Source organism: Cygnus atratus, chromosome 2 (assembly GCF_013377495.2).
Source record: "Cygnus atratus isolate AKBS03 ecotype Queensland, Australia chromosome 2, CAtr_DNAZoo_HiC_assembly, whole genome shotgun sequence".
NCBI lineage: Eukaryota > Metazoa > Chordata > Aves > Anseriformes > Anatidae > Cygnus > Cygnus atratus.
In genome coordinates, this window is record NC_066363.1 from 43804759 (window position 1) to 43948894 (window position 144136).

A 144136-nucleotide genomic window follows, 5' to 3' on the forward strand; every position below is an offset into this window, starting at 1 on the left:
GACCGACATCTCATTCTGATGACCTGCAGCTCATGTTTGCAAAACGCTGCCACATTTTTTCTGCCACCTTAACGCAAAAAGTCACCAGTGCCTATGAGTATTCAGAAACTCCACAGAGCCTGAGCCAAGGCACACCTTCAAAGAACCCCTGTGGAGCCTGTGTTGTGACACACTTACACTGTGGGGCAGGCACAATCACGTATGAGCAGCAATTCCTTTGGGTAATTCACATTTCCCGTATTGCTGGGAGAAACTCTGCCATCTTCCTCCTCCCTCTCCAGCTGGTTCGATCCCCCTCTGAAAAGTAATACTGCAAAATCCATCCTTTGTTAGCCAGCAGGAGAGCAGCAGTAAACAATTCGAGGACAATAGCCACCAGACATATGGAAAACACTTCAGTTTTACAGAGTTGCCACATACAAATGCTTTGCTAATGAGAATTCCTGAACGTTGAAAGAAACTATAACCTGCTGGCTTGTTGTTGAAACACTGTACTTTCTGTGGAATGGAAGATTGCTCGAGAAGGTCTGAAATGACCCGGAAATGATTTTTTTTTAAAAGGGGACGCTTAGGACAAGACTGGAAAGCACTAAAAAATACAGGTTAGGGAACAGCTCCACACTGTCAGGTGGCAGATAAATAATGACCTCATACTTTCCATTTCCACTGTCCTTCAGGGTGTGCCTTCTAAAGAGTTTTACGCACCGTGGAGACTCTTGGTTTTTTTTGGAAGATCCCAGCTGACTCCTCATTTCACCCCTCAGAGGGCTGCAGCCCCTCCCGGCCCTGCTCATGGCCCCCTGTGGTGGTTCCACTCCCTGCAGCGCAGCCACCCCTATGTGTCCCCCACCCGTGCTGCCCACAGGTGACAGTGCAGGACACTGATGCGTGACGAGCGTGGACCCACCAAATGGCGCTCAACTATGGGTTTGTTTCCTCAGGGTCTTCTTCCAGAGGTTTGCTCAGCCCATCTCCTCACCCTCTCTGGGACAATACACGCTCCCAAATCCTCCGCGTGTACCAACACCCCACAGTCAGGAGGCGGCTTCAGGCGGCCCCACACAGCCCTCCCAGGGGACCCTCCCTGACGCTGGGGTCACCCCGAGCCCGGCCTCCCCACAGCGACCCCTGAGGCGCTGCCGGCCCCAGGCCCGCTCCCCCCGGGGCCCAGCCTCCTCCCCGCGGCGCCGGGGCCACACAAAGCGGGGCGGTGGCGGCGCCCGTGAGGCGGCTGCCCCTGCCCCTGCCCCCCTGTCCCTGTTCCTGTCCTTGCCGCTGCCCCCGCCCCGCCGCCGGGCTCGGGGCCGGCCGGGAGGCTCGGGGCAGCCCCGCGGTGCCGACCATGGAGCCGCCGCCGCAGCCGCCTCAGGAGCAGCCGCCGCGCCCTCGGTCCCACACGGTGACCACCACCAGCAGCTCCTTCACCGCCAACCTGTCCGCCAGCTCCAGCACCCTCGCCTACGACAGGGAGTTCCTGCGGACCCTGCCCGGGCTCCTCATGGTGGCCGAGATCGTGAGTGGCGCCGGGGAGGGGGGCTCGGTGTGTGTGTGTGGGGGCGGACGGGACGGGACGTGTTTTCGGGTCATCGCTGTAAAATGTTCCTGCCGTCTTTTGGTTTCACACAGTTCGCCGCCTGCAAGAAAAAAAAAAAAAACATATATGAATAAGTAAACAAGCGTTTCAGCGGTGTGGGTGAGGCATCAGAAGCGGTGGGTGCCCGCAGGTGAGGTGTCTGCGGGGCTGCTCCTTCACAGGGCAGCCCTTCGAGGGAGACAGCGCTCCTGCCTGCTGAAAACACCTCCAAATTATCGCTGATAACACCTCCAAATTATCAGTGAAAACACCTCCAAATTACCGGCCTGTGTACTCCTAACAGGGGGCGAGCAGCCTGTGGTCTCCCGCAGCCCTTGCGGTATAGTCAGCCCCTGTAGCAGGCGAAGTTTGGGCTGATAACTGATTTTTGGAGGCTTTTCTTAATGACATTGATTGTACACGCTTTATAGTTTACGGTGCACTGATAGCCATGACACGAGAGTTAATTAAGCAACTTATCTTCACTTTGTAGGTCAATAAAAACCATTTCCTTATGCTCCTGGTGATTAGATAGATATACATATGCCAAGTGGGATGTGAGCCTTTTGGATTTGTCAATAGTTTTATTTTTTGCAGGTACTTTATTAGGTGTGAATGAGTATACACACGGGCACATTCTGAGGTTTAGTCGCTTGTCTTCGTGGTAGGTAGCAAAAAATACAGCACTGGGGCTGCTCTGTGGGGATGCCTACCCCTCAGATCAGTGTGTTAAGCAACAGATACACAGCATCTCATCTTAAAAATAGCACATCTGTTTTAAGTCAGCTCATCTACGCTATTAATAATTAAGGATCTCAAAGAGTCTGCTGCCCCAGCCAGTTTTTTTGAGTTTCCTGTGTGATGATGTTGCTTTGATGATGATGGAAATATTACTTAATAGACCAGATTCATTTTCAAGGCTTGAAAATATCGAGCTTTGCTACAGCGGTGGCATGACTTCTATTTGCTGGCTTTGAAGTAAAATAACCAAGCAAAGCTTCGGGCTTACGTGCGATCCAGAGCCTCCGGCTGGAGCAGTGCCCTTGGAGAGAGGATGTGTGTGACAAGGTGCCCGCTGCTGTGCGGACAAGTAGTGGTGAGCGCGTGAAGGCAGCGTCTGCAGCCAGCTGGAAACTTGTCTGACGGCATCGCTGGGAATGCTGGCAGTCATTAATACGTAGTTCATTGTAGGTAGGTTTCAGCTGTTAAATACAGGGGCTGCTTTGCTGTCAGGGTTGTGGTGGATCTGTGAATAAAGAAGCATTAATTTTCGAAAGAAAAGCTGCTTTCTTTTCAGTTCTTTTCCAGTTACTAATTACAACAAAATTCTGAACCTGTCTCATGTTTTATCTGAAGAGTGATCCAGACTGTAAATTATGGGAGAGGTGCCCAAGGCTTTTCCCAGCCCCTGTTGGAATACCATACGTTCGATCTGGCTACAAATACTATGTCAGCTGCGCTTACGCTGAGCTACGTGGCCATGAGTCATAGACAGGCTCTTGTTGACCGTTCCTTGGAAGAGTGCTTTCCAGTCTGGGTTGACAAGCGAGGATATTTGCGTAGCTTTCCTTTCCAAACAGAGCGATGGTGGTTTCTAAAGGGTTTTGTTTCCTATCAGCCATTCCTGACTTGCAGAACAATTGTAAGATGATTCTTCAGCCACCATTTTGAGTGCTTGAGTCCCTCAAATATTGACTCTTAGGGCCGCTTTTGGTCTAAATTTCAAAAGTACCTCAGGGAAAACATTTTTACCAGCTTCAGGAAGAACCACAAAACTACCTGACTACTTAGGCTAGTGCAGAGTTTTGTCTCCGCTGCCAACTTCCTCTTACGTACTTGTATTGACCAGCAGCGTGAAGACATGTCGTCCCTGGCCAACAGAGCCAAGAGAAGTCTCTGAAGTAGCTCAACTTATCCTGGTTTCTAAAGAAGTATTTGAGAGAATGGAAGGCAATTTTAATGTAAAGTTAAAAGCAGTAAGGCAGGCCCTATGGAAGTAGAGTATTGCTAGATATCGTCTTTGAGGAAATACTGTTGGTTCTTATTTTAAGCACTTGACTTAACCCAGCTTCTTTTAAAGCAGGTGGAGTAGATGTTTTGTGAAATTAAAGGAAAATAAAAAAAATTTAATGAGTACTTTTAGATGGAATTTAGATGAAATAAAACCAGTTATTAAATCAAATAAATGACGTTATATTTATGTATGTATATATTGGGCAGTAGATTTTGGTCAAACCTTTTCCACTAGTTCTGCATGTTTTCTCTTTTATGAGAGAAACTGTGCTTTAGCAGAGCATGACTAGCTTTCCACAAGATCTGGATTTCAAAACTGGCACTGAATCAGCCAGTTCCTGCCTGTTATGATCATCCTATTCATCCAAAAGTTATGGCTTGCCTGCACAGATTAGCTGTGCAGGGTATTTCTGACCCTCAGTACTGATCCCCCTCAGCTGTCAGCACGGTCCTTCTGCTAAGAAGTTGCAAGCCTGTAAATGGGACGGACTTGTATGCATGTCTGTATTTCAGTCTCAGGAGCTGACAGCCTGATACAGCGTTTTCAGTCTGTGCGCCAAGCTCTGAGCTGCATCAGCTGTGGTAAATGCAACCTTAATGCTGTGGTAAATGCAACCTTCCGCTGCCCCTGCTCTGGAGACACCTGCTAGATGCACAGGGAAGAGGACTGCTTATAGTAATGTATTTTATCCCTGCAGCTACTCATCAGCCAGAACAGGCATTCGTTAGGATGCTATGTTAAAGCTAAGCCAGGGGCTTGGAGCACCAGCGCTAAATGTTCCAGGAGTTAACGCTGTGGGGCTGCGCGTTTGATTGCTGCTGCTGTCAGCCAGCGACGTGCATGCTGCGAGGGGAGTGCGGCTTGTGGCTCCTGGCTCTGAACTGCAGCGCTCTTCTTTGTGTAGGCAAAGGGCAAACCTCCGCTATTCTTCAGCCGAAGAGAATGGAAAAGAATGAAGTTACCACAATCAAATCTTCCAGTCCGTTAAATGGAGGATCTTGATCAGGTTTTGCCCCTTCTTCCCCGATTTGGGTGCTGTGAAGATGAATCAACTGCTGTGTGCGTTTCCAGACGGGCTGGTAACCAGACGCAGTAAATTCAGATTTACCCTCTCCTACAAAGAGGTTCTTCGCTGTGCTGCAAAACGCTGATCTGCCATTGATCCGATCTGCTGGTCCCAATTTGTTCAAAATGTGTTAGCTTTATGAAGACAGGCTTTATGGTGGATGAGGTATTACCTGTCTTTATGTAGCCGCTTTAAAGCCAGCATAAATCTGGGGTGAAGCTGACCATGGAAACAGAGCAGTAACAGAGTTGTGTACCCAAGCCTGGTTCAGCTGAGCGTTGTAACGCCGTTTGGTCTGGCCCTGCACACATCCAGCTTGGGTGAACACAGAACTGCAGCTTAAAGTGTGGCCTGTAAATCACCTGGTGATGACAGATTGCCTTTGCCTTTTACATCTGCCTCCGCGACCAGAGGGCATGCAAGGCTTTCCAGTCCACTAGGGAAAGAGCTGGGGTCAGTTTATTTCACTGCAAAGAGCAATAGAAAATGCCACCGGGTTTCCGAGAAAGGCCTTTGGGAACAGGCATAAAGCACAGCTTTGGTGTGTGGAAGCTTATCCACATTAGTTTTGCGCAGAAACTATGATGCTTGTTGGACAGGGCAGTGGCTTCTGACTGAGGAAACTTGGATTCACTGGCCTCAGTTGGCCAGGTGACTCCTGACAGGTGAATGAATCTCTCTGTATCGCTGTAATTTCTCTGAATGACTTTCCTATTTGTGGAATATGGATACAAATCCTTGTAAGGCACACTGAGTTCTCTTGGTGAAAGGCAGTATGTGAGACATAAGGAATGGTACATAAAGTCTCTAATTCAGATGTCGATCGCCTGAGTTAGCACTGCAGTAAAAATACATCCTGTAGGAGGTAATGGATGCTTATCCCCATAGTGTAACACCCCCAAAAGGGGGATTTATATTTTCAAAGGAAGCAAATACAGCAATTTCCAGAGATGTCTTTTGAGCATTTCTTTCTGTACAATGATGGCCCAGAAAGACCATATATTTGTCTTCCTGGGAATTTTATGGCTAAGATAAATGGTGGCTAGTGATACCGCCTCAGCGCTTTAAATCAGCTTCTCAAGTCAACCATTATGGATCACTTTGCAGAAGTGGAGAGTTTTGTGGTTGCTATGGATGTAGTTATAAAAATATTTACTTTCTAGTACAGTGACATTGATTCCTTCAGACTCTTGCTTCACACCAGTGTCTTGCTAAACACGGTGTCTCTCTTAAGCTTGCCCTGGTAATTTTAAGGCTTGTGATGGCTATTTGTCCACGGCGAAAACAAATGTTACAGAGCTGGAAACAGTTTGGAAGGTTGTTATGCCACAGCTGCAAGTGAAAGCTTGTGGTGGTGTGATTTTGAGTAAATTGTAATGGCGGTCACGATTCTTTATCCTATTCCATACATTATTCTTTGAAATGCCCAGGAAAAAAAAATATGTGCTGGAAACAGAAGCCTGATAGGAGGTTATTTACATTATTGGCACCGCCTAAAATTGTGGTTCAAATTTACATTTCTGGACAATAAAAATAATTTTGATTACTGTTTCTTTATTCTTCAAATGAACCCTTGAAGGTTTAATTCAGGAAAGAAATCTTGTTTAACTTAATTATTCCAGCAGAGTGGTGAGCCTCAGAGTATTAAATAGACATTGAAAGTCAAGTTAGACTTAAAATACTGAGGTTACCAAAAACAGAACAACTGGTGATTTCCAAATGTTTGTTCAAAAAATTGTTTTTCTCCCTTAGTAAAAGCCTAAGAGGTGCATTGAAACCTTTATAAGATTTTCAGGTTTTGAACTGTTAGCAATAAAATTATATAAGTGTTAGGAAAAACAATACAGGGGGAGCATGTACCGTGAAAAGCCTAAAAGACAAAAAATGTGCATATTTCTTAAAGCTCTCCTTGCATGTAGCTTTTTCTCTGACTGCAGTTCAGTTCTCTGTATGGACACCGAGCTCTTGCACCTCCAGTTCTAGGACAGCCCACGGAAACACAGAGGGAGTGTCATAAAGCCCCTTTCCTCAGCCGAGTAGCAGTAAGACTTTGTCTTCTGTCTGGAACAGTAGAGATTTATTTATTTATTTTCCTTGTTTGTAATGCAATTGATACTGCAATCAAAGCATGTCTGCTTGCGGGATGGTAACAACACGGAGGCACCTTCTGATGTGTCGAACAAGTACTTTGCTTAGAAGAGTCGTGCATAGGCACGGTCTGAAAATGATTCACTTTGAATTACAGAGTGTTAAAGCTTTTTGTAGTCATCTATCACTTCATCCACTAGCTTCATCTTTCTGCACATGAACAAGAAAACACACAGTATAAAGCCCAGCCTCTCTCCTTTGTTCTTGATCAGATCCAACTCTCACTGATGTCAGTTCTCCCTTTTTTTACATGCCGTCATTTCACTGCTAACCCGTGCCGTCCTTGGTGTAGTGGATACACACATCTGTGTGATTTCCAGCTTTCTCAAGGATCGTATCATTCTTTCAAATTCTGTTTCCTAAAGCTCTTTTGTTTCCTGGATGAGGTCAGGGTGTTTCCTTGGGAGGAGAGAAGTGCTTGGGTGACACACAAGAAAACAGAAGCTTTGGAAATGGTGTGGAATGTACTCCAAGCGCAGATAGAAGCAGTATTGGGACTAACGTGGTACGAGGATGAAAATGCCTCTGAAATTTGCTGATATTTGACAAAAGGTCAAAAATGCAAAATATTCTCAATACCTCAAGGTTAAGGTGAACTATGTATGAAATGTCATTGTCTCTTCATGAGAAGAACACTCTAAGACATACTTAAGCATCGATGTTGTTCTAGGGTAGATAGTAATTATAAATCAGCTCCTTCTCCCTCACCCCTGCTAAACTCTAGAAGAGAATCTTTCTCTGCAAAAATTCTTATGTAACCCAAAGCTAGTTTTGAATAATTTTTGGCCTTCAGTAGCCTCTGTCTGTGTTGGTGAAGAGAAACGTGCAGTCCTCCCACTATTTCTGATAGAATAGGTACGGCTTCCTAGTTGCTTAGCTTTGGCGTGATGCTGTGGCTGGATGCATCAGTTGAGGGGTGAGTGAAGACAGTGGGCAGTGGTATTGTCAGACGCAGCAAATGATGGAGATTCCTGGTGCTGCTTTTTTTCCCCGAAATGAATACAAAAACTGTACTTGTCTGTGTCTCTCTTTTCTGTGTATGTAGGTTGTTTTCCCCTTCGTGTCACATTCTGTTTTCCCTTTTCTGCACTGGGACTCCTGCCTTCTCCTCAGAATGATTTATTTCATGCTGGTAAGACCTCAAGTGAGAGGATCTTAAAGAAGTGTATGCCTATCAGAAAAACTGTTTTCCATGCCGTTCATGATGAAGAGGTGCATTTGCTGGCAGTGTAATACACATGCAAGCAGAGGAAGGAAGACAAAAAGGTTAATGGGCTGTGAGTCACACAGGACTCTTGCAAAACCATAAATGGCCCCCAGGTTTCCAACTCCTGGTCTTAGCCATTAACAAAGTGCTTCTTCCACAGCAGCAGCAGATGCCTTTCACTTCTTGCCCTAGGATGGGGGAAGCACTCCTGCCTGCCTGCCAAGGCTGCTCTGTCCTCCATCCCACACCGACTGCGCAGCAACAGGCAGGGTTAAAGCACTGGTGGCACAAGGATTCTTCTTAAATACTCAGTTCTCAAAACCAAAGAGAAATTCTCATGGGGACTCTGAGCCCTTGCAAGTGGAAAAACATAGCAGGAATTATGATGCGCTCCCCTTGCTTGGTGAGTGCCTTCTCATTCAGCTTCTTCTCTTCTGGGAATAACGGTGCCATAAATTCAGTTTCTAATGGCCCTGCATATATATGTATGATGGTCTTTCTTTAGTTTCATTTTTTTCTTTTGGGTAAAGTACGTATAGTAACAGAGACATATTTCTGCACTCGTTCCCATTTCTATTCCGGAAAAGCAGTAGAAAGAGTGCCTGCAGAAAGAGCACCAAGCCCTCTTTTCTAGGGCTGAATTGCAAATAAATTTTAGCATCTGTCAGAGCTTTGGCAAGGTGGTTCTGTTGAGCAGTGGTCAGAGCCAATTCCTCTGGAAGGGGCTACACTGATTCACCTGCTTCTGGAAGGAGTGGCCAGGGTGTAGGGCTGGTAAAACTGCAGAGAAGGAGGACCCGAGTAATGGAAGAACCAAATGAGAGCTGGGTCTGGTCAAAGGAGGGTTTGGTGCTAGCCTTACACTGGTGAAATGAAAGAGCTGGGGGCTTGGTTCCTCATGCACTAATACTGGATCCAGGCTTCACCAGATCACTTCACTACACAGGCTTGGATCTGTCCTGGGCACGACTGGACTTTTTTTTTTTTTTTTTTGATGAGCACAAGAATGAGCATTTATACTCTTCATTTTTCCAAGGTATGTGTGTGCAGATGGTGCTGGTGCAACCACAGGTTTGCTGGGATAAAAACCTCCAAGGCAAAACAAAAACAGCTTCATCGAATTGTCGTCATTAGAGGGAGGTTGTACCTGCAGTTTGTTCTGGGCAGCCATGATGTTTTTGATCCAATCTGAGATGAACTAAAATCAGAATTTGTAGAACTGAAGTGGTCTAAGTAAGTGTGGTGATAATCAGCAATTCGTTGTCACGGTCTTTGGATATGTCATAATCTGGTTATAAAGAATAAATCTATTAAATATCCTACCTAGGGCTGGAGGGAGGCCTTTTGGGGAAAGCAGTCTCTGATCATCATCTCTGGTAATTGCTGTTTGTGTTTAGCTGATGGCCTGAAGTGCACAACTTGAAAGGAATCCTGTCAAGAACCTCTGCTCCGTACCTGAAAACAAGACTGCTTTGTATCATCAGCTTCAAATGGGACTGTTTTGCCCAGGCCTGTGTTTAAATAGATTCAAGGTGATTCTGCACAGGCTCTGTTTAGTCAGCCTTGAAATGAGACAGCCGCTAACAGGGTCTTTTTTTTTTTTTCCTTTATATGTATGTGTAGTGATTACATTAAAGAGTTTCTTTAACATGTATTTTAGCAGCATCATCTCTTTTCTTCAACAATAGTGCTCTTACCAAGGCTGCAGCTCCTGCAGCAGATAATAGCCGAACAAGGCTGAACAGTTTTGAGAGAAGTATGAGGAACTATGGGGGAAACTTAAAAATGGAGACACGGAGGGTGCTGCAGGCAGGAATTAAACACTGGGGGGCAGGGGAGCAAACAAAAAAAGCCTCCAACAAAAGGCAAACCTCTGCAATGTGTCTTTAAAATGGCACTTCAGCTGATAAAATCAGCCTTGGCTGTCTCCATCCGCAGGGCAGAGCCTGACAAGGATCAGGTGAGGGGAGGGTGACTCTGTGGTTGGGTGCCTGTTACTACTGATGTAGATTGGAAGGCATAAACAAATGCACAATTGTCTTCTGTAGGCTCAGGGCACAGCCATGATGTGTGCTGGGGAGGGTGGCGCTTTTACTTCATCCTCAGCAGGGAAAAACACCCCAAAATGAAGCATCTGCATTGATTTGGTATTAGTTTAATGTTCAAAGAGAAAAGATGCTCTCCTGGCTAATAGCTTCCTTGGAAAATCGGACTTTTATCTCCACCGTGTTCCTGTGTGATGCTAAATAAGGCAAGTAAGCCTGGCCTTTCGGCGTGCTCACTTTTCTCCTTGTTTTCTGGGCCCCTGACATTGGGTCTGAGGGGCAAAAGAAATGATTATTTACAGTTGTAGCCAGGCCAGGAAGAGCTATGTTCTGAAGAGGCAAAATGTAGTTCCATGTTAAGCATTGTGGGTAAAAAAAGCATTTTTCCAGCAAAATTTGGCAAGAAATGGATACTTTTGACCTTTTTTACTCTCTTTAAAATTTGAAGGCTGCTGCCTGTTCTGTTGCTGCATGCAGGTGGTGGTATGGAGAAGGAGAAAGTATGCGGCCGTGTCATTACAGACTGTGCCGTGATGTGTATTTACTAAGGATAGAATGAAGATGGATGAAGAACTTTATTTCTTGCAGTGTTGCACACTTAACCGAAAGGTATTTTAACATATGTTTGGGCCTGTCTCTTGCTCTCTCACTCTGCCTCTTTGTCCCTGTCCTAATTTTGTAACTCTGTTAAGCTCTTTTAGTTTTTCTTCCTTCCTTTATTCCTTAAGCCTTCTTGCCGAGCAGCTTTGGGCAACTTGCTGAAGGTTTGCTTCCCAAGGTCTTCATCAGGACAGCCCCTCCCCAGACTTGGCATAGATAACATAAAAGGCACAGCTCCTACCAGAAGAATTTGGCAAAATGGGGTCTTATGACAGGGGGTGTGAGGCAGCTGAAAGAACAGGCTCTGCTCACTGTAAGACATTCATCTTTAATGGCCTCGTACAATTGTAGGTGGACAAAGCTATGATAAAAATGTGGTATTTGAAAACAGTATTGCAAATACAGCGATACAGTGATTTAGGAGGTTATTGGTGAATTATTGTGGCATGTTTGGTTCTTGCATTGCTGAAGGTGCTTTCTTTTAAGCAAATGAATGCTTTTGGCTGAGTTAACCGTAAATGCTACAGGCACAGGGTAGATTGGACAGACTTGGTTTTCATCAGACCTACCACTATCTTGTGGGAAGATTTTAGAAAAAGGCTAGCAAGTTCTTCAATACAAGAAATCAGGATACATGGAAAAGCAGGATCTCTGTTAGAATTTCTGTTTTGAAGCCTCTCTGCATGCATAAGCAATGTTCATTGGGATGTACATTACAGTCACAACAGCTATGTACTATTGTAGATTGATAGTTGACCTCCAAGACAAAAATATTTCTTCTTCCCTATGGCATGACTAAGACGTAGAACAGTACGAATCAGTACATAATTAGTGTTCTTTTTTATTATTATTATTTTTTGTCCTAATGCATAGGAATTTGGCTATTGTCAGAGTCTGGATACCAAATAAAATTCCTACTGGACGAAAAGATAACTGTCATTGCGAAACACTATATTTAGTTTTGGAAGACCAGAATCCTTACTGTTTTGAGTAAATTCTTGCATTCACTTCACTTTAAAAGACAGTGTGCAAGAGGAAAACAATGAGCCACTTGAAGAGATGGGATCTCTTGTGGTGTGACTTCTGTTTGAATTATGACCTCCATGCAAAGATGCATAAAACTATTTTTAAAGGTATGACACAGACCTACACAACTATAGTTGAATGATGAGACTTAAAATGAGTGGAATAATGATAAACAACTTTTCATGTTACTAATCACATCTTCTTCATTCCATTCAGTATATTTGAAGAAGTTTCCCTGTTTCTCTTCTCAGCAAAAGTAAGGATAGGAATGTAGAATAAGGTTTCCAAGCATTTTGTTCACATTTGGGATTTTCTTCTAGACTTTGGCCATCGTCAAACATGACCAGACACTTGTACAAAGAACTTGACATTCTCTTTGTGCAGTAGGAGAGAACCATCTAGCAAATGTTTACCTGAAGTAAGCAAGTCAAGACAATGTGTTAAAGATGAGATGGGAAGTCTTAGAAAGCGTTTTACCAGGTCAAGTTAAAATTAAACAGAGTACACATCAATAAATGAGATGGAATTCTCCAAGCTAGGTTACATTCAATTTTCACTTTCTTCCTAAACTGAATAGTGGAATGCAAGCCCCCAAAAGCCCCAGAACTATGCCCAAAGTAATTTTTGCTTCAAAACTGAGTGTTTTCTACTGAACTTTTTTTTTTTTTTTTTTTCTAGAGTCTGTCTTCAATTTGGGTCTCATTTAAAACAGAATATTATAGAGAACTGCATTTTGGAAGAAGACATAATTCTGACTTGTGGTGGCTGTTGTTTCCCTAACTGTTATACAGGCAATGTGCATATAAACAAGAAGATGAGCCTGAGAAGAGGTGCAAATGGAGTCCAGAGGAATTGATGGAATGAAATCAAACTAAGATGTAATGCATGCGAAGGGTATTGTTATGAAGAGAAGGTTATAGTGAGTCAGTTCTTGTTACCGTTAAAAGCTGCCGTAGATTTCCCGCTGACTTCAGGCATACCGACGTATCTGAGCGTGATATAAAAACAACATGAAAGCCAAGCTACTGAGAAGGTTATACGCGCTAATCGGCACTCGAATTGTTGGGCTCTTAAGAAACAGCAACTCCTTTCCGATACTCATTTCCTACCCACTTGTTAGCATTTGATGAAGGATCAGCTCTGTTGTTCCTTCCGCTCGGTGCTGAAGAAAAGCATGTGCCCAGAAGCTTTCCTGGAGAGTTTGTTGCTTTTGCCAGCACCGCGGATTAGTCTAGTGAAAGAAATCCCCTCCCTTAAGACTTTCCTCTCCAGTACCTCTGTGTGGAGTACTTACTGTCAAACTAGACTGAGATTAGGAGGAGCCCAACTCTTTACCCTTTTTTCTTTTTGACCTATTGTGATAGAACTGACTTTTGAAAAATTAAAGGCACAGTAAAATTGCTGCAAAGCACTGTCTTGCTGCCACTTTGTTTACCCCTTCCATACCTGCAGTTTCTTTGGCTTGATCTGGTTGATGTTAAAAAGGGAAGCTGTGCCGATCATTCCTCAGATGTTCCCTTTTATATCCCAAATGTATAATTTACATGGTGCTTTAAAGCTCCTTATCGTCGTGTACCCCACAATACAAGTGAGCATCTTACTCTGTGCTGAAGCATTAGTTATTTTGTTACATCCACATTGCTGTAACTTCATGATACTATTAGATCCTAGGCATCAAAGCGGCTCAGCATCACAAAAGGCAATCCAAACGTGTCCCAGTCCAACAAATGAATGTGTGCTATGGCTTTCCTGCCTCATCACTGGATTATCAAGCAACATATGCCTTCTCCCGTATCAAAGGCAAATCGCTGTGCACGCTGTGTTCTTCCTTTTCCTTTTGCGTGAACTCGCAAAACTCCCAGCTAGTGATGGTTTTAAGTGGCCTAATTACTTTCTGCTCTCTTGGTTTTATTTGCTAAGACGGGTAATATCGTGTGGCCTAGGAAGTTATATTATGTGTCTGTTTGTGCACAGATCATCATAGTAGACTGAGTTTTCAGTGTGAGGATTTGTGCATTTTGATATAGGAATAGTTGGTAGATTGAAGAAAGGGATACCTGTAAAACACTATTTTTGTAGTCTTTTTTTTCAGTTTTCTAAAGAATTTTCACTCTTTGATTTGAATTTTCCTTCTTCGATTTGAAACGAGTATGATGCTTTTGGGGGAAAATGTACTAAATATCTCTGGCTGCAGGCAGACTTTCTAAACCAAATGCTTCTGTGTCTCTCTATGGGCTCCAGGCCTTCCCTTCCCCCTCAGTGGGAAAACAGGAACTTCAGAGCGGGAGGTAAATAGCTGAAATACTCAACAAAGAGTATTTGAACAAAGACTGGTAACACCTCTTTATTCTGTCCGCTCTCTTGGAATTCTAGGGACGAAAATCCTGGCTAGAAAGCTGTGATCGCAATCTGGGGCAAGGGAAAGGGGAAAGGTGTGGAAGTTAGCTAAGTAAATATCATTTAGGTGGTTGTATATATTGGGGATGTTATAAACAAAACTACAGGAAAAGGCTTAGATTTTTCAGAAGAGCTATTTGGGTGGGAACGGAGCCTGCTCCTGGACCAGAGCAAGCCCTGTAACCCCCTGTTGCACTACGTACAGCTCTCTCCCTTATGCTTGGCATGCAGGCTGCATCACTTGCTGTTACTGAATTGCAGGTCAAATGCAGACAGCTCTCAAAGTCAGTTGCTGCATTTTTGAGTATTGGTACCGCCAGCTGCCTGTCATGTCATGACCGCCTCCACTGAACCAGTGCCTGACCCGGTCACAGGTCCTGCTGCCTTAACCCGTGACGAGCTGTGATCTGAGCACAGCAGAGGCAGTTGATGGTAAGCGACTGGAAATTGGGTGCTGAAGGCTGACAAGGTGACTGCCCTCTAGCTGTCTGTCTGCTACACTCCCCTGCTGAAGGTCGGTAGTGTGAAGGTCGATAACCTTGTCCTCTTCCCACAGTTCAGTCTGTGCCTATGCATGAAACCATGCCATGAGACACAGCCAGATGGCTGGACCTTCTGACTCAGCTTCTGTAAGGGGCGAGGACCAAGCCAGTAGGATGAGATGAAGAGCAAGCAGTGCTTGTATTTTAGATTGACGTTCTGAGCTCAGGCTGAGGAGATCTACCCGTCGTCTTTAGGACAAAATTCCAGTCTGTGCTAGGGAGGTGGGCACCCTTTGCTACATATATTTGAGAGTTGTGCTGCTCTTCAGACTAACGACCTGCTTGTCTCCCAGAAGAAAGTGCCATGCCTGTAAAGGAGTTAGAAGGAGAATTTGTGGGGAGTATCTTTCCACTGTGACTTGGAATTGCTCTAAACGCTTCTCTTCCAGGCATGTGAGGCCCACTAATCCGTACTAGCCCCTGTAGTTTGCAGCAGTTCTGAAGTCTGTGAACTGTATTGGAAAATAAGATTTAGAGGCAGAAATGGAGTTGAATATGCATGAAAACCCAAAAGCTGTTAGCTATCTTGTGAGGACAGAGAAGCACAAATGCCTGCAGTGAAAGCAGCAGCCGAGAAGGACTTGTCCTCTTGATTGTTTCCTGACTTCTTTTTTCATATACTCCAGGAGGCAAATTCAGAAGCTCTGACTCCAGACCGGTAGCTCTGCAATGCAGACAGATGAAAAGGCCTCCGTGCCTTGCTGTTCACTGCAGTGCACAGTTCAGTGTATCATGATAACCCAAACCAGAGATTTGTTTACCTTGGCTGTGCTGGGCAGCAGAGTGCAGTAGTTCAGGAGCAGCTTTGTGAGCTGCTCTTGCAGGGCAGCAACCTCTGACAGAAAAGCAAAGCAGACATCTAAGGGGCATTAAATCATTTCTGCTCACTTATTTAAACCTGAATAAGCCGGTGTCTTCAGGCCTTGATTTTTTTTTTTTCTTGACTGGAAGCTTGTTTTACTTGAATTAGAAAGCTGACATTTGTAGCCAGTTGTTTTGTTCTTTGTTTACACAAGGCCCATTGAAGCAGTTGGGGAACATTATACCCTGGCTCACACACAGGCATATATACTTAATTTATGACTTTGGTAGTTTGAATTTCAAGTGTCAGGTATCCCATGGAGCTTTTTACTTTGTTCTTTTATGCTGCATGCACCACTCGAGTATTTATCACAAAAAGCAGGCTGGTTGTGGCAAGTCCTTCAAGCTTGTGGGCTTTTTTCTCCAGAACCTTAAAAATAAAGTTATCGAGCATGATGACAAGTGGTGCTCTAAAAGTATGTCTCATCCACAATGTGTGTTATTTGTTTGTCCAGCTAATTTTCTTCCCTTGGCATTAATATTTTCACATGTGTAAAATCCTTCATCTTAAAATTGCTTTTTCACCCAAAAGTACTCTGCAAATATTAATTGTGGAACAGTGGTAACAGCTCTTAAATGATTCTTTGTTGAAAATTCTCTATTAGCCCTGTTGCTGCATCCTTCAAAGTAAATCCCTTATACTGCTACTACGATAAAGAAAACACACACACAAATATTTATGTTTCTCTCTTCATCAGTTGTGTCTTGTCAACAATTTTAAACTCAGCTTTTAGTACAATCTTTAATATAGTGGTGACAAACGGAGGTTTGAGAAAAGGACATCTGAAAGCTGACTTCAGATGAATTCAGATTAGAAGTGAAGCTGAGGTTTTCAGCAACGAGAGCAATTGGCATTATGGCAGCTTATGCAGAGACAAGGTGAATCCCATCACGTTCAACGTCTACATCAAGATGTCATCTCTTTCCAAAAAGCACGCTGTAGGTTGAAGTCTTTGCGCGATTGCCCATGTGGCCAAAAGGGCCCTTTCTGACTGTGAAGTCGGTGTACACAAATGGCTCCAGAAAAGTATATGCAAATGTAAGATATTTACAGGCATGCTGTTCTTTGTTGTTGTTACATTAACTGCAAAATGTATTCGAGAAGGAAAACAATCTTGCCAGATAAGAAAAAAGATTTTCTAATGAATGATGTACTTCTACAAGGTGAGAATTGTTCTTTGTAAAATCCTTAATCTCTACCCAAAATGTGCGTAATGGTTCCTGGGGTTGAACTTTTATATATGGGACTAGCTATTGAAGTAGTCAAGAGGTACAATAAGCTTCTAAATAGGCAGACAACAACAGATCTGGATGCAGTCTCATTTTCATATGTCTTCCGCTTGTCAGGCAAGGAAAACTGCTTCAACTTTTGATGATTGGAAGACTTCCTCTCACAGGGAGCAAAAACTTTGTATTGTACAAAACCAATTTCTGTGTGTTCAGCTGGAAATGAAAAGATATTTTCAGTCTAAAAAAAAAATAATAGAATGAGCATTTAATGTTTTACTCATCTCTAAATGGAAGTAGAATGCAGCAATAGGCTTTCCTATTAGATATTCTCTTTGTTTTTCCCATCCTGCCATGTCTAGCTTGATGACTGTGTATTGTAACTATAGAGCAAAATAAAAGTTATTCCCAAAGAAGTAATGAGTTTTCTATTGTAATGTAGCAGCAGAGATTTGTGAAACAATACAGTGCGTCTGCTAATTATAGGCATCCCTATTTACATGGCCTAACAGGAAGATGGAAATGTAAAAATAGCAACAAAGAGATGGTGACATTATTAAAAAAGCAGCTGTATACAGCATTGTTCTCTTGAAGAACGTAGACACCATTTAAACAAAGTTCTCTACATAAATAATCAGTCATAATTCATGAGTAACCATGGTTAGGAATTCTCTTAAAAATAGTTCACCTTATTAATGTACAAATGATGGCAGAATGACTTTCTTTGTGGATGGGTGTGTTCAACATGTACACATGCTCCAATTCTTAAAAATAACACACAAATCATTGCAGTTTATTGAGAAGCCAGTATTATTCTGCCCCCAGGAACCTGAAATCTTTGGGGGGAAGAAGGGAGAAAGGAAGATAGAGTACTATAAAACTTCTTCCAAAGGAGAATTCTGTATGTAGATAGAAGATATGAGATCAATGTAGAACCTAATGGTAATTCAAACGTCTTTTCATTTATATGAATGTATTAAAACAAAATAGCAAACCCTCCTACCATTAAGTTCATTAAGAAACAATGGTAGTTGTAGTAATAATAATAACAGATATTAATAGCCATGCTGGGGAAAACACATTCAGCCAGACACATAGGACCGTATATCTTTAAAGCTCAGACTTCACTTTTGAGCTTTTCCTGTTTAAATCATAATAAAAAGAAAAGGAGATTTCTGGCAGCTAGAGATTACTGAAGCTAATAGTCTTTCTTTCTCATTTTTCTGTGGAAGAGGTGTCACTTCCCAACAGTATCAGAGAGAAGCATGTATTCAATGTATGCAGTAGGTTAAACCTACACGCTCACAGTTTGTATGTGTGCGTCATCAAGGAGAAATTATATCCAGAGCACTAGGACTGCACCATGGTCTTTACCTCCAGAAATACATCCTCTACTTGATGTGAAAGTTTGCAGCCCTCCTCAGAAAAACTCCCATATCTTTGTGAATCCGTGTTGAAAAGCACTAATTTTGCACAAAAGAAAGGTGGTATGCTGAGCTTGTTCTCCAAAAAACCCTAATCCTAAAACTACACAGACCCTATTCCGCAGTTAAAACTGCAGCTGTGCTTCCGAAACCCTTTCTGTCTCAAGTAGAGATAGGAAATTTGGCATCCATAGAAATTGCTTCCCTTGTCCAAATCTCAACTTCAAATCTCAAAATAAGAATTAAAAACAAACAAACCAACGAAACAAAAAAACTGCCAGTATGATTTCCCTGTTTGTTTGTTTTAATTTTAAGTTGCAGCAAAGAAGTAGTGCGAGCCTGTTTTAAGTCCTTCCACCAAGTGCTTGTAAGTCCTACTAATAATTCCTACTAATATCAGCTCTCAAATCTGCACATAATTTTGTATGGGGATATTTTAAAATCGAAATCAGGCATCATATGGTTTCAGTGATAGCACTCATGAAGAAATCAACTCAATGAATTACTCGTGTGTCTCATTCATGGGTCATATGGGCTGTATTTTTGCTTCTGTGCTGCCTGTATGGGGCCAGGACTCTTTAAATGACCTATTTGTGAATGCTCTTCTCAGAGAAATCAGCTACAACTTTTACCCACCACTCCAAAACACATTAATATTTGCATGTCAAATACAAGAACATTTAACCTTGTTTTGCCTATTTTGATGATTTATAACAAGGATTTAAAAGAAAAAAATGAACAAAATATGGAATTTATTTGCTAGTTTTAAAACTGAAGGTGGTTGTATTGGATCTTCAAGTGTATTTTTTCCTAAAAAGCACATCTAGAGGCTGCATGAAAGCAACTGTTAGGAAACACAGAGAAATATCTGTCCCATCTAGCGTGTGTTTGTGTGTGACTATTTTGCTTTGTAATTTTGAAGTTCATCCTTAGAAACAGCACTAGGTGAAATTGCCTCAGAGAGTACCTGAAAAAGCAGATCATATTGTGTTTGGATCTAACATACTCTTACTTTACATGTTCTGTGTCTGCTGCCAAAGAGCAAAGCACAGCAGGAATTCCAGCGAACAATGCCTGGACCCACAACACCATCATCTGCAGCCCACGGCGTTGGCCGTAGCAGCACCACTTACTTCTCCCAACACTGTCAGGAAGCTGTGGAGGCAGTAAAAGGTGAATTTTAAATCAGCAGCGTTGCTGCACAATAGCAAGGTGTTTCTTGTGGAAATGCGAGGTGGTGGGAGTAACCCCTGCCGTACAGGAAAAGGGAGCAGCAGCTTCCCTTTAATTCACATCTGTCACCACTGTTGGAGAAGAGGCCAGGCAGTCTCCTTGGCTGAGGTCAGGTTTAGAGGTTCACCGCAGTGGTGGAGGTCATTGCCTTCCCCCTGTTTCACCAAGTGCCCTTCTAGAGAACCAAGTAAGTGCTTTTTTTTGTGCAGGCTGTTTGTCTGCAGCAATTTTTTGCACCACCCCTCTTTATTTTTACGTTAAATTGCGCCACTGATGGAGCAGCTGATAGCAGGAACCAGCGTGTTCCCAGTCAGCCGCAGCAGCTCCGTGTGTTTTCGGACAGAGGCTGATCCCAGGTCTTTCTCCTGACTGACCTGGGAAGGACCCATTGCTCTGTCTTCTGCATAAAATGTACTTTTGTCAGGTAAAAGAACATTATGGGCAAAGGCTAGGGTGTGTCTTCTGCTTAAGGAGATAAAATGATGGCTAGCAAGGGTGTTACAAATTAATACGTGTAATGCACAGCAAAGTAAACTACTGATATAAATGTCTCTGTGTGTGCAGCTCCTCAGGCAAAACACAAGCATTAAACTCGAATTTACAGGCATCGGTAAACAGTCGGTAAACAGATGTGTGCTCTGAATGCAGCCCACAAAAACCTAAAAGCATTTCATGTGGAAAGTGCCCTGGGACACGGACCAATCTTTATGCTTTGTACACATTTTCATGACCTGTTAATGATCAACCACTGTTCTGCTGAGAAGATAGATTTTATAACGATATCATTCAAGCCTGTTTCTTCGCCATGGCGTGAGCCTATTCCTCACAGCTCTACTTTAGAAACAAGCGGTATATTGATGTGGCGTGCAGTTGATCCATCCGATCCCATTAATTAACTTTTGCAGCTTCCAGTTCTCAGTTGCCAGGGTCTCCTGCAGGAAAGCGAGGCTGATTAAAGCCATCAGCTAGTCATGGTGGTTGTAATGGATTGGGTCAGCAGCCTCTTTCGTCCAGTATTCTGCCTCTGTTAGTGACAAATATTGAAAACCTGGGGAGGAGCGTAAGAATTGGGGCGCACAGAGCAAGATCCATCCTTGCTGTAGTTTTATGGCTTCTGGCAAGTTGCACATTTAGGGATTTCTAGAGCTAAAGGCTGCGTGTTGTCTATCATGTATATAGGTCATAGCCATGGGCTGATCTGTCTTCCAGGGCCTGGTATATTTTCTAAACCTCTCGTATTCCTGGTTTCCTTGACATACTGTAGCAATGAATTCTGTAATTTGGTTATGCATTGTTTGTTTCTTTATTTTATTTTATTCTATTCATTTTATTTTCATTACCACTCACTTCTGCTTGTATTTCAATTTTCTAGCCTGGATGCTTCTCGTGTTGTGAAGCCTAATCCAGTCCTTACTCCCTTTTCTATGCCACCCACCATTCTGCAGACTTCCGTCATATCCTCCTTCAGCCTCAAATAGAAAATTGGAGTTATCTTTTTTCAGCCTTAGATTTCTTTTCTTGCAGGAGCCTTTCTCTGCACCTTGCTTAATCCTACTGAATCATTTTAGAAATCGGAGAGAGGGATGAGCAGAATATATTCAACGTGTGGGTACACCACTGGTTTATAAAGCACTGGGATGTGTTCAGTTTGGTGGAGTTTTATTATTTTATTCCTTTTGTAACAGTTTCTAATGTTCCATCTTGATGTTTTTGATCCCATGGAGAAATTTATAATCCAGTCTTATGTCTTCTATATCTTCTGAATATTCACTATCCTGCCTCCAGTAATTTTTTTCCATACGAAAGTTTCTTAGAAAGTACAAGAAATGAACTCTTTTGTATTGATTTCACAGTTTTGATGGGTGATGGGACACCCTGTGTTTTCCAGAAAACATCTTTGGTTGTTTTAATTGAAACTTTCTCTTTTGGTCTGTTACTGGCGTTAGCTCCAGTCTCACACATTCCATGCATGTTTCTCAGGTGAAGCAAGGGCTAAACATTGTAATAGGCTGCTGGGATGGACAGGATGATTTCATTACTCTCTCCCACCCCTGAGTTATTTTTATAAGCTTTTGATTGCAGTGAGCCGTAGCACTGGATCTCAGAAGACTCCTCACGTATGAGTTGCGGTGGAGTCAGTGGCATCAGCCGTGGAGGTGAGAGGAGGAATGCCTTTGTGATTTATTCATCTGAGCTGGCGGTAGACTCCTTAAGTCAACACGAAATTGGGGTGTGCTGCTGCCTTTTGCTGAGGTACGATTTTATGCCCAGGCAGCACTGCAGTACTGCACACCCTTTCATATCAGAAAAGTAAGTTTGCAACTTGGTGCTCTGTGTGCCAGCCGCTAAGTGCCTCTCTTTCACAGCAATTCCCAATGAGTCTTTAGAGTTTCTTGGGCACTCTTGTTGGTGGCTCTTCCTCGCAGCGTGAATCCTCTTGCAATGGCAAGCCCATACCCTTATTTATGCGTCCTGCTGCCAGTTAAGTAGGTCCTCCCTGTGTGGCTGATCTGGCTAATGAGCATCGTAGCCTAAGCAAGCATCAGGACTGTCTCTTCTCTTCTGACTCAGGTGTGGGGAGGTCTGGCCTGGTACTGTAGACAAAGGCACTTTTGGGCTCTTTTCTGGGGAATTGAGGTCATTGTGGGAGGACTTATCTGCTCCTTGGAGCTGTGGGAAAGGCACTGGAGGACTCTGTCAGCTCTTGAAGGACGTGGTCTGAGTTCTCACTGTAAGATAGGCATCCTCCCTCTTGAATGAAATAATCTGTCAGTGGGTATGAGGTTAAACAATATCAAGCCTGGGTCAGAACGTTTTTCTCTGTGACATGTAGTAGGATTTGGACTAAACTCCTGAGAAAAAGAGGTCACTCACTCTGTAGGGAAGGCATACTGCTGGAGTATGCTTGGACACTTGATGCTTCCAGCACTTTCCTTTCTAGTGAAAGCTATTCTAAAAAACATCTCTGTGGGAGATTTCTCCTTTGAAATAATGCTGAGCACTGCCATTATTTCAAGCCCCCATGTTTGGCCTTTCATGAGGGGTGCTTGCTGCCACGGAGCCAAGAGTATGACAGAAAGTTAGCAGACTTGCAAGCAGATTCAATGCTGAGACTGCTTTGAAATAGTTTTAGAAATGTTCAGACAGTTTTCAGAAGTTCTATGGAAGTAAAAGGTGCTGAATTTTGCACGTTTTCATTCCAAATAGAAATGTTTTCAAAGATAGGAGAGACATGAGATCTGTAGCTACCACCTAGTTTGAGACTAAGACTTGTAGAAATCATAAACTCCTTCCTCGGTGTGTCCATTACGACCGCTGGCACGTTTCTGTGAGCACTGCGGCTTTCTGTATTTTGTTAGGAGTGCAAAGCCCTGAAAAATCTCAGCAGAAACACAGCAGCCTTTTTCAGTTGGTGTACAACCTGGGAAACCATACAGAATTCAAAGGATTTATTTATTTATGTATTTATTTTTGCATGCCTGTAGAAGCAGATGTCATTCCTGCAGGACTGCCTCATGAGCAGACAGCCTGGGTGGGTCACAGGTTTTCCTTCATTGAGGAGCCCTCAGCAAAATAAATACTTCCAATATAGTATTACCAGTAACAAGGAGGGTAGTGGTTGGGTGATGTCAAGTTGTTGTAGTGTTTCATGTCCAAAAAGTGTTTGCAACTGGGGAAGAGAAACAGGAGGCTAAGACAACACATTGCTTAGATGAATACAGAGTATGTTAATTAATGCGGCCCTTGAAATTTCAAAGATGGTTCAGGAAGGATCTTGCATTTCTAGAAAATGTAGCTGAGAGATCTCTTTTGAATTGATTGTCTTTGCTTCTTCACTGAGCATTAATAGAAATCCAACTTAAATTTGAATCCTTCCAAATCTAATACGAATCACCTTTTTTCTGACCGCAACACAAACAAGATCTTTCAGCATTAACCAAAAACAACTGTTGGATTGTATTTTAGTCTGGACTGATATTTCATTTTTCTATTACTTGTAGGCTTTCACCATATTTTTTCTTAGTCTTTTTTCCTCCATGGACATTAAAATACACTTTTCTAAATAGGAGTTTTTTGGTTTGCTTTGCTTTAATAAAACAAATAAATGGTCTTTATTATGAGTCGTTTGTTGATGAGTCTATGTTTGACTTCATTGCTGTGTGCGTCATGCTCAGTATGGAAGTGAAGCTATCAAAGTTGTTTTGTGGAGATTCTCTAATTCACTATAACTCTCACATAATGTTCTGTATCCATGACTCGACCAAATACTTGGGTACAGATCTCTAATTTTGAGCAACCCTTTCAATCCACGGGGTTTCAGCATTGCATGCAAATCGCCCCTCTGATATTACAGGGGCCTGAGGAGTTATTTTGGTAGGTTGCTCTCTCTCTTCCCCCTCCACCTTTCTCTCCTGACAGGTGATTCTTTTGCGAGGAAATATAACTCCCACTCTCACTTTTTTTCAGAAAAAGCAATGGCTGTGCTCCCTCTAGTGACAGACGATGAAATTGGTGGATATCTCTTCGTATACTAATAGCATGTGTGGGAGCTCAAAAACTCCAATTAAAGAGATTATTTAAATGCCTTGCAAACATTTACTCCATTTAGTCTTAGCTGGAAGAAAAAAAAATATTCTGTATCTGTCAAATGGAGGGCAAATAAATCTTCCTGTTACTACGACTCCTGTCCTGGTTATGTCTTACAGGAACAATAGAAAAGGAATACCATTTTTTCACCTTTTTACTTTTTAAGTATCTATTCCCCCTATCTTCCTTCCTGGGTATTTTGGTTCGTGGTATCAGAGCCTACATTTTGGTGTCTGTGAAATTTTTGTGCTCTCCCAGCCCACAGTAGACCCCCTGGGATTTTTTGCAGGCAGAGGACAACCAAGGGAAGAAAAGGATGGAGGCTGAGACATTCACAGGCTGTGTGTGCTGCTGCTGAGGTAGCTCCTGACTTGTGATTTAGCAGTGAAATAAAGATGTGCAATAATATAGAGTGGTCTCTCTTTCTTCTCATAGTAAATCTGCTTCCTTTGGAAGGAGATGCAAGATGTCTTGCTGGAGCCTGTCCATGTTTAGGTGCCTGAATACAGGAGACAACTGTTTCTGCAAATGCACAGCTCTTCTAGTCTCCTTCCACCATGATTTCCATCTATGCCAGTAGCAACACTGTATAAATCCTGTAATGCTTATGCATACAGCTAACTGAAATGGTCCTGGGAAGCATCTCTAGGATAAAGAATGTGAAAAGCTTGAAGCAAACATGCCAAATAGTTTTTATTTCATGAAGCTAGATGAGCCTTGGGTTTTATTCCCTGTCAGTTCTGCCACAAAGAGACTTCTTTTTCCTTTGAAAGGGTTGCATAAACATTTTTAACTGTGTTGCTGAGTTAACCAGTCAGGATGAATGCTGCAGTTTTTGTAATGTTAACGTCATTGGAGAGGAGTCACGGAATATATCACAGGCGTTTTAAATATAGTTTGCAAGTATGGTTTTAGTTCTGCAATTTTCAAGCTACTTCTGAAAGCAAAACTGCATAGACAGATCCAAGCTCAACACCTGCTTTCATACCTGCTCGCTTGCACCAGCAAAGCGAGACAAGATCCATCTCATCTACTAGGCAACAAAGCCTTTTTTTTTAAGTGTCTAAGTAGTCTGATACTTTTGAAGTTCTCAGCATTGCAGAAAAAATATGGCACTTATTTAAGGGTTTGAATATGCAATTAAGCATCTAATTTTAAACTTGCCTGCTCAATAATATTGGACTTTGCTACAAAGTTATTTCCTTTTTATGGTATCTGCCAACTGCTGAAGTATGCATTAGTACCTTTGACGTATTAATGCAGTCTGGTAATGGAGGTACCTGATCAAGTGGCAGCCAAATGATCACAAAATAGATGTCCGAGGTAAAATCATAGACTGCAATAAACAAGGGAAAACTGCCTGCCTTTATGATTTACTGATGAGTGAAATCCATACCTGACTTGAAGAACTGGACCCAGCAGATGAAGCCCTTATAGTCTGATGAGCCATCCCCCCCTTTCATCAACTACCACATGTATTATTTCTTTTTTCTTCTTGACGTTTTTTCCTCCCTTTTGCAGAGTCATTTTAGACAGCATCATGGTATGTTCCTGTAATTCTAAATAAGAATATTCCGACTTGCTCGTAAGTTCAAATCAAATACTTAGCTATTACCAATACACACGATTAGATTATCTAGCATAATGAGCTACAGGCCTTTCCCAGTTCCTGAGCAGAGTTTTCTCCATCTGAAGTCCTGAAGCAAGTTGTGTACTTCTGTACACATGAATGACTGTGAGCGCTCCCCAGGTATTCAGCTGCTGGTCTTTGTTTTACAGTATAGCATACCTATCACGTACTTGCCATGTCCTGTGTGCTAGAAGCTCACTGAGATGCCATTTGAATATAGCCATAGCCCAGTTATTCTCAGCAGGGAAGTTTGTTATCAAGTCAGCAGGAAAAGTGGTGCTCTTGGCTCCAGCAGATGCACCAGTGTCATCCAGTTTGTACTGATCTGTTGAACAGCAAACGTAATGCAAAGGGCAGTCAAAATATTAGGAGACAGGCTTTAACACGTCCGAAGCTATCTCCGTATTTAGCATGCTGAAAAGACAAGCTAATAATGAAAGACTTGTCTAGCTGTCTATGTTCTTTTGACTCCTTAGGTATTTGGTAGATGCTGTTGGCCAGTGTGAACTTTAAATCAATTTATTGTGTATGTAAACATGCGCAATAAAACCATTTGCCGTATCATTTAACTATACACAGAGTGAATTGTTGACCATGAGCTGCTCTGACCTTTTCAGGTCTAATCAAGAAATTTGAAATATTATTTCAGCTTGTCAGCTCCAGTAATATGCAGTAAGAGTGTCTGGCTCTAACCGAAAATGTCAGACACACTCTAATATGCAACCCATCAAAGTTACGATGCATATGAACCAAGAACTGGTTAAGAATATAAATCTGAAACATCCATGGTGTGTCTCAGTTGCTTAGATAAATTGTTCTGCCATTTATATGGGCTAGCTAAAAACACGCGTTAAAAGCAATTCTTTGGAATACGTGCAAGATATATGGCCATTTATGTATTAAAATGGTCTTCAAAGAGAGATGGTAATAACACGTTAGGATATTACTGGAAAAAAAACAGTTAACAGTGAGAATACCAATGCTCTAGTTCATGCCTAGCTAGCTTCACTGTGTGGTTATGTAAGGTTAGTGGTCTCATATAACTTCAAAATTTTCCTTCTTAACTGTAATAATTTGCTGCTTGTGAAGTTTTTGCTATTTTCAGAAATAATCCTTTGTATAAGCTGAGATGTTCTTATCAATCTTATTTGGGTTGAATTCAGTATAAACATTTTTCATCTTGCACTTTTTATTAAAAAAATCTGGCTATTTTTAAAAACTCTCTCAAAAAGAACACTGTTGTCAGTAGGTGTTTAATGATGTTTAATTTCTTTGTTTTCTGTCTCTTCTCCCAAGTTTCCTTGATGGTATTGTACTAGACGCTTAGATTGAGGATAAATCTGTTTTTGAATTTGCTGAGTCCAATTATTCATTGATTTAATCTATGGATGATGAATTTAAATTTAGATTAATGCTGGTGGACACAACAGAAAGAAACTTTGTATCCTAAGAAAAGGGCATTTTGTGAGCTAAATGGTCTATCAAGATCGTATATTCTGAAAGCAGTTGTTGCACTAAAAATCAAGTTGTTTTTTAATCTAATCGTGTAGTCTGTGCAATTTAAGGCATTATTAACTGAATTGCTACTATTAGTAAAATGCAGTTGGAACTAGAATTAGAGTGAACTATCAGAAGCATTGCTGAGACAGTAACTTTCTATTAAAAGAGCAGTGCCTATTTTAAATCTATATAACTATTGAACTATTTGAACCGTTTCTGTGAAGCAATGCTGCCCTCCCCTGGTGTGCTGCAAGCATTAGGAATTGTTAGCCCAGCTCAAGCAAGTTCTAGGACTTCTTATCCAACAGGAATGGCTGAAGTGGTGAAAATGGTGAAAAACTGCTCTTAAAAAGACCATTATTATTTCTATTAAAAGACAAAAATAATTTTTAAAAAAGTGGGGCTTTTTGTGGTGCTTTTTATGTATGCATGGTGCAGATGTGGATGAATGTACAAATAATGCAAGGGAATATCCTATGAATACACAAGACAACAATTTGAGGGCTGAATTTTGTTTGGGTGACAATTTGGAAGAGGAAGTGAAGGCAAAACAAATAGACATCAGCTGCTCAAAGTTAGCAGGACAAATTACAGTAATCTTTGGTTTAACAGGATAGCTTTGTCTTGCATGTATTGTTTTGAGATTTATCATTAGTGTTTACATGCTAAATTCTGCAATTGCAAAGTAAATGGGATCATGACCAAGAATTTCCATGGGAACAAGATCAACTCTGGTGCAAATGGAGCTGCAGCAGAACTGCCATCTTCCGTCAAGGGCTATTGACTGCAAAGATGCCACCATAGACTCAAGAAGCCCATCCACAACAGATACCTGAAAGCTGGGGAAGTAGACCAAGGAAATATTGTTGCATGATGTATTCTTACATCTGTTGCATGATGTACTCTCATACACTTCTTCAGGCACCTGTTATTAACTACTGCTGGAGACAGGGTATTGAGGTAGAAGTTTCTCTAGTCTGTCCTGCTATGGCTCTTGTCTGTTAAGTAATGTTCAATGTGTTGCTATTTACTTTAGTTTTTCCTTCCAGCCACTTCTCATTCCTAGGCAATTTTACCATTGTCCAGATAGCAGAAAGAGATGAGCCTTTTTCAAACAAAAGAATTTTAGTTCCCATATCTGACTCCAATAAAGTGCTTTTTAAAATATTTATATATATATATATATATATATATATGTGAAAGGTATAAAATAGTCCTTTCTTTTTAAAATTAAGATTTTATAATAGCTGGAAAACTTGTAAAACACACAACTTTTCTCCCCTTGGCATATCTACTTGGCTTTCATTTTGTTTGCTCCCCATCCCCCTTGATGCACTGGAGATCAGGTAACACTAGCGGAAACTGGGGAGACTCCATTAAAATCCCTGGCTGATGTATTTTGTTCATGACTTGGTTGTGAACAGATTGCCAGATTCAGGATCATGCGGGAGGTGTTTTTTGTTGGATTTTTTTTTTCCCCAGACTGATGGGCTAGGAATTGCTTGAGTGTGGGTTCTTGTCTGCTTCTTATGGTCAGGTCACCTAGGAGATGTTGTGAGAACTGTGGAAAATGGTGATATTCCCAACCTGACTTGCTCTTGTCCAGCAGTACATTACAGTGGTGGCTGTTGATTTTTACTACTATAAGGTCTATAGTACCTTATAGTATAATAGCATAGTACCTTATAGTATAATTTTACTATTATAAGGTCTTGGGAGTTGATTTGTATCTCTGGTGCCTGACGGTCCACAGAGCATGTGTTTTATGGACCATTTTGACCTGGACCCCAACTGCTCATGATTACCCATGATTGTGGCAGGTGGCACCTGGAGACCCCAGTGGTACTTCACAGCCTTCTGTTTCTAAAGTGACTTTGCTGACTGCAAAATACTACTATTACCTTCCTGCATGTAAGCTAGTAGGCTAGTATTCAAACACAATTCACTATGATGTTTTTATAATATTTTTTATATTATCTATAATGAGAGATCTTTTTGAGAGCTAGCTATAAAACCACCACAGCTATGGCACCATAATAGTGAAAGGTGTTTCTCTTTGTGACATCCTGCCACAGCAAAAACACTTTTATTTGTTCTTTTTTGTTAGATTAGTATTCTGTCAATTCTGTCAGTATAGCACCCCAGCTCGGCTCATTAAATGGTTATCTGAATGGCGGTAGCATTGTTATTTGACCTAGAACAAATGTATGAGGTCTAAGACTGTGTAACAGTTTTCTTTCTTCTCCATAACTTTTGCAGGTATTAGGGCTGCTGGTGTGGACGCTGATTGCTGGAACAGAATATTTTTTATATCCAGCCTTTGGCTGGGTGATGTTTGTGGCTGTGTTTTACTGGGTTCTCACTGTCTTCTTTCTGATCATCTACATGACCATGACCTACACCAGGATCCCACAGGTGCCATGGACCACAGTGGTAAATAAACCTGTTCTTTGTTGTTTCAGCTTTGCTGTGTTATGAAGAAAATAAAATACCGATGCTTTCTACAGTTGTAGTTAACCAATTGCACTGGTGCTTTTTGCATTTTTTCCCTACTTTCTTTGTGTCTGCATACCCGCCATGTCTAATGTCTAACTTCATACTACCCAGACTCTACTACCCTTTTAAAACGCTCTCCCTACGATGTTTCAACTTTTTGTTCATCGGTTGATCTAGTGACTTGATTTTTAATAATGTGTGTGTGACTCATATTTATGCACAGTGACCTTTTTTTTCTCCCTGTAGTGATTACACTCCATGAGTCTGTTGCTGCCTCTGAGCAGCCATATGGCTTAAACAGTAGAAATCTCTACTTAAGTCAACACCATGAATTGGAAATGGGACCATGGATCTTAAAGCATGAGTCTTCCTCTGCTAAATCAAAAGAGAAGGTGGTTCAGAGGTAGCAGGAGTCCCACAAGCGATATTTAGCCTACAGTGAAAATGGTGCTGCAAATCATTAGTATTATGTATATATGTAAAATAGATGCCATGTGATCCTTTGCTTTTAGCTCAAGACTTAATGAAGATTAGATAAACAACTAATGTAATTACAGAAAAAAAAATCACAGGCCCTTGAAATTCAGATCCAAGTTTTGTGGTTTGAACAAACCCTGCTAGCTATACATGGCAGCAGTATATTTTTACATGATTTTCATAGCATGTTGGTGTTCAGGGCAGTAGATCCTCAAAGTCATTGTCACGTAAGCCAACTGCTATTTGTTACCCATCCAAGAATTAATATAAATTTGGTTTTGCATTTGTCTGGTACAACGAAATGCTGCTTTTTTTTTTCCCTACTAGCTAAAGACTATCAGCGAGAATTCTGTTAGTTTTATGAAAAAAATATATTTGACTTCTGTGTTGCAAACAGCTTGTTATCGTCTATACTGTGTATGTGACTAAAATTGAATACACTTTTCACCTTCCCATTTGTTGCTGTAATAAATAGCCAGCTATAGCAATTACTAATAAGAACAACCAGGATTCTGTTCAGACAGCTTCTCTGTTTTCAAGTTTCATGACCAGCAATTACCATTAAGGCTATAACAGTGCTGTAGAAATGTTGGGTTATTTCAATTACAGCAGTAATGTGTCTGGATACATTTAAAGGTGGTGTCCCTCCCCCATACATTAGATGTAAGTACATTCAAAAAGAAAGCATTTTTGTATCCACTGGGATACAGTTTTAGTTATTACCCCTCTTTCATCAGTTTAACGCTATCATCAGGCAACAGCTGCACGTAAATGGGTTGCCCCTGATCTATGCGGTAGACAAGCTGGAGTTTTTGATTTGTTTCTACTTGAAATTGAGTGCATTTCTTGCTCTGAGTTCCAAATATATTGTAGATAAGATCACCCAAATGTGGGTCCAAAAGGTAGTCTACCTTTATAGTAAAAGATAATACAAAGAGAAAAGAAATGGAAAACAAATCAAAGATGTTTGCATTTCAGCTTGTTTCGCCCTAGGGTATTAAAAGAGCTATTGGGAGCAGCCTGTGAAATGAAATTCTGCTGCTCCTGGCTGGCCAAGAGTAACACTGGGCCTCTTTTCAGAGAGATGTTTTTTATGTCTTCATTGAAAGGGGCAGGACACACACACACACCTTTTGAGTGAGTTTATACCCACCTCCCCCCCATTCTCCAAAGTATCAGTCTCTGCTAGTTATTGCTCTGCCTCCTCAGGCGACAGTTATCTCAAACTGTGCCGATTGTATGCAGTACCCAAAATTACATCTGGACTTCTTTGTCATAAATTCAGTTTTTGCAGGTTAAGCACATTACCAAATTGCTTAAGATGCAGTTACTTTACTGCAAATTAACCCAAAGGATGTGCTTCAGAACTGACTCTCCTTAATAATGCCAGTTCTTTGCTAAAACAATCAATGGAAGCTTTTAAAATCTGGTAAATTTGAATTTAAGAAGCAGATGGTAATTTAGCATGAACCATTTGGTTTGAGTAATATATTGGCAGTAAAGGCCCAATCAGCTTGCATTGCATTCCATCTTCCCCAGCAGTGTTATTTCCCAAAGCAGCACTTCTAAAAAATTATGTGCTTTTTTTCCTTTTCTACGTGACAAGATATTGCAGGGATTTGTAGCTTTCCAGGGTAATTGAGTCTTTTTGGAACAGGAAATTTAAAAATAACAACAACAAATACTCCAGGCAATCAAATTTGAAGTTTGAAAATCAGTGCTTTACAAAAGTTGTGCTTGCCAATTGTTGGCACCCTGTCCTAAAATTGACGGTTTGATATTTTATTACTGTAATACTTAGATAGGAGAGATGAGATTTACACGTAGAGAAAACATGTTTTATTAGATGAACTGATAGAGGTGAGATACCACTCATGAATAAGCTCATGAATCAAACTGAAGTCCCTGGCACTGGACTCCATCCGAGTGCTGAGGCACTGCCCATGGTTCTCTGCAGAAACATGGGTAAGTGGCTCTTTTCCCAACGTCCTGAAGTTGCAAGGACATAGGAACCACAGGAGAATGTGAATGCCCTTCGGCCTGCTCTGCATTTGGTCAGGCCGTTCATGGACCGACATGTTAAGAGGCAAATGCACAGTGTGCTGCTCTCTAGAGGGGCCTGCAGTTGAGACAGCGAGAGTCTGGGAGGTGGCTTCCCTTCAGAAAGTTTTGAACCCTGTCTGTCATGGGAGTGTGCAGCCAGGCTCCTCCGAGTCTGAAGTAAGCTCTGCCTGAGCCAAACGTCCTGCAGAAGGAAGGATGTGAGGAGCTCCCATACCAACTGCTTCAATCGGCTAGTCCATGCTTTGGTGCACTGAGGGAGGTGCTGGGGCAGACACAGGTGGCTGCTGCCTTCCGAATTTCTCATCTTGGCTGCAGCTCTTTTTTTTTTTTTTTTTTTTTTTGGATTGTGCCAGAGTTGTTGACTGGTGAATTCAATAATGAATAATTGATGTATATTGCCAGCATCCTCTGGGTCACACTATGGAAATTAGTAAGTTGGAGCTGCACCAGTCTGGCAAGGCTTAGAGACAGCTGGGACAACAGATTTAAGGGTTATGATATTTGTGTGATGCTCGGGTACAAAGATAGGGCCAGAAGCTGAAGGGAGCATATCATCTACAATACTAGGACCTTGTCTAAATTGACAGTTATTAATTCGTGCGATTGTAACTAGGTGCAAAGAATGTCAGGAGTATTCCACTTAAATACAGCACCTGTGAACTAGAAGTGTATTTTATGGCCAAATTCATGTGCCTTAGACAAGCAGCAGGGGGGAGTTTTAGGGGATTTTTTTAAAAAACAAGAATGAACTTCCTACAGCCATGACAAAACAGTGAGTAAGTAAATGTCAAAGTATTAAAATTCCTTTAAAGAAAAACAAACACCTCATACCTTTTTGTCTGTCTTTCCTCTTCTCACACTTTCGGCCTCCTTTCCTTTCCTGTTCTCTCTCACATGCAAAACCAGAACAAACTATTCTTGTTCATTCTCTGTAGTGTTGTGTGAGATCAATGTTATCTGCTTTGCTTCGTTTGTAGTAATGAGCATAGATCCCTGGAGACATTTCTCTGCTCCTTAGAAGAGAAAATGTCGCATCTGCCGTGGATGGGTCTTTTCATCATTCAGACTGTTCTCCTCCTTGGTTTTATGTTTGTTTGTTTTTTGTTTGTTCATTTTCTCCTCTCAAAAACAGGTAGAAGGGAAAAGTACTGAATGGTAGAAGAATAGTGACTAAAAATTATACCCTCTTTATTTCCTTCAAAAGCAAAAACAAAGTTTTGGAAGCATCATAAGTATTCTTCATATGCCCAGGAACCATTCATTCTGACAGCATATTTTTTGTAGATTAGGAATGTAATCAAATTGCAGTTTTGTTTCCTTTTTGTTTTTCTTTTCTTTTTTCTCTTCTCTTCTCTTCTCTTCTCTTCTCTTCTCTTCTCTTCTCTTCTCATCTCATCTCATCTCTTTTATCATGTAGTGTCATATTCTTACTGCTTAGCATCTAGATTGCAATAACCAAACTGTGTTCCCATTTTCACTTTTGGAAAATCACAGCACACCCACTTTAAAATAAACTTTCTGGATTTAGTGTGATGGAGAGAGCAGTTGGTCCAAACCATGCATTAATATTTACAAATGTTAAAAATAAGCAGTTAAAATCTAATCTTACAGGTAGAAGCTTGAAAGAAGGTAAAATCATTGAGAAACATATTTTGTGCGTACATCACATGTCCATGTTATGTTTCAGAGGAGAGCTTTGTAATGTCTCAACAGAAAATGGTAACAAATGCTTTGTCATATGAATTGCTAATTTTCCTTTGTTTTTCAACAGGGTCTGTGTTTTAATGGGAGTGCCTTCATTTTGTACCTCATTGCTGCCATTGTAGATGCATCTTCAGTTACCAAAGAACTGGACAGTCACAATTACAACAGTTGGGCAACTTCTTCAGTGAGTTCATTTTCTGGTTCAATCAGTTCAATCTCTAACTAAGTTATATCAAACAAGGGCCCTCTGGAAGTGAGGGTGGAAATGTACATGTTCTGGATTTTTAAAAGCTGCAGACTGCTATAAAAACTCACACACAAAATCTATAGATAGCTGTAATTTAGTTCATAGTTTTTGGAGACAACTAGAAATTCAACCAGGAGATGACTGTCACATCTGAAAAAGGCTGTAATGCTTTTGAGGTCATACTGCTCTCCCTTCCTTGCCCCAACTTATTACTAACTTTCTGGCAGAATTTATAGTCTGTACATCAGAGCAGACAAATCGGGTGAGCACCAGGTTTGCTTAGTGCATTTATACAACTTCAAAAGCAGTTTAAACTAACTCAGCTGACTTTGCATGGATGTGGCTAAGGTACATTTAGCTTTCTGCAGGCTGAGCCATACACAGAGCACCTGTGGGAAGGCCCTGCAGTGATATTGTCATTTCCACAGTGATCTTCCTGTTCCAGCCTCACCTTTTGATAATCCTTCTTCTGAGCTGGGTGGGCAATGCTTGAAAAATCACATAACTCCCAAGTGTTTTAAAGTGGATGCAAATCATTAGTGTCTGACATTACTGTCTTACTACTTAGATTTGTGAATCTGAAGCTGTCGATGTGAGTAAAAAACAACATTTTTATATATATAAGAGCTGTGTCACTTAATGAGTAGGTGAAGATATTCTCTAGCTAAGTTAAGGGAGTTTCAAAAGAACTTCTTGCATGTTTTGGCAACAGTAGAAAAATTGAATTTTATAGAGTGACTCTGAATTACAGCTACCTTGCTGACAGTTAATGCATCTGCAGTTGTCTTTTCTGGACTATTCACGAATTCTGTCTTCCATCTGAAGCTTATTTTACACAGTGATGAACACAGAGACTTGAACACCTGCTCTGTTTTTGTCTTGGGAATGGAATATCTACATCCCTGTCACTTCAGTGCTGTTCAGGTTCTTCTCTTTGCAGTTTGTAATTATTGATCAGTTACTCAGCCAGTGCTGTTGATGGGAGCTTGCTTGCTGCTAGATAAGCTTCCATGCTGATAAACATTTTATGCAAAATGCAACAATGCTCAGTGTCTCATGGGATATTTGGAATCTCTTCTAATACCCCTTAATAGTGTTTATCTAATGCACTGTCTAAATAAACTATTAAATGTAGATTCTTGCTTTCTGAACCCATTAAGGGTTTCGTGGATAGATATTTGTGATAATTTAGCGAATCATCCATCTCCTACAGTTGCTCTCTATTGGAAAGATTTTGGATGGAGCTTTTATTTCCTAAGAAACAACAGTCTTGTGAAGAATGCTACCATTTTCTATTGTAATCGATTTTTGCATTATCATCTACAGGTTTTGGTGTCACAGATTAAATTTACATTAGATCAGACTCACCAAAAGTCCTCTATCGGGGGGCCTAGGTTTGCTGTCTGTTTACGTGCCTAGCAATGCCTTGCTCTCAGAACTGAAGTGCCTTCCTGGGCCAATAATGGAAGCAAGAAATGCTAGTAGAATTACAGAATATTTTTAGGCTGGAAGGGACCTCTAGATGTCATCTGGTCCCACCTGTCCTCCTCCAAAGCAGGGCTCACTTGTACCAGGCTGCTCAGGGCCTTGGCTAATTGAGTTTTGAGCATTTCCAAGGATGGATATTCCGAAACGCCTGTGGACCCCTGTTGTCCTATTTGACTACTCTCATTGCAATATTTTTTTTTGCTAATATCTAACTGAAGTTTCCCTTCTTGTAACTTGTGTTTGTTCTCTCTCGTCCCTATCACTGTTGACCTCCAAGAAAAGTAGTGTTAATCCTCTTTACAGTGTCAGCTTTATTTGGTTCGGTTACCAGCACAAAACATTCTGGCCTTATCATAAGCTATTTTGTACAACATGCAGTGATTAGCAGGAACTTAACCACTGGCACCGAATTGGACTTTATCAGTACAACTGAAATAGTTCACAGCTGTTCTTTGGTTTCTGGGTGCATATGCTGCAAGGACTGCAGAAGCAGAACCACTGATACTCTGTAGTTCTTAAAATCTTCAAATATAGAATAAATCTAGCTTGCTATAGAAGGTTCGTTCTGCAGTCGATTTCTGAGAAAGGAGTAATATCTCAACGTGGTTGCTGTCACCGTTATTTGCTCTGAGGAACACCTTTATGCATTAGTAGAGGACCACTGAAATTAGTAACCTGATTGGTACTGCCATTTGAGAACATGCCTAGGCCTGAATTTTGAATCCAGGTCTCTTCTGTAAACTACCTGGATGAAAGGTATGCCACGCTGAGGCATGGGTGGGCTTTAGGCAATTCCTGGAGCACAGCAGCACTGTGGGAATGTGAGCTTGAGCACACACTGTCCCATGGGCTATCCCTCAGTCTTTACCAGAAATTGATGTTACAAGCTGCACACATAGGATTAGCAGGTGTCTGGTCCACAAGATCCATACTGAGGCAATATAATGTGGAGATAAGTATTGAAATAGTCCACATTTTGGCTGCTTCTAGGCACATATTTCTACATATAAGCTTACTTAGACAGTGTTGGCTGTGTTGGCAAACCAAGTAAAAGGAGGACACCATTTTAGTAAATCTAGTACTTTTCCTTTTTCCAAATGCCATAACTAATTTTTCATAGAAATGAGAATGCTCTCAAATACTTGTTTTCTAATATATATATATTTTCCCCTCTCTCTACAGTTCTTTGCCTTCGTGGTTACCTCCTGCTATGCTGGAAATACGTATTTTAGCTTTATATCTTGGCAATCAAGAACTTTGCAGTAAATATTTTGTTAAAGTGAATTCTATAGTATGAACTACCTTGAGGATTATACTCTTGATGAAAGCTTGGAAGAGGGATCGGATCTTTTCAAACGTGTCTGTTAGAACTGGCAATATATTTTAACTGAGATTAAAATGGGTATTTATAATACAATATCATATTTAGTGACACCTAACATTGACTTTGTACTGTATAATAAAATTTTATACTGCTTCTTTTAAAATTAACATGGTATTTTTCTAGACATTGTGTAGATCTTATGACTAAACCTTTAATAAACTTTGCTGAAATGATGTGCCAATTTTGTAAATGTAACTTTTTAAATGTGACAGTTGTATTTTGATACTGAATGCTACGAATCAAAACTAAGATTGATATTGTCTAGTTATTATGAATAAAAAGTGACATTGTGCAGAAGAAAAACCCTAAAAGCTTTAAAAATAAATAAATAATTGACCCAACTTTGCATGTTTTGTAACCTGGGAGTACAGGTTTGCTTTTTTATCTCTTTTTCGGAGGAAAGTATATGCTACTTAGAATTTTGATGGTGCTGTCAGTTTACATATTTTAATAGCCTCTTTTAGTCATGAGATTGGTTCTGGAACCTATTAATGTATGTCTGAAGCTTGCTTGAAGGAGTGGTGCGTCTGAAACACATTATCTTAACAGGTTTCTCAAATCCAGCAGGCTCCAAGGCATAAGTCTAGACAACAGGCCTGTAATGCTCAGTGTTTAACCTACAGAACACCTACTAAAGGTATAATTTTTGTTTCTCTGAGAACTGTTTCTTTTTTCATTCTCTCTTTTTTCTTTTTTTTTTTTCTCCTCAGATTAGGCCAGTAATCTGTCCTAAATAAAATCTGGGTATCAAAATCTTATTGAATGATACGAAGATTAAGTCCATAGAAGAATTGTCAAGACACTAGTGAATTTTCTCCCTCCTTCCCTCTTTATTGGCATCATTTGTGTTGTTAGTTTAACAAATGAAGTTTTTAATTTGACTCACATTTAAATAACTTTGAGTCAAACAGAAGTATGATGGAAGATTATGACTTTCAAGACAAATACCTTTGAAAATGACTTTCAAATAGAAATTACCTAAGGAATCTTTTCCAGGAATTATGTGAAGAGTAAGATTGTGATTATTTTGTGATATTATTTCAAGTTTCATTTAAAACTACTGATAAATCCCTTATTCCTGCATTAAGAGGATTTGGACTCTTCCAGTCTTCAAAGACATTGTTGAACTAATGTATTTGGTAGTAGAGAAATCTTGCTGCTTCAGAGAAGCATTTCTCCCTGTGAGTAAGTGGTGTGTGCTTACTTACGTGCATGTCCTGCAGCTAGGGAGATTTATCAGCAGCCAGCTAATTCTATTCTCAATCCCCTTGGTTTGTTCTTGATTATCTATTGGAGTCACAGGATTTCAATGTAAGGGAAGCCAAGATATTATTTAAATACCTATATTTGTCTGCAGTTGCATCTGGCCTGCATAACAAAGGTCAGGCTGTCTGCTGCTTGCTAATATTATCCCGTCCTGAGAATGAAGAAGGGCTACCAACTATGCATTTTATCTGCATGGATAAAATGTGTCATTAAAATCCCATATGCTCTTTCCCATTGCTGGAAAAGAATCAAAGGCATAAAATCATACAAATGTCACCTGATTAAATGTGATTAGAAATATAGCCAAAATTAAAATCTCCTGTGTGATTTCCCATCTGTAAAAATGCTTGAGTAGTAATAGAAATTCTTTCTTGCATGATATTTGACATACATATCTAAGTTCAAAGAACACGACTGTGTTTGTATGAATGTTTCATGACCTTGTGGTAACTGTGATGTGTGGTCTAACGCCATAACCCTGACAACATTTGTGGATAGAGGTAGCAAGAGGGAGAAGAGCTACAAGGGAGTAATACAATTCATCCAGTTTACCAAAAAACATCATGGAAACTGCGTGTTAGAAAACAGCCACTGTATGTCAGAGTAAACCCATTAATGAAGGATACAAACACACTGTTGCCAGCTAGGGAATGCTTCTGGCAAAATGTCTACCTCATCTCTGAGTCTTCAGCCCTGATTCTCAAGGGAAGACGTGCAGAATGTCTTCCAAAGGCAAGTCTGGGAATTAAATTTTTAACTCTGCTGAATTAAAAAAAAAATACATACTAGGCACCAATTTGTTCTGTGTTTGGCCTCGCTTTGTTTCCCAAACCATAACTTATCTGCCTTGTTCTTTCCCTTTGAAAAGATAATCATCTTACTTCCCATGCTATTTCTCAATTTTCTTATTTCCCATGTCTTCCCCAGCTACCAAGTGATTGTTTTTCAAGTGATCTGTATGTCTAGTTAAAATTGGATACAATACAAGCTGAGAATTACTTCTGAAGGTTTCTGCTTCTATTTCAGGCCTGAAAAAAGGCAAAAGCATCCAAAAGGTCACGGGTTTCTTCCAGGTGTGTTAGTCTTAAATAGCAACTTGCCAACTATGACCTGTGCTTCTGTATATTCTAATATTGATAAAGAAGATAACCCAGCTGTGGTTTATCACATAACAATTAAAACAAGAGTTGTGGGTGTAGACATTTCTTTTGGTGTGTAACATAGAAAGAAGCCTTAGTTAAAAGTAAACTGGGAAGTGATGAAATCCTTAGCAAAATTCTTGAGAATTATAATCAAAACTGGAAATTCAGCGGTGTTTTAGACTCGAGTCTGTGCCGGTGGTTTATGGAAAATGCCATATTTCTGAGTAGAAAATATGACTATTATTCTACATGCATTTGTGTAAAGGTATTTCTATTTCACTGGGCTAAACTCGGATCAGCAGGGTCGCAGTTATATACATACTTTCATGAGAAATTAAGAACTAAACTAGCTGAATCAGCAGGTAAGAAAAATATGTTTCTTAATAGAAGTACAGAAATTACTAGAGCCTTCCTCCAAAGGGCCTGCAAGGAAACTATAAATGCGGAACAGTATGGAAAATAAAAGAGCTAAAAAATAAAAAGCTGTTAAAAAAAAAAAAAAAGCTTTCTCATCATTTTCCTCGTGTAGATTGGTAATGTTGCAGCTTTGATATCTAATGACATGAGTTAAAATTTGGTGGGAGAGGTAATATCTTTTATTGCAACTACTGGTTGGCCTAGTAGAAGCCAAAACCTCTACTGCTTGGTCTATCGCAAGCCATTGCCTACACTCGCAAACCCCGTCTTGCTCATGTAAATTACTTATGCTAGACCCTATCTGTGCTGGAGATCACCTGAACTTACCTGTCTTCACTCCTAAGACAATCTTAGTTGCTCAAGGACCTCTTAATTACTAAACATGAAGAGAATACGCATCCTAACTTCAGAACAAAGCGTAAGATGGGGTTACTCCTCTAATGAGTGTAAAAGCTCCATATACCCAGCTCAGAGGCCTCCTATTGCCCTGCTTATCAGAAAGCAAAAAAAGTTATTTTTAAACTTGAGGAAATATATAGCTTCCTTTACTGAGTGTTAGTAACTCCGCATGATTTAACCCAAAGCGTGGAGCTGGGGTGCTCTGCCAGTCATTACAGTCTTGCCTGCCGTTCCCCATTTAACGCTAACGTTTGTCACGAATCGGACGGCTTATGGTTTGGTGGGGTTTTTGTGGTGCTTTGGTGGTTCGTTGTGTAGTTTTGGTGAGAGAGCACGCTCCGTGCAGGAAGATGCTGCTTGCAGCACCCCTCGCAGGACACCTCAGCCAAACCACCACAGGCCGAGGGGCCGCTGCCCGCCGGCGGGAGCCGAGCCGGCTCCTCTCTCAACCCCCGTCCCCCTAAACCCCCCCTCGGCCCTCACCACCGCCACCCTGCCGGCCTCCCACCCCCGCAGGCCGGGCGGGGAGGCTCTGCGCTCCGCCCTGCCCCTCAGCGGCCCCTCAGCGCCGCCCCGCCCCGCCGCCTCCGTGCCGCCGGTCCCGGGCCGGTCGGCGCTGAGGGGAGCGGGGCCGGGAGCCATGTCGCACGGGGCGCGGGTCATCCGCACCGGCGTGAGCAGCGCCGGGCCCGCGGCGCCGCCGCCCGCCGCCTCTTCCACCACCTCAGCGGGCTCGGACGGGGAGCTGGTGGACGGCGCCTATTTCCGCTCGTGTGCCGGCATGCTGAAGGTGGCACAGATGGTACGAGGCCGGACGGGGGGTCCCGGTGGTCCCTTAGGGGCGGTGGGGCTGGCGCAGGGCATCGCAGCCGCTCCGGCTGGGTGTTGGTTTGGGCAGCGGGTCGGGGGGTGCCGGGGTTGCCTCCAGGTGAGGTTTGGGGGCTGCGTGTGCACCCTTCAGCTCTTGCAGCTCGCCACGGGAAGCAGCAGCCCCAGCTCGTCCCGTAACGCCTGCCAGAAGTAAGTTTTGCTTTTCTTCCTCCGCACTGCTGCTCGGGTGTGTGCGAGCCCAGGGTGACGCTGCGTGTCAGGACGATACCGGTGGCTGACGGCGCTGGGTAGCGTTAACAACTTTTTGCCGTTAACAACTTTTTGCCGTTAATAGCAGTTGTGTGAAGGCGTTCGGTATCGTCGTGCCGCAGGGGAATACCTCGTTCGTTGGCTGTGGCAAGGTTTTGGGGGGAAGGCGAGGCCGAGGGCTGGCAGAGATGCTGGGCTTGTAAGGATGGGCACTGCAGCTGGGCACACTAGCCCGGCTGGGACCGACACCTCCAGGCAGTGCCCTGGCAGCACAGGGCAGGATTTGGGGGAAGTATGCCTGAAAAGCAGAAATTCAAAGGAGATCGGTAATAGAGCGCTGCTGCGATCGGGGCTGGTGCCTTACCTTGACTCAGTGCGGGGAGCTTTGCTCCATCCAGATGTGGAGAGGATTAAGGGATGGACAAGCTCCTTCTCCCTGCTGGGGCACGTGCTTTTTCTTAGTCCCTGGAGTGATTTGTCTGCTGAATCCCAGCGATGGCACTGAGTAACGATGGGCGCCTCACACAGAGCGTGGAAGGCACATGCAGTGATACCTCCTCACGTGCCTTCTCATCCCCCAAAACCTTGCAGCTCAACAGCTTTTTATGCTGGAAATGGTGCCTTCGTGTTTGATAGCCCCCAATGCCGTTCTTTTTTTCCCTTCCTGTATTTATTATGTAGTCATTTTTTGATGTTTTGAAATTGTTAGTATCCAGAGTCGTACATTGCAATTACAAGTTAGGAATCATTTTGTTTTAGGTTACAGTGGAGTAATATCGGATCCTAAAGTTCCCTCACATTTGTCCCTCACTATGAACTTGGCTCAGTAGGCCTATGAACAGTTATCTGCTGTGTTCTCTTCATTTGGGTTGTTCCCAAACCATCGTGAGGATTTGGAGTATCTTTCCAGGGGCCAACGTGGCATTCCGTTGAGCACGAATGCCATGTTGAGCACAAATACACATTGCAAGTGAACCTGTAGTTCTAAAGCTGTAGACTTGTGTTTTGCTGATTAACTTAAAGGCCATTTTTGATTTCACTTTCACCACTTTAGAAAGAACAGTTCCTTTTATGGACTAGAAATACCAAGTCCTCCCTGCAGTCCATCCTGCTGTATCTTCACTACTGCTATTACACGTTCCTCTTAAAGCTAGCACAGGCACACATATTTGTGCTGAAGTTTCAGGTTTGGCACATATGCAAAGCGTGTGTGTATGCTTTACATATTTTTACGTAGATGTATGTAATAATGCAACACCATATTTTATATGAGGTAATATTTTATCAATGCTGTTCAGTATCAACTTCATCAGAATTTAAGCTAGTGGTTTTCTGTGGTGACTTTAAAAGTTAAAATAACATAAACAATTTCCCATGAACAGCTGTACCCTCTTACATTTTTCTGCTTTCCAGCATGCTTGTAAATAACATCACTAGAAATTTCTTAGATATCCAAGGAACTTTGGGCAGATGAAACACTTTTGATGTGATATCATGGTAACGTCTTACTCTCAAATAATTTTTTTAAGAAAACTAAATATTTGTGCTGCAGCGTGTAGAAATAACCAGGATAGGCTAGTTTTAGATGACCTCCTGCACCTAGTAAAATACTTTCTTAACGTTTTATCTAAAATGTATCTCTTCTCAGAGATTTCTATATCTATGGATGTAGTTCTAGTGAAAAGCGTTTGCAGTATCTGTGTTTGAAAAGAATTCTCTCCGGTAAATCTAAAAACATTCCTGGCTTAGTGTTAAGGCCTCTGGTAGGACTGTAGTCTTATTAGGAAGGAGAACCATTATGCTGACAGAGGACGAAGATAAGGTCTTTTGGGACAGACATAAAACACGCTTCATAGTGTACTGGGCTTCTGAATGGTTGTGGCTCTGAAGTGGGAACACTGCAGTTTCTGTTTTCTCTTCCTTCCTCAATCCCTTTTACCAAGAAGTAAATATGAAAGAGAACAAGAAAGAAACATTATGATTTCATCATTTATAGTAATGCTAAGGGCTGTTTGCAGTACCTGTAAGCAAAAAAGTTAACATGTAATTTGATTGTATGTGTATGTGCATGAAATTATCTTAAAAGGTGTCATCAACATGCTAGGGAAGTTATACCAAGGAAATAGAAGATAATGTCATGGGTTTTCTTCTGCAAGAAAGACCTTAACATAAGGCCTAAAACTCAGCAATCTTTGACAAGATGAAGAGATTGAAAAATAGTTTGTGACCTGTGTGTTTTACATGGCAAGAAGACAGTTGGAAAGCTGTTTTTGTGCACGAGTATGACTAATGTTAGTAGGGGCTCCATTTTCCAAATGCAGTCTGAATTGATGCTGTAATTTTAACAGGAGGCTTTGAAGTTATCTTCAACATCTAACAGACTTCAGCTGGTGTAACTTGAATACAGCTCCATGCTACTGCTGGCGAGTTTTGTAGTGAGACTTTCTCGGTAACTATCTTACTCTGCTTGGGCAGTTCTCAGATGAAGGGTACTTGGAAATCTTTTGAGGTTTCCTGTGCCCTTAGAGACAGCACTATGAATCTGCATCCGCGTTGTCACCGAGGTGGCTCAGGTGGCATTGTTCGTAGATTGAAAGAGGTCTGTGTCAGCTGGCTTCCTGGTGGAGCCCCTGTGGGCCTTTTGTGTCTTTACAGCTGAAGTCTGGAGGACGGCACAAACTGTACTGGACTAGGTCCTGCTCTCAGAACATTTGACAGTGGAGGCTGTAGAGGTGTAACACCACCTTAAGCAGCTGGACAGTGGGAATGGCCGTGGCTGCATCACCTTTCCACAGTGTCTGATGCAGCCATGTGCGAGAGCATGGCCGGGACAGTCTGAGGAGAGAAAAGTGGTGTCGAGAGCTCTTGGTTACAAGAAGAGCCATCACAGCACAGCATGTGCTTGTGTTGGTCTGTCAGACTTCTCAAACCATTCTCAGTCTGTCCCTTGCTTCTGGACCCTGAGAGGGGCAGAGGAGGCCAGTAGCCTGTGCCCTTCTGTCCCCTCCTGCAAGATGGGCCAAGCTAGCTGTGACCACAGTCGGAGATGGAAGGAGGTTGTTCCCGGTATAATGCTGCTGTTATGGAGCAGACAGTGGTTCTGGCGTGGTAAGCCCAGCCTCAGTATACAGAGTGTTTTAAGCTAAGAACTGTGCCGATTCTTTCAGCTCAGTATGAATCAGGAAAGAGTAGTTTCACCAGACAGAAGAGAAATCATCTCCAGGCTGGGGAAAAAATGACAAAAAATCGCAAACTAAAAAAGAATAAACCCAATCAAAGTTGACTTAACAAAATCATTTTAACTTGTTAAAAATGCTAAGGCAGTAATAGTTAAAGGTTTTCTGCTGAGTATCTATTTTATTTCCAAAGTGTGTCTTGACAAAAGCAATTACCTACTTGATATTTGAATGGCCAACAAGACATCTCTAATTCTGAGTGGCTTTCAAGTTTGCTGAAACTTCCATGGATTATTCATATGCAGACATACAGTTAATATGTGTTAATATGTATATGACATACAGTTAATGGTATTCAAGAGAATATTAATACATCTAACTCTGAAAGATAAAAAGTGTCAGTAGTTAGGTTGTTAAAACGGAGATCAACTTCTGAATGTGTTGGATGACATCAGCCAAATTTACTGGGGAGCTACTTTCAGAAGATGTTAAAATATGAAAAGAAAGAAAAATCTGCTAGTGGAATTAAGAAATTCCTAATCAAAACCGTTGATACAGGAGAAGGAAATGCACAAAAGCAGAAGCTGTTAAGAATGATCTGAGAGCCACTCAATCCTTTAACTTGTTCTTGAGCCTGAAACATCTTTTGTCTATGGAGCTGATTGAAGTAAATCATCTAATTCTCTGCAGCAGTGTGCTGGTGATGTATGGCTTTGCCTGCATGGTAATAATGCTGTTCAGTCGGAAGAGAGGGATTCTGGTAATAGGCGGAGAAGAAATAAGAATGAGCAGTAAGAAATTGGATGTTTTTTTAGCAGCAAAGTTATTGTTTTCAGGCGAAAGCTAGAACTATATCTTGTAGGTGCTAATTGCTGTTGTTCTTCTAGAAGCATCAGTGAAGGGACCTTGCTTGGCATGCTGGCCAGAGAGAGAAGAAATTTGTCTAAATCGTAGGTGTCTCCAAAGTAAGCAAGAGCATTTGAGTGAGGAATGCCCGAGCCTAGTAATTAAACCCAATAGGTCTGTGAAGTCTTGTTATTTCCACTCTGAGATCATTGAAACAAGCTGACTTGGCCAGTTGTGTTTTTTCCATGCCTCTGCTCTGGGTGGCCATTTAAAATTTCTGCCCAGGTATTTGCATACGAGCTGGGAGCAAACAGTGAGCTCCCTGTGTGCTATCTAGGTATTTGATGGGACAAGACTTCACAGGCAATGCCAGTGTAAGGAATTTTCCCTTTCTGCCTCACCGCAGTACTGCCATCCTCAGCTGCAAAGATGCAGCTGTCTATCAGGTTGCAGAGTACACCAAGCCAGGGAACTGGTGTAGCTTTATTGCAACTCTCCTTCAGTTTTTTTCTTTCTCTAAGAGTTTTTAGGGAACAGTGCAGCCACAGAGACTGTTGTCAGCAAGAGCAAGTGCCTGGAATGTAATGGCAGGAGCTACGTAAGCCTGAATTGGTTCCACATGCTTCAAACCAAAAGCTAAGAATTTAGTCCTTTTCCTTTCTTTCTTTCTTTTTTTTTTTTCTTTTCCTTTTGTTAGGGGAAGGTTTAATTACCAGATTACTGTCTGTTTACTTTCTATCTTTTTTCAGCAAAAAAGATACTAGCGATTTTTCTGAATTTTAAACTGCTCCAGAAGGCTAAAAAATCAACTCCAGTCCATTTCGTAGAAAGCCAATACAGTTATTGTTAGGAAATCTGTGTTCCAAATGTTGCAGTGACTTTTTCATTTATATCCCAGAAGAGGCTTCCTAAGAGCACAGAGTTGGAGCTCCCATGCATTGCTCGTTTGACCCATCCATTAGGATTCGTTGCGATATATTTATTAGTGACTTTATTGCATGTAGTCCTCTTTGTATAGACATGACTGAACAAGGGCTAGCAAGCACAGTTTCTGAAACAATAACAACAACAAAAAAAAAAACAGGAAATGAAGCCTAGAAGTTTACCACATCACCTGAGCCGTGTTTAGCATGCTTGAAAGATTAGAGTGAAGTATTGGCAGCAGCTTCCTGACATGTACGTTTAACAGGAAGTCAGATTTGCAATAGCATTTTAAAATCTTAATCAGGTATATACATGGTGTCCGTGGAGTGTTAGATGTGAAAAACAGATTCTTAATGATGTTGCTTTACTTTAAGAAGTGCAAGGGCGGTGTATCCACTCTCTTTGGAGACAGTGTCCCTTTGGACATCTGCCTCTCCGGCCACAGAGAGCAGAAACGAGTGGATCAGTTCTTTGCAAGTGTGGTTTCTATCAGCTTGGAGCCTATAAATGATGAAAACCATCTCGTCATGCAGATCCGGGAGCAGTCCGTGTGTCCCGTCATGACACGGTGGAGCTGCGGACGTACCTCCGTGAGGGCAGCATGCCTGGCCACGCGAATGTTAGGTAGCAGCCCTGCGTTACCTGGGCGAGGTGGTATCGGCCCCAAAAGCCAGACAGCATTCAGCCACTATGAGTAAGTGTTTCCTCTGCTCCCCTCCCAGGGGAGTCCTTGCGAGGCACTCACTCGGCCCTGCGGCTCGTTGCCTCCTTCGTGCTATCGTCCCGTCGTGTGTGCCGTGGGCTGGTCCTCCTGTTTTGTGGTGAGGTGTAAAGTATACAGCAGCCAGAAAGTGCTGCTTTCTGTACACGGAGATGAAACGTTAAAATTGCTGTGATTTTCTTTCCCCCACCTGTACGCTTCTTTTTTTGCGTAACTTGGGTTCTTAAGGGATTGTTACAGCTGAAACAACTCCCTGTGCGGTGATGCTGGTAATTTGGTGAACGTAATGGCGAGCACAGATCTGTCAGACTGCTCAGAGCTAGGTGGCTGCAGCTTTCAAAGCCGGAGCAGATTGGGCTGCTGTTCCTGCAGCAGGAGCAGCAGCTGCTACACTTAGGGCTTCTTCACCTGCTCATAGCTTGACACAAGGAAAACTGAAGTGTGACGATTACAAGATTGAGAAGCTGCTTCAAGAGGAATTTACTTGGAATGTTCTTGGTAGTGGTGTGTTGTTTTTTTGTTTGTTTGTTTGTTTTTTCCAGTGCTGTTTCTAAGAAACATCAAGAAACAAGCATTCACAGCTGGGAGAAAAATCTGCTGTTAACCTGAGATGACCAGTGGCAACTGCAGAACTACAGGAAGGCTTAACATACTTTTCTGCAAGTCTGTAATCACGCTCGCCCTGGGACTGGGAAGGCCACTTGAAGAAGTCTCTCATCTACAAGGGAAAAACACAATCCCACACAATCCCCACACACCCCAGTGGTGCCACTGGGGCATCTTGTCTATTTTCATTTCTTCCCCCTCATTCATCGCCCTCCAGTTCTCTGGTGCCTTGCCAGGCATTGAGTGTGCACACTTAGAGAAGGTCGTTCTCTGCTAGCCCTTCAGCCAAGTTGTGATAATACCCATCGGCATGGAAATTGTCCCGGTGTTAGTGTTTTCGGGAACTTTCACCTGTTTTTTTCCTGATAAAAAAATTATGATGTGCCAACACATCTAACAATGTGGACTTCAGTGAGGTAAACAGCCCTCCTCTTATCTGAGGGGCCCGTAGCTTAAGGCTCCATTGCCACGGCTAACAAAGCCTTTGCTGAGCTGACAGCTACAAACTTTTTAACTGCTGTCTGTGCGATTGCCAGATGTCAGCGTGGCGTTTTCTGGGGCAGGGAAAAGAGATCGCAGGTGTTAACTGCAGAAGATGTGAATCAGCCAAGCAATAAACGCCTCAGACAACGAGAACGGGTTGTGTTGTCAGCAGCATCGGCAAGGGCAGGGGACGAACAGCTTGCTGGCTGAGGGCTAGGAGGCACGGGCACTGAGGCTTTCCTGAGCGGTTTGCAGGGTGCTCTTTGTCTCGGTAACAACTTTCAGGAAAATGAGATTGTGTATGCTTTTATTTTTGTGCATCTCTTTTGATAGATTCGTGGGGAGTTTGTTGCCACGAGCTACTGGCTTTGTGTTGTACCTTCCCATCGGGTTTAAAGTAGGTGTGTGCTGCTAGAAACGCGTTGGGTATCCAGGTCAAGGGGGAAGCTTCGCAGTTTGTCGTGTGGAGTTTGTGGGGTTTGTTCACGCTGTGTGCCTCGGGCTTCGAGCAGCCAGGCTTGGCTGGGCAGCCAGCGTGGGCTCCTGCTCTGTAGGTGGTGCTGCCATGCATCGGCGCTACAGCCACTTTTAGACGGCCATGACCTTTATGTGCAAGAGCTCTGTAGCTCACAAGTAAGGATTAAGCTCTTTCTGTATCATTTACTACTTACAATATGGAACTTCATTGGCTGTCCAGGGGGCAAACAAACAATATATACTGCGGATGGCTTCTGCGAGTGGTTTCAGAGGTGCCTTGCTCCTCCAAGGAGCATTTCTTCCCAGCAGACCAAGAGGCAGTATGGCAGGTGGCCCATCTCCTGCCCCTGAGGAGGGTTCCCTCTCCAGACCCAGTGAACTCAAAGGACAGAGCTCTCCAGCAGCGTTGACACCCCTGAGGTGTCTGTATCTCCATGAGCACGTCTATGGCTGCAGCGATGGCAGTGGGCTCGGTGAGGTGGGTCACCTTACCGGGGGGACAGAGGTGGGGACTACATCCGTGCATCTGCAGGGCTAGCTGGTTGTAGGGGATGTTTTCCCCTGCTCTTACCTCAAACAGCAGGTTCACCTCTGATTTGGGGATCATGACAGGACTGAGATGGGAGAGACCTCTGCAGTGGGTGGTTGTTACACTGGGGCTGTTGCACACACAGAGGAGTAACTTGTTAATAGATGGGCAAGCTGCATGCTCACAAAGTGCAGTGGTCTTCTGGCTTCATCCAGAAGAGGACCTCTAGGCTTTGTGGGTGTCTACAAAGGCATAAGCACCTGTTTGAGAGTTAGAGGGAAAGGAGCTGTGTTTCCCAGAGTTAATCCTACAGGAGAACGTGCTGTGTTTAAAAGTCAGGTCACATGCTATGCAGAGATGTTGAAAGTCAGCTGTGCCACCAATGCTCGTTTGCAAAAAGTTTTGTGTGTTTTGGGACTTGTTTGTGACTTGTATATTGCACTTCTGCGATGTTACTCAATTATGACTTAAACCTCAAAATGCTGCAGCAATGTGTGTGTATGTCTTTTGTGCAGACTGGAAAAACTGGCTGATAATGATTTTACAGTTGAAATATTTAACATTTAAGTTGATTTATGAAACAAAGCAGAACCTAAATCTGTTAACACTGGTTTAGAGAGAAGCAAAATAAAATTATGAGGCTATTGTTAACAAACTTGCATCGCTTCTTTAATTAATCCAGTGCCTGACGAGAATCTAGCATGTTCTTTGCCATATAACAATGAAGTTCTCTGCTTTCAGCTAACAATGTGCAGTGCTGTGTGGTGTCTTCCTCCCGGTGCCGTGTGCTGGCGGAGCAGGCAGCTCGGGGATTGCGGCTGGGAGCTGGCTGAGCTGACAGAGGTGGGATTGATGCCTTGCTCACACTGGGACATGCGCAGGCATCACCTAACTGTAGCTGGTCGTTACAAAGATTTGCCTTTTTAGTGATCGTGGCTAACATCCTGCAACAAGGGCTCGTTCATAATGTCATTCACACGCTGGTTCTGTGATTACCCCATGTCCTTTTCTACCGCTGAGGCCTGTTCCTGAGCAGATAAATAACTCCTTTTTAATAGATAAAGAATACCACTTGCTTGTACTTAGGGTTGTCCTTTATCTGAGTCTTAGAGGGTCTGAATAAGATTATTTTGCCTTCTTCTCACCCTCCCACCATTTTTATCTTCAATAAATAGCCCATGGATGGCAGTGCACAAGAGAAGTCACTTATCAGAGGTCAGGCAGCCTCCTTATTTTTGCAAACAAGCCAGACAAGAAGGAAATCTGCCTAGACACAGGGGCTGAGAGATTACTGTGCAACCAAAGACTGACTGCTTCACAGAACCATGCACTTGAAGGTTGCTGATTTCACCTGTCATTAGGGAAGTTTTAAGTGGGCTGGGTTCTTTATCTTCTTTTTCTCTTTTTAGTGGGGATTCGGCTGTTACAGCCACGTTTCCAGCACCACTCTGGAAAAAGAAAATCTCGATTGCAGCATCAGCCAGCTTTGTTGCTTAAATTAGCTGAACCAGTCTTGCATGAATTATGCTTGTAACCTTGGCCCGAGCTTCGCTCATCTTTCTGTTTTGGGAAGCTGCTCAAAAAAACTGTTTGATTCTGTCCAGAAATATGTAATTAATAATATAGGTGTTGCTTCACCACATTGAGGTGTAACATTTGGAAATGCACGGTGATAATACAGCTGCAGTCAGTGACATTTCTCCTCTGTGTGAGACACCTAAACAGGGCATGGTTATCCTGACTGGCACGCTTAGAATGGAAAATTCCACTTAGTATCTTGGCTGGTGTCACAAGCTGGAAACTTTGACTTTTTTTTCATTCAAATAAAAGAAGCATTTAGCTCTTATTATGTTGGTTTTTTTTAAAAATGCTGTAATAAAACTTCAAGTGAGTCACTGCTGTCCCTTGCTCCAGATCTGTAGACAGACAGCTTTTGTACATTTGCTCACACTAGAACTTGCGTAGATGTTAAGAGAGTGGAAATCAGGTAGTTTTTATCAGTTTCATGGATAATAATCAGGGTCCTCCTGGTTTTTTGGTGAAGCTCTCATTTCAATTTTGTTTGCAGCATCCAAGAAAAAAATGCTTTTTCTGTCTTCTAGACGGTTAAATTGTCAAGAATGGAAAGGAGAAGCGCTTTCCCCTGTTTCAGATACTGCCAACTGCAAGCTGGAGACTGGTAAACCGGACCTGCTGCCTGCAGTATTTGTACAGGCTTCGTACCACGCTGAACCCTGTCCCATGACGCTTTTCCCCTAATAGTGCTCTGAGATGATGCCTTGTTTGCCTCTACACCTGCTTTTTAAATGGTTCTTTGGCTAGTGGGCATCTGAGGCTTGTAGTTTCATGTGTACTTCGGGTGGCACTGCCACCCAAAAAGAGCATCCTTGTGTGCTCCTCTCCCAGCTGCTTGTACCGCTCCCTCTGTCACCATTGTTCTTACATGGGCACCGCTGCTGTGTTGCTGCACTAATTATAGAACAGATAGCAGCTGGAAAAATAATTCACACACAGGAAAGGATACACAGACGGACAGACAGAATCGTTCTGTTGCTGTGTCAGTTCCCTGATTCCGTTCAACCCTGTAATAGCTTGTGCAGTTTTTGACTCTTTTTTTTTGACAGTTTTGGCTTAAATGCTTCAAACCAAACCTCTCTGCTGGAAATATTTTGTTACGTAATTGCAGTGCATGTCCTGATGCAAGAGAGTGTGGAAGATAACTGGAATACATTAAAAGAGGGAATTGTTGTTTGTTCTCATGTGTAGAGGGAAACTGGGATGGGAGAGAATGAGAGAGAGAGAAGAGAGGAAGTGTGGAGTGTATCATAGGGAGAGAAGAAGAAAGGGGAATAATGAGCAGAATAAAGGAAAGAAGCACATGGGACAAAAAGACACAGCATGCCTTCTTATGGGAGAGTAGAGCAGAGGGGAGTACAGTCAAGAAAGAAAAGAAATATTCTAAGAAAAGCAAGAATGTGTTTGTAGATTGCATGACTAAATAAAGACAATGCAGTGCTGCGTAGATCGTGCATGATAATGTATGTGTCATGGTATTATGCTAAATCTTGGAGATATGAATTACACTGTTTCTTTAGAACTGGGTACCTGGAGGCAGTTTTGCTTCCTATCTACCTTACCTTTCTTCCCCGCAGTTTAGTTGGCACTTCACATCTTACTTTCTATATATATATAAAAAAACAACTATCTTTCATAGCTAAAGGTCACACAGTAAGAGAGCAGTTTCAGCCTATCGGTTCAGGATATGCTCTTGGGATTAGCAAGAATCGTGTTCCATTCCCTTCTGAAACAAAGATTTTTAAAACTCCCCCCGGTACTGCTGCAGCAGCTGGAAGTGCCAGGCAGGGAGAGCCACCTGCAGCGGGTTGGCTCCGGCACCCACCCTGGCTCTCACACTCCCCTCTCCTGTAGGGCTGGGAAATAAATAGAAGGACAGCAAAAGAAGCCTCATGGACCGAAGTAATGACATTTTTATAAGAAAAGCAAGTGCTGTGCATGGAAGCAAAGCAAAAAGAGGGATTCGTTCACTGCTTCCCGCCGTTGGACACCCAGGCACTTCCTGGAAAGCAGGCTCTCAGCACTCCTGAGGGGTGCTTGGTAAGAGACACAATAACCATGAACACCCTGCTTCCTCCTCCATGCCCTGAGCCCGCTGCTGAGCACAGCCTGACGTGCTCTGGAGCATCCCGCTGGCCCCGACGGGCTCTTGCCCACCCCCAGCCTACTTGCTGTGGGGTGAGGGACGGGAAGAGAGAAAGCCTTGCTGCTGTGCAAGCTCTGTTCAGCAACAACCAAAAGGCTGGTGAGCTGTCAACGCTCCTGTAACCACAAATGCAAAGCTCAGCACCGGAGGGGCTGCTGTGGAGGAAGTTAACTCCTTCCAGCCAGCCCCAGTACACTGCCACTGAACTGGGTGCTGTGCAGGCACGGGGGAAAGGGTAACCCTTACTCACAGTCATTAACGGGATTGTGAAAGAACAGCTGGGTACAGGCTGGTGATAATGTGGGGGAAAGAACAGTCAGGAATGGTCAAGGGATGAGTAGTGGCCTTGCCTTTACAGGTTATGTTTCCAGTCAGAAAACAGGAGTTTATTTGGGATGTCTTCTGGATGTTTGGTTTTTTTGCAACACATAATATCAGAGTCTACTGTAAGTAAGTAAGTGACAGTCAGGAGATGGGCACCAAGTACCATTTTCCAGTAACCCAGGATTCTCGTTTTTATCTATCTTGTGCGGTGTAATGGCAACAAATCAACCCAAAGGCAACCCCCAAAAGACCAGCCTTTTCCTACTCTTTTACTTGTTCTGTGACACTCTCCTTCATTGTTTCAGGGTCTATTCCCACAGATTTTTACATTCACGCTTGTCTGTTACATCAGTGGTCTGTTGGTGGGATTTTTTTTGTTTGTTTTGTTGTTGTTGTTCCGTTTTGGTGGGCATCTGTTCTCATTCACACTCTGAAGAAAAACCGTCATCTTGACCTAGAGTCAACAAACTTGCCTGTTTATTAGCAATGTTCAACATTTTTGCCTTGTTTTACATATCGGAAGTGTTCTAAAGGTGAAAAACTTGAGCACAAGTGTTTATTAGGATGTGAAGGAATTGCACAAAGCTGCATCAGAGGAGGTTCAGTTGGGATGTCAGGAAAAATTCCTTTACTGTGAGGGTGGTCAAACACTAGGACAGGCTTCTTGGTGAGGTGGTTCAAGCGGCATTTGGACACTGCCCTCAATAATATGCTTCAGCTTCTGGTTAGCCCTGATGTGGCCAGGCAGTTGGACCTCATGATCATTGAGGGTCCCTTCCAACTGAATTGCTCTGTTCTCTTAGCCCTCATTTGGCGGATGGGGAGCCAAAGCAGAGAATTACATCATTTATTCACATTCGGATGACAAGAAGGTTACAAAACTGAGGTCAGAACTCAAGAGCCACTGATATTCAGTTCCTTCCATCTTCTGTCTGTGTTTGTGTGTGGACATGTGTCTTTAATGCTCAGAACATTAGGCTTTCCTTTATAGCCTGTTGTTGTCAGTATTGGAGATCAAGGTGGATTTATATTTGTGCAGGTAGCTGGTCTGAAGAAAATTTAGTTCTCTCCAAATGTTACAAAAGAATTAAGTATAGGTAATAAAATCAGAGATTTATTTATTACATCCATTAAAGCAGGACAGTAGAAAAGGACCGTATAAAGCACTCGCCCAGATTTATTCTTGGGTTATAAAATTGTTCTGTGGCCAGATAAACTACAGTCTCCTACCACCTGATCAGAAAATGCTCAGAGGTGCCAGCCAGCGTATAGGGAGGGATGTGGAGGGCAAAGCCTTTCTTACGTTATGGTTCCCTTAGGGGCACTGGGGAGGAAAGTAGTATCTGTAATCTCTTCATTTCTGCCTGCCCTTTCCTTGGAGCGGGTGATTCTCTAGTAAGTTGCTTTGAGCTTGCAAGGTTGGTCTAGGTTCTCCTGTCTTTGCTGATACATTCCAGCACCTTTGTTTGTGTTTGTGCAGGAGAGTTCAGCCTATTAATCCTGAAACTACTGTTGGGCAGTTTCACGGTGGCCCACCTCACCGCGGGCAGGACTGGAAGCAGTGCTGACTTGCCCCTTGGAACCACGGATCCTCAGAGGAGGATCCAGCCGCCAGAGATGCTGGGCATTGTGCTGCCGGATTGCTCGGTCCCAGCATCATGCCCAGCCCACTGCTGTGAAGCTAGGATGTTTGGGGACGAGCTTTTTCTGTAAATTAATTGCATCTGCAGGACTACAGCCAGCAAAGAGCAAGTGCAGGGAGTTAGGTAGTGTTCAAACCATCTGAAATCAGGAGTACAACAGTGTCAGGGCCTAATGCCTGGGACCTTTTCTCCAGTCTACGTTTGCCCTAGGAAAAACTGTAAGTTGGATTTTCTTCCTATATGTAATCTCTTCCTAATACAAAGACATGATTCCTCTCCTTTCCTTTCTGTTGAATTTTCCAGCAGTGGAAGAATGACTTCCTTGAAGTCCTGGTATATATTTTCCTTGTTTTTTACTGAGTGTAATGAATGGCCAATGGACTTTAGGTGCTCGTTATTCCATTCTTTGACAAGGACAAGAAGAATCAGGGAGAAAAACAGAGCACATTTTTAAAGAATAACAGCATTGCTGGGAAACACTTCAAGTAGCATTTTATAGCATGGGGACAGAGAATTTATGACTCTTGTCCAGTCCTTCCCTCTCCTCTCCTGCCTGAGGGATGCAGGTGGAAGGTGTGCCCTTCTGAACAGATCGATGCCATCTCTAAGGGCACAAAGGAAGATCCAGGGAACCACAAGCTGGTCAGCCTCACCTCAGTCCTTGCGAAGGTGATGAAGAAAACTTTCCTGGAAAGCATTTCCAAACTCATGCAGGACACGAGGGTGACTGGGAGCAGTCAGCATGGATTTAGCAATGGGAAGTCATGCTTTGCCGGCCTTACTGCCTTTTAAGTGAGGTGACCAGCTTAGCAGACAAGAGGAGAGCGGGTGGAAGGAGGTGATCCTTCCCCTCTGCTGAGCACTGGTGAGGCCACACCTAGAGTACTGTGTCCAGTTCTGGGCTCCCCAGTACAAGAGAGACCTGGAGCTACTGCAAGAGTCCAGCACAGGGACACAAAGGTGATTAAAGGACTGGAGCGTCCTTCACATGAGGAGAGGCTGAGAGAGCTGGGACCGCTCAGCCTGGAGAAGAGACGGGTCCGGGGTTCTCATCAATGTGTGTAAGTACCTGATGGGCTGGTGTGAAGAGGGAGCCAAACTGTCCTCAGAAGTATCCAGTGACATGACAAGGCAATGGACACACGAAAATCCATCTGAACATCAGAAAACAGTTTTTTTTTTTTTTTTTTTTTTTTTTAATGTCAGGAAGGTCAAACACTGGCACAGGTTCCCCAGAGACATTGTGGAGTCTCCATCCTTGGAGATATGCAGAACCTAGCTGGACACAGTCCTGGGCAACCGGCTCTAGCTGACCCTGCCTGAGCAGGGGGTTGGACAAGGTGACCTCCGGAGGGCCCTTCCAACCTCAACCATTTTGTGACGTTTTACTGTGAGCACAAGACACGTAACTGGATCGTACCTTACATTTCCTGCATGGCTGGAAGAAATGTGCTGCTGCAGCCCCTCTCTTCCCTCCCAGTCCTGCGTGTGGCTGGTTGGCCTGGCCTGTGGCTGGCACATCCAGCGGGTGGAGTCACAGCAGAGAGGAGGAAGGGTCTTGAGCCTTATTCTCATCAAGTAAAGGCAGCAGCAGCAGCATAACGCCCAGCCCTTCCTCTCTTGTGAGGATCACATCTCCCAGACTATGTCCCACTTCCCATTAACACACTTGGAAGATCTGTACTTATTCATCCTTTCTCAGAGGATACGGGCTGGCTTTTGAAGGAAGACCATATCAAGCAAAAGCAAATTATTTTCGGTAGAGCCATGCTCAGTTCAAATCAGAGTGGTGTTTAGGCTTGGGAGCTTTTGTCAGTACAATTCAAGAGCCAGCATTTTCAACAGGCACATTGCAGAGGAGATGACTGATTTGTCTCCAGCTCAAAATAGAGAAGAGAATGTGGACTCTTACTATCTCCCTGTTATAGTGTCTGTTCTCTCCGGTAAGGTGTTGAGTGCCTCCTGGCAGTTGCTGACTGCCTTCAGCTCATGTTGGCTTCACTGAGAGAGTTGCTGAAATATCCCAGTGTTGCTAAACATTCTTCATGACTTACTTCAAGTATCTGGTCCAACAGAAAGTCAGGAAGTGGACTAGTTTAAGCTAATCAACTTTTGTGGAACGGTAAATACAGAACTTAATTTAGACACCAGAATCCCCCCTTGGAGTTGATTGATGCATATGCTCTTTGTGTTGCTTTTCAGAAACCAGAAAGTGTTTAAATACTAGTGTCCTGTGACGTGTCCCTCACCCCCTGTGTAATGCAGGGCTGAAGCCTGGTTCCATTTTGCGGAATGCACTGAAATTTTCCAACGAGACTTACCATCATTTGACCTGTACTTCTGGTCTGACTGACTTGCTGGCTGTGGGTCAAAGCCTGCAGCTTTCACAATCTGTGAAATACTATATTGAAATGGAATTGGCAATGCCCTAAATTTTTTGTGCCTCTATTTTTTATTTTCAAGATGTATTAACCTGTTGCCCTGAGCACAGATACATAAAGAACGTTCATAACACTTGATCGTTTTATTACTTTGCCATTCATTTTTCTCTCTCTGTCCCTCTCTATATATTTATGTCTGTGTCACAAACTGAATTCTGATGTATGTTTAACTGTATCTCAGACAGTTGCATATTAATCTTTTTATTGCTCAATTCCAAGTTTTCTGGAAACAGGAGTTACATGAAAAAATAGATACAGTCATTGTCTGCTATATCATCGTATATTCCTGGTATATCATCATAAACTCTGCTATCTGGTGACGGAACTTTGATATTTGTCACTTTGAAAGGAAAGATAATATTCTGTGGCTCTATTTGCTGCATTTGTTGCTATTCTTTTTAACGGTTGAGTTTTAAACTCTGAATGTACCCGTTAGCCATATAGGCAATATAGTGCGGTGAGCATGGTATAGCTTTGTCTAAAGTTGATGATCTCGTCCCGTTTGCGCCTGTCCTGTGAAGTAGCATTATGTGCCTCCGAGCAGAGAACCCTCCCTAGAACGTGTGCAAGTCTTGTGTCATGAAATTTATGCCAAGACAGCAAATATTTGAAAAAAATACCTCTTGCCCCACAGTGATTTCTTCCTACCTATGGGGGATGCTGAGGCACACCTGAAAGCAGCAAAGGGGGAACCTTTGCCAATTGTTTTTAGAATTGTTTCAATTGGGAAGACCACTTGGAGTGGAAAGCACGGTTGCTCAAATCCAAGTTTCTACCCTGTTCTTGGGAGCCGAGCAGATTCTTCACAGGCCATTTGGTACCTTGGATCTTCTTACTTTGGAGGACTATAACACCTCAGGTGAATTTTCTGATCTTGTTGTTAGATGGCTCACATTCATCTTTCTGCTTGTTCTGAAATTTTTATACCTTCTGTCTAAAAGAAAAAAAAAATGCTTTTATGCTTCACCTTATGAAGTTGAAAGAACCAGGTCTGTTAAAGTACAGTTTTCCAGTGCTTCTTGTTTTTTGGATGGTTGTTGTACTTCAAGGCCTCAGTCCTTCTTATCCTTTGTGCACAGTACAAAAGTTGGTAAAGGTAGTGGTTCAAGCATGAAATGAGCTTTTAGGCAGATCTAACATTTCTCTGAATAGCTTGCTTCTTGATTTTTACAGTGTAATTGAAACTGATAGCTGGTTGTTGTGAGAGCACCTGAATCAGGCAGACCCCTTTTAGCCTTTGGTGTTTAGAGATGTGTCCTCGGCCCACCCTGAACCAAGAGCGAGATTCAGCGCTTGCTGTGACTTCCCAGTGAGTCTTACTGTTCAATTACATTTCATTAAATATAATTTTCATTTTCCCATGAAAATATCAGCACTGTGTCTTGTGTTGCTTCAAGTGTTCTCCTGGATGTCAGGGTAAATGCCCTGCTGATCTTCTGATTGTTCAGGTTATAAAACAGCTCAGCCAGATGTCTCTTTGCTTAGCTTGAATTAAGATTCAAGGATCCGAGACGGACGGTCTGCAGACTCCTGAGCCAGCCTGCTCACTGGCTGCTGCCGTCCTGCCTGCTCCGTCCTTGCCATCCTTTCCCTTGGGAGTCCCAGCTTCTCCCTCACGCTCCCTTGCTCACCCAACCCTGCCTTGTGGGAAGAGCTGAGTTAGAGGAAAGCTGTCAGCTTTTCCTGTGGCTCCCCTTTCTGCTGGCTTACTGCACTGAGGTGGCCCACGACAGGGACTGGTGTCAGCGTGGTAAGGAGAAGACAAAGGCTGCTCATGAAAATAGATTGGGCAAAACTTCATTAAAATGATCTTAGAGTTGAAGAACTTGGCCGAAAGTCTTTAAACGCTGAATTGTAGAGAGCATTGCTTTGGTGTCTTCTAAGAAACATAACATCTCAGAAATCTCCACCATGCACAAAATACAGGACTTTGTGCATTTAAGAGTAGCCAGTGGCCAAGCTGTGAGACCTGGATTGAGAGGCAGAGAACAGGCACGGTGCAGACAGGAGCACTAGCAGGCAGGGTTACGTGCTTGGGAAGAGGAGCATACCTGGGAAGGAAGGAACTGAGCAGTACCATTTCCAAAGGCACGTGTGGCCTCCATTCTTGAGAAGCACTGAGCGTGATCCAGCCCTGCACCTCAAATCCTTCCCTACCCTGTATCTGTTTCAAAAGTGAGAGGAGGTGTAGGCTTGCTTTTAGCACAGAGGTCTATCACTGGCTTGGGCTGAGCATCACTTACAATGCTAGTATCAACTACTCGGACCCCTACGGTAAAAACCAAGTAGCTGGACAGATCTGACAAAATAGCTTAGCCACTTCTGTGGGAGAGGATCCTGGAGTGCTGACTTTTCTCTTTGGAGCCAGCTTTTTGAGGTAGTTCCTTGTCACAGCATTGGTGTGGCTGTTTGGATAGACTTTGACCGAGATGACGATTTATTGTGAAGTTCTTACGTGTGCGCAGAGCTTTTGGTTGCACTTGAGGGTGTGTGTGTTTAGCCTGTCCACTTCGAACTGAGCAGGTGAAATTCAAAGATACAGGAGGAAGAATCTAAGCTATGTTGTTTGGGTGCTGGGTGGTTTGTTTTTTTTCCTTTTAATTTAGTTAAATTACTCTGATAATGGATGCAGCTGGTCAGGAATTTGAAAGATGATTGTGCATGAAAGTATGGTGCAGTATTGAAGAGCAGGCTTCCTCAGTTTTTTCATGTCTTGGAGAAACTCTTAAAGTGTGAATCATTACTGCTCCTGGCTGAGCCTGGATGAACTGAAAATTACAATGGCTGAAAACACGCATTGCCAAAGTCTGTAATAATAAAATATTTGGGTATAACCTGGGTAGATTTATTTTTATCACCCAGTTTATCCAGGTTGGTGTAACCTGCAAGATCAGTAAAATAAACAAATACCTTTAGATTAAAAAAATAAATAGAGCTCTTGTCCTTTGCAAGCCTACAACTGACAGAAGTTGTACATTAATGCATTGTGGTTTTATGTAACCCTGTTAGCATATCAAAGCTTTTCAATGACTGTGTTGGGTATGGGGTGAATTAATCAGTTCCTCCAAAGTTTGTATTATTTCTTGTGGTATGACCTTGCATTCTGCTAATACTCCTCCTGCGTAGGTGGTAGAAAAGGAAGGGTGAAATTGTTAGTTCAGTTGGAGCCAAGCCCTACGATTTTGCATGAGAAATCGCACTAAATAGAAGTAAAGATAAGTGTTCATGGGCACATTCATTTTTTACAGCATTCGGTGATTTTTACTGCATTGAGCAATCCACACCCTTCTGAAAGTCCATGTGGTCCTTCAGCTGCTGATGCAACACCTGGCTTTCAGTGCCTCTTCTCTGTTCGAGGCCTCTTGTTTTGTACACAGAGACTTCTTCAGGCTGAGACTGTTGCCTTCCTTTCAGCAGTTGGCTGTCTTCCCACTCTTAATGGTTGTTTCAGTGGATTTAACTGCAAATTTTAAAACATTATTTTTGTGCTTGTTACTTTGTCCTCCATTTTGTTGGGACCATCCAGTTGACTTTGGATGTTTGTCTTCTGTTTCTAAATGACATTTTGGTGTGTTTGAAATCATCTTCACGGCCATCTGAGCACCACTAAAAGCCTTTAATGTGCTTCTTGTCTTTCAGATCTCGCTGCTGGTTGGATTCATCAGTGTAAATAATTCTCAGTGGACGAATTACAGTGCATACAGCTACTTTCAGATTGTCACCATGTGCGACTTGGTTATGGTTTTGTTCTTCTACATCATCCACATTTTCAGAGTCTACAGGATGCTCACTTGTGTTAGCTGGCCACTTGCGGTAAGTCTGTAAGGCAGTCTGCATTCCTTGCTTCTCTTGTGGGTTGATGTCTAGATTGTGTAGTCTGTTTTTTTGTGCTGTCACACGTTGATAGGCTCTCTTTCATGGACAAATCCTTTACCTGCTTTTGGTGTTAGTATGCAGTTCAGCAGACACTGTAATTCTAAGTCTTTTAGCTGACCTGGATTGGCTCCTGCTCTGCTTTACACAGATAGAAATCCAGATTTACTCCAGGGAAGGCAATAGTGTGATTCTGAGACAACTGAAAAGAAGCCTCAGCAGATGGCCCCTAACTCAGGTCATTTATAGTAGCTACATGGCTGTTAGAGTACCAAATCATTGCATTAGAATTGATGTGCTACATCCTGTCCCAAAATAAAGTCTGTGTGTGCTATTTAAGTAAAATTTGACTCTTTTTGGTATGGTTGGAGGTAACTTTAAACAATAGCAAGGAATGGGAGCCTCAGCCTGACTGCCATAGCCTGGCCGTTCCTAGGATATCCTGCAGGAAGTTTCTGCCTCATTCCCCTGTTTCCCCTGCACATCCATCTCTCCTGTCCTAGCAGAGAACTAACAAGCAGCATAGAAAATGAGAGACCTGAACTTCCTCAGCAGCTTTGATCAGGTCAGCTAACAGAAGAGTCCTGCGTCCTGGTGTGGGATCACAGGTTTTAATAACCTCTTACAAATGTCTCTCAGATGCATAGTGGCATGTTAGTCCCACAGAAAAAGAACTAGTGGGGTGGAAAGTGCCAACCAAAGAGATGTAGAGCACATTTTGAAATTCAATAAGCAGTTGGATGGCTTTTAATAGAAACTACATAAGTAATTTACAGATCTAAGATAACAGTTTATCCATCCGGCCACTTCTAACCAGAGAGAAAAAAAAATTCTTTTTAATTGAATAATGTGGCTAGACTTGCAACGCTTCTTAAAAATGTGTGCCTCCATTATCTGTCTCCAGAAAGCACTTCTGTCTTTATCTAGAGGTAATACAAATTCAAAGATAAATACAAATGAAAGAAGCTGCTAAGTGACAGTTTTGCAAAGCAACTTTTGATGCGTGCACTGCTGTAATAGAACCATGCCATTTTGATCTTTGCATACACTGCTTTTTGTTTTTGTTGTGTTTGTTCATTCCAAAATGTGCCAGAGTCACTAGTGAGTTTAAGGCATTGCAGACTGTGGCTGCTCAGCTTCAAATAGGTTTAACAGGATGGGATGTTTATACATAGCTGCTCTTTTACAACCACTTTCCTTTTCAGTCAAATATTTAAGTATCTCTAGAACTATCTCTAGAACAGAATAGGAAGGCCTGTAAGAGACTTTGGGAAACTAGGATTAGTGTTTGGCTGAGTTTCCTGGCAGGATCTCTTCATTGCAGGGGTGTGACTTGCAATCAGTAAAGTCGAAGTGGTTCAAGAGGTTGCTCTGCACTGACACCTTTTAAAGCTGGAAAGCATTTCTCCAGAGGGGCACTCTTCCAGTCCTGCCAGGGGTTGGTTCTCCATGTAATTTAGCCTTTGACAATTCATTTACACCTTGACCCCATCTGTTGGGCTCTTCAATAGTAGTGGCCAGTGTACACTGCTTTACTGGGCCTCTCTAAGGAGGCAATGGCATGCCTGATTTGTTTGCTGCATTGCGAACTTGCCAGAGGAGCCTCCTAACAGAAATACTTGCTTCTAGTAAAAGCAAAGATTGAGATGTTGATCACCTGAAACAAGGGTGCAAAAGAGGAAAGTGAGTTGTAGTCTGAGAACCTGCTTTATAGCAGGATCGTCCTCGGCTGTGTAAACACCTGAGTAGACGGAAACTGTGGTATGATACGACAGACTATTTCTCTTCCGGGATTTCCTTGAAAATTTTCTTTTTGAAACTCAATACTCTCTCCTTTTGTTTGAGAAGGAGTCTCCCCTCTCCCTTACACATGGCATTTGCTTGGCGCACGCTGGTAACGCGGTGCAAATAGAGTAAGAAAAAATCCCTCCTGCCCACCCCAAACGAAACAACCCCTGTATGTTGCAGACACCCATATTGCTTGCTATAAACTTTGTGAGGATTGAAAGTCCAAATCCACAGATGACTCCAGCTTACAGTGAGGCAAAATTAATTCCTGGAGTGATACTTGACACACTAGAGAAAATCTTAAATACAGTGCCTCAGTGCTCTCTCAGAAAAAAAAAAAAACCTGCTTCCTTATGTATTCCTTACGGCATTACTAAGCTGCAGCCACCCTTACAGACTTAGACTGATTTTCTGGAACCTGATATTGCTTATGAATGTCTGTATGGTTGTGCTTTTTGTGGGTTCCCTCCTGTTTCTAGTCTAGGTTGATGGAAGTTGTTAGTGAACTAACTTGCTTTCTGAGTAGAAGCGTTTGCATTTCCTCTGCCATTCATTGCCATGTCATGTGTGTAGACCAGAGAAGTGTGCCCTCAAAACTTCTTCCTTCCTCCAGAACTGTCTCATTGAGTAATTCGATGCAATAAAGATAAGTGTTTCACCCTCAATATTGTACCATAGTGAACTGAAAAGATTGGATCCTTACCCAGTAAGTAGATCTTATTCCAGTGACACTAGTAGACCTGTAGATTGCCCCTCCCTTTTGAACAGAAGGTCAGGTATAGTACAATGCATGACAACTCACAAGTTGGTTTTTGGTCTCTCTCTCTCTTTTTAAAACTTTTTTTTTTCCTTTTTGACTGTTGTTTTTTTCCCTCTGGCCTTAAGTAACCTCTGCCAACTTGTTTTGATTCTGGTGCATATTGAAATACTTTCCTGTTAAGCTTCCCTTCTGAAGCAGCCTATGCTTGTCTTTACAGGAGTTTCTTCATTATTTAATTGGTACAATTCTGCTTCTCATTGCATCGATTGTAGCAGCATCGAAGAGTTACAATGTGACTGGACTTGTGGCTGGAGCGGTAAGTCTGTGTTTATTAGTCTAGACGCTTTTTCATTGCAATATATATTAACTAGGGCACTAGAAATCTCTTGTTTGTCACTTTGTTTTCTTATTGACTTGCCTTGCTTGTGTCTCAGTTGGTATACTGCCTTCTAGCTCATTTCAGTGGACGTTCTGGAATGTAATGCCAACAAAAAGGTTTCGTTGTGAGACTCCAGACTCACCACTGGAGTGGGTATTTGTCCTGTCAGTGAGTTGAAACCAAAGGCTTCAGTGTTAACACATGGGGACAAATGCGTAGAAGAATTAAGACAAAGCAGGTTTCACAAATGGCTGTTGGAGCAACTGGAAGCACTTCACCCTAGTTTTCTGCATTTGCCTCCTCCTGCCCCTGTTCAAGATAATTTCTCCTGAGCTAAAACTGACTGTAGTCCCAGGCCTTCTTAAGTGGAAGATGCACTCTGTCTCTGTTGGCTATGTTGGCTAGAGGGCTTTTAGAAGCATGACTTTTGACTGTGGGCAACAGTATTTTCACAGCAACAGAACTTAAATGCAGCCCCACCAGAATAAAGAATTGCTTTCAGAAACTTGGTTCTGATGATGTTTTATAGATGAAAATGGACTAGAAGACTTGCCTGACTTGTTTATTTGGCAGATGGCAGAGAAAGACTTGTTTGAATGGGGTTTGCCAAAAGAATAGGAATTGGAGGTGTTAGAAAAAGTCTTTTCTTTGTTGCAGAATCCTCATGAGAAGTCTGGCAGGTGAGACACTTGCTGTGCAGCTTTTTCTCTCCCATATATATGATTTTTAGTCTATCTTCCAGTCATTGTTTCGTCAAAGCATAAGCTGCTATTATACTATGGATTTTTTTTTTTATTATTGTCATTAAGCATATTGGCAGAATGGAGGAAAACATAACTCCTTTTTGGTCTGTTAACATCATAAAATATGTAGTTGAATATACAAGAGAGACCGTACATTCATGGAATATGTGTCATGTAGTGGTAAATATTTGTGGTTTGTTTGTTTGTTTTTCACCCAGACTTTTGGATTCCTAGCTACGATCCTTTGTGTTTTAAGCATATGGTCATCCTACAAGGTTTCTTGCATTACCCAGTCAACAAGTAAGTATCATGCTTAGTGCCTGCCAGAATGCTTCCCAAAATGAATATTTATATTTTCCTGTGGCAGCGTCTACCTGGGAGGTTTTATTAACAGCCTGTTGCTTGTTGCTCAAAATTACTCACAAAGCAATGATTCCATACTTTCAGTTAACACGTGTATCACAGCTACTGACAGTTTTTAACAACTAAGCAGTGGAGCAAAATAATTTGCTTCTAGTAAGTAGCAAATGTATCAGTGTTCTCTCTTCTTCCCACCCTCTACCAAACGAAGGTTTCCTGTGTGCTCTTTAATCAAGTAGATTCATTTGTTTGTGGCAGTGAAAGTGACTCTGGCTTCCTTTTCAAAGATGCAGCTGTATGACTCCTTCCTTCATCTCTGCAAGATGTCTGCCTTATGAAATAGCATACCAAAGAGGAGCATCCACCATGGAGAAGAAAGCCTGGGTATTTCGTTAGAAGCGTGGACAGCCGGTAGCCTTTGAAGATCTACTTGAATTCCTATGCAAAACAATGTTGTGAACCAAAGTTGTTTTTTTCTTCCCCCATCCAAAAAGTTTGTTTTCCCCCCAGGAGAAGTTTATAATGGAGAACCAACTTTTTCTGAGCTTTACAGAGAAAGACTACTTGTGTCTCTCAAGCTGGGCTGCAGTCATTGCCAGTCATTTGCAATAAGTACTAAAAAAAAAGACTAATTTGGAGAGTTGCTTGATTCTCCTTTCAGAGGGATGGAAGAATTGTTTCTAATTTCCTCCATCTGTTTACAGAAGGGAAATCCTGCAAATTCCTACCTGATTCTTAACTTCCAAGGATGGTTTGTTTAACAAAGGAACTGTTACAAACTGATCTGTGCCTGGATAAGCTGACCCAAGTCTTCGTTACCTCTTCCTACCAGAACCATGGATTTTTCTAACAACAGCTCAGCCAGCATCAAAAAATACAAACTGCAATTTGTATAAATTACTGCAAATACTCTCTTCTAGCCCCAACAGCACATGATGACATTCGTTTTTTTTTCTTCATGAATTTTAAGTTTATTAACAATCAAAAATTATTCTTAAAAACTTCCCTCTGCCAAATGCAGGGAAATACCTACCCAAGAATAAGCGTTTAATGATTTGGGAGGTCTTTTTCTTTCTTTTTCACGAATACTTGTTGGTGGAATGGACATTCATAAGACTTACTGTATGGTAAATTTCTCTTGAATTTCCTAGAAAGGAAAGTATTCTCTTTGGAGTCTAATGGTGTTCATGGAAAGCTCATTGTGAATAGAGCAATCTATCACAATCTGTCTAGTGCCTCTTTCTCCCTCTTACATATGGTTTTTCCCTTCCTCTGCCTCTACTGGGATCGATATTTTCAGGGGCTCTGCCCAGAGCCTGGACAGAGTTTTGTCCAATCTGACATTGTTGTGAAGCTTTATGTAACTATGAGGCTGAGACAATGCTGCTACCTTCTTGGCACCTCTGCCCTTTTGCAGTCCATCTCTGATGAGCTGGAAACCCTTTGCAGAAAAAAGGGAAGCGTAGGCTCCTCCTCTTTGGTGCTCTTCCCTTTCAGATCTAGCTGTGAAATAGAACTCACACGTTTAAGTTGGTCTCTTACATCAGGACAACTGCGTGACAGTGCAGCAGGTTTCTGCAAAAAAATAGGATTTTTTGTTTACCAGGTCCAATCTGGAGGAAGTGTTTTCTGGCCTGCTATAGATTTTTCTATTTGTCTGAAATTCTGCATAAATACTACTAAGTAATTTAATGATCTGCTTTTAGAAAATGCTTTTTGTGCCCCTTTACAGGTTATCATACATTGCCATTTGTTGCCACCTTAATTTCTTCTCTCATCCTAACATCTCTTTGGTTGTTGTTTTTTTTTGTTTGTTTTGGTTTTTATTCTTTGACAAAGGAAATTGGCCAGCTGCTAAAATTCTAAAAAATTTGAGAAATTAAATGAAAATAATCGAGCAGATGACTTGGAAAGGCAGAAATCCCCCTTCTCATGGTACACAGTTTCTGTGATTACTATTGCTGTTCCTTTTTGTAAGTGACTTACTCCTAACAACACAGAGCAGGAAACAATTTGAAAGCACAGAAGTCTACTATATATGGATGAAGATACCTGTATTCACTCCAAGATAAATTGCTTTGACATTAATGCGGAAGATTATTCAAATAAAACTATTCACTTTGAGTGAAAATACCTGCAAACAGTAGTGATATACATATATGATTTGAGGGGGTCTGTTTTTTATTTTGCAACAAAGGTGCTTGATCACCAGTTCTCCTGCCAAGGCTGACTTAACCACAGTTTTTGGAAAACGGTACCCTGACTTCAATTTGGATTGACGTGGTAGCTATTTAAGGACACAATCTCTTCTATTCCCCCAGAGGAAAGAGAAGTGCTCCATTTCTGCTGGTGGCACCTTCATCTCTTGAGAGCAGCACTCAGAGAGATGAATATTAGGCACCTTCTACAAGCTTTCACCTGCCTTGGCAATCCTGTGGAAAGAAGTCTTCAGCTGTGCACAGTGTGAGTGCAGCTGGGCCCGCAGAGTAGTGCTGGCACTGGAGAGAAGCATCTGGGGCTGGAGGCTGAGCTTGCAGTGAAGAAAAGGCTGTTTCCATGTTCTGCGGGGATCGTGTCCCCTCTGCTGACACTACATGCTCACCTGTTTTCAGCCTCCCACGTCACTCTGTCACTTGCTCCCATGGCATGGGGGAAGCCTTTAGGGGGAATTTCTTGCAGTCCAACAACCAAAGAACTTCTGGGTGATGCAGTGTGATAGCCCAAAGAATATATTTTGCTCTAAGTGCACTTGTTTATACTGGATCAAGGGACATAAAGTACAGGTTTGCTTCTGTTTTTGTGCCTATCATCAGGCCTAAGGTATGCTTGCAGTTTTTGCCATTACGGCAGTGCTGGGTTCATAGACCCACCCGATGCTCTGAATGCAGCATACTTTGAGGCTGGAAAACTGACATTTCTGCTGGCATAGCTTCCTCAATTCTCCCAAATCCTTGTGAAACATATCCACCAGGAAAAGCACAGCTTTTGGTGGTATCACCAGCTCTACCAGCAGGTCTTTGAATGACAGCTCTGTCTGACAAGGACTTTGGCACCTCACTACTGTACTTATGCCAGCAGAAGTGTTCTAACTTTCCTTCAGTGTCAACCCGGTTCTGAAATCTCCATCTGTCTGTTACTTTGTCAAATTTGGGATTCCAGCTCTTTATCTAAAAATAAACTGTTTGCTATTTGGATGATAAAATGGCTTTGATAATTGAATTGTTATCTTGCTCCTTTTTATTTTTTTCTTCATTCCTTTGCTGGAACAGTGTTTTTCTGTCTGGGAGCATCAGAATGTCTCTTACAACTGGAGGACAAAAGCTGTAGAAGCCCCAGAAAAAAAATGTTCCCCTTCTCTTGTGTGTGGATACGCTGGTCTCTGACTAGCCCACCAAAAGTTGTCCATCCTCTTCAGTCCTGAGATGAGGGCAGTAGTTCCTCTGAGCCACCACAGGTAGAGTGTGGGGTTTGGTTTCACTGAAAATTAAAATAAAAATTTTGGAGGAAGAAAAGAGGTAACACAAACTGTTTCACACTGAATAAAAAGATGGTGTTAGAGATAAGCTAGAGAATGACTAATGCCTTTGTGAGGGTAGAAACTGGGAAGATGAGAAGAGGAAGTGAAACTTTTACAAAAAAAAAGAGGAAGGGTGAGAGGGAAACCCCCGTGGCAGGAGAGTGCCCTCACCCCAGGGCTCTAGGATATTCTTGAGCAGGAGCTCTGTGCAAGCCTCCTGTTTGGGCTGTGTCAGTTTTCAGACTGGAGCACAGCTGCAGGTTCTGTGCCCTTGGCTTGTCTTCTGCTCCTCTGCAGGTGCAGGGAGCTGCACCTTGCAAAGGGAGTTCCCTCCTGCTGGGATCAGGCAGCTCCTGGTTTTGGTCCCTGGTTCCATCGCGGCTTGTTTGCCTGTGCTGCATGGAAGCAGGTCAGAAAGTCACACTGGTGCTTGTTGTCCTCTCCTGAAGCGCTATGGTTACTTTTTTTTCCAGCGCAGCAGCTGGAAAACAGGAAAAGCAATAAGAGCTGTTGGCTGCTCCTTCCTATGGCTGTCCCTTCTAGAGGTCACTAATTACCCACAGCTGGCTACTCTAGAGCCTGTTCCCCGTGTCCCCTGGGCAGGCACGCTGCTTTCTCACACAGTAAGTACGTGCCGTTGTTTATTACCAGGGACTGACCCGCATACAGTGGGTTCCCACCGCCCTGGAGTTTGAGTCCGAAAAAAAAAGCCCATAAACAACTGGTGAAGTAGCTTTATGCTGGTTTTGGTTGTCTTTTCTTCTCTGTGCTGATTTTATTAGGTTAATAACTTTACGATTTACTAAGTATCACACAAGATCTCATCACCTGCCAGGACCAGCCCCTCTGCAGCACCACAGGAGTTTTCTGCCTCAAGGGTGAGGGAGCTGCCAAGACAAGATTTCAGTTTTACATGGAGACAGAATTCAGATACCGAAATCTTTGGTATTGTTCTTCTTTGTTTTTAAAGCTAGGCTTTAAAAAGACAGAGTTGAGTAGCCGAAGGCATGATACTCTGGCTGCTTGTTGTGTGCTGGGAAAAAACTGTGCTGGGACAGCAGTATGAGAGGGAGGGGTAATAACAAGGAGGCTGAGAGCAACCCTGCCGTTTGGGGTGGTGGGGAGTGAGGAGAGCAGAGCTAGAAAAGAAAGTGGAGATGAAACCAAAATTTTGTGGATCCTTGTTTGAACTAAGTTAAATTCAAAATGCCCTAGGTGTTGCAGATTTCATATATTGATCGTTAGCTTTTTATAGGCCCAAAGTGACAGCAATGCACAAAGCAACCATTTGAAATTAATGAACTGCAACCTGAAACATTAGCAAACGAGCTGCAGTCCTTCCCTCCTCGCTGCAACAGGAAAGTCAGCCAGCAGTAAGTAACACTGCAAGGGCCCACTGCTACAAAGCCCACAGGTTACTGGGGCTGGCCCTAAAATTATTTTAGCCCTGTCCTGGTGCAGAGGCACTGCCATGTACCTCACCTTCTGAGCCCCGCTGGCCTGTGACCCCAGAGGGTGTGCCATTGACAGCTGTGTGGCAAACCAAGCACCTGGGGAAAAGGGAAGAGTGCAGAAGGAAAGGAGTGAAGTGAGTGCCCCATACTTTGTGTGTTTGCGTGTGCAGAACAACGTGAGGGTTGGTGGTGAAGGAAACACCTGCATGTTTCTGTGGCTGATGAAGGGGCTACCCGAAAGACAAGAATACCCCAGCGATTGAAGTGGAGCTGGTGTGTGGATGATGTGGTAGGCCAAGCAGAGGGGTGGGACATTCCTATCTGCTACAGGAGAATATCACCAAACCACTAACAGAGTCATTTCTAAATTCAGTGCCTCTGAAACTTGTTCTGTTCTTAAATGTTTGCACTGGTGCAGGAAGATCAGCAGCAGACAGGCAGCCCTCTTGGCATAGGAGGAGTTGCAACAAGGCCCTAGAAACCTTGAGGAAAAAAAACAAAACAAAAAAACAGCCCACAGGTGTAGACTTAGAGGCACCTAACCCTTAGGCATAGGACAGACTAGGAAATTAGGTCATCCTGCATCCTCATTTTTACAGCCCAAAGAGAATAAAAGCACCGTGTCTCTTGGAGGATATTTGCATAGGACTGGCCTTAATATCCAGCCATTCTCCCTTGTGTATTCGGACTGGCCTTAATACCCAGCCATTCTCCCTTGTGTATTCAACAAAGAAAGAGGAGGGCAGAGAATGATTCACAGCAGCCAAGGCTCAAGAGCAGGAGTTAACCTTTCCACTCTGATTCACCCTCTAGATGTGCCTCTTCCTCCATCAGCTACCAGAAGGGATGGAACATCTCAGGATAAGGCTGGGATCCCCCTTTTGCTTTGTCATGTGGAGCTGGGCAGAACATACACCTCCTAATTCCAGCACTTGCCTCTCAGCTAATAACAGAACTAATGCAATAGCTGGCTGGGTGGGAAGAGACCAGGCTAGGAGCTGCGTATCACCAGTCTATGATACCATGACCTCAAAGCCCATAGCTAGCCAAAAGCATCAGCTTGCAGCTCCCTTTCATTACATCTGCTAGCCTAGCTGCGATGGCAGGGTTTGATTTTTTTCCCCCCAAAGTACAGTCCTGCCAGTACACACAATTACAGAGCACAACTCTATTTTTTTTTTTTAATTAAGATTACTGGGGGTTGTACAAGGCAGACCAGTGCTGGTGGCTTCCCCAACATGGGTGTGAATTGCAGCTCTCTTGGCATAATAGCTCCTTCTAAATCAGAAGAGCTTTGTCCATCCAGCACAGCCTACTGTTATTTCTACATCTGTAAATCACTCAACATAAAACTTAATGAGCTGCATACCCCTTCTTCATGAACCCCAGCCAAACAGGAGCACAATGCTGCAGCTGTAGCTATTAAGCTATGGTGGCAGCAAAGCACTCCATTAATACCTCATGCTCAGCAGTTTGTGATGCATGAGTGCTGAATAATTATGCCCTTGTTACCCTCAAATGAGGCGCAATTGCCAGAAACAAGAGTTTACAATTAAAAAACTGTACCAAGTCAAGGACAACATTTGTTCATTCATAAAACAAGCCTTTCTGGGCAGGAGGACTGTGAGGCAGAAAACCGCCAGGCTTATGTTAACTAGACAGCGGTTTCTAATGCTGTATTGTACCTCCTCGGCTAGACCTCCACAGGCACTTTATCCCAGCTGCTTTGAGAAATCAGCAGAGCTTTAGCTAAAGCACTTGTTACTGTAAAGTAGCAGCTCCACGCATTCAGTTAGTTGCGTACAGAGACTGTTAAGTAACTGCTCCTTCCTTACCTACAGCTCAGTGGGAATGAGGATAATGTCTGCACTGAGATTTTTGAATGACAGCTGGTTAAAAGGAGGGCTGTGCTGAAGAGAGACAGACTTGGGTTATTTTGAGCAACACTTCACCTAATCATTCTCTAAGCCAGGGTAGGGTGCGTAAAGAAAATTGTCGTGCTTATGTCTCACAGTATTACGACATCAGTAAGTCTTATGACAAACCCAAGTGATGGCTAAAGAGCGTTCTGAAGTACTCTCCAAACATAGCACTGCAGAATACTACATGCTTTCATGCAGAATATCTAGCAACAGATACCTGGCAGGATAGTTGCTGCATGCTGTTCTCATCAGGCTGCAAATTAATCGCGTTATAGAAGAATGTGCTTATGCTGTCACCTCCTTGTGAAGCCCTGACTCTCACCTCAGGACTTGCCAACTTCAAAACAGCCAAGGCTGCTTTATTTTCCCAGTCCTGTTCTAATATTCAGCCAAGAGATAATAGGTCATAAGAAACAAACTGAATGAGTGGTCAGGACATGTGGGCTGGGCAAAGCAAGTTTCGCTGCAGTGCCTGGAGAGGACTGGAATTGCGAGAAGCCCTGTCTGGCATGCTTTACGGCTATGGCTGCCAACATTTCTGTTTGTGGACCCTGAAATTTTTTCCAGCATGCATCATTTGCATTTTTTTTGATAATAAGCTTCTCTCATTTAACTTCCCCAGAGTCCAAGAAATGCTCGGGTACTCCCCATTCCTTTCTTCCGCCTCCCGCCTACCCACGATCCACAGCCCTTTCATTGGAAACCACAGCATAATACAGACCACAGAAATCTTCAAAGCTGCAATACAGCATTATAGGTGTCATGATGCAGCTGAAGCTTGACTTTGTAATAAAAATGAGTTTTTAAAAAGATCTCAACAAGTTACAAAACAAAAGGAATAAAAGCAAAACCTTTACTGTTCCAAACTGCTTAGATGAAATATCTCCTCTAGACGGTATTTATCTATTACCAGAAATCCTTCAGGCTACATTTTGAGAAATAAGCATTTGGAAAAAAATATCACTAAAATACACTGTTCAATTTATAGCCACACTGACAAAATGAGAGGGCAAGGGGGCTTTCACTCCAGTGAAAACACAGGTGGGAGGAGGGCAAAATCCTCCAGGCCAGATCATTTCAATTCCAGGATCACTTTGCCCTCTTGTGGGCAAACTTCTCTCCTGCAGCTTCTCAGCAGACTTACCAGCTGTATGCAGGCAGCTGCACCGTGTGGACGGCACAAACAGAATGCAAAAACATTACTGGACTTCCTCGTGTTCCCTTTAGCAGGCCAAGAATAGCTATCCTGAATTCAAAGGGAAGTCAAACCCACAGCCCAGCCACGTAGTTAACCTTGCTCGGTTCCTGCAGAGAAGCACGAAGAAGGCTGTGTGATAAAACAGGTAGCTGTCGTGCGCCTCGCTCTAAGGTGAAAGCCCACCTGAGAGCAAAGAAACATGGATGTGCATTGAACAACAGGCAGGCAGACAGCAGCAACCAGGTGCTGCCTGTGCCACTCACAAAGGAAACCTGCAGACCACTAGCCTGTGTTCTGCCCTGCTGTAGTGTTAATTTACAGCAAATTAATTTGGATCACACTGCTGAGAAAGGAGTTGCCACAATTCTAGCAGTAACAGGACTGAAACTGTGTGATCATGCTCCAAATTATTCAATCTTTCTCACGTTTCTTAGATCTTCTCAGTTGTCTTCTCAGGCTTTGTAAATCCACCGCTGACGTACCCTTTTAACACAACATTTTGCCCTGATTACTTGCACCTCATTTTCAAATTAAATTTAATTAATAGCATTAGAGACCTTTTCCCCTTACAATTATGTTCATCTCTGGTGACTTCATCAAGAGAATTTCACCTTTAATATATGATACACAGAAAAATATACTGTGTCTTTCCAATTTCAGTGCTGACAATTAAAAAAGTGCCATTCTCCTCCTGCTTATAAGATATACAGGTAATAAGCAATCTGTAGGATTATAAAACAAAAAAGCTACCCTGCCAGAAAGCACACAAGTTTATTTCCTTTTCCTCACCCCCACTACTGACAATCAAACAAACATTTTAAAAAGATCCAGTGGCTTCCCCTCAACCTAGTAACTCAGTCACCTGCATTTTTCTACACCAGAAGATAGGATTTGCTTGTGACGCCTTGTCCTGGTTTGTGCTACTGCCTTTAACAAGCCTAGCAGTTTATTCAATTTCTCAGCTCCAACTTATCAAGACAATATGAAACCAGCACTTGAATTACTCTTGTTGCAGTAACATAGAGACCATGGTAGGTGTAAAGTGTGTTACAAACTAGTTTGGTTGGACCCCGTGGGATGAGACAACACCAACCTTATTGGACATTTCCTCCTGGAAACGTCCACTGAAAATACTCAGCTTTGCAGATTTGCAAGTTGGACCCTCTTCCCCAGTAACAGGCAAACACAATGCAAGCTCCTTCCTCCAAACCAGGAACAAAGAATGATGTTATTTCCTATGGTTTGTTCTGGGAGAACTATATACTGACACCAAGCACTAGCAGTAGAAACAAGAAACACATATTTAACTAATATTTTATTTTAAAAATGATTACAAAATATTTTTTAAAGTTCTTAAGTCCAAAAAAAAGCATAATACATTAAAAAGACCACAGGTTTAGAATGGAAAAACAGTTAAACATTTCAAAATTATTTTAATGGAAGCAACACTGACTACAAAACTGTAAAAAAAATTATTTTATACAATATATAAAACCACTGTGTTATCATCCTGATTTAATAATCATTAAGTCACTTAAATTCTCAAAGGTATGAAAGTGATAGTTCTGAACAGCATAAAATTTAATCTAGATGATTAATTTAGATTTAATCTAAAATTTAATCTGCTGCTGCTTACAGCAATAAAGCAGAACAAAGATGAATTTCCATCTTGAAGGCACTACCAGCATTTTGATTCGTGACAATTTTATATAACCTTTCTAAAGTCTCACCAAATGCTTCCCTTCAGTGTAGTAAGTTTGGTATTTTTATTGCACAAATTTGAACAGAATGAGGATTACCATGATGGCCATTATGCAAAAACATCTTGTGCAGAGCTCTGAGACTTGTGTGAGACAACTGACTGCATTTTCAAGTCGGAGGGTGCAATGGCAGAACCGAATTGTAGAAGACCACGATCCTTCCCTGCTGTTTTTAAAGCACAGAGCACAAGCAGTAGGGCACGATTCCTTCACATACTTGAATCCAAAGGGTATTGCTAGCATCATGATTTTAATGTGAGCCAAATGCAGAACACATAAAAAAATATTAATAATCTACATAATGCACATGCAGATTTTCGGAGAAACTCTCAGACCAACCTCTTCACAACAAGTACTCACACGTCCTGGAGAACCCTTTGCACCGATTCTCACGGCACTGTAAACAAGGCCCGAAATTCAGTGCAGAGCCTTTGAGTATTTTTGGACAGGCTCAACTGGAAAAGGCTACAGCTTTTAATGTGTCTGAGCAGGCTCACGACACCACTGCCAAGCACTGCGGTGAAGATGGGAGAAGACAACCCTCAGCTCGATGCACGGCCAACTGCTCCTTTCCACAGGTTTTACTGTCAGCTAAGATTGTACGTGGATGGTTGCTTTGCGAACAGTAAGAGAAATTTAAGACAGTTCCTCGTAACTGCCCTTCTGCCAAAGCTCCCACCACTCTCCTGAACAGTCCCTCATCCATTTCAGTCAAAAATCAGCCGACTTAAATTTAAGCAATTAAAAAACTGCTTCAAGTAAAGCAGGCTGGTTTCATCAGAAACAGGCTGGGAAACGTGCAAACCACTTTGCTGACAGAGCACGGGAGGGTAAAAGGCATCCAGCCGCACACACAGCTCCTGCAAAAACAGACGTTTCATCCAGGTCCAGGGCCATCCTCTGGGATTGGTCCAATTGAGAAACACTCAAAGCCTGGATCCAACACCAAAAGCATGACATAGGGCACTTCAAGACTGCAGGGGGCCACTCCACACAGCCCTCACCTCACCTAGCCTGCGAGGGCAGAGGTGCCAGGAGGGACACGGGGACAGCATCTGCCCCTTCATCTTGTGGAGCTGACAAAGCAGTTAAGGACGCCGCCTCCCAGAAGCAGAGAACAGCATACATGCAAGCAAACTTCATTCTCAGCTGACTTTAAACAACAAAACCCTTCAGCTTAAAGCCTGGGATTAATAGTACCACCGTATAGAAACCGTGTTGTTAGCCAACAGCAGTTTTGGCAGCAATAGTTTAGCAATTACCTTAAGCCTGTAACCAGCATGTCGCTCAGCTGCTTGTGGTATTTAACTGCTACGTGACAGGTTAGTGCCAGGTACGCAGTGTCTGGGATGGAGCGCTATGTATTTCTTTAAGAATAACAGGTTCCCTGTTAGTAACTGTGACATGGAAAACAGAAGTAACCAGTTTCCAAAAGACTACCCACTTGTCGTTTTCATTAGCTGACAGCAATGCATCCCTTTCAGTCAGCGACAGAATTGGATCCTCAAATCCATACAGGGATCAGTGAGTCAGTGAGAAAATGGGTAAAAGCTACTTGAAACAGCTACAAGGAAAACAGCACACTCAGTTTCTTTGTAAAGTATCATAATAATAAGCACTTAGGTGGAGAAAAGTCTTACAGAGAAAGCAATCAAAACCCATAATTCCCTTCACATATTTTCAACGAGGAAAAAAAAAAAAAAAATTACGCCATGACACAATCCCCACCATTGTGCTGCATCATTTAAAAATATCAGCAACACTGTGTTATTCTTACACCATATTTATAGCTTTTAATTATATATCAAGATTTAGAAACTACAGGCATCTTGGTGTGCATTGATTAGGTAGAATGCCAGGCAATAAAAATAATTATAATTAAGAAAAATAAAAAATAAAATAACCCACAAAACCAACCAAAACCAAACCCAAACTTAAAATATTAATCATAGCTGTGGACACAAACCCCAAAGTAAGACACTGCAAATTGCAGCAGAGATATTTCCCACTGTGGCCAGTTTGGTAACCAGTAACGTTGCTTGTAAACAAAAACATCTCTAACCTACCCAGTTTTGAGACACAGCTACGGCAGGCCCTGTACACCTACACCAAGATCAAGCGTTAGTGCAAATGGACACTAATAAATACAAGGAAAATCAATTCTAATCTAAGGAACATTTCATCCTCACAAAGCAGGAAATGACACAAAGGAAAGTATGTATTTTATGCATGGTTCTGAAACCAAGCTACAGCTTAAACCTCATGATTCACACCAACTGTCAAAATTGTACTCTGCCCAAGCAAAGTGTAGTGTTAAGGTTAGGTCTCAGAGCTTAGAGAGAGAACATCACAAACTCACAGTCATCAGAAAGTAGCAGTACTGGGAGGAAAAAAACAAAAAAAAAACAAACAAAAAACAATAACAACAACAAAAACCTTTGACCTTCTTTACAATGCTTTATCTTAAAATGGCTTCCTCATCCTTTTCCAAATATAGCTCTCAGACAATTTCTGGAGGGCTTACTCTCAATGCTGCCACAACAGGTTACAGGACTATAAATTTGTCAGACAATGGTATTGATGAAGTGGAGTTAATGCCTGGAAGATACGACAGATGTCATGAGAACCCAAACAAGAACTGTTTTTGCATAATCAGCTTTTTCTCATTTGCTTTGGTATTTTGGAATGTCTCTTGACTCACAGCAGTTCGCCCTACTTTTGAGGGCTTCCCTCTAAATGAGGTTTAGCAATTTTGTTTCTACCTCAGACATCTGCAAAATGCCTTTTTTTTTTTTCAACCACTTCACTTTTTACACAGTAGCCATCAACATCTAGTCTGATAGGTCTCTCACTGGTCTGATACACGTTGCATCAGTAGTGTTTCTTGCAGTCTCACGGCCCCTTGCTTTTAAGACAAATCAAGGTTACGAGTGCTTATTTACCTGTTCACCAACTGAGTTAGCCAGCAGCAAGAAGTCTCATACTAGTGCCGTAGATATCAGCACAGAAAATGGTGCTGTCCATAACCATTCTGGTAAAACTCACCATTACCTATGCATAAACAAGCTGTGCATGGTATTAACCCTGCAAATTATAGTTGATATTACAACATGCTGTAATCTTTCTCCCACTGATGTTCAAATTGCTACTTCTGGGTGACTTTGTGAAAATACTTAAACTTTTTCCTCTCACAGATGCCACTTCATTTTTTTTTCCCTGTGACTTTTGTCACTTTTGAAGTAGTCTGAAGGAATATTCTGGCATACAAGTCTGAACTTGAATAACCATGGGGTGCAAAGCTGTCTCCTTAAAAAAAACATTATATTACCCCCTGCATAAAAACCCTAAGCTATTTCATTAAACTGATCTCCACAGACAGAACTAAAAAGTGTAATTAGTAAAAAACAAACCAAAAACCCTTACATAAAGATAAGCATTTTTGTAAAGCTGCAAGTAGGTATCCCTTTTACACTTACCATTTGACCAGTAAGTACAAGAATGAATTCTACCATACTAACTTGTAACTAGTAGAAAATATATTTGGTCCAGTTCATATACAAAATGTCTTTAAGGCATAACTGAGAATTTATGCATCACAGATTATCTTCTAGTAGTCATTCCTTCCAAAATCGAATCAGCACACTGTTGTCCTTGTGTTATTCTATTTAAACTTTTTTTTTTTTTAAATGTATGCCACCTAGAGAGGTGGCAGGACCAGTTACCTACAAAATTAAATAGAACATGATGTTCAAGATGATATTACTTAACCTAAGGATCTATAAAAATTTGCGATGAGCAACATGTAAAAAATTGATTCAAAGGAAGAGACAGAAGTTATTACCTACAGAACACTGAAACTTCATTTTAGTTTGCTCCACTGAAAAAAAAGGAACTAATTTCAGAAAGTTCAGCTTTACTTATTCAGTAGGGAATCTTCTACGGTGCTCTGAGCGTTGCCTGAATTTTGAGGGTGTTCTTTGGTGCTTCGTTTCCAACTGTCCCAATACTCCATCACAAACTCAGCTAAAAATGCCCCACTTGCAAAAAATCCAAATACCTGTGAAAGTGAAAGAAACATATGAATTTAAAAAGTACAAACATTGACAGTATTCTATGATTTTGGAGAGATTTGCTGCACTATGTTAATAATGCTCACATATTAAATCAATGGTTCCATTTAAATTAGCAGCAGATCAGAAATCTTAATTCTAGCATATTCAATGCAAAAGTTGTCACAATTCTCATTCTCTTAATCAAGCGTGAATCTTAGGATATGTTCTAAACAGATCTTAATAGTAGAAGTATATTCATTATTTTTTTTGCAGTAAAATTAGTAAAGAAGCATAGCACTGGTGGTATAGCAGACTATTTATCCAAGAGATATCTGCTGTTTAAAGGGACTAAGTGAAGAAGAGTAACCCGTGGAAGGTGAAGGGAGATAAATAAGCAGAGCCTAAGCAAGTCCTTACTGCGTCAGCAAGTGGGGATGATGTGACCTTTTGCTAATGACAACTTTCATTATTAGTCATATCAAAGTAGTGGTAAGCAGACGGTTGGTTTTAGCAGCTTCTTTCAAGCAAGAATGTAAATGCACACATTTACACTAACTTTTAAATAAAATTAAGCAGCAGGTTTGCCCCAAAACAGTTAGATACTATGAAGTCTTGAATCCCAATATTTTTGTTTTTCCAGCTCCAGGACAAAAACAAACAAACAAAAAACCCACCACCACCACCACAAAAAAAAAAAAAAAAAACACACACAGAAAAGGAAGACTAATCAAACCATTAGGACTGTATATATCAGCATCACAACAGATGACCATACAAAAGTGTGTATCTTCAATAGCTCACGCTGAGTATGGAACAGAATTCAATTTTTATTCATTCAAGAATAAAATAAAAAATTGATCTTTAATCTCACATATTCACAATTCCAAAGTTATTCAAAAAGAGCACCAAACGAGTAAGGAACTATGACCCAAAGCTTCTACAGTGCCTTGTCCTGTGCCTCTCCAGTGTTCTGTGGGAGATGCATAACCTGTTCCTCTTCTATTTTTGTCTCTGAGGAACCTAGCATTCTTATTGCAACCTTTACAAGCCAGCATTCTCTACATATGCTTTATAATGTCTGACAAAAGATGTGGTTTCTTGCTGACTTCGCGAGAGGGCAGCATTACAGGAGCACAATTGAGGAAAAAAGTTGGCATTTCAGAGAGGCGAGTACCAGAGAGCCTGGGAGGCTGTGAGAGATGGCAGTGCCATTAACAGTGACAGATGACAGGGAATAGTACAGAGCCAAGGCAGTGAACTTAAGTGAGGAACCAAGAAGCAAGCCACAGCTGCCGGGGAGCCACAAGCAGGACTGCTGGAAAGCCCTGCATCCGAGGAATGCCTACTCTTCGGATTTCCTAAGCTAAGTTTCAGAAGCTCTGAAACAGCTAGCTCCTCCTGAAACTTGTAATGCACTGAATTCTGTTCCCTGCCCAGTTTTTTGCCCGTAGACTGAGTGAGGTTTAAAGGGTAGAGAAATTAAGATACAAGATAAATGCAAAGTAAATAATACACTTGTAAGACTTACACATGCAGTAGTTTCAGAAGCCAACGCAGAGCTCGTTGCAGCAAGAACTATTGAAGCTAACAGGAAAATGACACCTATGGCTAGCATGGCCCACAAATTCTGGAAATATAAAAAATAAATGTTACAGAATTGTAGATATACTACCCGAAAAAGAACAAGCATCGTAACAGCAACCAAGTTAATCTGCCAGTGAATTTACAATTTGAAACACTGATGCTCATGGGAGCTTCAGAAAATCGTAGAATGGGTTTGGGTTGGAAGGGACCTTAAAGATCACCTGGTTTCAACCCCCCTGCCATGGGCAGGGTCACCTTCACCAGACCAGGCTGCCCAAAGCCCCATCCAGCCTGGCCTTGAACACCTCCAGGGATGGGGCATCCACAGCTTCTATGAGCAGCCTGTTCCAGTGCCTCACCACCCTCACAGTAAAGAATTTCTTCCTTATATCTAATCTGAATCTCTCCTCTTTCAGTTTAAAGCCATTCCCCCTTGTCCTATCACTCCACTCCCTGACAAAGAGTCCCTCCCCAGCTTTCCTGTAGCTCTCTTTAAGTACTGGGAGGCTGCTGTAGGTCTCCTTGGAGCCTTCTCTTCCCCAGGTTGAACAACCCCACTGTTGGATTTTACTACTATGTATGCCAAACAATATTCAATATCATCAACTATTTTTAAAAGTCTAATTTACACACTCCTTTTTTTTTATTATTTCAGTATTTCATACATTACACCAACATTCATACACCAACATGGGGCTTTGGGCAACCTGGTCTGGTGGGAGGCATCCCTGCCCATGCAGGAGGTTGAAATTAGATGATCTTTAAGGTCCCTTCCAACCCAAACCATTCTGTGATTCTATGATTTCTCACAGTCAAATTCAAGTGCAGGTCAATTGTGCTAGCATTATTCTATACGCAATACATTTGGGAAACTACAAACTTGTAAGTAAACTTGCTCAATCAAATCTTACTACACTCCCTTATCTGTACCTTCATGTTTGCACGCTACTGTTTGCACTGAAGACAACCAGGAAGGGACATTCATACAACAATACAATATCCTCCCTGACTTTACAGAGCAACTCTGTGCCACCACAGTATCGTCTGAAATATAAAAGCATGAACAAGTACAATTATTACCAAAAAGGAGGCAGGCTACACACAGGAGAAAAATAGATACCATAAACAGGCAAATTCCAAGTATCATGCTGGTAGTAAAGTGTGTTCCATATGCATACATATATATTGTGATTGTAGTAGTATAGGTCTTTGTGAAAGACTTTCATACAAGTCCTAAAATCCTGCATGTAACCAACATGACAATTTAGGAAAAGCTGCCAAAAAAAAAAAAAAAGACTCTTAAAGTTAACTTATTTATTAACTGTAATATAACCTATGTTAATCTACCCTTTAATTAGAGAATAATAAAAGATTCACTCTGCATTGCCTTTTTACTCCACAGTAGTCTTTAAGCACTTGCATTAAATGGTTTGTTTAAAAAAAAAAAAAAATCTTACCACTCTCTTTACTTTATCTTTCCCGAAGGTTTCATATGCAACAGTGCAATACACACAGAGAATCAGGAGGCTCAGAAGAAAAGCACTGCAGCTTGTGAATTCAAAGAAGTAAAGTCCACCACAATTGATACAATCCTCCACAATTTCCTCAAAAATAACAGCCAGAAGAGAGAGAAACTGCAAACAAATAACACACTTGTGTTAGATCAAGTCACCAATATCTTTAGCAAACGGATGTCTCCAATATTAACATTAATGAAGGCAGATGTAAAATTAAAAAAAAAATCTAAGAAGAACTTGGTACGGTTCTGCACTATTTTATGGTTATTTACCATTACTTACCTATGGATAACACAGGTAGAAATATAACGACACAGTTTAGGCTTGATGTTAACGTCAGTCAACAAACTCCATTGGGTTAAGCTGAGCACATACCACCAAGCACACGCCTTTAGCTAAAGACTTCCCATTCGTGGCTTTGTGCAGTAGGAAGCAGAGCAGGCAGACAGCACGAGACACACAGCTTCCAGTCAGAACAAGCAAAAATGCTATTGCTTACCACTTACAACCGCATTTAGTTTTACATGCATTTGGGTTTGGGGTGGATCAGAAGACTCTGAGCCAGTCAGCTACCTCCCTGAAAGCCTGCAGCTGGTGTTATCTCCCTCGATAAACTTCAGAGAAAGTATAGCTAATGGCTCGTGTGTTTATGACCAGTAACAACAGAAGCTCAATTGCAGGAACCAAAACTTCAAACTATGTTTAAACCACGTTTAAGCTATGTTGGACAGTGTTTAATCTCTGCAGAAGCTTATGTTAGCCTCCCTGCAGCAGTATTTTTTGAGGAAAGAACGAGTTAATTCCCGTACAGACACCAGGCATCTGCTGCTGGATCTTCTACCATCTTACTGTACAAGAAAGGATATTGCTTTTTTTTAAATAGTCTCTCATTTTGGCCACTTCTTGCTGGTTTTCTTCATCCTAAAAAGTTGACAGAGGATATAGATCCTTGCAGTAAGGAGTTCAGTGAACTGAAACAATTATTAGGAATCAGAATCAGCCGTAAAATCAAGACTGATACAGGGATGATGATCCTATTTTTAATGATAGTATATGGGCAATAATGGAGTTGACAGCTCTTCTGTGAAAAAAATCTAATTCTAGAATTCAGAATTGTCATTTTCCAGTTACTTGCATGTCAAAACAGCTGCAGATGCTATATCTGCATCTTATTTTGGAAAATAATGACCTGTCTTCAGTTTCAGTTTTCGGACAGTAAAAATAAGAAAAGTGATTTAGCACGTGGGAACTGTAAATTCACCAACTAAGCAAGACCTCAGAAAACATCGTGCTTTGAATACGCATTGGTGTAAAGTAAACAGGATCTCAGAAAGGGAAAAACACAAGTTGGGAAACTGACACATTACAATCAGGCCGCAGCATACTTGCCTTCTCTCTTGTGCTTGGCTAGCAAAGCAAATTTCTCAGAAACCCTCACGCCTAACACAGTGATTACTACAGATGCCCAAGGAATATTTTTCTCCCCCTCCCTTCTGGGATTTATATTTCTGCCTCCTTATATCAGCACTGAAAACTGAATGCCATCACTTTCACCAGAGACAGAACAGAAAGGAAATAAAAGGTCTTTTTGGCAACCTGCCCTTAAAAGGCTTTAGAAGCCCAGGTAACCATAATATGGTCTAAGTAACTGCAAACAACCCTCTCCACTCAGTGTGCAAATGAGTGGGGAAAAAAAAAATCACATTCAAGGAGTACTTTTAAAGGGTTTCATGTCAAAAAAATGGAGGAGAAGGGATGATTGAGGGGTTGATCTGGCGTCCTTTGTGGGACTTCTCCAAGTCAGTATTCAAATTTTTATTAATGAGCCGAATAACGAAGGAGAGTTCTTCACATCAAAGCTTTTTAATGATGCACTTTGATTGAAGTAGTATATCAGCAGCACATCTATAAGCTGCAGAGAGTTCTGCCTGGGTTTGTTAATTTGCTTCTTGACATTACCACAAAAAACATAAGAGGGCTCTGTTGTTACGTTTTATTCAGTTTCCCAGTTCTGCAAGCACAGCCACCTTAGGTCATTGTTAGTCCTGGGATCAGCGGAGACTTGTACAGGCTTACATTAAGCAGTTGAAGCTTGCTCTGTTGTATTTTTATGTTTGCCATCTCCACACTGAACCTATGGAAACTTCCTAGTGGCAAGCACCCAGAAACTCACTATGGTTTTGTTTGAGCTGTCAGTAACAAGCAGAGAGGGACAGCTCAGGAGCTCCTCATTTTCTTCAGAGCTAAACCTTCAGGGCAGAGCCTCTTCTATGCTGAAGACCGAGGAAGCGCCTGAAGACACGAACAGGCAGCTGCTACCTTCCTTTCCTCTCGTGCAGAGCCCCGCATTGCTGCAGATTAGTCCCAACTGCCCACACATACACCAGCAATTAAATAACTTCCTCGGTCCTTTGCCAGCAAGAACTTTTCATTGACACTGACGTTTCTGCAAGTTTCTGCACAAATGTCGCGCTTCTCAAGTAGATTTAAGAAGCAAAAGGCTACAAAGGAATGCTACAAAAATAAAGCAAATCAATGAACTTTCCAATAGGCCTGTGAAAACACAGAGCAGTGGTGTTCCCAGTACAAAACCTTCCCGTTTAGAAGGGTGCATAAATTAATTCAGTTTAGCAGTTCACCCGTGTGATTATCAGTGTGCAGTCCCAACAGTAACAAACAATCATGGTTCTAACATAAGCCTAATAGATGTTAATGACCACCACAATCACTGGGACTTCCAATAAAAAAACAACCAATGCTTTCCTAAAACAGGAATATTTCTCCTACTGGAAATGTTGAGGCTTCCACCTTCAGTAATTTCTGGAGCTTGCTGTAAGTGCTTTGGCCAAGAGCTGAAGATCTGTGCATTTTGGTAAAGGGAAAAAAAAGGGGGGGGGGGGGGGGAGGAGTGGGGAAACTGTTGGAAATGAGCAGGGTGAATGATGATAATTCATTTTTTTCTCTTATTGAAGGACTGCTATAGGCCATAAACTGCTACTTCTTTAGGAGCCTATCAAGCAGTTATCCGTCCTTGCTAAGACAGGCCTTAATAACTTACCTTTTTCCTTCCTAGAAAGCTTTTTAAATAAAGCCTCTGCTCCGGTAAGCAGTTGAAGACGTTGCTACACCAGTAAAGTTGCATATGCAATTGTTTTGTTCCATTAAACTACTGATCTGTAATGATCTGTTTGTTTGGGAGCAACATCCAGCAGATCTTACTTAATTAATCTCTAGAAGATGAAGTAACATTTTACATCCTGTTGTATTTACTTATAGCATTCTTGGGTGTGATTTTAAAAAAAAAAATAACACTCTTAGAAAGCTTTACTTTTGGCAGCATTAGCATTACCAGCACTGCTTTCTTAAGCTTTCAGCTGGGGCTTTTGACTGCATAAGATAAAGTTTAAAAACTGAACATCCTCTTTTCTGCACAGTGAGTTAACAAGAAAGGGTTGGAAATCACCTATGATTCCTCCCAGCATGAGACATCTGACTGAGAAGCCACTTCGTTGGAAAATGTTCGCTGACACATTTACAGTCAGCGGCCCTTTGCCACTGCGGTTTCACTACTCCCTGCTGGTACGACCAGCGCTCCTCACATCACTACCAGCAAGCCCACACCAGCATGCTTGGGAAGAGTCCGTCACTGAGTATGGAAACAAACAGGAGCGTGATTCAGGTGTCCCGGTGCTGAGCACATTCAAGAATAAACATTACGCTTGGCAAAAAGCAAGCAGAATTATAAGCCCCCAATTCCAGGTGAGCATGGGACTGCCCGGTATGCAGCGAGGCACTGCAATGTCACACGCACATCCAGACCGGCCACCACCCAGGTCGCATGTTTTGGTGTGATTTCTGCCAGGAGGTTTGCTGCGGGAGATGTGCTCCCCGAGGCGGTGGCGCACAGCACAGCTTGGTACGCTCACAGTCGGGCTGTGGGGGCGATGGGAGGGGGACCCAGCAAGCCGTTCCTAGTCCCACAGCCTTACAAAGGTTTCTACTGCCCGTTTTCATCCAGTGAGGCCCTAGGACAAGAGTACTGTTTTCTGTGAGGCTTGCCTCTGATTTTAAACCCCGAGGACACCGAGCAGCGGACCCGCGCTGGCCGCAGCGTTTAACCTCGGTCACGCGAGGCACACAACCACCATGTAGGTGCTAGTATGTGCTCCTGCAGCCAGGACACGAAGAAGAAGAAGCAAGCCCATTAGTTCCTCACCACAAAACAACCTCAACCTGTCCAAAAGGCAGTGCCACCGCTGCCACCTCAGCCTTCAGTTACCAATTTGTGCAGCTTAGCAAACAACAGCAAGCGCAGACTTTGCCTCTCCTGTGCTTCAAGCCAGGCTTTCTGCTCAAGCAAGCTCCTTCCTGACCCACAGAAATAACCCCTCTGCGTACAGCCACATCCGTTAGCCTTCATCGGTGAATATTTTAATTCTTAGGCTCGGGGGAGCCTAAAGCTGGAGGTTATGGGAAGGGAAGGGAAGGGAAGGGAAGGGAAGGGAAGGGAAGGGAAGGGAAGGGAAGGGAAGGGAAGGGAAGGGAAGGGAAGGGAAGGGAAGGGAAGGGAAGGGAAGGAAGGGAAGGGAAGGGAAGGAAGGGAAGGGAAGGGAAGGGAAGGGAAGGGAAGGGAAGGGAAGGGAAGGGAAGGGAAGGGAAGGGAAGGGAAGGGAAGGGTCTCACCGGTTGCAGCACTTTGGCCGGCAGCCTCCAGCCCTTCAGGTGCTGCCGGGTGCAGCCGCAGGGCCGGTGGGGCTCCTTGCAGTGCGGCTCGGTGGTATCGTTGTACACGGCCCCGTTCTCCATGGCCGCGCCGCCGCCGGCTGCCGAGCTGAGGGAAAAACGAAAGCAAAAGGGCGAGGCAGGAGGGCGGGGAGGGAAGGGAAAGGGAAGGAAGGGGAAGGGGAAGGCGGAGGCGGTCCCTCCCGGCCTCCGGCTGGCTGCCAGCCTGGCCCGGTCCGCTACCGGCCTTCCCCAAGGGCCTGGCCCTGGCCCCGGCCTCACTTGCGGAGGAGCCGGGCAGGTACCGGGCGCTGGAGGCGGCCTGGGGCTGAGCAGCGCCTAGGGGAGCGCGTGGGGCCCGGGATGCTTTTTAGGAAGGGTTTGAAGAGTTAGGAAGGGTTTGAAGGATTGTTTAAGAAGGGTTTGAAGGATTGTTTGCCTCCCTGTTCTCACAGGAGGGTGTGGGTTGGAAGGATTTAAACCACAGCTTTTGGTGCTCAGCCACCGTGCTGGCAGTGAGGTAACCACGAGTGTCCCCCAGCTCCCTGTGTCGATACGCTCCCACGCCTCTGCCCAGGTCAGAGTTGAAGGGAAGCTGCGGCTTGTGGTGCCTACAGAGGAACACGTGAAGCCCACTGTATATAAGCACAGGTGTACTGCGTTCACCATTATTATACTGTTAACCTATCATCCGCAGAACTGCTACCGTCCATCACAGTCAAATGCGGGTACACTTCACTTATTTAAGTTTCTGTCAAATGTAATATAAATGGCAATTTGCTTACTTAACCTCAGCTTTGTACGCACTTTGGTTAAGTGAAGTGTATGCTCAGCAAATCAGGTTGCTCAGCCCCTGTTCCTGTTCCAGAGCCAGCACAAAGAGTGGGGAGGACGCGTGCTGCCACCCGGGAGCCCCGGTGCCATTTGTAACTCTGCCAAGAGCCACCGGGACGGACAGGTAAAGTAGGATGGCCCAGCTAAACGCGGTCGGTTCGTGCTCTGTGTTGAACATTCACCAGCAGGCCATAAGCGCGATCCCTCCCAGTAAGAAAACACAATCTAGAGGAACGCTGCAGGGCCCCTGGGCAGGGCAGCACAGACTTGTTTGTGCCAGAAACAATGCCTGCTGCAGGAATCGGCTTTAGAGGCAAATGAGGAGGGCAAGTCCCATGATTCCCAAGGCATGGGAGTTTCCAGTAAAATAAGTAAGGTACCGCCACGAGGGCAGCATAGCTTCTGCCTGGGGTTGGGATGCGTTTAATGTAGTTCTGCTGGCAGCATCCCCAGAACGCAGGGCTAGGCACATAACATTTACTGTTACCACTCAAGAGTCTGCCTTGCCTTTATTGCTGGTTTTTACATTAGTACACTATAAATAAGATTACATTACAGAGGCTGGCATCTCTTTTCTGAAGGAATTTCCCTTGTTTTGTTTTCTTGCTAATATTTTGTGTGTGACTAGACTGTACCTTGGTCTGAGGGAGACAGGACTTAGGGAGATAGAAGAAATTGTGAGTTTTCCTTTTAAGGTGTTCGGTAGCATCTAGGGATATTTGCATTTGTTCCCATTTGAATCTTTACCAGTGTCTTAATGCAACATTACTAGATTATGAACAGAGATTTAACTATTGATGACAACTGTCCGAGTCTGCTTTTCAAGGAGTCATATAAACACTATAAAAGTCAACAAAAGATGAAACATATTGCAACCTTTTTCTACTCCCTGTTGTCTTTGAGTTGGCTTTTCTGTTCAGGCCTTCTCCAGAAAGTACATATCAATGATGCATGAATTATAAAGGTTAGCTTGCCACTTAAATCCTAGCTTATTTAGCCCACTTTATTTATTTATAAGGGAATTCATGAAAAGCAAAACAGTAATAAAGTTCCAGTAACTGTAACAAAGAAGGAACGAAAAGCAGACCAGATAGGGCGTGGTAGCTTAAAAATACTTTGGGCATTGTGTTAAAACATACAAATGCTGCTATGCACACAAACTAAAGGCCCTTTTCATTAGAACTGTCTTTCAAGTACCTCACTCTCCTTTAGAGGGAATGCAGATCAAAACAATAGTTGTGATACATAACATGCCTGTTTAATGCAAATAACTGTAATTACCTGCCTGTGATGCAATGGAAATCCCATTCCAGATGTGCATCTACTTCCTTCTGTTTACGTGCTGATGGAGTTTTCCAAAAACAAAGTCTTTCTTACCCACACAACCTGTGCCAGAATGGCAGAACCAGAGCTAAAAGCAGAGAGGCAACCCTGGAGTTAGATCCTAAACTACCGCAACATCTCCATTCAGCCAAAGAGCTTGAGGTTGGCGGAAGCAGATTAGTGATGAGTGCCCTAGTTTTCTCCCTCATTGCGTCTTCTCCACCATAGTGGCCAAAAAGCAATACTTATTAAGTTGAGAAAGCTACCTCATTAGGGGAGATTATAGTATAGCTTTATGACACAGCTATCACCCCTTGCTGCACTGAAAAACCTTACAAGTAAGTGTGACTGGAGCTCCTTGAAGCAGTTGAGGAAGTGTCAGCCACTGGAATATAACGGACACAGACCAGGGCTGCATCCCTGTTCTCATAAAGTGAAGCCCCAGTGACCCTTCAGAACTAGCTTCGTACTTTCGTACTGTATTACAGATTTACACAAATTAAGCTAAAACCAAAATCCCTCACAATCAAAATTAGCAGCAGGGCTCCATTGACCTGACTTGTCACAAATTCTAATTTTCCCATGTTCATAAATACAATTGTGTCTTTTTGTTTTCCTTCAAGGAGGGCAAGAGAGACGGAACTATAGGAATGGGAAAGTAGTTTAAAAGTCCAAAGAACTGAAGGAGACAGGCTCCATTTCATTTGACGGGCGATGAGGTTCATCACCACTGAACAATTAAGTCAGGCAGTTGGAGGCACAGCTCTCCTCCTGGTCTCAGTTCTGGTATTCCCATGCAAGCATCTAACAGGTTTCTTTCATGACTCTGGCCCTTCTTGTTGCAAGCATTAAGTACAGTACAACTAGCTAGCAAAGGGAATAACATAAGTACTGTGACAAAGAACTCAGAAAAGACTTTCACGTGTTGCATCTGCTGAAGATTCCTCTGCTCTCAAGGCTGTATTTTTGGGCTCAGTATTGCAATTGAATTCACAAACCCTGATCTTCATGCTGACCAGCTAGAATGTGTGATTTTTAAACAGCTGAAGATTAAGAATTAACATTTTTAATAGCTATGTCTAAGTATCCCTTATGACACAAGAAAACAAACCCTCAATGCTCCACATTTCCCAAATGTTGGGTTAAGCTAACTCGTCACTGTTTTTCCACATTTATCTGCTTAAAGAGAATCACAAAGCCATGAGGTATTTGACAAGTAACAGTTCTACAGGTGCAGGTGTCCTACTGCAAGTTAAGTTTGCTCCCCATAAAACGACTGCCACCCAATGGGTTGGTACTTAAGTTCCAGATGAACCACTAGAAACTTAAAAGTTCGTGTAGTATGGTAGCTAGTCCATATAGCCCAGGTATCACTACACATTTCAGAGACTGCCATATTTTCAGCTGAAAACTAAGAATTGTCTGGAAAGAAAGTGGTCTATTAACCAAAATTTTCAAGCTTAAAACTGGTAGAGTAAGCTTATTACAACCAGTATTCTCAAAGAACTGATGTAGGAACATGAAGGAGAGAAGGAGGAGGAAGAAGGAAGAAGAAATTTGTAAAAATCCCCCCCAAAACATTCGTTTTGGGGTTAATAGTTCCTTATCTACAGAGAACTAGCTCTGAAAGTACAAAGGAATTTACTTGGTTTATTTACTTTACAGCATTTTTGCAGTATTCCACAAAACATTGATTTTATTTTTTTAAATGAAAAATCATCTGTTCTTCCAATACCATCTCTAATTTCTTGTGTACTAGACTAAAACCTTGGACCCAATGACACTAAAGGCATTAAAGGCACACAAAAGCGATTAGAAGTTACTCATGCTGTTATTCCTTTTAGAATCAAGGTCATAACAAACCTAACACATCTACAGGTAGGGCATTAAAGCACAATAAAGGATAACGAAGTAGTATCCTTTCCAAGCATCCTTCCGTTGTTTTACCCAACTGGTAGCTTTGGTACCTAAAAGAATGAGGATTAACTAGCTCTACGTTTTGTGAAAATAGCCTTCTATTACATAGGTTTGTTTTGCATGATAGTTCTGGTGACACCATCTTGACACTCTTGTCAAAGCAGTAGGCAGGGAAATTTCAACTCGAGGCCAAAGCCAGCAGCCAAGCAGTCCTGGTCTCACTGAATGGAAACAAGAAGCCAAAGCCACCAGGCTAAATAGAAACAAGTTCTCATTTTCCTTTTGTCATAAAAATACTTTAAAGTCTTTTTTCCAAAAAACACAAAGAAGCTGTGGATAGTGACAGCAGCTTTAAGAGAATTTCAACGTTAAGGAGGGAGGTAGGCTACATCAGTATAGTAGAATAAAAAACACGTAGAGAGAATGTTCTTTAAAGATTTTTTTTTTTTTTTTGCAAAATAGCTAAAACAGCTAACAGGGGCTAGGGAAGAAATAAATTTAGAAGTTTTAAATTTGCAGAAGTGACATTTATTTCTAGAACTTTGTTTTATGAAGTGAAATTATAATGAGTCATTAGTAAGGTTTTCCCCTGTCCCTGCCTCTGAAAAAAAAGCCACCTAGTTCAACAGTTCCTAATATATTGTCTAGTTTTCCAGAAATATACGGAAATAAAACATGTCCGAGTCTCCAGCTTCAAAAAGGATACTGGACTTTGACAGATGCTCAAATGAATAAAAAAATGCAGAAGCTAAAGTTTTCTTTCCAAAACCTGAGCAGTACGAAAGCTTAGGATATTGCCCTAGAGTTTCACTCCACAAACACTTACCACTGCAGCTCTATGTACGAAAAAGCATGCTGCTGATATTAGGAACAGCACCTATTACCTTGAGCACACTTAGAGTTATGTTTCAAGAAGTTTACATACATAAGCTACTATCAGAAATGTACTGACAGCGATGCATTTCTCCATGTGTCCCCTCTGCTGAATCACTGCCATAAGCAAAAAGTTTCAGTACTCCAGTTTGAACAATTGTTCAATAGCTAACAATCCCTACTGAAACATGGGATTCAGTCCACAGTTCAACACTCTGAATCAATTGTAACAAGCATGGTTAATAATTTAGGGAGCTTAATGAGAAACAAAATATGTTGTTCTTAAGTGAATTTAGGTATTTGGAAATAACGTGGAGATTCACTAGAACCACTACACTATGCAGGTATTTAAGGAAAAAGAATATCACCATATTCACAACAATGAAGATCTCTTCTTCATCAGGGGGTTTCTGAAGTTTTCTAAATAGTTGGAGAAATTAATGTAAGACTATTTAAAGACCTAAACCTAAAGCAAACAACAAAAAACCACCCTGAACACAGAAGAATTCACTTGGCAATTATTCGATAAGGACAAACTTTTCACATTTACTATTCTGTAGCCGCAAGTAGGAAGAGACCATAAGCTTAAAAGAGATCAGTAAAGGGATGCTCAACATCTGTGTACTGAAAGCTGAAGTAAAGCCCTAACCTCAGTCAACTACTTCTTGTACAACATACCGAAAGCATCAGCAGGATTCTTAGTGTAACTAGGGTGTTTTCAAAATACATTACAGCAGAATCCACACGTCTGATAAGCTAGTGTTACTCCTAGCAACAAATGCAGCAGACTTCAGGCAGTTCCTTCCAGAAACAACGTTTTAAGGAAGTTTAAATCTGTCCCAGTGATCTTATTCACAGAGAGGTAAAAGATAAAAAGCATGCTTTAAAAAATTTAAGTATGTGGTGCAAAACATAACTGTAAACAAAGAACACCATGGCTTCAATGAAAGTTATTTAAATTTGAATGCAGAGAATACTTTATTAACTGATTACAGTTTTGATGACCAATTTTAAACCATAATTCATGTGGGAAACATAGTGGGGGACATTAAGGCTGAGCCATATATATATAGACAAATCTGGATACTGATTATCTGTACATTTAACCTCTGCTTTTTCTTTATACATCGTTTATTCAGTGTCTGAAATTAATCAAACAACCAAAAAAACTGGCCACTAATTTGAAGTCTTATATCTGGAATGAAATTTTTGCATGGGTTTTTGAACGCAGTGTTAATCTCAGGGGAGATCAAACAGATTTGCAAACATACTCCAAATAAAGTGTTCAAATATATTTGGAGTTTATTGTTGTTGTTACAGTTTTGTGCAATTCATTTTCTCTTACAAAAACTAGCAGTAGTTCTCTCCTTTAGAGGTTAAGCTCTACTTAAGATGGTATTCAACCTGACCACCAGGTTGGGAAATCAATATAAATTAAGTGCCTGTGGTGTGTATCAGTTTCCTGCTCTAAGCAACCTTTACCTGATAAGTGGACATACTTGCCAGTTTTACAGAATTATGCTGACTTTTCAACAAAACCCAGAAATTAAATTTACTATTCTTGCACTGTGAACAGCAGTCCTACATGATGTGATACCATTTTCCATCTGTACAGCTCCCTTTTGTTAAGTTGGGCAACACATGAAAGAAAGACAGACATAAACTGTTTGTGTTCTGAAAAGATCTTTCAGTTCTTTAGTTCCAGTCACTGAAGGAAGAGGCAGAGGCAAGTTTGAATTATCCCAGAAAACTGAACAATTGGTTTTATTTGGTGTCTTCAAGATGCTTCACCTTCTGTGGGAGATGTAGGGGTTGTAGGAGAGACCATGTCAGGTTTCCGTGAAATTCTGTCCAATTCTGCCTGAACATCTGTTAAAACTGGCTTCTGACCTACAAAAGAAATGCACATCATTCAGTCATGTTTATGAAACAGCTCTGGGAAAGCCTGTAGTATCTTTAATACTCAAGAAGCACCTATTAAACTGAACAAAAAAAACAAAATGGAAGAACTACATTTTTGCTTCAGACAAATCCTAAAAATTGTTACTGGACACTTTGGGTTGCAAAGTAAAGACTTAAGGCCGAAAAATCAGAGATAAAGTCACATCCTTCTGTATTTCAGATTTCTCAAAATGACTTCCATAATTATAATATAAATTGTCAACATATGAAGAGGTAATGGAAGGTTAAAAATACATATCATTGTTTAGAAGGATTCATAACTGCTAGAAAATATGGCATTCTGTATCAGCTGTATTTTACACTAATTCTCAACGGAAATCAAGGGTTTCACCACAGACTAATAAGGTCAGTTTCCCACACTCCGTCAGCTTAAACCTGACACTGCTGCAGCTGGGCGCATGCACACCCTCGGGTGGCAAGTCCCTCTCTCCCCTCACCTGCTTACCTCCTTCGTATCTTGGAATGGCACAGACATTTATGCAATCACACTTAAGACCTGATTCAAGCTTAACTCTCACCATTTTTTTCCACCAGGTCACTCTTAACTCTTATCGCCCAGTCTAGGTTTCTATCCTGCCATGTTCTACCACAGGAGAGGAAAAGACAACATAGGAAAAGGCAGTGTAGAATTAGAGGCTCTCCACAAGTAGGCACAGTACCTCCATCTGTAAAGGACAATTCTGACATACATGTCGTTTTAGCAATGTCTCAGCATCCTTGCTGAAGATCCAGCTTCACAGGAACTATCCATACTGCTAATCTAAATGTACTCTGCTGCTCTTCAAATCACACTCAGATCCCAAACCATCATCTTAACACCCAATTTGCAGATGAAAAAAAAAGTGAGTTTTATCAATAACAGTAAACGCAAGACAGTAAGTACTGAGGAAGGTGAAAAGGTGACATCTAAGCCAAGCTTACTTGTGTTTATGGTAACTCCTTGAAAACCTAGCTGCATGCCACGTTCAACTGGCTACACCCTAACCCTTCATTTGCTGCATAGTAGGATATTTCTGAGAACATCTTTTCCTCCTTAACAGTTTCATTTTATTCTTGAAATTTGTGCCACGGCTCTGACGCGCCACTTCTCTGGAGTGCTGCCCCCACCCGGCTGAATTCACCCAAACCACCTGTCAGCCACTCCCACCGGATTTTTCAGCAGGTGCTCGCTGCATGGCACATAACAGCGCTTGTTACAACGCTCTCCACACGCTGCTCCAACTAACGCTGCAGACTTCCCACTTAGGAAGTACTTCTACACTTTGCTCAGCAAACTGAGCTTTGCATACAGAAAGACGAAGTGCACACATGGAATAAGGCTTATCTCTGGGTCAATCTACACAAAATGTTCGTGGGAAGCCAGGGTTTTTTTTTTTCCTCTTGCTGTCTAAAACATTAACATCAAGCACCAATGAAACACAAGCATTCATACTTCTGATAAACTCTACTAATAAGAATGATGCATCAGTCACAGTTTAGGTCGGAAACTGATCTTTTATCATACCTGACTTTTTTGCTGATGGTGGTAAATTGCTGCCAGCACCTCCAGTGCTGCCACCTCCAGGACTGCCACCAACACCCCCAGGGCCACCAGGGGAACCAGTTTTCTTACTCAGCAGACTGTTGAAGAAGTTAGCCAGGACTCCTTCACTAGTAGCTCCAGCTACAAGGCAGAGGGGGAACGCAAAAAACACACAACATTTCTTAGGTTTAGGAACACTGATTTTAGTGTTTCAGTTATTTGTGCTAAATGAGCGTATTAAAGAAAGGAAGTAAAACAGCTGTTTTATTTCCCCAAATGCATTTGTGTTTTCAAAAGAAAAGGTACCTTTCATATTGGGATCAATTTTTTTGGACCCAGTAGGGATAGGTGTAACACTAGCAACGTTTGATGTCACAGATCTATTTGGTGTTCTAGGAGATCCTCCAGGAACTCTCGGTGAGGCATCCTACGCAAAGAAAGAGGATGAGAGAAAGAAAAAAGCCAAAGCTTGAAGTAGTCAATCTCCTACAGAATTAAATCACGCAGCACATGAAGTGAAGCACTTGTTTCGCAGTTCTTTTTTTTTGAGACAACATAGTATCCCACACAGCTGAAACGACACAATTTTCTTGAAGCATGTGATTTCTTCCACACTTGTATGACATCATTAAAAACATTAACTTCAGTTCAACTAAAGCAACTAGCGAAGCTTACTCCCTCCCCACCTCAACAAAAAATGTTAAAATGCACGCGCTATTCAGTAGTGCCTCTGACCATAATGAAAACTGTACTGATGAGATCATAGAGGAACTATTCCAACTTCTTGCAAAGACAACGCATGCCACTGATATTGTGGAAATGACTAAAGGTAGTCCAATTTAAAAAAAAGAAATATTGCTGCAAAGATAACAAATCCTGTTTCTGTAAAATTGCAGTTCATCTAAACAAGATAAAGCTACCTTTAAAATATCACATGCTCTCCATTAAACTTGTAACTTTTTAGTTATTTTAATAGCATTTTAAATGTAGTTGTTGTCATAGTTCTCATTTGACTTTTCTTTTCCAGAGTCTCAATATTCTTAGAGAGAGAGTGCCAAATTTAGGAAAAATTTCACCAAGACAATTCAGCTGACATACCATTTGCTCTCTGGATGCACTCTGCACTCTTTGGATGGGAAGGTCAGTCAAGTAACTGCTTAGATGTGCTTTAACATATGAGAAGTAAAGCCCTGATGTTTAGCCCTTGCTGCCAATACAAGTTATGTTTAGCTGTGAAGAAGTGTCATCATTTTAGAGCACTGTAAGATGGAGGCTTTCAACGCTATGTAGTTTTAAAAAAAAAAATCAAAAAATATTTGATAGAGGGTTGCTTGCTTTAACTGCACTAAGCATATGAGTGTGGATCATTTTCATGTATGGTATTTAAAATTCTTATTACTAACCACTGGCCTTCCTGCAGCAGTAGGTGGTTGTTTCGCCAACTGTGACTGCAAAAGAAAAAACAAACAAACCCATGTAATGTTAGATATTACAGTGACTAAGAATACAAAACCAAATTTCTATCAAGGATCTTGTTAAAGGGCTAATTATTTTATAGACAGAAAGTTACCTGCTGCTTCATAAGAAACACTTGGTCATCCTCTGCAACAATTTCTTTCTCATGAACAAACTGCAATACAAAAACCAATAACATCATTTTAACTGAAAGAAGTATTCTTTTTACACCTCCCTGTCAGTATGACCAAAGCATTCAATAATGAATGAAATGTGATCGCCATGTTATATTACACATTTTCTGTATTTAAGACTGCTACCTTGTAATTCCATTAAGTTACATTAATTAGAAGTGAAATGGAAGGATCATTTAGTCCTTTGACCTGGCTGACATAAATCTGTAGATATATCTATGGAAAGATCCATTTTACGTTCAATGAAAGAGGAATGACACAAGTGACTACGAGGTATGTTCAGGGGGTGTCAGGATCATCAAGAATACAGTTTAAAAGGCATTTAAAGCGTGATACAGTGTTATGTTTCTGGTCACAGATGCACACACTCCACAACACACTCCCTGTCTCTGTTAACTTATCCAAGCCTGGTGTTACTGTTAGTAACTTTTGAAAAAGTGACTCTTCCCCTGTACTACATTAGACTCGTCTATAAAGTGGAGAGAGATCTTAGATCCTAATTCTATGCATCAAGTCGCAAGCACTTTTTCTCCAAATAAGCTCACCACAAAACCTTTGCCAAAACAAACATGGCAAATACCAACACCAAAATTTATAATCCATGCCTCAAGTTTAGAAGCATACAAAAAGCCTGCCAGTTGTATTTTCCTTGGACACTTAGTATTTTAGATACTATTGTATGTCTTGATTTCTCCCCTAAAGATTACAGAAAGGACATAGTATTAATTTTCCTGGCTAAAATAATTCACATATGGAAATACCAATCCCAAATTCTTAGCTTTGTTACAAAAATTCACAAAAATATTTGCCTTGAGTAACTTCTGTACACATGGGGTCCACTGCTGCTGGCATGTAGTTCTGTCAAACTACATACTTAAACAGCATAAGAGAGAAAACATACTGATTATATTGTGGCAGCTGCATAATCACATATAGAGTTTTGTTTTGTTTTTATAAATAAAGAAGAACTTTGAGAACAAGATAAGCAAAAATAAGTTTATCACAGTCTTACGATAAACTGGAAGGAAAGTCTCAAAGAAACACTCCAAAAGCTGACAGAAATATGTAAGTACAAAGCTAAATGCCAAAATATCAGGAATATTTATTCTCTTTTTAAAACATTTTAATTTACCTTTCTGACTGGTGGTTTTCTTATGTTATCTTCAAAACTGTCTTCTGCTTTTAGTGTTTGAAAGTTCTCGTGCAATATTCCTATCTTCTTGTCATTATCCCAACCTGCAGGACTAGAAAAAGGATCATTTGGCTTTAAATTCTATTGTTACTTCAGGCTATTCTAGTATGCAATCCTCAACTGCACAGAACTGAAAGCCAGGAAAGTTGTCATCCTTCCCTGTCTTCCATGTAATCGGGTAACTGACTAGTACAACTGGTTGTGGACTTGGGGCAGGTTCACCGTAACAGGGAAGAAGTGTCTCCGGGATTAACATTTCTTTTTGGGGCAGTGAGTATTTCTGATTTCAGTCCACTGGCACTCACCAAACCCCTGCTTGTGAGAATGTTACACTGAACTTTAAAAAGCATAAAACAAAAAGAGGTTCTAAATGCTGTTACGCATAACAATACAGGTAACTTACATAAATACTGCATCTTTTTCCACAACAACAGCTGGAACATTGAAAGGAAACCCATACAACTTCTGGACTATGTATTTATACACTAAATCAATGTTTTTGTTCTCCTTTACTGAAGTGTAGATAAGTGCTGCCCCATCTGAATCAGCTTGTTAAAGAAAATTCAGGCTTTAGTGGTTAGTAAGAGATAGTAAAGAGACCCTTTTTTGTTGCTTTAAAGGTTATTTCCTCTGTAAAATTTAAAGGGGGAATGTAAAATCATACAGGTCAAACAACTACCAGCACTATTTTTGAAATAAGCTTTTTAGTAATTTAAATCTTTCTTCCTGCGTTTATTTTAGGGCAGCTCATCTGTCGCTTTTAAAGTACAGGCTTTTCTCACTTTCAAAGCTTCCCTGTGATGTCTTCAAAACCGTTTTTGTTTTTCACGTAGGAAAATTTTCATGCCATATCCTTATCTTGTCATTATCCCATCCTGCAGGACTACGTAGAGATGTGATGCACACAGCTACAGCATTAACACTTGTAGCTTCAAAAATGCAAAAGGTCTTCACCCTCCCAGCTATGTTTTTAGAGGACTGAGCTCTAAGAAAGTGCTTAGTATTCCAACTTGTTTCAATATTAAAATAACACTGTTTATACACAGGATTAATAAAAGCAGCCAGGGAAATTTTAAGTAATTTTTACATTGGGATTCCATCTCCAATTCCCAATTTCCATTGGGAATTCCCATTCAGTGAAGTTATGTATGGCATATACAATTACTGGGACTAATTCCTACTTACCTGTCATATTCTTCCTCCATCTACAAAACTGATTACAATTACCTGTAACTCCATTTTGAAAAATAGGTCTTAAAAGCTTTTTGAATGAAGTGCCATCTCCGTACTTAACTCAAGTCCCAGGTTCTTGAACTATTTTTTTGATCTGTTAACTGCTCTCTCTCCCCACTGCTATTTAAACTTCCCTCTACCACAGCACAAATGATGATAACATAACGAAGGCATATTATTAGCATCTAAAATCTAGTTCTTGGCATGTCTAGCTGACTAAACAACACTAACCAGTGTAATATACATATTTAATTAAAAAAAATAAAGTAATAATATCATAGTGACAGCTTATGTATGTTGCATCTGCACCAACACAAAAGCCAGTGGATCTTTCTTACAGCAATTCAAACTTCTTTTCCAACCTTATCGCCTTATCCTGTGGAATTACTGAACACTGAAGGGACTGCATATTTGGTCAAAAAGAATAAAACCTTATGCACATCTGATGTGATTTAATGCTTATGTGAATTTTCTTGTGTTAGGGATGTGTTGGCTTAGTCTTGTTGGTTAAGACTTGCTGATTTAGGAAGTGACTCCTAAATATGGAAACGAAGGCAAGTAAAGAAATTCATGGTAGGGGGACGTGCTAGACTCTTGCAGGACTGTAAAAAAAATTAAAATCAATCAACAGAAAACAGAAGAGTTTAGGTCAGCAATGTCTGCAGAGGGGTAACTGAAGCAGACTTCCAGCCACAGTAAAGGAGTTGTGTACTACTTTGGTACAGATGCAAATATTCTTTTAAGCTGGTCATAATTAATGAAAAGATTTGAGTCCTTATCGTCTTTATGATGCGTTTAAGGATACATTGTAAGCAAAACCGTCTGATATGTGATTGGATGAAGTCAAAGTGTTCATCTCTGTAGTCATGCTCTTTTTCCAGAACACTGATGGCATCACACTGTTGAGATAAGCACAAAATTAATATACCACTTTCAGTTATCTGTTGAAATAGCAGTGCTGCTGCACCTCCAGTTCACAACTGGGGAATAAGGGGTAGAGTGGGGTGAGTGGCAGAGGGAAAAACAAACACCAAAAACCTGCTGAGATAATTTAAAAGCTGTAACTGAGCAAAATCTCTTAAAACCAATGCATAACTTGGCATGTATGTACTGTGATCAACACTAAATTGAGAGATTAAGCATTTGCCACTTTTCATTCTCTTACCTCCTGCCACACTATATGATAAAGTCTCTGCTTGAACACTGTCCCATTGAATGATACCACCATTTTCTGCACAATGTTTTTACACAGTGGTATTACAGAACATCATCTTTTTGTCCAGTTACTTTGCAAAAGGAGGCAAAAGCAAGAAATATGGAAGCAAGAGAGAAAAAAATGGTGCTGGTGGGGAATAGAGAAAAAACATGCTTTTCAAATGAGAGGGTTAACCTTCCAGCAAAGTAACAGCATATGCATCTAAAGGTTTACTTTCACTGTGGGCCAGAGGCTGAAGATGCAGTATGCTTAATGCCAATGAGAACTGAAGAGCTGGGGGACACACAAGAGAACCACGGCACTTTCTTTTTAGCATAAAAATGTTACGTTTTGAACACAAACCAAAACAGGTCACAGAAACACCGTAAGAACTGGGGAAAGTTAGTACAGCAGCACCAGAACCCTGAACCTTCTTCACAGAAAGAACAAAAATATCTAAAAATCCAAAACATTGTTTGCAGAATAAAGGAGACCGTGGAGATTAAGGGGAATTCTAGTTGTTTACTGACTAGCTCACTTCCGTGCACAAAACCAGGGCTGAAAAATTTCTCAATTCCCTGAAAACTGGCATAACCGCAGGAAAAACTACTTCCAAATTAACATGCAATCAGGGCTTCCAGAAGATTCCCAACCTTCAACATTGAATGTGTTTTAAAGAATTCTTATCCAAGGTATTCAGAATGAACTAAGAACCATGCGTTTCCCCACCCCAAATCCAGAATTGACAGAGTTCCTTAAATAAAATATGCAGAAAAAAACCTAAAATGTGAAACAAACCTTTGTACAAACTACTACTACTGGAATGCCTAAGTTACATGTTAGTGTATCTGCACCCAGGGGTAAAATCACACTGTCATCTTTGTCTTCCTGTAATGAAGTATTTCTTCTCTGTGGAGAAGCTGGAAAATCCTCGCCTGGTTCTATATATTCCTGGAAGTCTCTTACCACTGAAAGTAAAAAAAGTTATATTAAAAGATCAGCTACTTTATTATTTCAACATTGATTTCCACTGCCATTGACCTCTAGCACTATTGATTGTATAGTACTTCTGCTTCTTTACATGGAAAAAATTGAACATGCACTGAGCACCACCTATTTCTTCACTTTGCGTAGCACGAGAGAGAAGTAGGAAGTCAAATCTGCTTTACTGACAGACAGAAGAACATGACCAGATCAGTGTCCACATGGACAACACTAACACATTTTTATTTTATCACTGTGGAACCACTGGGCAGTTGTTATTAACCATTATTGCTTGATCTCTCTCCTAAAGAACGTAAGTTTCCTTGCATTCATCTTGGTGAAATTAATGAAAGTCTGTTAGAATAAACATAAGAAAGCCTTACACATATTACTTAGCTGCTATCTTATACCAGGTTTGACCTAAAAATCCCTTGTCCACACTTCTGTCTGTACAGTCAGTCTACACTACTATCAAACAAACAAAGAATTAACTATTGACTAGATGTATTATTAGCTAACAGTATATTAAATATTTGGCATGATTTTCACAATAGACCAGATACTGTTTCAAAATTTAGCAAGGAGGATAAGTTGGAATATAACAAGCATTAGAAGGAAAAAAAATGAGGTTATAAGTGTAACTTTTGCAAGGTTCTTCTGCAAAACACCCCAGCCTCTAATTACAGGGTCACTTAATAATCCTACTGTCAGGGATGCAATATTAGGCATCAGATGTTGTACTTTCACATCATGTGTCCCGTTTCACATGGTAGCAGCAGTATTTTACCCAAAACCACCACTGATTACTTTTCCATGAGTAGCGCTCCCTGATTCAGCTAAAAACTCAGGCAACAAAGACAAATTCAGCTGTATCATGCAAACCAACAGCTAACTGCTCTAGTACTTCCTCACTGCTTTGTCCTGATTTATGTTAATCCATCCTTACTTCCTCTGAACTGATTGGAGCCCTCTGAGTTCATACCTAGAGGGTTATCAGTTGACTTAACAGAACACTGAATTATTGGAGGCCCTGGAGGAAGACATGAGACTGAGGTTATTCCAGTCTTCTACAGGTCTCAAAGTTCACACTAACAAAAAGCACACGTACAGATTATCATCTCTACTACAACAGTCAACTCAGGCTCTTAATTCAGGGAACACTGCTGCTTCAATCTGATCTGAGCGCCTCCCAGATCGATCATATCTTAAACCCTGATATCTTCTCACCAAGATACATCAGCAGTTCAAGGGAGCCTCTCTCAAACAGCATCCTGTCTCTTCTGGGAAAATCACATGCTAAAATAAAAAAATCACACTACTCCAAGTGCTGGCAGTCCTCTGGCGGATTCCCAGAACTCCTGCTGTGTGATCATGATATACTCGTCTTTATTTGGGTACAAAAAAACAGGAGAAGAGATTAACATTATATTCCACAGCCTCTGAGCTGTGAGATATTATCTCAGGTCCTCCTTAGAGGCACAGTTAAAACAACTAGGCAATGGGGCTGCTGAATTCAGCAACAGGAAGAGCTCTCACAACCCTTCACACACAGCTGCTACGTATCCCTTAATGCCTTCCATACCAGTCTTGGTTCTCACAGGGTCCCTTCCTTGAGTAGGGTTCAGTTGCTAAAACTGGAAGACAAGCACGTCAGAACACCTCCAGAAAACTAGACACACAACCAGCTAGTAGATTTCAGTCCCATTAGCAAGTTAAATCAGCTCACAGGAGCCTCTCATGAGCGATGAGCCTGATACAAGAACAGGATTATGTAGCCAAAACTCAGGCAAGCAAGATTCCTCTCTCCTCCTTTTGGCAGCAGCAGCCTGCCACCCACCTAGCAATGCATGAAGTCACATCACAGGAGGCTCAAATTCATATTCCAATTCATGTCTGGATTGTGTCCAGGGTTTCTACTATACCCTGCACACAGACCATCAATATCGTTGAGTATTAGACGAGAAACCAAACTCTTAATGGCTAGCTGGTTTTCTTGACTCACTTAATCGCTTACATTTTCTACATTTTGTAAAATTTCACTATTCTGTTCATTGTTGGTGTTAAACTACCACCTATACATTTTGATAGCAACGTTGTGCCCTTACTTTCATCCAGTAAAATCATACCCTGAATGCCTCCCAAACTGATAAACAAAGTAAAAAAAACAAACCTAAAGGTGCTCTTCTCCTCCAAAGCAAGCTCCCATTGTGGAAGATAAAATGATTCTGAATGAAACTCCCTTTAGAATAATCGCTCTCTTAAAAGCATAAAAGTTACCCATCCTCTCCTCCTCCATGCCAGAGTATCTACCACCATTATCTTAAGGGCTATTTTATCACAGCACAGCTACATCCTGCACGTCTGAAGAAGCTATTCAGCAATCAGGCCATCAGTTGCTAAAGAACATAGTTCCAGAGGCCAATTTCAGACTTATAAACAAAGTTTAATCATGCTATTTGATCTTGACATACAGCTCTCCCAAATGTTCACTCCTGTAGGAATTTCAAGAGGGGAAGGGCTCATGCTTAATACCCCAAGTGAAATACAGTGGATGCCCAAAAGTAATACGTAGTCATGACGTTGGTCGGTTCCATCAAATAATTTAAGGAATCCTGCAATAACTTTGTGCTCTGTATATTTAAGCTAAAGAGACATGAAACTGATAGAGCTACATAGTATCTATGCCAAAAAACACACACCATATAGCTGCATTAGCATCAATAATAATATAAAACTCTTCAAATAGAAAGGGCCCAATCATTACTAGGCTATAGTGAATCCTTTCAACATCTACACTTTTGTTAAGCAGAGAAAAGATTCAAAATTCTCTAAGATTGACTAGTTACAGGAACAGGTAGAAGACTGATGTAGTGTAGACAGACCAAGATTTGCCTCTACAATAATTAAATAAAAAAATAGAAAGCTATGAATTTTTTTTTCACTTGTCAAATCTTACCTACAAAAATCTGTAAGAAATAAGATTGTAAACTCAACCTAGCTGTGCTTGCTCTGAAAGCCTTTTGTTTTTTTAAAGTACTTCCATTAGAAAGAAACACTATTATTGAGCGCTGTTCATATAGTTACTTAAGACTTATCTGAAATTTGACTTGCTTGATCTGGATCTCCTAGCTTTAAGTCACCTTCCCGAACAAGAAAAAGACTGCAACGGAAACATTAAGTGGTGCAGAAAGCATTAAGCATATTTGATTTAAATGGATTCCTACGTATTTGTGCAATACTCACACTTCTGTTCCATTTCTTTCATTTCTTCAGGAGGAATTTTTAACTTGTCAATGTGTTCTCTTACAACACTTGCCCATTTTTGTAAAGAATCCAGTGCAGTCCAAGGTCTAGACATGTCTACTACCAGCATAATTAGAGTGTCCTTTAGAGAGCTTGCATCCATTGCAAATTTAAGAAGACCTTTGTGATACAGGTCACCATCCAAAATCCATACATTACACCTTGTTTGGTCTACAACAAAAGCAGAAACATTTTATGAAATTTACACGAAACAGTCCACTACATAGTAGCTATTACATCTCCATTAGATGTGTAAAATACAAAGAAAAAAGAAAATGACATGTTTTATCAGTCAGTTGAACACACATATGTAACAACATGAGTGAACTGCAGCTTGTGGAGACCTGCCCCTCGAAAACCCTGAAGTGAATAGAATACAGTTTCATGGCTGATAACTGAAGATCTGAAACACATTACCTGAGAGTGAAAACCCAAAGACAGAATTCAACATTTCCATTTGAGAGGGAAAATGGGTTGCTTCAAGAAACAACTTAGAAAGGGGAAATTGGAGTTTTGACAGGGAGATGGCAGTCTTTGACAGATGAGCAGACCAAGGGCTGAGAAGAGATGGCTGAATTCACCCAACGTGATATGTCTATATAACTCTTAAAGAACACAAGGTACCTTGACCTGTCAGAAACCTAGAGCACAATTCCAAGTTTTTCTTTTAAGTTTTAATGAATTAGATAGGAGAGTGAAAAGACAATGAAGTTATTCTTGAGGTTTGCAAAAAGGACAATCACCATACAAATAGAATATCTTCCCCCAAAACAGTGTACTTCTATATCCTATAGACACAACTTCAGTGATAAATCAAGAGCTGGCGATTCAAAATTAGATAGCTTAGTATAATTACATTTTGCCTTCAGTTAAGTTTTTATCACTCATTACACAAGTTCTGGGGAAGACGTTCAGAACAAACTCCCAATACTCTTAACCTTGGTCAAATCATCTTTGAGACCCAGACATTATCCATTCCATCAGCGTAGGTATTTGGCGTCTCGAACTTAAAACACCTTTTCTTCTAGGTCTGAGAAGTATGCTTTTGCCTAGCATCCATTCAGAACATCACAATAACACTGTTTTCCTGGTCTTTTCAGCCTTTTCACTGGCTCCTCTCCTTTCATGATACATACGAAAGGAGATTAGAATGAGAAACTGTCTCATGCTATAAATCGCTCATGTGGACTAAGCTGAACTCCTGCAAATTATCAGGAAAGCAAGCCATCCACTTTCATTCCAAATATCACACTATTGAACTATTACTTTGGTTTAAGGTATTATTACAAATACAAACTTACCATCTCGATCTTCATCGTGCACATTTAAATACAAATATTCCATTCCTCTTCCTTTCTTGTATTCCTCTATTCCTTGAATTTTTCCTATTAAGCTAGTTTTACCTGCTCCGTCTTCACCTGGAGAGACAGAAGTTAGAAACCACTCAATCTTTAATCTCAGTTACATATTAAAACACACTTGTGGCAAGAAGGAAACACTGTGCTAACAAGATGACTGAACTCATTAAAGTTTCAAAATATAGAGGGTTTTGCCCAACTCATCCATTTGTTCAAAGTGCATGCTCTTCCTTCAAGTCTTACTTCTGATTTGTTATAAATGCAATTATGATAGTGACTACCCTATTTGAAACAAGTTTTTATACACATTTTAAAACTTGTTTAACACTCCAAACAACTTCATTCTTTTACCAGCAACTGAGGTAGTAACAAAGTCTTTCCTGAGTTCATGTAACAGTAAGCTCATCTTACAATCCGAAGAATACTATTTACAACTCTCCCCATCAAGCAGGGCAGGACACCAGGCTGAGCAAGGCAAAACAGTTTCCTTCTCATTTTATGGGTGGTTTCTTTGAATCTTATCTTCTACAGCTCTGAAGAAACTTTAAAGAGGCGACAAACTGTAATCCATTATCTTACATTCTGACCAGAATTCATATACCTTGGTACATACACAGCCTGCAATCCGCATGCATTCACCCCACTGTTAATGCCCACCTATTCTCTCCCCCAAAAGGGAGCTCAGATAACTAGTGAACCTTACACAATAAGCAAACTGTAAGCAGCTCAACTCCTGCCAAAGACTCCTCTTGAAAATCTAAGTATACGTCCTAAAGCTCAAAAACTTTATGTGCAATTTTTCCAGTTTGAAAGAGTAATCAAACTAAATTTGAACTCAGATCAGAGTTCTGCTTCTCTAATTTAATAGGAGGATGGGTACATAAGAGTTACTGAAGACAGACATTAGTAAGTTCTCGGAACGCACTCACAGGTTATAAAATTAAAAACAGGTTCCTAAGAAGTACCTTATCAGCTTTATGCCAAACAGGACGTTTTTTTTTTCCCCAAGACTCTCTTATACAGCAAAACTGTAACTATAAACACTACATAAAAAAAGAAAAAAGTTCAAGGACAGTAATTTTCACTGTTACACATACTGAAGTTTCCTCTTTAAAGGGACTTGACCATCATCTTCTAGACAACATTATGGCTCCATTAAATATACCATAGATATAACCACAGAAGAGAGCAGAAAAAGCAGATAAACTGGCGTTGAATTTACCCAACATAAAATTGCAAAGATAATCACATGAAATATCCAATTTAGAGTTCAGCTTTAGGTTCAGACTTGACTAACAGTGTAGAAGCTACCAGAAAGCATAATACTATTTACTCTAATTAACCTGAAAGACTTTTCTTTAAATACTAATTCTTTCCATTGAGTAAAGAGAAAATATGACCAGAATTGAAATTTAAGATCTGGATAGCAGCAGAGAAGTTAAAACTGAAATACGAAGTTGTATCCGTTAAACTCTATTTGAAAAAGTTAGCTAGCTATGTCCTTATGTTTATTAAATCTAGATGCACCTAAGATAACACAATCACAGGTAATTTTCAGGAAACGCTGGAAAGCACAGCTATTTTCAGTTCATCAGTGTTCTTCTTGTGAGAATATTCTTTCAAATAACAAATTCTGCCTGAAAAGTGAAGAACTCAAGCTTCTTCACCACAGATGAAATATAATTCCTCCCTTACCCTCACCCAAGTACTTATCCAAATTTCTTGTATTTGTCATCCAGAAATAACTGAGGAGACTCTATTAAGAGCTGTTACACTGGCAAGCTATGCTGCTGAAGTTGCTGTTACTTTTGCCAAGGTATCTGTACGAGTCATTCTGTCGTTTCACCGGGTAATAAAAGCACACAAGCAGGTAGCTTCAATTCATTTGTGCCATCAGACTGCTCAAGAGACAAAACAAAACATTATTCCTTTTAAAGAGGATTGCACACTTCACAGCTTCCCTAGTTTCTCATAATAGCTGACCTCTAGCTAAGTTCTCTTGCATTCTACTTTGTTTTACACACGTGGTAAGAAAGATTACAACTTGTTTGTGCTGGGAAAGTTCAGCACTTTTGGCAAAGTACATCTGCCAGTTCTTAACAGAAGTGCCTGAAACCTAGATCTAAGAAACATCTGTGGTTATGAGAAGTTCTAAACATTTCCAAAGGTACACTTCAGCAGTCTAAACTAAACCATACTTACACCGATGCCATCCATACAAGTTTGTTGTTTTAAAGAGCCCAAGCTAAACAATATAGACAAACTTGATATATCCATCCCACAAGCCCCCTTTTCATGGCTGTGTGATCTGCACACACCCCTGTATTGCCCAACAGCTGAAGTAAAGAGGAGTTCAGTACTGTTAAGGCTGTTAAGGTCAATCTCCTAAGGGAAAAAAGATAGGTTATTTTATTTTCACTCCTAATGTTTTTCAGTAATTATCTTCAGAGCACACACAGAAAGAAGTATCAGAACAGCATAGGACAGGTTGACTGGATGTAAAATTAGTGCCTTTGGACACATGTGCATGCACAGTATGGAAACGTAGAATCATGAAGGTCGGAAAAGACCTCCAAGATCACCTGGTCCAACCACTCCCCTACCACCAATAGTCACCCACTAAACCATGTCCCCAAGCACCACGTCCAACCGTTCCTTGAACGCCCCCAGGGGCAGTGACTCCACCACCTCCCTGGGCAACCCGTTCCAATGCCTGACTGCTCTTTCTGAGAAGAAATGTCTCCTCATTGCCAACCTGAACCTCCCCTGGCGCAACTTGAGGCCATTCCCTCTAGTCCTACCACTAGTTACCTGTGAGAAGAGGCCGACCCCCAGCTCCCCACACCTTCCTTTCAGGTAGTTGTAGAGAGCAATAAGGTCTCCCCTGAGCCTCCTCTTCTCCAAGTACTCATTTAACCTCTCATCATGGAATTAGTTAAGCCTGATCTTTCTGCAACAGACTCTACTCTCTTCTGCTTATCAAACATCCACCCATTTCAAAACACCAAGATCACGTAGGTGAATCTCTGGCATATATAACCGTATCTTACAAGTTACTGCATGCAGAGAGTAGTGCTTATCATTCACTACAAAACCAGAATGATGCATCAGTGGGGCTTGAAGGGTTCATGATTACTTTAATTAATTACTCAGGTAAATGAAGAGAATAGTAAAGTTTGCAGATGATATAAGGGAAACCAAAATATACATGGAGAAAAGCATTAAAAGGCATACTGACAAGCGGATCAAAACAAACAATGCATAAACTAAGTAGTCTACAAAGTCTACAAAGTCTACCCACTCTCAAGGGTGCAAGACAGCTGCCTACCCAGATGTGCCCTATTCCACAGGTGACCCAATCACCTCAAAAGATTCATAAAACCAAATTACTACCAATATTCTGAAAAAGCTGTCAAAGTAATAACATGACCATCACGTATGACATAAGGACTTTTTTCCCCCTTGCCTACACAATTCATCGTAAGAAGTTAGGAAGAGGTTACTTGGCCTTTGACAAGAGAGCAAACTAAGACTTGAGGTTCCTTCAGTTCCTTCTACTTTTTTTTTTTTAGCATGTTGCACACACTATTAAAAACTGTGATAGCTGCAAAAACATATTTGTATCTTTGCTGCTTTTTTCCAACCTAAAATCTTCAAAACAAATCTCCTGAAAATTCAGCACGTTCTGAATATATGAAGTCATGCTGGGCAACAGCAGCATATAATTTTGCTTTGTAGTTATTTTTCAGGCATGAATATTAGAAAGGAAAAAAAAATCTTAAAACAATGCTAATCTAAAACTCCTTATTAGAAACCTCATTAGCAAAATAATTCTATTTGCAATGCAATGCTAACTTTTAGGACCTCTCAAAACTCAAGTCTTTTACAGGTAATACTTTTAGTATGTATGAAGCTTCTCTCTGCCAGAGGGAGAGGAAAATATTTGTGAGGAAATTAAAATCTATTAGCTGTTTTAGGTTTGATGGGTAACGCACCGTAATGCGATTAGTGTAAATGCTGCCAGACACTTATCCAAAAAGTGTGCACTATACTCATTTATTCCTAAACATGAGTACTTATATACACACACACACACATATGGCATGACGTTAAGAACACGAATATATTTAAGAATATCTTTCGTTATCTCCGGATGTCTATGAAGTACATGAAAAAGCAATGCTGCTTAGTTTCAAACAAAAGGGAAAGTTTGTTCTCCTAGGACTTAAACAAGTTGTTTTATAGTTGTTGTCTTTTAAAGCTCTACTGAAATACTACATAAGACAAAGGAGTAAGCACCTCCAAGATGAGTAAGCATCATACTCCTCTTCCAAGACTGAGACAGAAAATCCTTTGGCGGCTTCTTTATTTCTATAGCATGCAACAATCAGATTAACAACCAACTTCTGCATGCAAGCTCACAGAGCAAAACATTTCCAACACACAATTCCTGACATAGAACTACAAGGTAGAATAAAATGCAAGTAGATAGACACAAACTTAAGATTTTGCACTCTGTAACACAGATCTTTCTTTTACAAAATAAATCTTTAAGAACTAAAGCTCTCCACTACATCAAGCTGCACTTGTATTTTAATAATACAGCTGAGGAAACAGAAGCCATGCTTGCCAGCAAGCAGTGCTGCACACCAAAGCAGAACACAAACATGAGAGGGACAACAAATGCAATTTTTGTGGAAAAGTCAGGCTAGAAAGCAGTTGAAACTAAGTCAAAACAATGTGTTTACACACAGTGTTTCACTGTATTGTTAACAAAATTGAAAGTCTTTCATTCAACTAAACAAAAGCCGTTTCATTTCTCTCCCCATACTGCTCCTTTACTCCTCCCATGAGCTCCTCAAGCTTGGTTTTGTGCTTGTCAAGGCCTCTCTCTCCACAGTACTGCTCCCACCAGGAAGGGCGGTGTGGTGCCCATCCTTGTGCTCCTGGCCTCCAAGAGAAAGCTAGCACAGCACGAAACCCTACCCAGCTCCCTCCTTTCGTGCCCACTCCAGGTGAGATGTGTGTATACTGAGCAGAAAACGGGCTATCACCAACAGTCCTGGTACAATACACAATTTGGCAGAGCGGTCACCCGCAGAAGTAAAGGCCAGACAATGTGGAGAGCAAATTGTCTTCTGTCAATATGGGCAGACAAGCACTCACCTAGGTGAACTGCGCATAAGGAGCAGTTCACCCTAAGTTCTCTCTGATGAGATACTTTGAGTTCTGTATTACAGAACTTCCCCTCAATTAAACATTTTAAAATTAACAGTGTTTACTACTCATACTATTTAGTTTAGAAAATAAAAGCAGAAGTAGATTTTCACTTGTCTTAAAACAAGCAAGACATTGAATTCTCACAGAATACATGGAGTTGCCATAAATACATTTATTATCTCCAGGACAGCCATTAGACTTTTCATTTAAATTTTCTCCCCTGTAAACTGTCAAGTGTGATTAAAATATGAGAAGGCAAAGAAAAAGTGAAAAATTTCCTTTCTGTCAGCAGCACTGTTGGTCCGTCCCTCTTCCATTAGGGGCTCTGATTTTTTTCAACAACTTTGGAAGCCATGGATATATCCAACGTGTGTAATCATAACGGCACTGGCTCCTTGATGGATTTTGTTGTTGTTGCTTGCTTTCTAAAAAATATCAATTAAAATCCAGCCCGATATGGGAATTATACAACTCGTCCCTAAAAACAGTGTTCAGGCACAGCCAAGCTAAGACTACACACAACAGTCCTAGTTAATCCTCTCCCTCCTCTAGAAAAAGGTTATCGTTTTCTTTTTGAAAACTATCTTTACGCTTTTACAAAAAGACGACAGCTTCTGGGTAGAAAAATTCACAACATTTAATAAAATACCAAATATTTGTACTGATAGAAGAAAACCAACCTTACTGAAATGTGATAGAGCAAAGTCGTCAAAGCTGAAACTGAGTTATCAAACAGGGCAAAGCAGCTTTCCCAGAATCACAGAGCGACTGATCTCCGTTCCACACCTTGTGGAATTTCTGAAGCTTAATCCAGTGGAGTGGAGACACAACAGCCTTCCCGCTAGAGTCAAGGGCATGTGTACTACAGCTATGTTCAAGATAAACACTTCACTCGAGCACAGGCTAATAACTGCCTTTTCCACAGCCTCATATTAGTGGAAGAGACTTGTTTACACATACTATACTATTTGAAGAATGCCTTTTGTAGAGCAAGACCAAAATAATCAGAGTAAGCCAAATTTAGTTTGCTTTCAGAGAGATGAAGAACAAAATTAATTATGCTGATGAGATTCTTCCCCAGAATTCCTCAAAAACGACACACATGTTCACAATAAATAGGCCCTATCAAGTCTTCAAATAACTTGCCACTAAATTAGAATTTACTCGTTAGACAAAAACCTTCCTCCAAGTTTGTTTTACTCCACTGAACGCACCTTTTTCCTCACATATCATTCACTTGCCTTTTTTTTTTTTGTGGCAGCACAAAATTAAACCAGGAACACATTAATTGCGCTTCTGCGTAACATGATAGAAAGCAGACCGTAGACAACTGTTCCAGCATGCCTTTTGTCAAGTCCTGCAACACAAGAATACCTGGTCTGACCGTGGAAACAGGTACAGCAGTGTTACTTACTCTTGGAAAAACCTAAGTCAGAGAAAGCCAAATATTGTAGAAATTTCTAGAATGAGTACGAGCAGCACACATCTCGAATGCAAGCACTAAGCCACCTGTAACATCATCTACTAAGTCCTGTAAGTCATCTAGTGCATTTTACCCAGGCTCGCTACTGAAATAGAATAATCCTGTGCTACTATTGAAGGGATGTCTTTATTGGTATTCCTGTCACTATCCTACCTGGAGAACACAGAAACACAATTCCTTTCACAGTCCTCACCTTCAGAGCTATTTCTGAAAGAGATCCAGTAATCAGCAGCACCTCTGGCAAAGCAGGCAAATTCAATAAATGCAATTCAACAATTCTAAAACTTCCCATGCTGTTCTGACTAAATAAGGCTTACTACACAACATTCATTTAATTCTGGGTTTTGGAAATGTATTGTAGCAGGAAGAACATTCCCCAAAAGTACATTTTAGTTCTAAAAAACATAGTATTCAAGTTGTTTGGCAATACTATCTAGGTCAATGTCCCATCAAAACAATTGACACTTTAGAACTATAACTGTTGACTGAAATAAAACTTGTCTTACATCTGGAAGGCTTTCATTTCACACAGAGGGTGTAAAGGTTGCATGTTTAGATTTGAAGAGAGACAACTGCAGGACTAGAGAATTAAGAAGCATTTGAGATGAACAATCAGGATTCTATCAACAAGCAATGTTTCATCAGCTGTAATGATGAAATGATCACAGTGAAACTTTTAGCTATTTGAACATGGAAAAAATCAAATGGAAAAGTAAATTTGTACTCAACAGCTAAAAAATAAGTAAGCAGATTTCATATTGATTTTATATCCTCTCCTAACAATTTGCTGTTTACAATTAATGTTGAAGCGCGCTACAGTTCAAGGGTCCGCTAAAAGAAAGTGGCAAGTTGAAACAGCTCCTTGAGATGCGCCAGCTTTCTACAATAACAGAAATTTCCCAAACACGTGCACACAGAAAAGTGTACCTGTAAATTAGCTGTGGACTGCGGGAACTCCTCGAGCATCCTGACAGCCACTGGCCAGGAGCAGAGCTCAGAGATTCAAACAAACAGGCCTGGCCCTGCAAAGTGAGATGTCTGGGGTGAAAAAGAAAACGTCTAGCCTGATAGAAAGCAGCCATTCAGTTCACTTGCAAGCTAGGGAGCCTGTTTTCTTGTGCATCCTGGAATGATTCTGAATATTATTGCTTGAATACATGCTGCAATTGATTAAATTATTGATTAGCCTCGGTCTCTGAATTCATTCCTTCACACATTGTGTAGTGCTATGGATTCCATCCATAACCCGCAGTCTTGACTTTTTAGCTGTTTCATCTATTCCACCTGCTGATTCAGGTGTAATTATAGCAGGAAGGGAATGAGCAAGAGCGCTCCCAGTTGGCAGCATCAGTTTTGTCATCATACTTGACAAAAACCATCGCTCTCTTCTGATCAGCTACCTTTAGGTACACAAGTGAGCAGAAAAATCAATCCAGCAGAAAAGGGAAAAAATATATCCCAGCAACAAAAGCCACATGCCTTTGGCTATCTGCAAATAGTAGCTACGAATGGCACCCCATTTCCTTAAGAAAACAGGGACTGTCTTATGTTCTCTACTGGTACAATTCACTAAATGAGGTAGCTATTTGTCACTATGACAGAGCTGCCTATGAATCAGAGCACGCTTGCTGTACAGAAATGTTTAGGAAAGATTGCATTTTTATTATTTGGTCATACAATAACAGAAAAATGCTTTTATGCTACATGTACTGCCAATCAAAGTTTGAAGTCTCCACAGAAAAAAAAATGAAATATTAGAGATGTACAACTGTAAGTTGGCCTTTGTTTGCTTTTTGCCAGTTTTGAGGAGAAAATTACCAGTATTATGTTGACTTCACAAAATTTGTCCGATCCAGAGATTAACATTTGGCATTCTGCTTTCCTCTAGTTATTTCTGTGACTGTTTTAAAACATTTTCCAGGTTCTTAAAAATGAGATGTTAACAAAACTGAAAATAAATTGCTGAAATAGCAGAATTAGCATGCCTGCCACAACCAGGTTCCCAGAACAATTAGGCATACAAGTATATATAGTGTTTGAAAAATATAAATGCTGCAGGCAAATCAAAAAAAAAAACGTCCTGGCAAAAGAAAAAACACTAAGTGTGGGTTGCTGGTTTTTTTGTTGTTGTTGTTGTTTTTTGTTTGTTTGTTTTTTAAGATACAGTTTGTATCAAAAAGCATTACTTTGTTACTACAAATCATGTTCCAAATGGGAAATTTTGACAAATACACTATTTATACTGTAAATACTGCAACTTCTCTAACGAAACAGTGAGAACTATCAATTCTCATCATCAGCTTTACAACTCCTGCTTAAAAGTATTCTAAGAGTGATGAAACTGGAAATAGCCATGACAAGAAGTGATCCACACTAAGAACAAAAGTTAGTATAAAACTAATTAAAGGAAGAAAGCTTAAAAATAGAGGAAGTGTGAGATAACAGAGAAATTGCAAATACATAGCTCAAGAACCTGAAGAGACAAAACTTCACGTACTGTACACCTGAATCTGGCCAGTACAGAATATATATGATCTCTCCTTTTCCAGAGGCAGTGTACTTCAGGGCCAGCACGCTGGCTTGCAAATGAACAGCCAAGAGAATACACAGATTACATACTCATACAAAAAACACGACCACAGCCCTCATTGGACAGTCCTCATATCTGATGCTCTTTTTCCTAAATACATGCCAAACTTTTTTTTCTGGACTGCATCCTTCTAGAAAATACAACTCTTGAGAAAGCACTAGAATTTCTTCTACAAATCTGCATATCTTGTTAAAAAAACAAAGACAAAAAAACAAGAAAAGCATGAGTTAAGTGCTACATTTAGTCATTCTGTAAGCTCTACATAAATGAGGGAACAGCATTTCTCTATGCAGCAAATTAAACATAAGCTAAACGAGTGCTTGAGAACATTCTATGATACCCTCTTTAGTTTTGAAAGAAGTCCAGTCTCAATTTGAGAATTACAGATTGCCAGTATCCTGTATGCTAGCCTACGAAGAGCCAAAAAGCCAAGAATGTAATCTTCTTGGCAGGGATCACAGCTTGAAGAAAAAGGAAATTCAAGTTTCAAGAAGGACAGTTGTCCAATTTAATTTCAAAGTATCGCATAAAAAGCTGTCAATTGTTATGCAACCTTTCCTTTCTTTAACATCACCAGAACCTTTCAATCTCAAAAGCCTCCTTAGCTGTATCATATAAAAAGCAACAAATAGAGGGTGAGGAGTTCTGTAACAGGTTCACTAGCGCCATCCCACAGCCCTTGCACAAATTTCTCCTTCACAGGAAGCCTCAGGCCACCACTTGACTTCTCCAAATAGGAAGAAAAGGGTCGCAGCGATGGCTTTAGGATTGTGGAGGGAAAAAAAAAAAACACACTTGAAAGAACTCAAGAAAATATAAACCATGAGGCTAGGGAGAATCAGCGGGCGCACAGAGCCCATGCGACTGTGCGTGCAGGGTTGTGAGCATGTTCCCAAATACTGACCCAGAGCTCCCTGCAGGGCTGGGAAGGCTGACAATGGAGGGGCGAAGCAGCTGATTAACTAATCCATCCACCCGGATTCACCAAACTGCCTGCTGGTAACAGCATTCAGCAGTCCTCCCGCTACCATACCCACACGCACACAGAGATATACCCACGTATGAGGGCGCCCGTTCCCCCCTTCGCCCTCAGCGCTCGCCACATCGCCTCTCCCCCTCACGACACCCCCTTCGGCCACCCCAAACCCGGCTGGGTGGGGACGGGGGCGCACGGCGGCTGCCGGCGGCCGCCAGGGGGTGAGGAGGAGGAGGAGGAAGAGGAGGAGGAGGAGGAGGAAGGCACTGCAGCAGGTACCCGGGACGAGCGGCCTCACCCAGCAGCAGGACGTTTTTCCCCGAAGGAAGCTTCGAGCGGGAGCGCGTGGACACCTCGCTGAGGATGCAGGACCTGGCGCGGGGCGGAGAGACGGCGCTCAGCGGGGGGCCGCTCACACCGGCCCCCGCCGCCCCCTCAACGAGGAGGGGAACGGGGGGCCGGGGAGGTGCCCCCCGGCCGCGGGGGGTTTGGGGTTTTGGGGGTTTTGGGGTACCCCCGCCCCCGCCCAGCCGCCCCCCGTTACCAGAGGTTTTGCCCATCGTCCTCATCGCCGCCCGCCCGCAGCTCCGCGGGGCCGGCGGTGGCTGCCCCGGCGCCGGCCGAAGACGACGAGAAGCCGGCGGCCGAGCCGAGGCCGGCCGTGGAGGCACCGAAGGAAGCGGCTCTCCCCGCCGCCGCCGCCATCTTCGCTGCTGCTGCCACCGCCTCCCCCCCGACAGCTCCTCCCCGCCCCGCCGCCTCCCCGAGCCGCCGGGCGGGCGGTGGCGGCGCCAGGAGCCCGGATGTCGGCGGGGCGGGGCCGGGCCTGTGGCCGGGTGCTCCCTGAGGCAGCCCCAGCCCTGGGGGAGGCACCGTGCCTCCAGGGGAGGAAGGGTGGTGGAGGCTTCAGGCGTGGCTTTTGGGGGACAGGGTGCTCGCACACCGTCTGAGAAGTAACACGTGAACCGCTTAAACGCCACACAGAACCACCATACACATTCGGCAAATGAGTCTTGGCCCTTCAATTCAAGGATGTAAACCATGGACGTTTCCTTGTTACACCTCTTGACTCTTTCCAAGAAGGATGCGTGGTGGTGTCACATCCCTGGGGTTGTTCAAGGAATGGTTGGACCTGGTGCTTAGGGACATGGTTTAGTGGGTGGTCCTGGTAGTAGGGTAGAGTGGTGGTTGGGCCAGATGATCTTGAAGTCACTTCCAACCTTAATGATTCTGTGATAGCGTCAGCGTTAGCAACTTACAAGTGCCATTTGTATTTTTTTTTCTCGCTGACCTGCTTAGTTGTTCTTTTTTACCCTGAAACAACTGCTTTTTTAGTCTTCAAAAATAATCCATATTTTTACCCATTTATATTGCTTTGCAACCCAAGCTATGGATCATAGAATCATTAGGGTTGGAAAAGACCTCCAAGATCATCTGATCCAACTGCCCCACCACCACCGATGTCACCCACTAACCCATGTCCCTAAGCACCACGTCCAACCTTTCCTTGAACACCACCAGGGACGGTGATGCCACCACCTCCCTGGGCACCTCCCTGGGCAACCCATTTCAATCCCTGACCACTCTTTCTGAGAAGAAATTTCTCCTAATTTCCAACCTAAACCTCCCCTGGTGCAACTTGAGGATGTTCCTTTCATATGTTGTTTTAGTAGAGATCAGGTGCAAACTGGAACTTACAGGTCACAAATCATGAAAATAAATTTTGACAAGGTCCCTTAGGTAAAAAAATAACTGAAACAATGAGACCAGTATACTGAGTTCCAGGTACTTGTCATAATGGATGGCCAGTTATTGATTAGATGTATTTTGTTGTAGACAGAGTACAGAAAATGGCAAAGTTTCAGTGGAGGTGTGTCATCCATTAAACAGTGACCAGGAAACAGAGGAATGCTGCTGAAAAGCCACCAAGAAAAAACACTTACTGCATGAACTAAAGTTTTCCTAACAGAGCAGAGCATTTTAACATTTCACAACCAAAAAAAGGAGTTTCTGCTCCCATCTGTTCCCCTCCCTCCATATCATTTGCCATGAATCCTCTTCTGTTATTCCTGGTTTTCTTCACTGTTGTGTGAACTGATATAAATCACTAAAATAGCAGAAGATTGATTACTAGAATGGCAGAACTCGTCTAATTTAGTGAGTTAAATCAGCTTGTGGAAAGGGTTTGACAAGTGGTGGGGCCAGAACAGAGGGCAAGGAACAGAATTGCCTAGAGAGTAAGGAAAGTGGGAAGAGTTGAAGGCAGAGGGAGGGATGAATTAAGGGAGCAGTGGGGTGAGGATGTCCTTTCAGTGATGGCGAACATCAGGTCAGCTCAGCTGCAGGTGAAGTTGCAGTTTGCAGCGAAAGGAAGGAAGCCGTAAGAGTAAGGTTTATCTTATAGAGAGAGCTGGAACTGTAAGAACATAAATTTCTTGTTTGATTTCTGCTTTACTCAGAGAAACAATTCTCTTTATATCCTTTGTAAATAACTTAAAACAACAAAACAGCAGGTCCTGTTATACATCTCTTAATGGAAACAACTTCCAATCACCCAAATTTTAGCTATCTACTTCAGCCAAAAGGGATAATACTGGTTTTAACACGATTTGTGTTTTGTTTTACAAATAAATTGCTACTTAGCCCATTGCACAGTCTTGGAATTTTGTGAACTAAGAAGTGGAAAATCTCTAAAATTCAGTGAGGTAGGTTTTAACGCCTCAATCCCAAAGACACTGAAAATAACAAGAGTTTTAAATTTATTTGTGTTACTCATTATTTTAAATGATTTCCCATATATTGTTTGCATGTGACCTATATTAAATTGAGATATGTAAATGATATTCCCCTAGGGTTTTTGTTTTTGTTTTTGTTTTTGTTTTAAACAAAATGTGTATGACAGCAAGCAATACTTAAATATGTGAAAGTTACAGAAAATAAAAGACTACATGGAGGAATAATAAGAAGAACATATTGTTTTGTGCTGAGCAGGGAACATATTGATGTTGAGAAAAGATGGTGCAGTTTTCCTGCCCTTCTGTTTTCATGGAGGTTAATGTTGCTAGCTGGAAAAAAAAATGTATCTGGTGATTGCAAATCTGCCAAAGCTTAGTCACAGTGAAAGAGAGACCACCTCTTTTCTTTCTCCCCTCCTCCTTCCCCTGACATCCATTCACTGTGGAGCCTTTTTAAGGTGGCTTTCACTGTCTCATCCTCTTGTAATGGAGGATTTTGCCGTGTGCCTTTGAAAGAGATGTGTACAGTCAAAATTCTCCGAGGATTCACGTACCAGATTTTCACACCTGACAGTTCTAATGATGGTTGACTGGTGTATTTGCTACCTTCACCAGAAGCAATCCCTCCCTCCTATTATTCCTCCTCTCTGTTTTATTTCACTCTCAGAAAATGCAGAAAAGGTGAAAAGGGAAATGCTTGGTCATTCTGCTCTCGGGATAGTTTGGGAAGAAAAAAGAACAGCGAGGTTGAAACAAACATTGATAGAATCAAGTCTTCATCAACTAGGTGGTACGCTGATACAGCACCTTGAATAAAAAGCAGGGCTGCTGTGCAGTGAGTGTTATTCATACTCAGCTGTGCGCATGATAGGAGGAGGAAATTTAGAAAAAGCCTGTAAAAGAGATGAAGCAATGACAGAATAAGAAAGAAAATCTATAAAACATTATTTCATTTCTTCCCCTGTAAGATAATTTTCTGTCTGCCAAAGATGATCTTGTGAAAATATGGGAACGACCACTCCGTGCAGCTTTTACCCCAAAGGAAACTGCAAACAGGAGCTGATGATAATGATGTCCAACAAACGCAAAAGCCTCATTTTCTGCTGCCTCACGTAACCTGTAGTGATTTATCCAAGCACATTAAATATCTTTCCCCAGTATCAAATTGTAAGTTTTTATCAAATTCTAATTTTTTAAGTTACAAGTTTGGAATACATTTTCTTAAAATATTATGATGTCTATGTATATCCACATTACCATTCTGATTTGGTATCTTATATCCAGTCACTATTATACTTGCAGGGGTAGCTCTGGCTATGCAAGATAGACAAAATGAAGAATCACATCCATCAATTATGATGACTACTTTGTTTCAGATGTTGAATGTTAGCAACAGTTTTAACATGAAAAAGGGTTTGTCCATGGCTTAACAACAAGATCCACATCCCTCTGTGAGCTGCCCTGGGGTGATGCCAGAGTGCAGACCCTGAGAGGAGTCAGCTGTACAGCTTTGAGCGAGACGCACTGTACTGACCAAGGGGGGACCATCAGGGGAAGACACCTCCTGTGCACAGTTGTTAGTGTTCACAGGAGTGGGGTCTTGGTTTCTCATGTATTCTGTGCCTTTCCCGGTTTCTGATGTGTGCCGGTTATTCTGTATTCCTCTGCTTGTTCTTAACACAGGGCTCCTCGCTTGCTCTCAGTCTTCACGTAAAAAACTTTTGTCTGAATTAGCATTGCACAAAATCCCAAAAGTAAAGGTCCAGTTTCTCTGTCTACATGTATTGTCAGTGGCCAAATACTATGAAATCGGTTGCGAATTTAGAAGGCATCTTTTTTCATAAGCCTATGGAAATGAATTGTTACAGTTCAATTACATTTAAAAGATCCGTTTTAGGTTGTTTGAGAGATTTTGCCTTTAAGGCAAAACTGTCTTCTTAGCAATGTTGACCTTGTTGTTGAAATCAAAATCATAAAGGTCACAGCGCTCAATACGCACTAGTAGTTCGCTGTGCAAAAAGCATCTCTTTGAGAAGGCAGCAATGAAGAAATAAGTAGAATTTCCAGCAAGATATGTTGTTGCCTTTGGCTATAGTTTATATAAAAGTACAAAACCAAACCTTTAAAAGAAAAAGACGAGTGTGATTTGTCATCATTTGTTGGTGTGAATTAGTGTGTGATTAACATTCAGGCAGCATTCATGAAGATGTTAAATGATTTTTGAAAGTGCTTTTTTGTTGTATTAACAGCTAGTCATCTGAAACTTAATCTTGAAAGTGAATCACTGGTTATTTTCTTGTTTACAACGCTCAAGTTGTTCCTTTAGGAAATGAAAAAAAATACTGTTTGACTTAGCTGAATAATTAACAATAGCACAAATTGCAAATGGACAACATCAGCACAGAATGAGTATTTCAACCCGAATGCTGAAATTTACTATTGTAAACTGTATGGATAATACTTGGGAATAACAACCACATTTTGGGAGACTTAATGGGATTAATCCGTAAGAAATATGAGACGATGACCAGTTTTGTCTAACAAGTTTATGTTTTTCTTTTGACCAAGTACAAGTCGTGTTACTCATCCAGTAATGTGTTTTTGCAGGTTGGTGATCTAAGTTCTGTAGAGCGTGCAGCAATGTGGCCACTTCTGCATTTCTTCTCTGCATACTCCATCGTGAATTTTTTAAAATGTGTGTGGCTAATTGTAATTTTATGAAGCAGAGTATTATGGTCTGCTGCAACGGAGACAAGGGAGTTTCCTTTCACAGATACAGTGTTTTATTTCTTTAATCTAAGCTAGTTAGCATTCTGCAGCTGATGTAGTGGAGCACCTTAAACATAGTACACCCTGCAATTTACTTGGAATCAGTGGGATTTAATATGTGACTTACATATCTGTCTGACAAGTACAAATATGTGCTTGCTGTGCATGCATAGAAGACAACCAGCCAAGAGTTGAGTGCCTTGCCTGCCCTTTGGGACACCAGGTACATTCCCCCTCAAGGCACATTCAGCTCCTTCAGGGACACCCAGTATGATTGCTCCTTTGGTCTGAGCAGGATTGTTTCTTCAAAGAGAGAGATGTCTTTGTTATATATTTTTTTCTGAATAAACAGTATTACGTAAAGTAAAATATATACAAATGAGAAATTTCTCTCCTTACTGTGGAGACAGTCAGCAGTAGGCACTTCCTTGTGCGTTATTTACAATTCTGCTCCTTTATTTGGTTCTTTGCCCCGAGCAGTTTAGTGACTGCTTCTCAAGTAGCTGATTTGCTTTGTACGAGCCTTTTTGGTTCTCAGATGGCACGGCTACAAAGACAGGTTACCATGAAACAAGGAAGGTGTTTATGGGCGGTGTGGTGGCTACTTCAGGCAGGTTGTCTCAAGGCATCTGTGAAGAAGTTTGTGTTTGCTCTGTCTTCAGTGGGAATGAGGTAAGGTATCTTCCAGTTACTGCAGAATAAAAATGTTCATAGAGACGATTAGTACAGAAAAGCTAAAAAATAGTAAACCTGTTCTCTGGCTACTTTGCAATAATTAATGCAAACGTGCCTTTCCAAGTAGGGGTTGCCAAACCGTCAGCCAACTGCTCCGTTGTGCGGTCTGAGAATCTCTCATCCATAGGGCTTAGTTTCTAATCGGTCCTTTTCCTGGCCCAGATCTTGGCTGGTATTTCCAGGACTGTTTAAAACAATCTTGAAAGGAGCTAATGTTTCAAAACCCACAGCCCTCCTTAGGAGATAATGAACATTTTAGCTGCCACCAAAGCAAGCATTCTACAGTGCTGGAAAAAAATATTCTAGTTACATTTTCTAGTTACGTATTCTAGTTACATAGTACTGTATTAAATGTGTTGGGTTTATGTTTTCATCATCTCACTACTATGATTTTATCCTCTGCACAGGAAGCTGTTACTTGCTGAAAGACATCCCTATTTTCAGTTTGGAATACATTTAAAAATACATATAAAATCATTATATATATATATATATATATATATATAAATTTTGGAATATATTTATTTTATTTACACAAACCTGTGCTATTCCTTCCATATTTTTTTTTCCTTTAAAAGTCTAGTCATTGGAGGTCTACAGAGCTCAGAAATACATGTCTACTTCCTTAAATTCCTGGGTTAGAAACTGCTATTTTAGCTAAGTGGTATGTTGTTTCATATGGTGGAGGAAGATACTCTTTTCTGTATTTCTATTTCTCTGAATTGTGAGTAATATTTCAATTAAGAATTATGTCCTTTTCAGTAGAACTGCCTGTTAAAATCATCTTCATCCTCTGAACTGAACAAATGGATTACTTTGGTTAATATAAACAAATTGTGAATGTAATCTGATAATTGATAGAAAAAATATAGCCCAATAGAAAACAAATAGAAAACAAAAATTGGCAATATGGGGAACGAGATGATTAACAGTTGACTTAGAATTGCCTCACAGTTCTGAGGAAGTGTTTGTTTTGTTTTTTTTGTTTGTTTGATTTTTTTAATGGTTTTAATGTAATAAGAGGAGTAATACTAGCAGTAAGAGTTCTCACTTGAAAGCAAACCTTGAAATATATCTCTATATATTCAGTAAACAGAACTATGAAGGTTCTTTAGAGTGGAAGGAGGCTTATGGTTTTTTGGCATTTATTTAAATCCTGAAGAAATGTATCCTTATGTTGTATCGAGAGGTGCTACGTGCAAAATTCTGCTATGTAGCAGATTTGAACCAAGTGTGCCAAGAAGATATATGTTAGAAATGTGCCTGGGCAATGTAAGATAACATTTACAAAGTAAGGGGAAAAAAAATCAAAACATGAGTGGGAAAAAAGTCAGATCTTAGCACCAGGCGTTTGTAGCCATCCTTGAGACAGAGTAATGTGATGGCCCTTTGTCTGACTGGCTAAAAATAAACGCTGTGCACACTTCATATGCCTCTCTCCCCTTAATGTGTGGGAGGACAGAAAAATCCCCACAGGAACAGATGCTTCGCTCTTGTCCCTTTCCCAGCACCTGCCAGTTTCTTCTCCATGCCCTTCTCTCAGTGAAGCTGCGCTCAAGGGAAAGGCCTGGGTTTAATTCTTAAACCCTATATGATGGCAGCAGGTCTGTGGATGTGGATGAGGATTAACTGGTCTTCTAAATAATGTTATTTTTTTATCTGAATTTAAAGTTTTCAAAGGTATGTGATTGAATGTGGTTTCAAAGGTATGTGATTCAGGCTTTAACATCAAACACCCCCTTTCCCCCACCCAAACCAGAATATTTCATAGATTTATTTACATTTATTTACTCACAATAAAAGAAAAAATCTTGCACCTCATGGCAAAATAAAATAATTTCACCTTACTTTGGCAAGAATCTTGACAAGGTGAAGAAAAATGATCATAGGATCGTATCTTACTTCAGGGAAGTACTATACTATGAAACTCATTCATAGCAAGACTATGTGAGTGAGTAACAGTACCAAATCAAATAAAGTAAGGAAAAAAGTTTGTTTTATTCAACATGACATGTTTCATGAGAAATTCTCTCTCTTTTTTTTTTGTCCTGCATTCTGTTTCTCACTGGACGTTTCTGCATGCACTTTAACTTTTTTTCCCTAGTTGTTTACAAGCTGCCATGCTGCATTTGTGTTTAAGATGATGATTTATGGTGGAAACTTGCTGACCCCTCACTGTAGGAATACAGTAACTGTATTTCAGCCACATATTCCTGAGGTTTTGAAATGAATATTAATGTTTATTAACACAATGTTCAGCGTTTTGGAAAGAGATTAACAGCAGCACTTCAGCTGAAGAATTTGTCTGGTTCATGTCATTCAGATTGCATCTGAAATCTCTGATTGCTTTGTTTTGCCTCTGAACAGACATTTGAAATGCCAGTCGGGAACATTAGGGGTGTACGCATAGGTATATGGATTCAGTGGCGGTGAGACACATCGTGGGGCTGATTTTTCTCTTGTACTGAGTCAAGTGAAACCTCTTTTATGGTAGAGAGATTGCAGCAATGCAAAGTAAGCCTGAAAGAAGGATTAATCACAGAGAGTTTCTGCAGGCTGCTTCCTCTTATTCATTCATTTCTTCAGCACGTGAGGAACACAGAAGCCAGATACAGTGCCAGGAGGACATCCATCACGACAGCAGAAAGGGAGTGAGGAAGGAGCACTACGCTGCTTCCTCTGCCAGGCAAATACAGATCTCTGTCTAATTACATAGTCTGATTTCAGGTATGCGTTACAAATTTCCAAAATATATGATAAAGCCTGCAAGTTGTAGCCATAGTAAATTGCTTTAAAAATAAACATTTTGTGGTTTCATATTGTGGTAAATATATGCAGTCCGCGTATGTGACGTCAGTAATATTTTATCTTACTTCCATAGGAATAAATATTTCATATACAGTATTCTTGTTATGTGGTTATATCCAGTACCTACATTTAAATTTGAGCAGAAGGCCAGATTTTTTAAAATGTTTCTCCATTTAATTCTTTTCCAATATATCCTTTTTCTTATTCCACTGTGTCTTTCACAGCACTTTTCCTCTCACCATTCTAATTAATCTATAAAACATAGGAATGTCCCTCATTTCCTTGTCCACCAAGTCACTCTGAGCCATTGGCGTCCTGGAGCTTCTTGTGCTGTCTTTGCATTGTGATAAAGTTCTTCCTGCTTCCCTGTGTTTTGGAGCCCTTTTCTGCCCTCAGATTTTTATTTTTTTTATTTTTGTTTTTAACATTTATGCAGATAGTCATGCTGGTCTTCCCTTCATGATTGTGTCAAAATAGAGCCTGCTGTCCAAGCAATTGCTCTCGTTCCCACTCCTAGACCACTGCTCTTCCTCAATGTAAAGGAAGCACTAGCTATGTGAAAGTGAAGTGTTCATTCATGTAAGTGGCAGGCTTCCTGAAGCCTTGCTGTCTGTGCAGTATCTGTTAGTAAGAGTGACTTGCAGTAGCAAATCTGCAGTGTGGAATAGAGCCAGAGAAGGAACTAGCCTAGTCCAGGCTAGCTTGGCAAAATGGACTACATAGGGGAAAATTGGAACATGTGAGGAATTAAGATAGACTGTGTTTTTATTTGTAAATAAAAAAAATAAAATAATAAAAAAAAAGCAGAACCACTGACAGGTGTTCAGTCAATCTTCATTTCCTACTGCTTTAATTGCATTTCTTCTCATCTCAGGCATCTGTTAAGAACACTGCGATGATGATACCAGTCTGCCATTACTATATTAAGGAGGTGTTTCTTCCAGAATGGTAAGAAGTGATGTCATTCTCACACTAGAGTTGTCACTAAACTTCAGAATCATTGCGGTGACTCATGGGGCTAAGATTTCCAGCAAAGCTGTCAGTTCAAACTCATTGAAGACCCAGGCAAATAACACCACAATCTTTTCAGTCTTTTTTGTATGTCAGAGATTGTCATAGGAACATTAAGAACTTGATATATATGAGAAAATTAGAATCTGTTCTGTGGAAATTCCACATTCCTGAAAGACAAATCAGAACAGAGGCAGTAAGGAGAAAGACAGCGTGGTGACCCATGGGATTAGAAGGGTACCACATGAGATAAGGAGCATAGTTGCATTACGCAGTGAACTGTGGTACAGAAATAACTGAGCTAACCGCCACTGAAATATTTCCAGATGTGAATCTGCACGGTGACACTAGTTTGGCATTGAATACATGTTGAGAAAGGCTGTCTGTCTTGGTGACAGGGCTTATGGCTTGAAAGGAATGTGCTAGCACATCTACACAGCTCCTAGAACCAGAGTTGCATGAGTACAGATTATCTGCACTGTGCTGCATGGACTAGCAGGGTGTCCTGATGTGCTTGGACCTTTTCACATCACACACCATGCTGTAAGATAGATATGCTGTAAAAGTTTGACTTCATTACACAGACAAAATGAATAGTAACAGCAGATATGACTTCTTTCTTTTAATATATCACCAGAGAGATAAAAGCTCTGTTTAAACTAGGGAACAGAATTGGTCTAAGAGCATAAGTCATAAGCATAAGACTGACTAGGAATACACTGAGTCTAGAAATTAGAAGACTTTTCTATGAGGGCAGAAATGCTCTGGGACGGCCATCTGATCGAGCAGTTATTAAAGGGGATTTGGTCAGTTTCTGAAAGGGATTAAGTGATATGACTGCAAGCATAAGACTGGATCATTCACAGTGATTCTGGAGTTCCCTTCTGACCCTATGTTCTCGTGTTTCGTGGTTATGTTCAAGGGGCAGAGTCAAAACTGAATCCCACTATTGAATAATCTGCGAATAGCAGGATCCTAATTATAATCTTAATAATCTTCTTTTATCATTTTACATATATTTCAGTCATTGTACATATATTTCATTTAACAGAACTGAAAGGTGAAAGAAGAGGGTTCTCTGGTAATCAGACTATACAACATTAAAAATATGTTGGACACTAGTCTTCTTCAGTTGTACAGTTCATGAGACAATTTTGTTCATTCTTGATTCTCTTTAAGTAATAGTGAGAGAACTGGAGAGGTCCTGGACAAATTTCTTATAAAAATATGCCAAATGGTGTAAGTCATTATTTCATTTATTCTAGTCACGAGGACTTGAGAACTGCTGAATTCAGCCAGATGAAAAGCCCATGTAACCTAGGATCCCATCTGAGTAAGCAGGTATTTATTTTGTAAAATAAGTAAAATATTGTAAGGAGGCAGTCATGCTTGCAGTGATATTTTTTTCTATCATGTTCTTCTAGCCTTCCATGGCTAAGAGACTCTTTTGTTTAGTAGTTTCCGCTGGACTACTGAACGGAACTGCTGGATTCATGAAGTCATGATTTTTTTTGATTCATGTACAGTCTGGGCCTTCATGATACCTAATGGAAATGAGTTCAGTTAGTTTATTACTACTAGAAAAACTGTTCATGCCTTCCAATGTTCTTATTGTGAAAGCTAGTGGATAATTGTTCCCAGTTCACCTTTTCCATAAAATTAGTGATTTAATACATCTTTATCATATCTTCCCTTACTTTTTTTTTTCTAATTCAGCCACACCTTTTTTGATAATTGAAGGACCAAAACTGCATATGTTATTCATAATTTGTCTGTGGCCTGAATGTATACAGGGCAAAGACTTCTTGTGTTTGTTCTCTGACAATTTTTAGTAATTTCTAAGTATTGTTTGCCTCTTTAGGCACTGAGATATTTCCAGATTTCTTTCCTGGTGATGCTGACTAATACCACATACATATGTGTATTTTTCCTTCCTCTCTTAATGTGCACTACATTTACTGATACCAAATAGCCTCTAGCATTTTATCACCATTCAGTATTGAACCACCCTCTGAAGCTTTTCGTAGCCAGCTTTAGATTTCCTCAGGCTAATAATTTTGTGTCATCTGAATTTGTCTTTTTGTTATTACTTGTCTAGTTTTCATTTATGAATATGCTGAAGAGCCCAGATCTCTCATAGCTTGGACACTGTCAGTGAATCCTGATGCATTATAATCTGTGATTTTTTCTCTGTGAAGAATAAAAGCAATATAAAATCTGACCTATTAAAATCAGTTTCTTCCTTTTTTTTTTTCTTTTTGACTTCTTCCCAAAATAAATTTTTACTGGTTTAGTTTTATTTTTTATTAATTGCATAAGTAGATGCATTTTTAAATTCATCTTCAGGGTATAGTTCTGTTTTTCAAAGGATTTACAAGATAATGGGAAAATAAGACACCAGAAATTCACTGGTATTTGATGATTTAATTATCACACATGTTGAGTTTAATGTCTCTAATTAACATTTTTATTTAATCTCAGTAGGAGATTCTGGCACATATGGACAATCAAGAGTGATTGTCAGGCAAGAGTATATATATATTAAAAACTGTTCATTTTATTTTATTTTATTTTATTGAATATGAGCACGTAAAGGTTGTCTTTAGAAGACTGGCTACAATCTTCTATTGGCTTAATCCACTATGCTTACTTATTAAGCTATGAATACCTGCAAATCCTTTAAAGGATTAACTGTATCTTCCTGCTAAGCTTTCAAGGCAGTTAAAAATAACTGCAGGCTGATTCTACTGACACACTAAAAATTGGACCTACTCTACATTTTATGTTGTATTTGCTGCCGCTTTGACAGATGAAGTACTGTCTGTAGCTGCTGAAAACTGCTAGGAAGATTCAGGTTGACCAAGTACTCTTGAAACCCTCCTTATAATTAGCAGCCATTTTCCATTACAGCCTGTAGAGAAGCAATGTTTGTTTGTCTTGTGAAAAATGCCAGTGACCAAGGACATATAAGGTGGAAACAGAAATTCAGCTTCATACAGATGTGTGAAATAAAGGTGTCCTTCTCTGTAGGAAAGGCCAGGGCTTACAGAAGTTGGTCTGACCAGTTACTGCAGTGCAGTCCTTTGTGTCCTTTGTGATATGGCTTTTGCTAGCTCCTAGCATTGACCTCAGAAAACGTAGATCTTTTCTGCATTTGTAGGATTATTATCACATTCTAATGCAGTATGAGCATGTGTTCTGGATGCTGCTAGATATTGTTAGGAAAGGAGCCAAACAGACAAAATTCACTATAACAGAAGACTTAAAGGAATGTGCAGTTTCTCTTGGTGCTCCAGCAAGCGCATGACAAAGCAGTACATTGAAATGTGTACTGTCTGGCTCTTGGCTCTATTATTCCTGCTGATTGTCTGGGAAGAAGAGTTGGCCATCCTTTTCTTCATAAGTCAGAAAAGTTATACTGTGAAATACATGAATATGGAAGCTTTGAGACAAGGCTTTTTGCAAGAGTGTTAGAAGAAAGCAGTGTTTGTGCCACTTCTGGTTCCCTGGGCTCCCTTGAGCCCTAGGTTTTAGGTCATCAGGTGTTACTTTTTCTCCCTTGGAACCTGGCCTAACGTCACATGGCAGAGGGATGTAAGCCAAATTATTCCTTAGCATGACATAAAATATATGTGCTAACAAAACTAGAAGGCTGCTCTTCATAGAAGATGAGGTTTCTCTTTGGAAAAAGCACTGAACTCGAACTACATGATTTTAGCTCAGAAATGAATAGAAACAACTTTTGTTGCCAAAACGAAATGAGACATGCTTATCTGTGGTGAGAAATATAACTTGCTCTTGAGAAACTGCCAATCTATTACTCTTCATAAGTGCAAACATCCCTACCAAAGACAGAGGATGAGCAGAATTCTTAAATCAGGACACTTGCTCCCCTGTGCTAACAGTAAAGCCCTAAGAGTGCTTGCTGTCACAGCATGGTTCACCTCATTTGCCAGATATTTTCTCTCTAAAGTCTTGTAGCAGTACAACAGAAATTCTGGGTTGTAAACCAGTATCGTAGATGCTGGTACCTTCCTTCTTGGCAAAAGACAGAATGCCTGAGTGTCTTCCTTAAAAGATTCCATAGGTTCCTGTAAATAAATTGAAGTTAGAGTGTACATAGCAGCTGAAACTGGCTCTAGTAATTATAAGAAATGAATGAGCATAACACTGCACAAAGCTACTTTGCTCCCAAATTATTTAGCTCTCAGGCTAAATAATACTTAGGTGGAGGCAAGAATCCTGTGTTTGTTGTGAGATGGTGAAGGAAGAATATTGAAAACCAAACACAGTGACATGTAGGTATTCACAGCGTGCAACTCTGTCGGCATTGCTTATCACTTATTACAGCTCCTGGCTGTAAAGCAATACATAGGTCATGTCTTGACAGCTCTCGGTCAGAGTGCAAAGCGTTGACACAGGTACAATAGGAAAATTGGATTCATCAACGCTGATTCAACTTTCAGTCCCCAGATTTTTATTTATTTTTTTAAGTGCAGAAAGGCTGATGAACTCGTTTAGAGAATAGCTACTCCAAAAGCTATGTAGTAGTTACTTAATCACTTAATTGTTATACTGTTTATCAACTGAAAGGCTGTAGATTTACCCGCTTTTGTAAAAATGTGAGCAAGCAAACACTGCACAATCCAAACTGAAGGATCTAGCTCAGATACAGTAAGTAATATACCCTCATTAAAATTAATATGTGCTACTTTATATCTAAAATACTTCTGGAGACTGATTAAAGTTTGTACTGAAGCAACTTCATACTGAACTGAATTGGAACAAGTTTTCCTTTTTACACATTCTAGCTAGGGGAAATCAACAAAAACTGGGTGAGTGATAACATTTTACATCCGTATTTGTAGTCATTGCTTGCCAGTGGCCTTAGCCTGCCTGGAGAAGTGCCATGTTTAAGCAGATTCATTGCTTGTGATATTTTGATATTTTATCTCTTTAGTCTCTTTAGTAGCTGCAGAATTCCTACAATGCACAGCACTGCACTAGGCAGGCACCAGCTGACACTGAGTAACTGGGTAGATTATTTGGTTCCACCTGTTTCAATGTCAATTGTTCTAATTAGGCGTTTGTTGCTTAATGTGTACTTTTATCTGAAGTTGATGAAAAACTGTCAGGTTAAATTTTACACTGTGCATTTTGGGGGGAGAAAATGCACTTTTATAAAATGCACTTCCTGATATAAACTATTTAGTACTTTGGTATGAATAGAATCTAGAATTTTTGTGATGTAGATAAGGAACCCTGTGGAACCCGAGCTTGTCAGATTTGTGTCAGAAACTCTCCGGTTCCCTGCCAGCTCATCTACCCATCCGTTTGGCAGGTTGCCTGTCCTTCCCAAACTTGCAGCTGCCTCTGTGTCAAGGATGGCAGCACTTTCAGGGCTGCTGGCTCCACAGCGGGTGGCTGGGTGGACCTCCTCGCAGGTGCCACCCAAAGGGTCCCCAGCATCCTGGGGTGACGTGCTGTGCAGACAGCCTCCAGGCAGGGAGCTGGGCCAAGGAACTTTTGGGTCGGGGGATCATCATGTGCCAGCTTTTAGTAGTTTTCTGGGGAAGAGGTTTATCAGTGGACTTACCCATTCCTGTCACTAAGGAAGATCTTGTATCTGAGAAGAGGGGTGTATGCATTCAACGTGCCGCTTTGTAGCAGTCTTACTTTCATGGAACATGTAGAAATGACACAAAATGCAATTGCATGTCTAGAAGAATGTTACTTTTTAAATCATAATTTGGCTTCTGACAGAGCATTAGATTTTGCTTGGATCTTGCTTTTTTTTTTTTTTTTTTTTAAATCCTAACAGACATTCCTGTTTCTCCTCAGCAGTATCTTATGGACTAACATGCACTTTTTTAATCAGAGATTCATGGTAGTTGATACACCATTTATATTAATAATGTGCTGTGGAAGGACTGTAATGATAAATAAAAACTGACCTTAATAGATTTTCTCCTATCTTGTCAGTGCTGAGAACAGTACAGTTTAATAGCACAGAGCAACGCTAGAGAAATTTTGGGGACCGTAACTTTTCATGTTTGTATGAAAGTAAGTACTACCAGATGCGCCTATAAATTAAATAAATAAATAAATAAATAAATTTTACTGAAGTTAAGTAGCAATATTGAGAGACACAAAATTAATGTAATGAAGGAACTATGATACAGCAAATATTTATAGACTGTTGTCTGGAGGTGATACATTTTTTATAATTACCCTCAAGGAAATGTAATAAAGAATTTTTAATTAACACAATACACTAGAGCATAAGATAATGCATCTTATAATTAATTTGTCCATTAGAAGCAATGATGTTGAAAAAGATGAGATTCTGACAGGTCTGCTCCATCTTAGTATTAATTTGCATCATATATTGTCCCAAAAGTTATTAGGTCCATTCCTGAAGTTCCTCATCAGGCAGAATAAAGGGTTCAGAATCTAGATGGATAATCTTTTCACTTTGTGTAATACTGAAAAATCAAACCCTGCCTTCCTTGGCTGGAGCAATGACTTATCTAAATTGGTACGGTTTGAAGGACGGAAGCACTACAGTTTAAAAGATAAGTTATTAGTTCTTCTGTTTCACAGCTAATGTGATATGCTGGAGTGGAGAGGGTTGACCTTGTTGTGCATTTAGCAGATGCTTTCAATAAGTCGTCAAAAATGAAACCAAACTCAATCGATTTGAATCTGTGCTACCCCAGCTTGATGTGTATTGAAAGCATTGGACCTGTGCTAATAATGAGAATGAAGCAGAGATAAATCATATCCACCGGTTCTTGCTGAAATGATGACAAGTAGTTTGTCCTTGATTTTATTTCTTTTGTAGCAGTCAATATCAACATTTTGCTAATATGTTTCTCACAAACCTACATACCTCAACACTTACAGACTAAAAGTAGTTGCATAGTTGTTGTCTGCCTGCAAACTTAATAACAACATGACTGTATAAAACATTATCGTGACTGTCATGTTTTCAGCTACAAACTGTCGTAGCTCCAACTGCATAGCTGTTGACTTCATGAGGATTTAGATATTTAAAGTTAAGCATGGGCCTAAGTGCTTTGTTTATGTATCTCTCTCTTCTTCCTCTTAATATCATATGCATGAAATTTAGCTCATGCCAACGTACAAGTGAATGTTCAACAATTTCTATACATTTTTTGAAGACCAAAGTGTGATTGATTTACTCTTGTTCCAAGCCCAAACAAAAGGCTGGTGTAATGACTTGGTATATCCACTGTGACTTCCACCGTAGTGTGTTGTGAGTCCTGTATGTGTATTTATATATATGAAAGTATGTATGTATGTATCCATTCTCAAAGGCAATGTATGGGCCTCTCATCTGACCAAAGCCTCTGTAATCAGATAGATTGCATTTCAGAGTAAATCCTTTCTAGCGTATCTGCGCCCAGACTCATGATCTTTTGCAGCAGATGTAAGTGAAGTCCTCTTCTTTTGTGGCTTTTGATTTAAATCGCTTGATGTTTTTCAAAGTTATTAATACTTGTTTTTTCATTGTGTTTTAGAAAGTTTACAGTAAAATTATTAGTAATAGTAGGAAAGATTTAGAAAGTGAATTCCATAAGAGCTATTTTGTAGCCTGAGACTATGTCATCTTCTATACAAGACATAAACGTTCTTACACAAAGTATACTATAATTATGGCTGTAGGCAGTGGCTTTAATAAATAGTATAGGTCTGTCTAATACTTAATAAACTAAGAGATTTTACTGGAAGTGTAACCTTATATTTCTGATTTATTTGCCTTCTTCCCCAAAATAGTATTCATCTACAGTAATACTTAGTTGGGCATTTATGCCTGACTAAACTAACGAGTGTGATATTAGACTGTCAAGAGATTCATGAACGTATTCAAATAAAGACTCCTGAGTGCTGTAATTGTCTTGACAAATCAGAGGCTAATTGAAAATATTAGGAAAGATTAGAATAAAAGATGTTTTAATTGTATTTCCTTAGATTTTATATCCTAAAAACATTGATAGCATGTCCATGTATCTCTTCATATTTTTAGTATTCACTAGATATACTGTAGTTTCTCCTGGCATATGTGTCCTGTAAGGCAAGGGACAACGGAATCAAGAAATAAACATCTCACCATGTCACAAATCCAATTAACTCTGACAAGGCTAGTAAAGTCAGGTGAATAACAAGCAGTGGTGTCTGGAAGCAGCTTTGTATTTCAGATTATACTGGAGATGGTAGGACACCAGCTGGACAAAGCAAAACCAATCCAGGCAGCTGAATTTTCTGCATCCAAGAAGACCATCTTATACTCTGACGAGATCACAAGCACTATAGTATTTTCAAGTGTCAGCTCTCATCTCCAAGTGGTAGAGAGGACAAGAGAAGCATTCTCCTCACAGAATGTAAAATCTGTGCTAATGTCACTGCGAGGTAATGCAATGAAGCAGAAACAGTTAACATCACACAGCCTCTCCTCCTGAACTCCCAGCACTATGTTTGGTTACGATAATAGCCTCCATTTCAGTGCAACAATCTTCAAACAGAAATTCTGGTGGAAAACTGGTGATTGTCTAATCCCGGGATCTATGCATGTTAAAAGCAGCTTTCCTTTTTCTACTCTGTGTCCCATTTAATGAAATTGAATGGTTAAATGAGTGCTTCAGTACTTGTGCTTGAGACTCAGAAATGTGAGTGAATTTCTCATCTTGAGTGTAGCAGTGTCAACCTAATGATACTCATTTGATGTTAGCAAAATTATGTGGATTTAGCCTGAGTTGAGAATCCATTCCCTGACCTTCTGACTAGAAATCTGAATTCTTCATTGTTTCCATATAGAAAGGAAATAAATACACCATTTACTTTATTTTCACAATCAGTCACCACTATATTACACTGGAAATTCTACAGCTTTATCTCTCTTCTCACTCTAACCTAATTCACAGTCATGCAGTACCCTCAACTAAAACACTTGCTTTCCATTTACACTTGAGTAATGTAACAAATAATAAAGACCCATCAAATATTACACAACATTCACAATTATTACTGTTAACTGTTGATATTTGCAGCTCATAATAACCTATTTTTTCTAGTTGTCAGAATAGTCGAACATACAGTTTGACTCTAATATGGGCCCTAAAACTGTAACCAAGAGCTATCCTCAACTTTGAGATGTAGGAAGGAATGTTTCTTTTGGAAACAGCATGAGAATTGAGGTTAGATCGTATCTCGCAGCTAGTTTGTGGCTGACTGGTGTTGGAAATTTCCCATCACTTTTCTTATTTTCTATTTGATTGAAACTTAAATTGTACTAATTTCAAAAAATGTTTCCGAAGGGAGATTTCTCAGGTTTAAAATAGGTTTTCTAGCCTATAAATAAGAAACAAATGCTGTGACTTTGTTATTAGGTTATTATATGATTAGATTTGGAATTGAAATTTTTCCTCCCCTAATCCCACATTTCTTGCCCACAGGGTACATGTTAGCACGCACTGCACCTTTTGAATCCTTTTTCTCTGTAACTGAGCCTTGTTCTCACATAGAGGCCAAAAAGAGTAAAAACAGAAGTTTTTCCGGAAGTCTGTAGCGTTCGTTTTCTGGTTAATCTTAGTGTTGGTCCCATCTTTCCTGACACTGAGAATTTAACAGGGGGTGAGACGGGTAAGTTTATTTTAGCTGTCAGGATGTTCTCAGAGGTCACAAAAAGGAGTAAGGGAGGAATAAATTATGTGTAAGGTTGCTTCTGCAGATAATTAAAAATTAAACATTTTGTCATGCCTGTGCATTTTTCTAACTGCACTGAAACTTGATCTTCTTGCTACAACTATGGACACAAATAGAATTTAGCAAAGGATATAGGCTGTACGTGCAACACAGGCATATGCTGACATACGACTCCCATATGTCAGTCCGCAGAGATTCTACAGCTCCTGAAACATGTTTAATTCCTTAAATAGATTTCCATCTTTTTAACATTTTGGACCATGTGACTATTTTCATTATGTTTTTTACCTCCATCCTTTGTGGCCACATTCATTTATAACTGACTTGGATTAGGCAAAAGGACAGACAGAAAGAAGGTAAAACACCTTTCAGAGATTTCTATTACAGTCAAATATATTTGGAACTTGAAAGGCCAACATGAACTGTTGAAACAAAATAAAATCTGCATTAATCTTTATAAGTAAATAAATCATGATATGGATGGAGATTTTTGTCCTGGATTCATCCAGGGTCATACACAGTATTTTATTTGCAAGTTAAATTGAATCAGTTTTTAATTATTAATTGTTGATTAATTTACTCAGCGAGTTAAATTTTAATCCAAAAAAGATAAAGCCTTTGTATTTAATAGCGTATCATTACATACGGAAGTTTCAACCTGAACTGGAGGCTGCCTGAGTCTTACAGTCTTACACAGAGTTTAACCCTACAGTCTCGCACAGAGAACCGTGGTAGCTGCCAATAGTGTATTTCATGTTGGTTTTCTCAACAAAAAAAATTGGGTATCTTCATGTGATCTGCAGATGTGCAGTATGAAAGCATTTAGATGCGAGTTGTACAGAGGCCTACTATTTTAGGCAAAAAATGGATAAGCAAACCTTCTCTCTCTTCGAAAAAAAGTTCCATCAGAATAGTCTAACATCTTTCAGCAAATTGCATGACCTATAAAATATACTCATTCCTAAGCTCATAAAAGTTTTGGAAGAAAAAATATTTCAAGTTTACTTAAATGCCCTTGAGAATTAAAAAAAGAAAAATAAATAGTATTTGTCAGCAAAATACTTAATTTGTATCTTTGGAGAAAAACAAATTGCTTGAAATGTCTCAGGAAATAAACCATCTATTTCTGAATGCTTGGAGAAATGCTAAGAATAATAACTACCATAAATGTATAATTAGTAAGAATTTACTTATCTTTTTCTGATTTACAGATTGCTCCTGTCTGGAGATATAAAAGTTTCTCAACAAACACCAGCTTCCTAACTGTTGCAATAGCAAGCACATTGAGTGTTAGACTTCCTGCAGTGTATGTATGAGCTTAGGCTGGCACAGGAAAAATTAAGATTGGGCTAAAGAACCAGCATTTGCTCAAGGTCTCTGATTCAACACACGTACATTCACTTTCTGTTTCTGCATCTCAGGGTCAAAGTACTCTGCAATGTGGAAGGGCATAAAGTAGTGCTTGGTGCATTGGACAGTAGTCAAGCAGACATCTTACTATGATGAATAAATCAGTTCCTGCTTGTGCTAAAAGTCACTGAGGTAGTGATAAAATGATTTAGAGGCCTGATCCTTTTCCTCTTAGCAGTGTCACACTGGAAAATTTGCCCCCTGTGAATTAACGATTGGGCCTCAGTATGCTTCTGTTGAAATAAACGCTCTTCTTGTCAGTTTAGGATTTAAGTGGAAATTAAAGTTTCATAAGCTTTAGAGTAGCCTTCTCTACAGAAAAGTAAATAACCCAAAAAGTACAGTGATATACGTACAGTTTTCCTTCCACAACCACGTTGATTTTCAGAGAATTGTAATTAGATGCACAATTGTTTTCTGGATGACAATGGAGAGGGGAAGTGACAAAGATGGTGTAAAAAACATGCTTCTTTTCTTACCTTAGAAAAGAAAGTCTGATAAAATAACGCAATTTGGGTGAGCCCAAAACTTAAAGCTATTAACAGAAAAAGATAATGAAGCTATCACAAAAGCAAAATGGAGAGAATATACATAAGAATTGCCTATACAAGCAAAATCAGAGCAGAATGAGGCAAGGGGGCGTTGAGAGATGCCATGAAGGAGTTATTTATCAGGTACTACAATGTGAGGAAAAAAAAAAAAAGGAACATCTTTTCAAAAGGAGAATCATAGAAATTTCTTGGGGATATTGTAGCACTGTTCCTCTAACTGCCTTAAGGTCCACTGTTCTGTTTCCCAGTGGTACCTCCTGCACCTAGAAGCTCTGCACCCACTGCTTCTCTTTCCACACCCCCAAGGATGCTGAGGTCCTATCAGCCTTGGCTTGTCTCCTGGTATCGTCATCTACATTTGACTGCGAGCAAAGATGTCATAGTGGTAAGTGTTGCCTTAAAGGTACTCTGCCTCTCCTTTTTGTCTGTGGAAACAAGGTGTAAGAAGGGTTTATTCAAGGTATTTTTGGGGTACTGCTGCTGTGGCTGCAGGATGAATTCTAACATTCTTCCCCTGCACCACCAAGCAATGCAAATTCCAGCATCAGTGTGAAAAGCAGGATCAGGAAGGACTAAAACAGTGTCTTTCAGAAACTGCAGGAGTGAGAAAAGTTAGAGGACTCCCACTTTTATGTGGGGAGTGAAGGCTGATGTGAAACCTACCTACACGAGGCAGACAGAAGGGGAGCATGCTGCTCCCTACAAGTCCCGTGGTTGAGGATGTAAAGTTTTGTGAGATGGCTGTACCTCAGGGAGTTTCAAAATGTGCACTGGAGATGTGTGGTGCTGGGCCAGCCTCCACCTGATCCAAAATAACCTGTGAGATTATACGAGAGATGTGGGGAAGCTCAGCACCAGCTGTTTACAGCTATCAGTCTACTGTTGCTCCAAGCAAATTGCTAAACACAGCCTACGCTGTTTTATTCACTGCTCATGGAAAGAACAAAAACTATAATAGTTTGCAATGCACCATAATTTTCCAGGAAATATATTCCATAGCACTCTGAAGGCACAAATACTGTATTTAAATGAGATTCATAGCAGTATATTTTATTGGCTTTGAGAGATAGATTCAGAAAAAGAGGATTACCAAACTGAGACTAATAGCTGTATTCAACATACTTAAATTTACACTAGTTTACATTTTAAATAAGAACTCCATCTGTGGGGGGAAAATATAGTGCCTAAACATGCCTTATTTTATTAAATAGTGCCACCTAGGGGTTAAGCGCTTTTTAATGTTAGAGAGGCAAGGGATCGGAAGCCCCCTTAGTAGCAGAAGATGTATTACATAAAATGATCTGTATTTTGGAATTTACTAGGAAAACAAAGTGCTGCCGAGATTTCTATATGGTTGTATCCGGATAAAGAACTGTAACTTTTACAGTTCCCTTTGGCTATACTTTTCCCCTTCTTCCTAGCCTAGCGGTAGTGGGGGATGTTGTAAATCCTGATTTTCTGCTCTACGAGATAGGTTTTGCTGTATGTGAGCAGCAGAGAGGTTATCTGCTGCTGCAAGGCTGGGTAGGAGATTGCTGTCTTGCTGGTTTTGAGTATGCAAGAACTTAAAGTCTTGAAAAGTTGCTTGCTTAGTGAGGCCAAAATCAGAGAGGAAACCCTGTCCTAGTTAATCTCATGTACTAAAGGAAGGTACTGCATGGGAGAGGAGTGAGAAGCTGGGCCTACACTCTGGCCCTAAGCAGACATGATTTATTCCTCTGAAACTGCCTTTTTCCACTTATGCATTACAAATTACAGTTGGGTCCTTTTTGCTTGTTTTAACATAACCTAGAAATAGGCAAAAGAAACCTGGAATAATCTGCCCATCTCTGGTCCATGCTTGTTTTTTTTCAAACTGAGCTTTCAGCTAAAAGCCTAAATTGGGACTATTTCTTTCCTGCAAAAGTAAATATTTAAAAAAAAGTTGTTGTTTTTTTTTTTTTTCCACAAATTTTTTATTCTCTCAAAGGGTATTTGAGTTTATTCGGTATCTTCCACAGCAGATGGCGTACCTGTCTTACTGAGCCCAGTCACAGGTTCTATTATCTGCTCACTTGACAAGATCTACTACACCTCAGGCAGAATGCAAATTGTATGTACATGCATTCAAGAAATTCTTTCCCCTACCCTTACAGGAATATAGTGATGCTATCATAGTATTCATTTTTGAAGGAAAAATGTCAATAACAATTTTGATTGCATGACTGTGTGCTTGAACTGCAATGTTAACAAAGGCCATGTGTCTCTTCCCTTCCTTCAGTACGTTTCATGCAAATAAGCAAGTAAGATCTGATTATTAATAAAAGGGGGAAAATTATTTTCTTTGTGACAAGTTCCTTTTAAAAAAATCATCCATATTGATCAATGGGAAAAAAAAAATCTAGCCAGCAAAAATATCTGTGCCTTAGAAATTGAATAAATATTTTGATTTTGGAAATGCAAGCCACAAACATGGGAAAACAATGCTGGAAGTATACCAAAAATTGCTGCAAGTACCCCTCAGGTAAAGAAGCCCTCCAGTAAATTCATAGCATGATGGATAAAGCAAATTTCTGTAACTGTCCTCTAGATGTCACGTTGCAGAAGAGATGAGAAGCTGGATACCAGTGCTGCCATGCTTCAGGCTGAATGAGCTTTGACAGGACTGTCAAAGAAGAGGTATAGTAGGGAACAGCAAATTCGTCGTGGTGCCCATCTATCTCGGAGCAGCATGCCCTGGAACTAGCAGGCTGCTGTTTTGGCACTGGTGACAAACACAGTAGCAAACCTGAGAGAGATATAGGTTCACATTAGACATTCTTACTCTGTCAGGGTGGATTTTTGGCAACTTTCTTGTTTTAATAATAGTCAGAGAGAATGCACAGTTACACTAGTAGTAAAGTGCTTTTGCTTTTGTAGTTTCTACTGCTTACCAAGCCAGAACATACCAGCATAAATAATTAATAAGACTAGTAAATATATACACACATCAGGAGGGCTTGCTATTACAACTTTATTGGCAGTTGTTATCTAATACAGGTATGGGCTAACAGCGTGGGCCAGCCGCTATTTCTCACAAAAGAAATTCAACAAATTCAGAGGCTTGGAATAAAATGCTTATGTATATGGACTGCAGGATTTTCTTGTAAATGTGTACACATGTCCATAACAAAGTCTGAAGGTCAGGGTAAATTGAAGAGGATTTGCAGAAGCTGTGATTAACAGAACTCATAAAACAGAAGTTGGAATATTCGCAATTTTAACTACAAAATAAAAAATTCACCCTGATCTTGAAATTCCCAAACTAGCGTTTTCAAAAATTTGTCAGTTTACACAGCTTGGCTCCTTAAAAGCAGTGATAGTTTAAAGGTGTTCAGAGCTGGTGTGTCTAGATGTGTGCTTCTTTCTTTCCAACTGTATCCCCTTGTTAAATAAAGTATCACCTCTCCTTACAAACCATGCCTCTCCCATGTGTGGAACAGGAGAGTTAAGAAAGATAAAGTAACTGGATGCTTATGACAAGAAGACCAGTAAGAAATCATGCTTCCAGCAAACCAGTTTTGCGGTCAGCTTCCCTAAGGACAGACTTCATCCTGAAATCTTTATCTAATGTGTAACAGGCATGCAACAGGTGTGGTATGCTTTAGATAGCCTGGTCTCTCTTGACAAATACTGTCAGCTGGCAACAAGGTCAAAATCATATAATGCAGAATCTACTAAGATCCACACTTACTGTTGCAAGAAGAAAACAAGCTGATTTTTAGCAGGAATAGATGTGGATGGAGGGAAGTCTTGGAGAAACAGATCCAGAGAAATAATACAATAAACTGTTCCCATATTAACAGATGACAAAATTATAGAAGCAGCATCTTAGAGGAACCGCCCTGACACAGAGGAAGCAGACGGGGAGCCCAGTGATGGAAAGTCATATGCACAGAGTGGCAACTAAAGTGGACTGTCCATGTGTCCCCAGGGACACCAAGACAGGGCCGCCAGGCTGCTCGCAGCCTTGCCCCGCATCCTGCAGGTACCTGTGGGTGGAGGTGGCTCCTCCAGGCCTGTCTGCTGTCCCTAGGACAGGTCAGAGCTGTGCATAGCTGCTGGGCATGCAAAGACCTCTCTTGGGGGTCTTGAAATGCTTCAAGATCTACAGTATGTCCAAGTCATTAAAGACACTTAAGAGTCTTTAATATTTATGACTACTCCAGACACTGCAAATCACATTTACCTCATGTCTTTTACCTCTTGTTCTCTTGTACACCTTGTACTTTAATTACAAGGATAATGGCAATGATAGCAAATGTTAATTGGAGTCCTTTACACCAGAGGACAGTGGCCTTGCAGCAGGAGGGGCTCCCAGCAGGGTTAAGCTGCTGCCCAAGCAGCCATCCAACAAGGAATGCAGGCCGCAGGCGCAATGCTGCCTCATCCACCCTAATGGCTATGGCGATAAGCACCCCAACAGCACTTCAGGTAGCCAGGCAGATAATCCACACAAACTAATAAATATTTTCAAGTGATTAATGCAAAACCAAACTGAAACTCAAGATGGATTCTTCCAGGAAAACACGCTTATTTGTTGCACTCTTAGGCAAAGAATGAAACTGCAGCGTGAGCAGTAGGTAAATAATTGAATTTTGTGTTGGAGTGCTGAGGGGAAAACCATTCTCCTGTGCGATGTGGGAACGAAAATGTTTTTTTTTTTTTGCATCGGAATTGGTAACATAAGCATAGGAAATGCAAGGCATGTTGCTTCCTGGGATTGCACAATGTATGGGGGGAAACAAGCACTAGATTGATATGCAGCGGAAAAGCACTGGCTGGGTGTACGTGACCAAAAGGCTGAAAAGCTGTTGAAAACAATAAGAAGGTTGCAAAAGATAAGAAAAACAAAGGGAAGAATTAAAGGTTGATAATGTTTGTATGACACTAGTAACAAGCGTCGATAGGTTGTGAACCAAGTTGTAGTACTTGGCCAATGGGGAACCAGGGCAGTTGGGAACCAGGGCATAAAAGGTGTGAAAATTGAGTCCATAAGCGCTCTTCTGCTTGTGAGACGCCCACCACTGCAATCGCGAATAAAAGGTTACTTCACTGAGATCCTTGCCTGAGCCTGCGTTATTGGCCAACATGCGTTTCTCACAACTTGGGAGCTCGTCTGGGATCCAGCGGCCTAACACAGACCCCGTCACCGCAGCAGCAGGAAGGTGCGCCCCGCTGATTTCAGTGATCCTGTGCATTGACAGCAGTGGTTCTAGGAAGAGCTGACAGAGGGCCCAAGACTGGTTAAAGAAGCAAGATCCATGAAGTACTGGGGAAGGGAGGCACTCCGGGTTCGAGAATTGACCCGGTAACTCTGTGCACAGACCAAGGTAAGAAATATTAAGTATTGCTTTGGAAATTGGGTGAGACTCTTGTGTGACGTGATTGAGACATACTTTTGTACGAAGTGAGTGTGGAGTCCTGATCCGTGGTTCTGTAGCTCCATGAGGGGCACGGCCAGAGACAGACAAAGTGTGAGATAAGAGAGAGAAGGGAAGAGTTTGGGAAATCTGGTGTACAGTACCCCTTGCACTGTAAAGTGCTTGGCAGTACACCAGGGAATCTGGTAAATCCATAGGTGTACAGTACCCCGTGCATGGTAAAGTGCTCGGCAGTACACCCCCATTTTCTAGAACCAGAAAGTTAGTGTGTGGTACCCTGCACGAGGAGAATTTCTGTAGCAGCACCCTAAAGGGGACTAGGAGAAATGGGAAATCAAGATTCCAGGGAACGGGGAGATACCCCTAACGTAGTGCCTACTGACAGTCCTGTAGGAAGAATGCTAAGAAATTGGAAGAATAACCACAAAACTAAGGGAAAAGATAGGAAGAAAATGGCAAAATATTGTTTTAGTCTGGACAAAAGAACCAAACAAAGGAACTGCAGTATTTTGGCCAAAATATCGGTCTGATGAATATTGGGTATGTCAGGCCTTAAATTTATACGTTAATAACAAATCTCCACTTTCAGAAGAAGAATCAGATTATGCTGC

General features: G+C 41.1%; 4 protein-coding genes across 4 annotated transcripts; 2 read left to right on the forward strand and 2 right to left on the reverse strand.

The window, feature by feature from the left end:
* Nucleotides 1-1342: 1342 nt before the first annotated feature.
* Nucleotides 1343-37016, forward strand: CMTM8 (CKLF like MARVEL transmembrane domain containing 8). The gene is made up of 4 exons (XM_035549822.2): nt 1343-1513; nt 29340-29513; nt 33889-34005; nt 36739-37016. Exons 1-4 carry the CDS (start codon nt 1343-1345, stop codon nt 36820-36822), a joined length of 546 nt encoding a protein of 181 aa, XP_035405715.1. The 3' UTR covers nt 36823-37016.
* A 3718-nt stretch (nt 37017-40734) lies between these two features.
* Nucleotides 40735-68240, forward strand: CMTM7 (CKLF like MARVEL transmembrane domain containing 7). Its single transcript, XM_035549721.2, has 5 exons — nt 40735-40966; nt 60775-60948; nt 63774-63872; nt 64897-64978; nt 65326-68240. Exons 1-5 carry the CDS (start codon nt 40805-40807, stop codon nt 65337-65339), a joined length of 531 nt encoding a protein of 176 aa, XP_035405614.1. The 5' UTR covers nt 40735-40804; the 3' UTR covers nt 65340-68240.
* A 6187-nt stretch (nt 68241-74427) lies between these two features.
* On the reverse strand, nt 74428-87214 carry CMTM6 (CKLF like MARVEL transmembrane domain containing 6). The gene is made up of 4 exons (XM_035549603.2): nt 86726-87214; nt 81983-82159; nt 80470-80568; nt 74428-78946 (listed from the first exon to the last, which is right to left on the reverse strand). The coding sequence occupies exons 1-4, from the start codon at nt 86846-86848 to the stop codon at nt 78803-78805; spliced, it is 543 nt and encodes a 180-aa protein (XP_035405496.1). The 5' UTR covers nt 86849-87214; the 3' UTR covers nt 74428-78802.
* A 5447-nt stretch (nt 87215-92661) lies between these two features.
* On the reverse strand, nt 92662-117143 carry DYNC1LI1 (dynein cytoplasmic 1 light intermediate chain 1). The gene is made up of 13 exons (XM_035549601.2): nt 116923-117143; nt 116677-116750; nt 106053-106169; nt 104692-104922; nt 101263-101432; nt 100075-100168; nt 98440-98575; nt 97977-98088; nt 96766-96825; nt 96599-96643; nt 95502-95622; nt 95178-95336; nt 92662-93601 (listed from the first exon to the last, which is right to left on the reverse strand). The coding sequence occupies exons 1-13, from the start codon at nt 117081-117083 to the stop codon at nt 93489-93491; spliced, it is 1593 nt and encodes a 530-aa protein (XP_035405494.1). The 5' UTR covers nt 117084-117143; the 3' UTR covers nt 92662-93488.
* Nucleotides 117144-144136: the final 26993 nt, after the last annotated feature.

Excerpts from the sequence above, each read along its gene's own strand:
- CMTM8 (XM_035549822.2), top strand. The coding sequence starts at position 1,343 with ATGGAGCCGCCGCCGCAGCCGCCTCAGGAGCAGCCGCCGCGCCCTCGG. Across the intron at positions 1,514-29,339 it reads TCCTCATGGTGGCCGAGATC|GTATTAGGGCTGCTGGTGTG; the intron begins GTGAGTGGCGCC and ends TAACTTTTGCAG. Across the intron at positions 29,514-33,888 it reads AGGTGCCATGGACCACAGTG|GGTCTGTGTTTTAATGGGAG; the intron begins GTAAATAAACCT and ends GTTTTTCAACAG.
- CMTM7 (XM_035549721.2), top strand. The coding sequence starts at position 40,805 with ATGTCGCACGGGGCGCGGGTCATCCGCACCGGCGTGAGCAGCGCCGGG. Across the intron at positions 40,967-60,774 it reads TGCTGAAGGTGGCACAGATG|ATCTCGCTGCTGGTTGGATT; the intron begins GTACGAGGCCGG and ends CTTGTCTTTCAG. Across the intron at positions 60,949-63,773 it reads GTGTTAGCTGGCCACTTGCG|GAGTTTCTTCATTATTTAAT; the intron begins GTAAGTCTGTAA and ends TTGTCTTTACAG.
- CMTM6 (XM_035549603.2), bottom strand. The coding sequence starts at position 86,848 with ATGGAGAACGGGGCCGTGTACAACGATACCACCGAGCCGCACTGCAAG. Across the intron at positions 82,160-86,725 it reads CGGCCAAAGTGCTGCAACCG|TTTCTCTCTCTTCTGGCTGT; the intron begins GTGAGACCCTTC and ends ATTTGTTTGCAG. Across the intron at positions 80,569-81,982 it reads AAGATAAAGTAAAGAGAGTG|AATTTGTGGGCCATGCTAGC; the intron begins GTAAGATTTTTT and ends TTATATTTCCAG.
- DYNC1LI1 (XM_035549601.2), bottom strand. The coding sequence starts at position 117,083 with ATGGCGGCGGCGGCGGGGAGAGCCGCTTCCTTCGGTGCCTCCACGGCC. Across the intron at positions 98,576-100,074 it reads CAGACGGTTTTGCTTACAAT|ATGGGGCAGCACTTATCTAC; the intron begins GTATCCTTAAAC and ends AAGCTGATTCAG. Across the intron at positions 98,089-98,439 it reads GAAAAAGATGCAGTATTTAT|TCCTGCAGGTTGGGATAATG; the intron begins GTAAGTTACCTG and ends TCCTTTTTCTAG.